General features: G+C 48.2%; 3 protein-coding genes across 4 annotated transcripts; 2 read left to right on the forward strand and 1 right to left on the reverse strand.

The window, feature by feature from the left end:
- The first annotated feature begins 460 nt into the window (after positions 1 to 460).
- LOC100675769 (protein-arginine deiminase type-4) lies at positions 461 to 33,457 on the forward strand. The gene is made up of 16 exons (XM_023552023.2): positions 461 to 593; positions 10,720 to 10,900; positions 13,495 to 13,561; positions 14,590 to 14,675; positions 16,394 to 16,511; positions 18,452 to 18,577; positions 20,490 to 20,668; positions 20,838 to 20,941; positions 21,709 to 21,820; positions 23,351 to 23,458; positions 26,863 to 27,017; positions 28,272 to 28,416; positions 28,604 to 28,706; positions 29,588 to 29,661; positions 30,169 to 30,309; positions 33,004 to 33,457. The coding sequence occupies exons 1-16, from the start codon at positions 502 to 504 to the stop codon at positions 33,235 to 33,237; spliced, it is 2,025 nt and encodes a 674-aa protein (XP_023407791.1). The 5' UTR covers positions 461 to 501; the 3' UTR covers positions 33,238 to 33,457.
- An 8,218-nt stretch (positions 33,458 to 41,675) lies between these two features.
- Positions 41,676 to 66,400, forward strand: PADI6 (peptidyl arginine deiminase 6). Its single transcript, XM_023552022.2, has 15 exons — positions 41,676 to 41,903; positions 44,547 to 44,619; positions 47,339 to 47,406; positions 48,077 to 48,194; positions 49,324 to 49,449; positions 53,894 to 54,072; positions 54,334 to 54,437; positions 57,082 to 57,193; positions 58,668 to 58,775; positions 59,013 to 59,167; positions 59,932 to 60,088; positions 60,200 to 60,323; positions 62,137 to 62,207; positions 64,337 to 64,498; positions 66,121 to 66,400. The coding sequence occupies exons 1-15, from the start codon at positions 41,676 to 41,678 to the stop codon at positions 66,352 to 66,354; spliced, it is 2,019 nt and encodes a 672-aa protein (XP_023407790.1). The 3' UTR covers positions 66,355 to 66,400.
- A 5,678-nt stretch (positions 66,401 to 72,078) lies between these two features.
- On the reverse strand, positions 72,079 to 100,097 carry RCC2 (regulator of chromosome condensation 2). Of its 2 annotated transcripts, none has more exons than XM_064281364.1 (13): positions 99,962 to 100,093; positions 98,610 to 98,905; positions 92,695 to 92,788; positions 88,974 to 89,117; positions 86,051 to 86,182; positions 85,549 to 85,637; positions 84,079 to 84,193; positions 80,883 to 81,049; positions 79,409 to 79,589; positions 79,028 to 79,133; positions 78,066 to 78,138; positions 74,874 to 74,951; positions 72,079 to 74,162 (listed from the first exon to the last, which is right to left on the reverse strand). In XM_064281364.1, exons 2-13 carry the CDS (start codon positions 98,895 to 98,897, stop codon positions 74,058 to 74,060), a joined length of 1,572 nt encoding a protein of 523 aa, XP_064137434.1. In that variant the 5' UTR covers positions 98,898 to 98,905; positions 99,962 to 100,093; the 3' UTR covers positions 72,079 to 74,057. The 2 variants fall into 2 exon arrangements, 1 of the variants encoding a protein (XP_064137434.1); XR_010321308.1 differs by lacking the exon at positions 72,079 to 74,162 and adding an exon at positions 76,275 to 76,395 and having other exon boundaries at positions 99,962 to 100,097.
- Positions 100,098 to 142,617: the final 42,520 nt, after the last annotated feature.

A 142,617-nucleotide genomic window follows, 5' to 3' on the forward strand; every position in this document is an offset into this window, starting at 1 on the left:
AAGGAGGTGCTGTCATGTTGGTACCCAGTCTGGGGAGACTTGTCCCAAGCCTGGCTGGTCTTTGAATGTGTAGCCTGGGCTGTGACCTCTCACCTAAAATCTCCCACCCTCCCTACTTGTATCTCCTTCTTTTCTCTGATGCCCTTGTTTGGTTCAGGGAGGCGAGGTTGGGTGGATCCAGGTGGTCATGGACCCCCAGCTGGGACGGGGCCATGGGTATGAGGGCTTCCTCACTTGGAAGTAAGCCCCCCGGAGCCCTCAATGCTTCCCAGGGCACTGAGTGAGCTAGCTGCCCTGCCCCTGATCCTGGCATTGAACCCCAAGCCTTCTGAGGGGCAGGCCCAGGACAGAGGACAGCTGAGAGCATCCGCCCAGGACGTGAACAGGGAGGGGCTGAGCTGCTGGCCTCCACCACAGGCGCTGACTCATGGCCCCTGCTGGACGGTATAAAGGAACCTGCCCAGAGGCTTCCTGCAGCCGGAGGGAGGAGCTGGCGGGGCAATGGCTCAGGCACCAGTGATCCGTGTGGCCCCAGAGCAGCCCACCCATGGTGTGTGTGTGCTGGGCACTGAGTCTCGGGTCGACGTCTTCAGGTGAGAGGGGGGCTGTGGGCAGGCCTGGGAATGCTGGGCGAGGCTGCCCTGTTGATGCAGGAATGTGTGGTTGGCTCAGGCTTCAGGTGCAAGCTTTGGTAGCCACAACCAGGGGAGCAGCTGGGAGAGATAAGACCTAAGGGGCCCTGGGAGGTGCCCAGGCTCACGGCAGTGGACTCTTTGCCCTGTACGAGTATGAGTTCCTGTGGGCCTCACCACAGAGAATTATTATGAGTCAAACAGGGCCTGTCTTCTCTCACTGTCGAAGCAACAGAAGCTCAGAAAGGGTCTGTGGCTTGCCTAACTTCACACAGCAAGTATGCCCTGGAAGCAAGGCTAGAACCTGGGCCTCCTGAAATGTACCTGGTTCAAGGTACATTTTGTTACCCCACACCACTCAGCAAAGCATAATAGTGTGGGCCTGATGAGATGGCTCTGGCACGGGACAGACCGAGGTGGGGAACCTGGCCCTGCTGTTGGCTAGCTGGGCAACTGAGCCTCATTTCCTCATCTGTGAAATGGGATGATAATACCCAATTCATAGGGTGCTTGTAGGGATTAAACGTGGGAAAAAAAAATGTGAAAACGTTTATTGAGCACTTAGCCAGGGCTAGGTACATGTCAAGTAGTTGTTTTTTCATTCACTCAACAAGAGCCGACTACATGCCAAGCCATGTGCCAGACTCTGGGGAAAACAAGATGGTAAAAGAATGTTCTCAGGGAGTGCATATGGTTGTTATGGTTACAGTTGTTGTCAGTAAAAGTAATGGCAGCCCTGGTTCCTCCATCCCAGCCAGGAACATTTCATTGAAAGTACCACTCACTGCCTGTACCCAGGGAGTGTGAAAACAGCAGCAAATATCTGCATGGCCTCCGAGGGCCACAGAGGGAAACGGGAGAACGAAAAGGTTGAAGAATAAAAGAAAAAGAGCCTGATGTCATTTGAGGCCACAAACTGCTCTGAGGATGAGATGCTTGGTGGTGGATACAGAGGAAATGAAAGGGGCCGGAGCTAGCCCAGGCCCCTGGCAGCATTACCAGGCTAGCTCTCTACCCTACATGAGGCCGGGCAGCACTGAGCAGCAGTGGGCTAAGGTCACAAGTGCTTCTTCTGGCTCTGGAGATGGGGGCAGAGAGATGGCCAGGGATGGGCCAAGAGGGAGGCACTGCCCACTTCTCCCCAGAAAGAAGGGGAACCCCACAGTTCACAGGTGCCTCAAAATCCTCTTTTCTCCTCCTCCAGATGGCCATGAGCCCTGTCAATTCTATCCCCTAAATATCTCTCATAAGAATAGCTAATATTTACATTGTATTTCCTACATATAACTCGTTCAACCCTAACCCTAACCCTAACCCTAACCCCCTGCCCTGTCTCCTGGGCTACCAACTATGGGTGCATTTCAGTGGGGTGCTCTGGTAGAAGAAGAGGTTCTAGATGAGATCCCAATTCCACCACTCCTGAGCTGTGTGACCAGGTGACCGTGGTCAGGGTGCCTTGGGGCCTCAGTTTTCTTATCTGTAAAATGGGGAGAGTGGTGCCTGCTTTGGAATGCTGCCGTGAATGTTCAATGAAGCAACACGTCTAAAGGGCCAGCACATAGTTGCCCTCAACCAACAGTGCATACGTTCTCTCCAGCCTCAGTTTCTTCATCTATAAAAAGAAACAATAAAGGTACCTTCATCACAGAGTTGTCATGGAGCTGTACATAAAGTAGTTTACACAGTGCCTAGCACAGAATATATAATAAATGGCAGCTATGGCTATGGGGCAGTTCTGCTCTGTCCTATAGGGTCACTGTGAGTCAAAATTGACTCGACGACAACGGGTTTGGTTTTTTTTTTTTAACTGCAATGACTGGAGTCCTGGTGGCACAGTGGCTAAGCATTCGGTTACTAACCAAAAGATCTGCAGTTCGAGTCCACCAGTCACTCCTTGGAAACCCTGTGGGGCAGTTCTCTGTCCTTAGAGTCACTGAGTCAGAATCACCTTGATGGCAATGGATTTGGTTTTTATTTTGGGTTGCAATGATTGGAGTCCCTGGGTGGTGCAAACAGTTAACATACTCAGCTGCTAACCAGAAGGTTGGAGGATCGAGTCTACCCAAAGATACTTCCAAAGAAAGGCCTGTTGATCTACTTCAGAAAAATCAGCCAGTGGAAACCCTGTGGTTGTAGGAATTGTTGAATGGGAAATTGTTTTTCTGTATATTCTTTCACCAAAAATACAATAAGACATTAAAAAAAAAAAACAAAACCAAAACCCTACGGAGCACAGTTCTGTTCTGACTTACATAGGGTCACCATCAGTAGGAACCAACTCAACCACAACTATGTTTTGTTTTGTTTTTTCTAAACTGGTTTATGGCCATGATTGTTTCTGTCACTCGTAATACATCACGGTGTCTGTTACAGGAATTCATGCTTTCTTGTCCATGCTTACTCGGGTCGTAAGTGGCGGGAATAAGATTCAAACCCAGGTCTGCCTGGTTCCTGCTTGTCTCCACAGCCCCTCTAATCCGGACCCCAACTTCCCTTATCCCCACCTACTCCAGGGACTTGCCAAGACAGCCCTGAATTATTCAAGGGATCTTCAAGACTCTTACTTCCTGTCTCTCCCAGCTCCACGTTTCTTTTGCGCGGCTCTGAGCCTTCTCTTCCACCGACATTTCGATCGTGCCACTCCCTTTCGCCAGAACCTACCCCGGCTCCCCGTTGCCCACCATATTGAATCTCAACTCCTGTTGGCCTGAATGCTTTGATTCTCTGCTTCTGCTCCCTGCTCCACTGCCTCCCTGCTTCATTACCTCTCGGTCCCTCAAGTAAGACTAATGCATTCCTCTCCTCCAGCCCAGGAAGTCTATTGACTCCAGGCTGATTTCTCCCAACTCTGTGGCTTTAAATAGCAATAACAACCCATACCTAGGTGTGGTGCTCTCTTTATCCCACCCTGTGTGTCACTTCATATTTCCCTCAGACTCCAGTCAAGTTCAAGGTAATGCAACAAACTTGTATCAGCATCTTCTAGGGCAGAGTTCTCACAATCCTGCATGCATCAGAATCAAGTGGAATGCTCCTTTAAACCAGGGCTTAGAACCAGTTCGATCAGGTTGGAACCCCGGCTGAGAACTTGCATTTCTAACAAGTTTCCAGGCAATGCTAAAGATGCTGGTTAGGAACCAATTCTGAGAACCATTAGTAGAGCAGTGGTTCTCAAAATTTGTCATACCTAAGAATCACCTGGGGGTCTTGTTAAAATACAGATTCCGATTCAGTATATCTGGGGTGGAAATGCAAATTCTCAGCAGGTGCTGGAACTGGAATGAACCAGTTTGAAGCCCTGGCTAAAACACAGATTGCTGGGACTCAGCTCCACAGTTTCTGATTCAGTAGGTCTTGGTGGGACTCCAATTCCCAGGTGACGCTGATGCTGCTGCTCTGGGGACCAAGCTTTGGGAACCACTGAGCTCTGGTTTAAGAGCTCAGGCTGTTCACCAAAAGGTCTGCAGTTTGAATCCACCATCTGCTCCTTGAAAACCATATGGGGCAGTTCTACTCTGTCCTATAGGGTATCTATGAGTCGGAATCAACTCGACAGCAAAGGGTTTGAATTTTTTTTCTTTGATTTTGGCCTGCGGAAGAGCACAGTGCTGGTACAGCAGAGTGGGGGCGAGTGCAGACAAGGAAGGCAGCCACAGTATGATGGACATGACCTCAGGCTTGGCTGCAGGCAGGCCCAGACCTGCCATTATCAGCCGTGTGGCCTGGGCAAGTCACTTCGCCCGTCTGAGTCTCGGTTTCCTCATCTGTAAAGTAGGAGTAACGACACCCCCCCCATAGGGTGGCTGTGAAAATAGAAGTTAATGGTCACATTGAGAAAGGTGACCAGCTGGCCACATGCTGCAGGCTTCACCTTAGTGAGAGTCAGAACTCGGGCAATGCCATGCTTATGACACATTGGCAGTGTCAACACAGGTGACAAAGATTCCAACTGCCGGAATTCCTGAAGGGAGAAGGCAGAGGACACTGTGGCTGCTGGTTGGAAGCTAATGTTTTAATTAGACTTCCCCATGACTTTTCTGATTTTAGCTAAGAATAAACTTTTCTATATTGTCATCTTTTGCTGTTCATATCCTCATGACAGGCAAACATTGGCATGGCTGACTTTTAAAAATTTTCTAGAACATGTCACTTGCTTTTTCTTTTTTCTTATGAGGGAATTGGTTTTGGTTCCAGTGGTTTTTAATTACCGGCCACCTTTCAGGAACCAAGGCATCATGTCAGTTGAGAGCAGGACTTTCTGAAAGGTGGAGAGAGAGAACTGCTGTCGAGAGAAGCACAGAGAGCAAGGGTGTATGAGTTTCCTATGGCTTCTATAACAAATTACTACAAACCTGGTGGCTTAAAACAACACAAATGTATTATCTTAACGTTTGGAGATCAAAAGTCTGAAAATGAGCTTCACAGAGGTATTGGCAGGGCTGCGTTCCTTCTGGAGACGCTAAGGAGAACCCATTCCTTACCTTTTCCAGCTTCTAGAGGCCACCCACATTCCTTGGCTGATGGTTCCTTCCATCAATCACATTCCAATCTCTGCTTCCACCATTGCATCTCCTTCTCTGACTCTGAGCTTCTTTCCTCCCTCTTATAAGGACCGTTGCGATCACACTGAACCGACCTCTGATAATCCAGGACAATGTCCTCATCAAAGGGCTGGGTTGGATCCTGAGAAAAGGAAATGAGAGCAGAATAGCATTCCACGTGAAGAACAGACAATAAGCAAAGGCTGCAAGATGAAAGCGTTTCAGCAGGTGTGGGGAACTGTGAGTGAACCTACCTGATGGCAGAGTGAGGAAAACGTGGTGGGGGACAGTGGAAATACAGGAGGCTCTTGGACCAAGTCCGCCCCCTTCAAGAAGCAACATGCCTAGAGCTAAGCTTCGGCAAGCGACTCTGCTTCTACGTGCCTCAATTTCCTCTTCTGTAAAATGGAGATAATAATATACCTACAGGGTATAGGGTGGTGATGGGAACTGAATAAGTTAATTCATGAAAAGAACTTGAACACTGCCTGGCACAAAGAAATAAATCAATGCTCTATACGTGTTCATTTGTTAAAATTTAAGAACTTGAAATTGACTTTATGCTGACAGAATGAGGGTCCAAGCCAGGGAGGACAGCAGACGAAATAAAATCAGGGGAAGGGAGGGGAAAAAAAAGTGTGAGGAAAAGAGTTTTTCTTTTTTATCTACTTTGGCTTTCTTTGGTTCTTCAGAACATACTTTAAAAACTTCTCCCCTGAAGGCAAAACATTAAAATATTAGTAATTGTCTCTAGGTGGCAAGACCCCATTTTCTTCTAGGAAAGGGTTTTGTCCTGTAGTAGTTGTCTGGGAGGTAGTGGCTCAGTGGTAGAATTCTCTCATCTTCCATGCAGGAGACTCAGTTACGATTCCAGCCAGTGCACCTCATGGCAGCCACCACCTGTCTGTCATTGGAGGCCTGCATGCTGCTATGATGCTGAACAGGCTTTAGTGGAGCTTCCAGACTGGATGGATTAGGAAGAAAGGCCTGGCAATCTACCTCCAAAAATCAGCCAATGAAAAACCCTGCAGATCACAAAGGTCCAGTCCACAACGGATCGTGCATATGGCAGAGGACTCTGCAGTGTTTTTCATTCCTTTGTGCATGGGGCCCCCATAAGCCACCTTACTAAGTCCTTACTATTTCTTTTTTTTCTTTTGTCTGTAGATTCTTCTAGGTTTTGCAGACAATCATACTATCTGCAAATATTGGCCATTTTTCTTACTTCTCAATCTATACCTTTTCTTTTTCTTCTCTTGCTGGAGGAGCTGGAATCTGCTGTACACTGTTGAAACCGTGGTGATCATGGGCATCCTTGTCATGTCCCTGACCTTAAGGGAAGGTTTACAAAATTTCTCTATTACCTGTGATGCTTTCTGTGGGTTTCTTGTTTACCTTTATCAACTACTTACAAAATATCTGCTTTATCTGTAGTGATGGCTTTTCCTGTATTCCTCATTCTTTTTTCTTGATCAGCCTTGCCAGACATATGTCAGTTTTGTTAGTTTGTTCTAAGAACCAACTTTTGGCTTTGTTGATTTAGTTGTTTCTAGTTTTTTTAGTTCATAGATTTCTGCTATATTTATTTTCTTTATTTGGGGAGGTTACACCCTGTTTTCTTAACTTTTGGTCTTTTAAAAAAATACATAAGCATTTAAGGCACAAAGTACCACTTTTACACCCCCTCATTTGATTTCTAAGTATTATTATTTAATCTCCATTATTAAGTTTCCTTTGGTTTATGAGTTATTTACAAGCTTGGTTTTTAAAATTCCAAATGTATGGTAAAGGGGTTTGAAAAATATACTTTCTGTTAACGAATTCCAACTTAGTTATGTTGTGATCAAAGAATATGCTACCTATTCTATCTGTTACCTGTTCTTTAATGTTTGTTGAAATTTACCTTTTGGCCAAGTTTGGGTCAATATTTTAAATGATCCATGTATGCCTTGCCTTGGAAAATATATTTTATAACTTTCTTGTATATAGACAGCATTTGTTTAGATTTACCAAAATATTTACCATTTTATTTGCTCACAAATTTTCTTTTTACTTCATACCATATTTCTGGAGTCAGAAATCTTCTTCCTAAAGTATGTCTTTAGAAGTTGCTTTGGTAAAAGTCTGTTGGTTTTAAAATATCAAATTTTGCTCATCTGAAATGTCTTTATTAAAAGTTTTGGTGGGTTCACAATTCTAGATTAATAATCAGTTTTTCAAACTACTTTGAAGATACCATTCAACTGTCTCCTGAATTTCATTGTTGCTGTTCAGAAGCCTTCTTTCAACCTAATCGATATTCCTTTATAGATTATCTGACTCTTCCTTCTAGATTCCTTTAAGATCTTCTTTTCGTCTTTGGTGTTCTTTAGTTTAACTACTCTGTGTGTGTGTGTGTGTGTGTGTGTGTGTGCATGCACACGTGTGCACATGTGCATGCACAGAGAAGGGATTCCTTAGATATTTCCCTTACTCCTTATGATCTAAGCAATGGCTTGAAAAGCATATTGTATTCATGATTCAGTTATTTTTTAAGACAAATGTCCTTCAGAGTATCTGGTCTGCCATAACCCCAGAAGTAGAAGTCTGCGTGATTCTTCATTTGTGTACAGCCCTGTGTGTGCATTTGTGTGGGTGTAAAGCTTCAACCTACTGAAGACGAATGACGTCGCATTCATCATCAAAAAGAACATTTCAAGATCTATCCTGAAGTACAACGCTGTTAGTGATAGGATGATATCATATCCCTACAAGGAAGGCCAGTTAATATGACTGTTATTCAAATTTACCCACCAATCACTAACGCTAAAGATGAGGAAATTGAAGGTTTTTACCAATTTCTGCAGTCTAAAATTGATCAAACATGCAATCAGGATGCATTGATAATTAGTGGTGACTGGAACATGGAAGCTGGAAACAAAGAACGATCAGTAGTTGGAAATTTTGGCCCTGGTGACAGAAACAATCCTGGAGATAGCATGGTAGAATTTTGCAAGACAAATGACTTCTTCATTGCAAATGTCTCTTTTTAATCAACATAAATGGTGACTGTACACGTGGACCTCACCAGTTGGAATACATAGGAATCAAATAGACTGCATCTGTGAAAGAGACAATGGAAAAGCTCAATATCATTAGTCAGAACAAGGCAAGGGGTGACTGAGGAACAGACCATTAATTGCTCATATGCAAGTTCAAGTCGAAGCTGAAGAAAATTAAAACAAGTCCATTAGAGCCAAAATGCAACCTTGAGTTTCCACCTGAATTTGGAGGCCAATCTCAAGAATAGATTTGATGCATTAAACACTGATGACTGAAGACTAGATGAGTTATGAAATGACATCAAGGACATCACACATGAAGAAGGCAAAAAAGACAGGAAGGAAAGAAAATGCCAAAATGGGTACCAGAAGAAACTCTGAAACTTTCTCTCAAATGTAGAGTAGCTAAAGCGACTGGAAGAAATAATGAAGTGAAAGAGCTGAACAGAAGATTTCAAAAGACAGCTTGAGAAGACAAAGTAAAGTATTATAATGAAGTGTACAAAGACCTGGAGTTAGAAATCCAAAAGGGAAGAACACACTCAGAATTTCTCAAGCTGAAAGAACTGAAGAAAAAATTGAAGCCTCGAGTTGCAATATCAAAGGGGTCTATGGGCAAAATATTGAACGATGCGGGAACCATCAAAAGAAGATGGAAGGAATACACACAGTTGCTGTACCAAAAATAATTGGTTGACATTCAACTATTTCATGTGATCAAGAACGAATGGTATTGAAGGAAGAAGTCCAAGCTGCACTGAAGGCATTGGTGAAAAACAAGGCTCCAGGAATTGACAGAATACCAACTGAGATGCTTCAACAAATGGATGCAGCACTGGAGGTGCTCACTTGTTTTTGTTAAGAAATTTGGCCAATCGACTGGAAGAGATCCATATTTGTGGATTCCATAGAAAGGTGATCCAACAGAATGCAGAAATTATCCAACAGTATCTGTATTATCACATGCAAGTAAAATTTTGTGGAAGATAGTTCAAAAACAGTTGCAGTGGTACATTGACAGGGAACCACCAGAAGAAATTCAAGCTGGATTCAGAAGAGGGTGTGAAATGAGGGATATCATGATGTCAGATGGAGCTTGGCTGAAAGCAGAGAATACCAGAAAGATGTTTACCTGTGTTTTATGGACTACGCAAAGGCATTTGACAGTGTGGATCATAACAAATTATGGTTAATATTGCGAAGAATGGGAATTCCAGAGCATTTAATTGTGCTCATGCGGAAACTGTACATAGACCAAGGGAGAGTCATTTGAACAGAACAAGGGGATACTGCGTGGTTTAAAATCAGGAAAGGAGTGTGTCACGGTTGTATCCTTTCACCATACCTATTCCATCTGCACGCTGAGAAATAATTTGAGAGGTACAACTTTATGAAGAAGAATGCAGCATCAGGACTGGAGGAAGACTCACTAATAATCTGTGATATGCAGATGATACAACCTTGCTTGCTGAAAGTGAAGAGGACTTGAAGAACTTACTGATGAAGACCAAAGACCACAGCCTTCAGCATGGATTACACCTCAACATAAAGAAAACATTAATCCTCACAAGTGGACCAATAAGAAATATTATGATAAATGGAAAAGACTGAAATTGTCAAGGACTTAATTTTCCTTGGATTCATAATCAATGCCCATGGAAGTAGCAGTCAAGAAATCAAATGACGTATTACTTGGGCAAAGATACTGTAAAACATGCTTTAAAATGTTAAAAAGCAAAGATGTCACTTAGAAGACTAAATTGTTCCTGACCCAAGCCATGATATTTTCAATTGCCTCATATGCATGGGAAAGCTGGACAATGAATAAGGAAGGCCGAAGAAGAATTGATGCCTTTGAATTATGGTATTGGCAAAGATTGTTGAATATAGCATGGACTTCCAGAAGAACGAACAAATCTGTGTTGGAAGAAGTACAGTCAGAGTGCTCCTTGGAACCAAGAATGGCAAGACTTCGTCTCGCTCACTTTGGACATGTTATCAGGAAGGACCAGTCCCTGGAGAAGGACATCATGCTTGGTAAGGTAGATGTTCAGCAAAAAAGACGAAGACCCTCGTCAAGGTGGATTGACACAGTGGCTGCTACGACTGGCTTAAGCATAGCAACAATTGTGAGGATGGCGCAGGGCCGGGCAGTGTTTGATTCTGTTGTACGCAGTGTCGCTACGAGTCTGAACTGACTCAGTGGGCACCTAACAACAGCAACAACTAACCTCTGGGTGTACCCATCACTCTATGCATACGTCCAGCTGTGTGTGGGTGATGTGCACGTCTCTGTTACTTTCCTAATTCAAATATAAGCCCTTCAGGTCAGGAGCTTCTCTTTCTCTATCTCCCGACAACCTCACGATACTCCCAGATCAAGCGCGCACTGGCTGCCACTTGGTGTTTACACCTGTCAGAAAAAGGTGGAATGCTGAAAAGAGTAGGATGGGCCAGACCCTTCCTCACTGGGTCTCTCTGTCTCTCCCTGTTTCTCTTCCACAGCTCTGCCCCCAAGGGCTGCACGTCCTTCAGCATCAGTGCCTCCCCAGAAGTGGTCGTGAATGTTGCCCACGTCCGTCCAGTCAAGAAGAAGCCCACAGGTTCTTCCACATGGCCCCTGGGCCCTAGGCTGGAGGTGACCATGACAATGAAGGCTCCTAGCAATAGTACAGATGACCAGAAGGTGAGTGTGGCTGCTGTGGGGTGGGATGTATGGATGGAGGTCAGCAGGGCAGGAGCTACTTACAGCCTGTCCTGCCTGGATCCACAGCCCTGGCAGAGCCTCCTTCCCTCTGGTAAAGCTCACGATGGCTTCTTCCAGCCATTGCATCGTCGTAGACAACACTGTGGGGATACCAGGGGGTTATGGATACCAGGGCTTGGATTAAATTCATTTATTCAGCAAATGTTTAGTAAGAACTGACTGCATGCCAGGCACTGCTAGGCACTGGGATAGAAATAGACAAGACAGACGAAGTCTCAGCCCTCATGAGGCTTACAACCCATGAGTGAGGGCAGCAGATAATAATTAGGGAAATAAACAAGAATTACAAATGGCGGTGAGTGCTATGAAGGCCACAGGCAGGAAGCCCCAGGGAACTCTGCTCCATGCCTCCTGTATCAGCTTTCTGTGGCTGCTTTAACAAGTTACCACAAACTGTTGGCTTAAAACAACAAAAATGTATTATCTCACAGTTGTAGAAGCCAAAACTCCAAAATTAAGATGTCAACAGGGCCACACTCTCTCTGGAGGCTCTAGGGGAGACTCGGTTCCTTGCCTCTTTCAGCTTCTGCTGGTGGTTGGCATTCCTTGGCTTATGGCTGCATCGCTCTAATCTCTGCCTCCACGGTCACATTGTTCTTCCCGTTTCTGTGTGGTCTCTCCCCGCCTCAGTCCTATAAGGACATTTGCCATTATAAGGGCATATTTCTAGGGCTCACCTTCATAATCCAGGATGAGCGCCTCATCTCAAGATTCTTAATTACATCTGCATAGGTCCTGTTTCCAAATAAGGCAATGTCTTAGGCTGACTTCTCTAGAGAAGCAAAACCAGTAAAGTGTATGAATACATATAGAGAGATTTATATCAAGGAAATGGCTCACGCGATTGTAGAGACTGGAACGTCCCAAGTCGGTGGATCAGGATAGAGGCTTCTCCTGATTCATGTACCCACAGGGGCTGGCAAACCCAAGATTGGCAGGTCAGGGAGCAGGGCTCTTGCTCACAGGCTGTGAAGATGGACAAATCCCAGGTTGGCAGACAAGGCTGCAAGTCTTCTCCTGATTCACATAGGTGCAGGGGCTGGTGAACCCAAGATTGGCAGGTCGGAGAGCAGGAATCAGCTGCAGAATCCAGAGCTAGCAAAAGCTAGGATGTCTACTTATATTCAGATGCAGGCCACATGCCCCAAGACCATCACTGAACCCACTACACTCCTTTGACTGTAGATGGGCCAAACAGGACCCTCTCAGGTTCCACAGAGATATCTGAGCCAACAGCCACTTGCTCCCAGAAGGATGGGCCAAGCAGATTCCTCCCTGGGAGCAGAAAGTTGTCACCAGCTCTGGGAGCACAGAGCTGGGGGATTCAGGCAGGTCAAGGAGGGGATGGTCAGGGAAAACTTCCTGGAAGAAGTGGCAAGCTGAGGGATGGGTACGAGAAAACCATGTAAGTGAGAGCTTTACATAGAGGAGGTGGCCTGTGTGCGTACTCTGAATGAGGAGGGTGGGAAACATGTTGGAGAAACTGAGGTAGTTCTATATGCCAAGATGGGAGGGTAGGTAGGAAAGTGAGTGAGAGAGGGAGCCGGCGTAAAGGGTTTGGCATCAGGGACCTCGTTTTCTGAGGGCAACAGGAAGCCAATGGAAATTTTTCAGCAAGGGAGCAACACTACCACATTTGCATGTTAGAAAGATCTCACTGGCTGAAGCGCAGCAAGTAGATAGGATCTAGGCAGCAGACTGGAGGCAGGGAGGCCAGGCAGGAGACTGATGCCTTGGTTTATACAAGAGGCAACAGTGGCCATGACATTACCCTAGACCACCCCATTCTCTACAAGGCAGGTCCAAATACTTCAGCAGGCTCCATCAGAAGCTCATCTTCTTCTGGTGGCAGCTTTTTTATTTCGTTTTGGGGAACTTCCTACTGCCATTTTGCTTGGAGGTGTCCATCCAGATGCTGTACTGTCCTTGGACAGGCTGAGCCAATCAGATGTGTTCTCCCCAGATTTTGAACCTCGGGTAAAGGACGTTGGTGTTTCTTAATCTCAACAGCACCCACCCTGAAGAGACCACCACCCATGTAAAGCTCATGCTCCCCAGATTCCCCCAGGGCTTGGGCTCTAGCCTCTCTGAGATCTGGTTCTTCAGGTCTTTCCTTAATCTCTTTCGCTTGCCAGAGTCACTCTATAGGGTTCTAACCAACCCTCTCCCTCTAATCCCTTTTCCATGGTGCCTGTAGCCACTAAACTCCTACTCACCTTCTAAGACCCACCTCAAAATGTACCTCTTCATTAGATCCTCCCTGATACCTTCAGGCAGAGTGAGTCACTCCATTTCTGGGCTCCCACAGAACCTTCTTCTATAACATCATAGTTATTTGTGTTGTTTGTTAGCCTTTACCTCCACCAACTGGGGCACTCCTTGCAGGCTGAGACTATGTCTTGCCCATCCTTGTCTCCCCAGTGCCCAACCCTGAGCTGGCATATAGCAGGGGGCCAGTCAGTGTTTGTTGAATGAATAAGAGAAGTCATTAGTGGTCTGCTGCTGTCCTGTAGGTTCGAATTTCATACTATGGACCTGAGTCCCAGCCAACCCAAGCTCTGCTCTACCTCACTGGAGTTGGTAAGTGATGGCCAGGATCCTGGAGCACCAGCTACTCCCTACACACACACACACACACCTGCAAGGCATCTCTCCAGCTATACTCTGGAACTTGTTTTAGACTGAACAGAGGAAAAGGACAGGTTCTAGCCAGTCAAGGATGTGTTAGTTCATAAATATTTCCTCCCAAGTCAGTGAACCACAAAAAATACAATTGATAGGGATGTGTAGGAAGCTTCAATTACATCCTATTAATATTTTATTTTTCAGGTTAGGTGGTGGGTACATGGATTTTCAATATATGAGTCTCTATAACTTTTCGACACCTCGAATTTTTGTAGTAAAAGTTGATCATGTCTTATAGTATAATATAGACCAGAGTTTCCAAATTTCTGTGATTTATATCCCGTCTTCACAATTTTTGCCATATCAATGATCCATCTATACTAATATATATTTTTAATATTCTTATTTGAACAAAATCCATTTTTAAGCTTGTCCTCATCTTGAGCGGTAGTATCATGATGTTATTATTTAAATGTGTATTAAATATCTAAACAACATTTTGATGTATCCTGGTCAGCCTGATCATTAGAGCTTATGAACAGTTCATATTAAATACACAAACAGCCACTTACTAGGGGGTCACTCACTAGGAGCTGGAGCTGGGGCCAGAGCCTTGAGAGCCAAGTAAGGTGTACTTGCAGGGCTTCACATCGAACCTCCTATCAGGGTGGCTGGGAATTCCTTCTGAAATTCCTCTGGGTGGCTGGATGTCTAGGGTCTGCACTACAGTTGTGGGCCCTTGAAGGAGAATGGGTGTGAGCAGAAGTCCCCCTCAGCTGTCTGAATGGCTGCCATATCTCTTGAGAGCCCTAGTGCGGGAGGGATTCTTTGAACCTATGTCTCCTGGGAAAGGAGAGGGAACGATGTTTCCCACCCTTGGTGCACACAGTCTCCTGAACTAAGGACCTGCCCATCCAGGGCCAGGCAAGTGCCCCTACCCTGTACCTTCACCAATCCTCTCCTCTTATTTGGTGGGATTTCAGAAATCTCCCTGCTCACAGACATCACCCGCACGGGCAAAGTGAAGCCGGGCAAAGTGAAGCCGACCAGAAAAGCCAGGAACAACCAGGTACCCTGTAACCTTGACCCACATCCCCATCTGCTCCTTTTAGCTCCTCTGGGTTCTCCTGGGGCGACCTCTTGTGGTGAGGAAGTGAACGGCAGTCTGTCTCATGTATTAATACATATTGACCGTTTGAGAGACACAATTTAGAAAGTAAAAACCAAAAAAAGAAAAGAAGAAATTAAAATCAACATTAACATTTTGGTTTATATATTTCCCACCTCTTTTAAGAGACCAGGTTTTCACCATCTGTGGACTCAGAGAGTGTGTTGTCCTGGAAAATATCACCAGCTAACACACAGCAGAGAAAAGATTTGTAAGCAGGTCTCTCTGGCTCAAAATCTCCTTGTTGTTGTTAGTTGTTCTCGAGTCAGTTCAGATTCAAGGCGACCCCATGCGTGCAGGGGAGAACAGTTCCATAGTGTTTTCAAAGCTGCAACCTTTCAGAAGCAGATCCCCATGGCCTGTCTTCCAAGGTGCCTCTGAGTGGGCTCGAACTGCCAACCTTTTGGCTAGTAGTCGAGTTCTTAACCATTTGTGACACTCAAGGACTCTCAGAATCCCCTCCCACTCAGAATCCCCTAGCCCTGGCTTAATGACTTCCCCTTGGTATTGCCCATATCGGGTGATAACAGAGAAAGGAAGAAATGACAAGGGGCGGAGGAGGGAAGGAGCCAGGTGGGACAGCGAATGTGTGCTGAGGGAAGCTAGGGTGGTGGGGAGGGCAGAAGGGACGTGTGTGCAGTAGTCTTAACCCAGGGTCCATGGATAAACTTCAGGGTGTCCCTGAACCCCCAAAACAGCCTGTATTATTTTATACCGATACGTGCACTATGGGAGGCTGTGACCTGTAAAAAGTTTAAGATCCCTCTTGTGGGGTCAATTAAAAGTAAGGGAAAGCGTGGGAAAGCGGGAAAAAGATTCTGGAAAAATTACAACTCTGGGAGTAGAATCCACTCTTTTTTGTTCTACTCAAAATCTAGTCACCCCCAGTGGCAAATGCTCTCCGACAAAGGGAAGGCGTTGTCACTATTAGATTCCCTACCAGGTGGGGTCCCTTAATTTGCTTTCATCTTTGTACAGACAGTACCTGGCTGCTAAGAATAGACCTGTACTTTGGTAAATGAGTACTTAAGAGTTCACATAATAGTAACTATTTAGATTAGAATCTTCACATCAAGATTTAGCCCCACTTAGTTTGTCAACAGTTTTAAAAAGTTGTTAAAGTCCATTTAACTGGAAGCCCTGGTGGGGTAGTGGTTAAGTGCTACAGCTGCTAGTCAAAGAGTCGGCAGTTTGACTCTACCAGGTGCTCCGTGGAAACTCTATGGGGCAGTTCTACTCTGTCCTATAGGGTTGCTATGAGTCGAAATCGACTCGACGGCACTGGGTTTGTTTTTTTTTTTTGGTTTACTCTGTCCTGTAGAGTCGCTATAGGTTAGAACCGACTCGACGGCAACGGGTTTGTTTTTTTTTAAGTCCATTTTACTGACATCACCACCTTTTGAAAAATGATGGGCTCTATTTTCGGTGAACGCGTTTATGACTTTGTAGGCAGGCAAAAATCCCCTCTTGGGACCAAAGAATTACTTGATGTGGGAGCAGAAAGCGTAATCTGCAGGAAGCTGATGAGAAGATGGAGGGAGGTAGTTCAGCTTTCCCCAAGAGTTGGGGGGCTCTATGAGGGTTCCTAAGTGTTCCCCATCTCTCCTGGGTGTCCACAGAGGACCTGGACCTGGGGCCCTCACGGACAGGGCGCCATCCTCCTGGTGAACTGTGACAAAGACAATCCCAAATCCTCCACCATGGACTTCAAGAATAATGAAGTGAATAACAGCAAAGGTAAAGACCCCTGATTCCTAGAGGGAAAGGGGTTTTGTCCACATGGCCTGAGCCTCGTATCAGCACTCTGAAATAGGGTTAGTGAAAGCACACCCTTGTTAGGATGCTCATTTTACAGGTGAAGAAAAGGGAAAAGATCCTGAAAGGGTGAATGACCTGTCCATGGTCACACAGCAGTCAGAGAAGAGCTGGGACCAATGCCGAGTTTCTTCCAGGCTCCAATTCCCATTCCCCTGCTCCCTGTCCAACTCAAATTTCTGCTCTTGGGTGGAACTTGGAGCCCAAAATAATCTCAGATGAAAGCCTGCCCCAAATACAAGCCAGAGCAGCCCCTGGGCACTGCTCTGAACACTTTAGAATCATTAACTCACCTGATCCTTTTTAACACAAAGCTAAGAAATACGCACTATCATCATTTTCATTCTACCAAGGCACAGAGAAATTAAGCAATTGGCCCAAGGTTACACAGCTAATAAGAAGCAGGCTTAGGATTTGAACGCAGGCATCCTGACACCAGGGCAGGTTTAGGGCCACAAGGAGGGTGGTAGGCTAGGTAAGGGGACAGGGTCCCCTGTCACAACTCTGGGCTGCTGAGCTGTGACCAGGACATCACCACTTGCTGGAGGAGGGTGCTAAGTGGGTGAGGTTGGTGATGCCAGGGCAGCAGCTGTGGCCTTCCTGGGGAGCTGCTAGGATAACACAGAAATAGATGCATTGTAAAGTTGCATCCCATCCGGTTGGTCTGGCCTGAGGCCAGGGGTCAGCCTCTACACAGTGCCTGGTACAAAGTCACGGTCAAAGTCATGGCCCTTTGTGAGTACTCCTAGAGTGTGAGGCACTGCAGTAAGCATTACATATGCATTACCTCATCTTACCTGCATGACAGCCCTAAGGGTGGGCACTGCTCTTAGCCCTTGTCTTAGGGTTCTCCAGAAAAACAGAACCAGTAATATATATGTGTGTGTATGTATATATAGAAAGAGAGAGAAAGAGGGATTTACTTCAAGGGATTGGCTCACTCAGTTGTAGGGACTAGCAAGTCCAATTGTAGATCAGGTGGCAGGCTGGAGACTCTTGCAGGCTTGCATCCCAAGATCTGTAGTTCAGCTGACAGGGAAAGTATAGAATAAAGAGAGAGAGCGAGTTCTGCCAAAATATCTATTTAAAGTCTGGAGGCAGACCACATCCTAAGGAACTCTCCTCTCAACTGACTGATTGATTGATTACATTGCATTAGATTATATTATGGAACAGCAACTGGTCTAGTGTTTGGCCAAATCAACTGGAAACTGTAGCCTAGCCAAGCTGACACATAAAATGAACCATCACAGCCCTGTCTTACTGATGAAGAAACTGAGGTACCAGGAACTGAGATAACGTTTCCACGCTCACACGGAGCCAAGATTCAGACCTAGCTGACTCCAAAGCCTTTAGCTTCTTGACTCTCATCCAGTCCATCAGAAACTATTGCTTGAGAGCATCACCCTCCCATGCCCTTGTCAGTATTGTTCAGGTTGGCTCACGAACTTCACTTCCTGCCCAAGACAGTGAGAAAGAATATTTGCAACCACTCATTCCACAAACAGTTATTGAGCACCTGCCATGTGCTAGTCACTGTTCTAGGTGCTTCTAGGTTCCAAGTGCTGGAGACACAGCAATGAACAGGGTAAGCGTGGTACCTGCTCTGCCGAGCTTACATCCTGGTGGAAGGAGACCAAAAATCTAACGCCTTTCCAAAATGAAAAAAGATCATCTCAAACACTGGAAATACCATGGAGAAAATAAAATTGGACAATGTGATAAAGAAGGGTCTTGAGGGCGAGGGGTGGAGGGCAGTGAGCCTCTGCCAGGGAGTCAGGAGATTAGCCAGGTGTCTGTGCAGGTCTGGCCAGCCAGGGGTCTCAGGGCCTGCATCTCAGACCATGCCCTTCTCATTCCAGATCTCCAAGACATGTCGCTGATGACCTTGAGCACAAAGACCCCCAAGGACTTCTTCACCAAGTATCAGCTGGTGCTCCATGTGGCCAAATCAGAGATGAGCAAAGTGCGCGTATTTCATGAGAAATGTGAGTTGTCCTTGGCCTTCATCTGTCTCTTCATCCGTCCTTTCTCCCTATCTGTGATCCCCGCCTGCCCCAACCAATGGGGCACAGCCCCTTCATGGATAAGTCCCGAGCACCCACTATGAGCCAGGTTCTAAGAACTGGGGATGCAGCCTGAGTAAGACAGACGGCGTCTCTGCCACTACCTTCTAGAGGGGGACACAGACAAAAATACAAGCACATACACACACAAATGAGATAATATTTGGTGCTAGTGAGCCCTGTGAAGAAAATAACCTCCTTCCCAAGGACTCTTGTTACTGTTCTCTGTTTCTCTCTCTCTCACAATGGACTCATGTTTACAGAGATTTTGAATCCAAGCAGACTGCATGCATTAGGCAATAATTCATTCTCCAACATCCAACATCAGAACCAAAACCGGTTGCCATGGAGTTGATTCCAACTCATGGCGACCCCATGTGTCAGAGTAGAACTGTATGTTCCATAGGGTTTTCAATGACTGGTTTCCCAGAAGTAGATTGCCAGGCCTTTCTTCCAAGGTGCCTCTGGGGGGACTTGAACCTCCAACCTTTCAGGTAGCAGCCGAGCGCATTAACCATCGATACCACCCAGGAAGTCCTCCTGCTAATTAAAGATGTCAGGAATTGCTCAGCAGTGCACCAACACCTGCCGCTAAGTGCCAGTCTCCGTTCTAGACTAGAAGCACAGAGCAACAAACAAAACAAAGTCTCCGCCCTCAAGTTGCTTTCATCTTAGAGGGTTGAGCGATGATATGTAAAATTAAGCAAAATACCAAGTGTGTGAGATGATGTCAAATGCTATGTAAAAAAATACAACAAGGAAGGGGATGTGGAGTAAGAGGTGGAGTCAGAGTGTGTAGAGAGGGTGGTCAGGAAAGGCTTCCCTGACAGTTGTCATTTGAGCAGAAGGGGGTGTTGGATAGCAGACATGGGAGGGGGAGTGAGGGCATTACAGGCAGAAAGAACACCCAATGCAAAGGCCCTGAGGTGAGATCACACCTGTGGGCTAGAAGAAAGCAGGGAGGCCAGTGGGGCTGGAGTGGGCTGTGCAAGGGGGAGAGTGATAGATGAGGAGAAAGGGGCAGCTCAGTAGGCTTCTACTGACTTGCCTGCAAGATGGGGGAGGCCAATCAGATGGGTTTGTGCAGAGACCTAATGTGATCTGACTTACTTCCATTCTTACCGTTGTTATTAGTTGCCCTTCTGTTGATTTCAGCTCGTGGCCATGCCACGTGTCCAGAAGAGAACTGCTCCATAGGGTTCAAAGCTGTGACCTTTCAGAAGCAGATCGCCCGGGCTGTCTTTCGACCTTGCCTTTAGGTGGATCTGAACTGCCAACCTTTTAACTAGTAGTTGAGCCACCCAGGAACTCCTTTCCATACCAAAGTAATTCGACTGACATTTGTTTGGCGACACATCAGGCATCACCTCCTCCAGTAAGCCCTCCCTGGTCCTGTAGGCTTCCCTCCAACACAGCACTTAACACCCTCTGTTATTTTGACTGTGCTCCTCCTACTGAACCGCAGACTCTGCAGGCTCTGGGGGTGAGGACGGTGACTCTGCCTCTGGTATCCCCAAGTCTCAGCTGAAACCTGGCTGGAACAGGTGCTTGCGAATGAATGAATGAGCCAAGATGTGTACTGGACTTCCTGTAAACTTGGGAATGGCTCAGGTACCCCCATCACTCCCTTCATGTCCCCCCAGGCTGGGGAGCGACAGCCCAGCAGGACTTAGGTCCTATACTCCCAAGGGATGGCTCCAGCTAGATCTGGCTGTACGAGCCCTCCGGTGGGGCCCACATGGTGGCCCTGGGAAAGGTGTCACCACACCAGGAAGAAGGAACAGAGTCTACAGAGGTGGGAAGCAGACCTGAGCCTTCTCCGCCCTTCTTCTAGGGAGCAAGTCGCCCTCCAAGTACGAGGAGGTCCTGGGACCCAAGCAGCCATCTCATGCCCTGGAGCTCCCTGGTGGCCAGCAAAGCACCAACTTCTATGTGGAGGCCCTCGATTTCCCAGACGCAAGCTTCTCGGGGCTCATTTCCCTCGGCATCTCCCTGCTGGATACATCCAACCCAGTAAGCCAAGATGGCAGCTCAGACTGGGGATGGGCTTCTAGGCAGTGGCCCAGCTAAGGGGGCGGTGCAGAACCCAGCTGGGTAGGGGAGCCCTGGAAAGCTGCCAGGGAAGCAGTACCTGTTGACCCTGGCTGCTGTGATGGCCCCTTCCCTGCCCTGCTCCCTGCAGGAGATTCCTGAAGCACTGGTTTTCCAAGATAGCGTGACCTTCCGCGTGGCCCCATGGATTATGACCCCCAACACCCAGCCCCCGCAGGAGGTGTATGTGTGCAGGTGAGGGGCTCTGGAGTGCTGGGGGTGGGGGACACTGACATACCATGAGGAGCCCTGGACCGGGAGTCAGGAGCTCTGGGTTCTGGCCAGAGCCCACCATGCACTAACCGTATGAATGGGAAAAATTGTGGTGGTGGTTATCTTGCCCCGGTGATGGCTGAGTCCCCCAGCCAGGCTTCCAGGGTTTTTCAGTGTGGTCCGTGAACCTCTTACATCAGAAACACCTGGAAACTTGCTTAAAATGCAGGTTCCTGGCCGACTCCAGACCTGCTGGGTCTTGTCTCTGGGGACACCCTAGGCATCTCTTCTCTAGTCTGAGAGCCCCTGATAAGTGTGCGAGGCCTCAGGGTCACCCTCCCCTCTTCTCTTCCAGTTGCTTCAGGGGCAGAAGGAGTGAGAGTGTGACCTGATGGTTAGGATGCAGGCTGGATGCCAGAGAGGCCTGGGTTTAAATCCTGGAGCTGTCCCCAGGTGGCATGACCTCCATGCTCTGTCTCCTCCTGGTGAAAGGGGGTTCCTGCTAGCTCCTGCCTCGTGAGCTATGAGGATTAAATGAGATAATGCCTGCTTAAGAGCAGAGAGACAGGAGGAGCAGGCGCACAAGCGTCTCCTGAGCATCTACCACGTGCCCTTCCCACTTCGTCCAGGCCTGGGCTCTTGCGCCCCCTAGGGGACACTGAGGCTATCTAGCTTGCCCCCCTCAGAGCCCAGCCCAGGCCACTGGCTGAATCCAGAGCGCTGAGGGGCTGCTTTTCTGCTCTGTTCAGGATTTCTGAAAACAAGGACTTCCTGAAGTCAGTAACTGCTCTGGCCAAGAAAGCCAAGTGCAAGCTGACCATCTGCCCCATGAAAGAGAACAAGAACGACCAGTGGATACAGGTACGTGGCCCTGTGGGGCAGGTGGGCAAGGGCAGGTGGTCTGGGGCACATGGGGCAAAGGACACTTAGGGGACCCAGGCTCCCTTTCCCAGCCCAGCACCTTGCCAGCCACCCTTTCTTGGACAGGCAGGGAGTTAAGTGCCTCTGAATGTCCCTGCATAAGGCAGCTTGGGCCAATAAGTCAACTGACATTGACTGCGGGCCACCGCATGCCCACCGTGGTCACCAAGATAAAAGCCACCGCCCTGGTTGAAAACTCTCAGTTGGCCTCAGAGAGGATGCAAAGCTCAGGGGGCTCAACCCTTAACCTTTCCCTTGAGTGGTCCTCCCCACAAGCTGGCCTTGCTGGCTCCGCCCCCAGACTTGCCGTGGCTCCCATAGCCTCCTCCTCAGTCTGCTTCTGGGGCCCACCCGCCCTGGCTGCGTTCCTAGCCCAGCCTGTTCCTGGCCCAGCCTGTCCCTGCACCAGCTACTCTGCAGCGCCAGGCTCTGTTTCTGTGCCCGCCTAGAATATTACGCGTGAGCTCCCTAAGGCAGAGACTCAGTACCATTCGGCTCGGCACCCCAAAGCCTGGCATTGGGCAGCCACCCAGTGTGCAGTTGGCGGGCTGACCCAGATCTCCTTTCTCCCTCAGATCTCTGGTCCGTGCCATTCCCCTGCTGCCCCACCTCCACACCTTTGCCCATGCCGTTCCTTCGCCCATCCCCATCGAATCCCAGCTTGAATGTTCCCCCTCCATAGGCTTCCCCAACCCTTCAGTGGGAATTCATCCCCTTTCTTCCAAATCCCCATTTTCTTTCTTGTCATTCTGTCTTTGCGATGTCAGATTGAACCGTATGAAACTTCTGATATGTCAACATTTTTGACCTAAGAAAATGGCAATTTCATATGGTTCGACTTATGCCCAATATCACATCTGCCCTCTAGAATACAAGACCCTTGAAGCAGGATTTGCACCAGATTCATCTCCGAACCCCCCCTGGGCTCTGTTGGGGCCCTACCTGCCCTCCTTTGGGGCAGGCAGGAGGCTGTGGGGGAGGGGCTATTCTTACTCACCCTCCAGGCCTCCCTTCCTCCAGGAAGCCTTCTCTGACCGGCCCCAACCCCAATAGCATGGGGAGCCCCTCCTCCATGTCCCCGCAGACCCTTGACTTGCCCTCCTATCACCCTGCTAACATGAGGTAGTAGCTGCCCAGCTCTTTGGCTCCCTCATCTTGAGGGACAGGTTCCTTGAGGAGGGACAGGCTCCCTGAGGACAGGGCTGTGTCTTGTTCATCATGGACCCCAGTGCCCAGCCAGGGCACACAGCAGGAGTGGGATGAAGGCACAGGAGGGGTTTCACCACTTGTTTGTGTGCCAGGAAAACACAGGGCAATAAACTCTGCTTTCTCAGACTCCCTTCTCTGGGGTTGAATATTTCACAGGACTCCAAGGATGAGTGTGGATGGCTCCATGCCCTGCATCCCTGCACTGGGAGCTGAGACCCAGGCAGCACACCTAACAGCCTCCTTTCTGCTCCTTCTGCCCAGGATGAAATAGAGATTGGCTACATCCAAGCCCCGCATAAAACGCTGCCGGTGGTCTTCGACTCCCCACGGAACAGAGGCCTGAAGGACTTCCCCATCAAGAGCTTGCTGGTACCTGCATGGGGATGGGGGTCGCCGCCAGCTGCTGAAACCTCCTTGCCTTCCTCATTAGCCTATCCGTCCTCCGCCCACCCCTGTGGGCTGAACAGCCCAGCTCCCACAAGGGCAATCCCTGCTTGTTCTGGGGTGGTGCGAGAGAGGCTGGTTGTTTTCACTGCTACTGTGATGAAAAGATCTGGCTCACTTCCCAAAGCCCTTTCCACCCATGAGCTCACCTTGTCCTCAAGATAACCCTACTGAGGGAGGTGGTCGGACGCAGGCATCCTTGTTGAACTAGAGATATTCTTGCAGCAAGGTGGTGGTGGAGCCAGGATTGGTACCTTTCCCAGTATCCACTTGGAGGTTCTATTTTTTGGGTGGAGTCTGGTCCTCAGGGCTCCATCCAAGACTTGGCGGTTTTCAGGACCAGAGTGGTCATTCCCTGGTCATGACTTTATCAGCCAAAGTCTCTGCGTATGTGGGGAGGGGTTGAGTGGCAGGTGATGTAAAGGTGAGTTATGCTTGACTAGCCTGGCAGGTTCACGCAAACTCAGCATAGCAGAACAATAACAGCAATCATAATGATGAGAGTTGAGCATGCATTCTGTGTCAGTCACAGTGCTAAAGTCTTTACTTGCACTGACTCATTTAATTCATCTGATAACCTTTTATGTAGATGCTATTAATAGGCCCATTTTACAGATGAGGACATTGAGGCTGTGAGAGGTAAAGCACATTTCTCAATGTCACACAAAAAGTGAGTGGAGAAGTTGGAACTCAGGCTTTGGGGGTGAAAGTAATAGTGGTGTGGGTTTTAGAGAGACAGGGAGGAGAGAAATTGGAAATGATGGTTTTTAAACTTTTGGAGTCGCAGACCTCCTTGAGACTACTTATTTTCCCAGGAAAATGCACCTAGGCACACAATTTGGAATCTACTTTCAGGGAGTACCTGGAGCTCCAGGGAATGGACCATTGGTTTATGGAAGATCAGTTTGTCATACTGTGGTGGTTTGCATGTTGCTGTGATGCTGAAAGCTATGCCACTGGTATTTCAAATACCAGCAGGGTCACCCATGGGGGACAGGTTTCAGTGGAGCTTCCAGACTAAGAAAGACTAGGAAGAAAGACCTGGTGATCTGCTTCCAAAAATCAACCAATGAAAATCCTATGGATCACACAGAATATTGTCTGATATAGTGCTGGAAGGTGAGCCCCCAGTTGGAAGACAGTCAAAATACACCACGGTCGCAACAATGGAGTCAAGCATACCAACGGTTGTGAGATGGTGCAGGACGGGGCAACATCTCATTCTGTTGTACGTGGGATTGTCATGAGTTGGAGCTGAGTCGGTGGCAACTAACAACGCAGCTACGAGGCTGCATCCGCTCCTAAGGTGTGTGGTAGACTGAATAATGGCCCCTCAAATATGTCCAAATCCTAATCCCTGAAGCCCGTGAATGTTACCTTTTATGGCAAAAGGGACTTTGCCAACATGATTAAATTAAGGATCTCGAGATGGGAGATTATCCTGGATTATCTAGGTGGACCCAATATAACCATAACACTCCAACGAGAGGGAGGCAGGAGGGCCAGAGTGGGAGAAGGTGATGTGATGAGTGAAGCAGAGATGGGAGTGATTCTATTTGAAGACGGTGGAAGCGCCATGAGCCAAGGTGGCCACTAGACGCTGCAAAAGGCTCCCTTAAAGCCTCCAGACAGAACCTGGGTGCTGCAAACAGTTAACATGCTGAGCTGCTAACCAAAATGTTGGAGGGTCGAGTTCACCCAGAGGCACCCCAGAAGAAAGGTCTGGCAATCTACTTCTTTAAAAAATCATCTGTTGAAAACCCTATGGAGCACAACTCTATTCTGACACACATGGGGTCGTCATGAGCTGGAGCTGATGAGATGGCAGCTGGTACTGGTACTGGTGTGCGATGTCACTTTGAGGACTAAAGTGTGCCTGGCCTAAGCCATGGTGTTTTCAGTCACCTCATATGCATGTGAAAACTGGACAATGAATAAGGAAGACCAAAGGAGAATCGATGCCTTTGAATTATGATGTTGGCGAAGCATATTGAATATACCATGGACTGCCAGAAGAAGGAACAAATCTGTCTTGGCAGACGGACAACCAGAATGCTCCTTAGAGGCAAGGATGGGGAGACTATGTCTCACATACTTTGGACATGTTATCAGGAGGGGCCAGTCCCTGGAGAAAGACATCGTGCTTGGTAGAGAGTCAGTGAAAAAGAAGAAGACCCTCAATGAGATGCATTGACACATTGGCTGCAAGAGTGGGCTCGAGCATAACAACAACTGTGAGGGTGGCGAGGGCCGGGCAGTGTTTCATTCTTTTGTACATTGGTGTCAGAACTTACTCAATGGCAGCTAACAACAACTATAACTGATACTGGTACTGGTAGAGCCTCCAGAAGGAACCAGCCCTTCGGACACCTTGGCATTATCCCAGAGACGCTGATTTCGGACTTCTGCCCTCAGAACTGTGACAGAATGTATTTGCGCTGCTTTAAGCTGCCCTGTTTGTGGGAACGTGTTAGAGGCGCCCCAGGAGCCTCACACAGGGAGTGAGAGTCGGGTCCCTGGTCCTTCACGAAGACCCGCATGGAGCCGTCGCAGGCATTCTGTGAAGCTCGCTTCAGCCGAGATGAAGACACAGCCTGGTGTGGCCAGGAACTCTCGCTGGGGAGAAAACTCAAATCCTGACTCTTCCACAAACTGGCTCTGGGGCTTTGTGGGCAGCCACACTACCACTCTGAGCTTTGTTTCTTCATCTGCAAAATAAGGATAAAATGATACTTACAGATTTGTTATTAAGCCCAAGCGAAGGTTTACCAAGGGTGATGGTGGTGGCTCTGTGGTGGAATTTTCACCTTCCGTGCAGGAGACCCAGGTTTGCATCCCGGCCGAGGCATCTCATGCACGGCCACCACCTGTCTGTCAGTGGAGACTTGCATGTTGCTATGATGCTGAACAGGTTTCAGTGGAGCTTCCAGACCAAGGCAGACTAGGAAGAAAGGCTTGGCAATCTACTTCCAAAACTCAGCCCATGAAGTCTCAATAGAGTAATAGTCTAACCTGCAACCATCGTGGGGCTGATGCAGGACCAGGCAGCATTTGCTTCCATTGTGCGTAGGGTTGCCTGAAGTCAGCGGCTACTCTAAGGCAAATAACAGCAAGGTTTATGAAGCAACTGGCACACATTGGGTACCCAACAAATGCCAGTCCCTTTTGTTGCTCACCTGATACAACATTCCGTCAACAGTCCACAATACCCACTGGTGGTTATTGAATTCCTTGTTGTAACCAAGTTAACCTTTGAAACTTGAACCTCACCCTCTCTTCACTCAGGGACTCTTTTCTCTAAGTCTTGCTGCTTACTTCTTCCATTTCAGGGTCCAGATTTTGGCTATGTGACTCGAGAGAGCAAAATAGGGCAGATCACCGGCCTCGACTCATTTGGGAATCTGGACGTGAGCCCCCCAGTCACAGTTGGGGAGAAGGAATATCCACTCGGCAGGATTCTCATCGGGAACAGCAGTTACCCCAGGTGAAGAGGGGAGGGGAAGGGTGGTCAGGGCCCAGGGGTGCCACGGAAAAGCAGAATCCAGAATCGGAAGCCTCTGCTACCAGCCCCCAACCCAAGAGGGCTCAATAAACTTAAGAGAGTATAAGAAGATCAAAGTACAGGACAAGGGACATGGGCTTTGGGGCCCATAGACCCAAGTTCAAATCCCAGCTCCATCACATACATCCATTCTTTCAGTCAGTGAATATTTACTGAGCACCTACTATATACCAGGCATTATACTAGCAGCAAGGAACCCTGGTGACTCAGTGGTTAAGCACTTGGCTGCTAACTGGAAAGTTGGCAGTTTGAAGCCACCAGCCACTCAATGGGAGAAAGACGTGGCAGTCTGCTTCTGCAAAGATTACAGCCTTGGACACACTATGGGGGCAGTTCTACTCTGTCCTATAAGGTCACAGTGAGTTGGAATTGATTTGACAGCAATGAGTTTGGGTTTTTTTTTTTTTTATGTTAGGAGCTGGGAAGGCAACTGTGACTATGACGGACAAATCCCTGCCCCCATTCTAGCGGGGAAGATAGTAGAAAAGTAAATAAAATCATTTTCTAATAGTAAAGAAAACAAACGAGAGAGGTGCAGAGGAGGAGTGGGAACTAGGTTAGCCAGGGTGACTAGGGAGCTGAAGCCTGATGGCAAGAAGGACCTGGTCATGTGGAGATATGGGGCAGAGAATTCCAAGCAGAGGGAAGAGACTTGCAAAGGCTCTGAGGCAAGAACAACCCTGGTGTGTTCAACAAGGCCAGAGTGGCTAGAACAGATTGAGCAACAGAGCTAGGCAGAGCTAGATCATGTAGACCAGGGCAAGGAGAAAACCCAGGCTCAGAGAGGTGAAGAATCATTCTCAAGGCCACACAGCTAAAAGGGACCAAGAGCTCAGGTCAGACTGACTCCAAACCCCACGTTTTTCTCTAACACCAGCAACCAGACTAAGTCAAAAGGTAATGCTTTCTCAGGCTAAGCTCCAGCCCCATATACCTTAAATACTCTGTGCCTCAGTTTCCCCCAATAACACTGGAATAACAGTTCTTATATCCCACAAATTCTAGCAAATAAAATAAAGGTGAGGAGGCATTTGGGCCCCTGAATCTCTTCCCCAGCTGCAGAAGAACCCTGACCCCTTTGCCGAGCCCCCAGTCTCCGAGAGACCTTCTTGCTGACCCTCCTCCCTACCACCTTCTCTTCCCCCACCTCACATTCCTTTAACCCTGCATTGGCAGCAATGACAGCCGAGAGATGCACTGGGCCCTGCAGACCTTCCTTGATGCCCAGCAGGTGCAGGCCCCTGTGAAGCTCTATTCTGACTGGCTGGATGTGGGCCACGTGGACGAGTTCCTGAGCTTTGTGCCAGCAAAGGACAGAAAGGTGCAATCTGGAGGCCTGCCTGGAGGAGGCCATGTGCCTCCTTCCTGGGTTCCCATGTTTGACTCTTTTTCATTCACTCCTGGGGTGGGAGGATGGGGGAGCCAGCCAACCAAGTCTGCACTCCCTACACCCTTGGCTAAGCCCATGGGCAATGCTGACCTCTGACCTCAGTGTTTCCTGCCTCCAGGGATTCCGTCTGCTTCTGTCCAGCCCGAGAGCCTGCTACAAATTGTTCCAGAAGCAGGAAGAGGAGGGCCATGAAGAGGCTGTGCTGTTTGAAGGGGTCGAGAGTAAGTGAAGCTTGCCTGTTCCTCCTATCCGAGCATTTTTCTCTGCTTGCCGTGGTCACCTGTTGCCAAAAGGAATCACCTAGGCAACAGGTATTTTCTGAGCACCTACTACAGGCCAGGCATCATGCTCAGAGCCAGGGGATACCCTGGAGAGCAGGGCAAAATGGCTTCCAGCCCTCGGGGCTCACAGTCCAGGAGAAGCCAGTCAAGCAAACAACTATAACACAGTGGGCTTGAGGGATGTCTAGGAGAGCTCAGGGAGAGCTTTGTGGAGGAGGTGAAGACCAAGCAGGAACATGAGGGATGAGTAGGAGTCGGCCAGATAAGTGGGGTGATGGGATGACGGGAAGGAAAATTTTACAGAGAGAACAGTGAATGCAAAGACTCCGAGGCAAGAGAAAGCAAGATGTGTTTGAGGACCTGAAAGAAATTGTCTTTCAGGTCATATAAAGACAATATGGTGTAATGTGGTGTGATAAGATATTATAATTTTTTTACCGAAATATTTTTTCATTGACGTTCACAGACATAGGCTGGGGTCAGAGGATGACAAGCCTCTACATCGGAGCATTTTTGCCTAATATCTGTAGTGTGTCATGTGGCATCAGGCAGCTGTCACGCCTCTTTTTCCCCTTTGTAGAAGGGATCCCTCTGGAGATAAGAGGATCTAATGGCATGAGAGCAACATTTTAAATGAGAACTGACACTGATAAAATACTTCATCCAAAGCTTTGCCTTCCAGATGCTCACACCAAACGTGTACATTAGGGATCATTGATGCCCCCATTTTACAGATGGAGAAATCAAGTCCTCACAGCACCTACTCGGAGGAGGGAAATGGACTCCCGAATTCATTTGCATTTTTTTCTTTTTCTCCATAGCAGAAAAAGGGCAGCAGAAAATAAAGCACATTCTATCGAACAAGAAATTGAGAGACCATAACTCATATGTGGAGGTACAAAGTCTGGGTGCCCAGGAGATGCCACCCCCACCCCAGCCACTTTCCCTGCAATTAGGGGCACAGGCAGGAGCCTTCCGTGGGCTACATGTCAGCTCAGTGATAAGCAGCCCCAGGGGGCTATGGTGAGGTCTCTTAAGATTTGGATAAACGAGAGGGAGAGAAACCCCAGTCAACATCCCAGGAATAGGATGATGCATGAAAAAGAGAAAAGTCAGAGAAAGACTGAGGTAAAACCCTAAAAAACGGAGGCACAGAGGGACCGTGTGAGAGGCCAAGCAGAGTGTCCAGAAAGAGGCACACAGAAGTAGAGGGAGAGGCAGAGAGAGACCCAGAGATCCAGGGAGAGCAGAGGGAGAGAGGATGGAAACAGAGGAGGAAAGAGGCCCACGCAGGCCGAAGCCCCAGGGCCAGGGAGCTGCCCGTCAGAGAGGCCACAGGTGCTGCCTTTGGACCCTGCCCTTTCCCTCAGCATGCTCACCACCCTCCTCCCTCCCCACCTAGCGCTGCATTGACTGGAACCGAGAGGTGCTGAAGCGGGAACTGGGCCTGGAGGAGTGTGACATCATCGACATCCCCCAGCTCTACAGGCTCCTGAAGGACGACAACGCGACCCTCAAGGCAGAAGCCTTTTACCCAAACATGGTGAGGAGGCATTTGCCCAGAGGCCACCAGGCCTCTCGGCAGGTCCAGAAGGCTTGGGCTCTCCTCCTCACCTGCCTGGGATTTTCATGACCCTTTACAGTTTATAAGGAGTCCCTGGGTGGTGCAAACCATTAATGGGCTCGGCTGCTAACTGAATGGTTGGAGGTTCGAGACCACCCAGAGAAGCCTCGGAAGAAAGGCCTGGCAATCTACTTCCCCAAAATCACAGTCGTGAAAACCCTATGGCGCACAGTTCTACTCTGACACACATGGGGTTGCCATGGGTTTGATCAACTTGAGAGCAGCTGGTTTTTGTGGGTTTTGTTGACTTTCCGATATCTCAAAACCACCTTGCAATTTGGATACTATTATTGCCTCCACTTTACATGGAGGCCCAGTGAGATGTGGTCTCTTGCACAAATACAGACAGCTGGCAAGTGGCAGAACTTGAATTCAAAGCTAGGGGTCTGGTTGCAGAACCCATGCTCTAACTACTACCTGCCCTGCCATCAGCTGCCCTGCCATGGGAAGGGACAGGAACTCAAACGAGATGCTTTCAGGTTACATTAAGCCCCTCAAGAAAATGAACACAGGGGCACCACTTTAGACTGGGTGGTCTGGGCAGTCCTGTCTAGGGAGGTGGCATGGCCAGGGCTGGGTAGGATCACCCTCTGAAGGGTGGGCTTGAAGGTGAGCCCACCTTTGTTGAGATCTGTTAACTGTGACCCGCAAGCACTATCTTGAAGTTATCTACTACATTTTACGACCCCTCAGCCCTGTGACGCTCTCTTTCCAAAGAATACCCAAGGATCAGGTAGAAACTTCACCCGGTTCCACTGGGTCCCCTCTGCCACCAGCCTCCCTCCATGCAGGGAGTTCAGGGAAGAGCCAGCAGTCCTTGGCACAGTGGTTTTCAAACTGTGTTCCCCAGGGTGCTGGGGTTCCAAGGCAGGGGTGCAAATTCAGTGGCTCAGATTTTCTGTTTTATGCATCAAGGTTCTGCAAAAGATTTTGTTCTCGAATAAAGGGTTTCTTGGGGCAGCAGAGGGGCCCTTGTGGCTCAGTGGTTAAGAGCTTGGCTGCTAACCAAAAGGTTGGCAGTTCGAATCCACCAGCAGCTCCTTGGAAACCCTATGGGGCAGTTCTGCTCTATCGTATAGGATCGCTATGAGTCAGAATTGACTTAACAGCAGTGGGTTCGGGGTTTGGCCAAAACAAAGCAGGAGGCGGTGCCACTCCTCCCCAGGTCCCTGAATAAAAGTCCTTGGTCCCGAGCATCCTGTTTCCTCTTGGGGTTTGCCCGGCAGGCTTCCCAGCTCAGGAAGGAAAGCTGATGCCCATGGCTGGGGATGGGGCATCTCAGAGCAATCCATCAGTGGGTGTGGAACACGTAGAGACACCGACAGCGGGGCTATGTCTGAGCGGCCACAGGAAATGATATGCCCATTCAGTCACTCATGAACTAGGAGACTGACTGTGCACAGCCCTGCCTGCGCCCCCAGGGAGCTACTCTAATACGTGCCTACTATGTGCTGGGTAAGGAGCCCTGGTGGCACAGTGGTTAAGCGCTCAGCTGCTAACTGAAAGGTAAATGGTTTGAACCCACCAGCTGCCCTGTGGGAGGAAGATGTGGCAGTCAGCTTCTGGAAAGATTACAGCCTTGGAAACTCTATGGGGCAGTTTTACTTTGTCCCACAAGGCCGCTGTGAGTCAGAATTGACTTGGGGGCCATGGATTTGGTTTGGTTTGGTACCTGCTGGGTATGGACAGAGTGGTGGTTCAGTGGTAGAATTCTTGCCTTCCAGGTTCAATTCCCAAACAATGCCCCTCAAGCAAAGCCACCAGCCATCTGTCAGTGGAGGCTTGCATTTTGCTGTGATACTAAACAACAGGCTCCAGTGGAGCTTCCAGACTAAGACACACTAGAATGAAAGGCCTAGCGATCTACTTCCAAAAACCAGCCAATGAAAACCCTATGGATCACAGTGGCCTGATCCCGTTGTGCATGGAGTAGCCATGAGTCAGGGGCTGACTAGATGGCAGCTAACAACATGTGCTGGGCACAGTGCTTTGCATACATGCTCTTGTCTAATTGTCATAGCAATGGCAATGTGTTTGGGCTCATCGTGCTGACGAGGCTCAGAGAGGTGAAGCGACTTGCCTAAGGTCATACATTGAGTTGTAGAGCTGAGATTCAAACCCATGTTGGCCTGGAACCCAGACCCTCATCCTTCTACCTCACCAGGCCACCTCCCAATATAATGGACGAAACAGTGGTGTTTACATAAGTTATCGTGTATTAAAAGCGCTGTAACAGAGGTAACCATTTATTCATCCACTCCACAGATACTAAGTGCCTCCCACAGAGAGGAGGAGTGACTAATTGCCAGAGTGCGGGGCAGTCACGGCTGCTTCACAGAGAAGGTGGCGTTTGAGCTGGGTCTTGAGTAATAGAAAAAATTTGCCAGAAGGTCAAAGGTGGGGAGGAGAGTGTGGTGTTGTGAGCTTGGACCCTGAGGTTCAACAGACTTGGGTATAAGTCCTAGACTAGCTGGGTGGTGTTAAGGAAGCCACTTTACCTGTCTGGGCCTCAGTTTCCTCATCTATAAAGCAGGCTGTTATTTCTGAAGGTCAAAGGAGGGAGGGGCCCCTCAGGTAGTGATACCTTTGATCTGGGATCCCACCTTTTTGCAGGTGAACATGCTGGTGCTGGGGAAATACCTGGGCATCCCCAAACCCTTCGGACCCATCATCAAGGGCCGCTGCTGCCTAGAGGAGGAGGTGCGGTCCCTGCTGGAGCCTCTGGGCTTGCACTGCATCTTTATCGACGACTTTGACTCCTACCACGTTCATCGCGGGGAGGTGCACTGCGGCACCAACGTGCGCCGGAAGCCCTTCTCCTTCCAGTGGTGGAAGATGGTGCCCTGAGCCCGGCCCCTCCCAGAATCCTCTCCTCCAACACCTCCTGGCCAGAGGCTTCTGGTCCCCTGCGGTGTCACAGTGTACAGCTCTTGGGGACATTTTGGCTCCCCAGAGGTGACCAACCCTTCCAGCAATGGCTTGCTTCCTTGGATCCCAAGATCGTCTTGGCATTGCAAGCTCAGTTCTGGCTACAAGAAGCTGCAATAAAGTTTTGGATTTTTAAAAAAGCTTTTTAAATCACTTTGTACATAAGGTCAACATATCATTCCTATCACTCATTCATTCATTCAACACGAATTCAATTACAAACTTTAAAGTTCTATTGTTGTTATTAGGCGCCGTGGAGTCGGTTCTGACTCATAGTGACACTATGCCCACCAGAACAAAGCACTACCTAGTCCTGCGCCATCCTCACAATCGTTGTTATGCTTGAGTCCATTGTTGCAGCCACTGTGTCAATCCATCTCATCAAAGGTCTTCCTCTTTTTCACTGACCATCTACTCTACCAAGCATGATATCTGTCTCCAGGGTCTGGTCCCTCCTAATAACATGTCCAAACTATGTGAGACGAAGTCTCTCCATCCTTGCCTCTAACGAGCATTCTGGCTGTACTTCCTCCGAGGCAGATTTGTTTGTTATTCTGGCAGTCCACGGTATATTTAATATTCTTCACCAACACCACAACTCAAAGGCTAGTGTTATTGCATGTGTTTTTTACTTCTAGGCATATAACCAGTTGCTGGTGAGTCGGTTCTGACTCATGGAGACCTCATATATGTCAGAGTAGAACTGTGCTCCATAGGATTTTCAATGGCTGATTTTTTTTTCAGAATTAGATCTCCAGGCCTTTCTTCCAAGGTGCTTCTGGGTGTACTTGATCCTCCAGCCTTTCATTTAGCAGCTGAGCACGCTGACTGCATCACCCAGGGCATATGTTTGGTCTATAAAATCTTGTACAGTCTGAGCCCAGTTGGTTCTAAGCTTCCCACAGATCCTTTCCAGGAGGAGGGGGAGAGTGAGGGCCCAAGGGAAGGCTGAGCCACCTGAGAGCAGGAGCACATCCCTATTCAACTCCACATTGCCAGTCAGTCCCCAGATACCTAGCCAGAGCCAAGATTCTGCAGTATATGGTATTCCTTTAATTATTCATTTTAATGTGTATAAAATATGCTTCTCTGTATGTGTATTTCATAATAAAAAATGAATTATAAGAAATAGACCAAATTACAGGAACACATAGGCAGGAAAAGTCCCTGGGTGGTGCAATTAGTTAAGCGCTCAACTACTAATTAAAAGGTTGATGGTTCAAACCTACCCAGAGGTACCTGGGAAGAAAGATGTGGTGATCTGCTTCTGAAAGGTGTTGGCCTTGAAAACCCAGTGGAGCAGTTCTACTCCGTACCATGAGGTAGCCATGAGTCAGAAGGGGATACTGCGTGGTTTAAAATCAAAAAAGGTGTGTGTCAGGGTTGTATCCTTTCACGATACTTATTCAATCTGTATGCTGAGCAAATAATCCAAGAAGCTGGGCTATATGAAAAAGAATGGGGCATCAGGATTGGTGGAACACTCATTAACAACCTGCATTATGCAGATGACACTTGCTGAACGTGAAGAGGACTTGAAGCACTTATGATGAAGATCAAAGACCACAGCCTTCGGTATGGATTGCACCTCAACATAAAGAAAACAAAAATCCTCACAACTGGACCAATGAGCAACATCATAATAAATGGAGAAAAGATTGAAATTGTCAAGGATTTCATTTTACTTGGATCCACAATCAACCGCCATGGAAGCAGCAGTCAAGAAATCAAAAGATGCATTGCACTGGGCAAATCTGCTGCAAAAGACCTCTTTTAAGTGTTAAAAAGCAAAGATGTCACTTTGAGGGCTAAAGTGTGCCTGACCCAAGCCATGGTGTTTTCAGTCGCATCATATGCATGTGAAAGCTGGACAATGAATAAGAAAGAATGGAGAAGAATTGAAGCCTTTGAATTATGGTGTTGTCGAAGAATATGGATTGCCAAAAGAAACGAACAAGTCTGTCTTGGAAGAAATACAACCAGAGTGCTCCTTGGAAGCGAGGATGGTGAGACTTTGTCTCACATACTTTGGACATGTTATCAGGAGGGACCAGTGCCTGGAGAAGAACATCATGCTTGGTAAAGTAGAGGGTCAGTGAAAAAGTGGAAGACCCTCAACAAAATGGATTGACACAGTGGCTGAAACAATGGACTCAACCATAACAACAACTGTGAGGATGGTGCAGAACCAGGCAGTGTTTCTTTCTTTTGTACATGGAGTCACTATGAGTTGGAACCAACTCGACAGCACCTAACAACATCAACAACAAAGCAAGGAAGCCCGGGTGGTGCAGTGGTTAAGAGCTCGGCTGCTAATTGAAAAGTCTGTTAGCTGGTGCTAACTCACCAGCCACTCCTTGGAAACCCTATGGGGCAGTTCTACGTAGTCCTGGGGGGTCACTACATGAGTCAGGATCTCCTCAAAGGCACACAACAGCAATGGGGTGTGGGTGGGGAAAAGTCATATAGGTCTGAGACTTCTTCTCACGAGATCCCAAAGTCTACAAAATTCTAAGGGGAAAAAAATGAGTTTTTTAGGTGGGAATTTTGTCTCCATTTAAGTTGCCCTTTGAGAAAAAGGCAAAAGACAGGTAGTACAGGACCCCAAGAGGTACATAAGGATTTGACTGTTTTGTTCAGTCAGAACACAGCAGTGGATTCTCTGTAGCACTCTCATCTAGTTTCTGTTCTACTAGCACAAAGGCGTCACGAAGCAGGCCCCATCTCTTGTTCACTGCTGCTCCACGAGGGACCTGGAACTGGGCGTGGTGCAGTGCATCTCAGGAAATATTGGTTTTTGTGGAATGGAATGTCAAATAAAAAAACAAATCCAGACTTTGATAGAGAGAAGCTTTGTTCAGAAAGCTTTGTTACTGTAATAACAATAGGGGGAGAAGCCTGTTGTAATAGGGTGACCATACTGACCATAAGATGAGCAAGCCTCATAAATGAGTAACTGACTGCTATGAGTAAACGTCACTTTCCCCCTTTCTTTCTGAAGAAAGATTCTCCCTATCAAAGTCTGGATTTGTTTTTTATTGGACAGTAACATTTACTTTGGACATGTTATCAGGAGTGGCCAGTCCCTGGAGAAGGACATCATGCTTGGTAAGGTAGAAAAAAAAAAAAAAAGGGTAGAGGGTCAGCGAAAAAGAGGAAGACTCTGAACAAGATGGACTGACAGTGGCTGCAACAATGGACTCAAGCTTAACAACGATTGTGAGGATGGCGTAGGACCAGGCAGTGTTTCATTCTGTTGTACATAGGGTCACTATGAGTCAGAACCAGCTTGACGGCACCTAATAACAACAGGGATTAGGACCTGGTATCTTTGGGGGCCATTATTCAGCCTACCACAGGTCAGAACCACCATTTGCAAACTGCAGCGGGAAGATTGTGGAAAGCCGGAAAACAGTCCTTCATTTTTTCATGGGCTTTGCACCTGCAGGAATCCCCATGGGGAAGGGGAAGATTTAACTTCATAAAACCATGTTTAGAGGTTTTCTTTTGTGTGGGATTCCACTTTCTAATTGAGATTGTTTGGTGACTGTCTTGTGCCTGGTTCCCAGGGAACAGATTCTGAGACGGAAATCTGCACGCAGGAGGTTGCTTGGGAGGTGGTCTCAGGAACTGCATCTGTGAGGAAGCCAGGGAAGCAGAGGGAGAGCCTGAAATGTAGCGTAGTTGCCACAGGTGCTTCAGGCAATCCCACGGGGAGTCCAAGCTGGGGCGGCCCTTCAGAGCCGTCCTGCATTAAGACGAGACATCCTGCCTTTTATACCAGCAGAGTAGGTGTTGCTGCCCCCAAGGAGGGGGCAGAACTTTAGGCTAAGCAGCTCCTTCCCACAGAAGGCAAGCCCAGAGAGCGACTCAGCTGTGAGCAACCGGAAGCCAATACTACCAGCAGCTGGGAAATGAGTCCCTCTGTCCTCAAGGGGGAGCTAGGTGGCACACTACAGTGACCTAAAGTGACCGCAGGACTTTTGACGACCTAAGAGTGATGTGAAAGCCTCATGGAGGAGCAGAAGGAGAACTTCCTATTCTGATTAAGCATGTGAGGAGCTGTGGGGGTCCACATAAGCTTGCTTTATGATCGCCCTTAGTAATGGCCGTTGAGTCAGCTGTGACTCCTGGTGATACCACGTGTATAACAGAATGAAATGCTGCTCAATCCCGTGTCACCCTCCTGATTGCTGGCGTGCTGGAGTCCATGGTTGCCTTCCAACGGAGGGGGCTCATTTTCCAGCACTATACCAAAAAACCAAACCCGTTGCTTTCGAGTCAATTCTGGCTCATAGCGACCCCAGAGGACAGAGTAGAACTGCCTCATAGTGTTTCCAAGGAGCAACTGGTGGATTTGAACTGCCGACCTTTTGGTTAGCAGCCAAGTTCTTAACTGCTACGCCACCAGGGCTCCTCCAGCACTATATGGGACAATATTCTCTGCTCCACGGGGTTTTCACTGGCTAATTTTCAGAAGTAGATTATCAGGTCTTTCTTCCTAGTCTGTCTTCGTCTGGAAGCGCCACTGAAACCTGTCCACCAAGGGTAACCCTGCTGGTATTTGCGATCCCAGTGGTATAGCTTCCAGCACCTTAGCAACACTCACACCACTACAGCGTGATAAACTGGCAGATGGGTGGTGGGCTTTAAGATCACACATCCCAGATGTGCTCCTGTGAGACTCGCAGAAGGAATCACATTACTCTCACGTGAACTGTCTTACCAAAGATAACAAACTTTTTTGGGGGCGGGGGGGCTATGCTTCATTCCTCCAGAATTCACAGGAGGCCCCTGCTGCTACAAGGAGTGTTTACGGGCCTGTGAACAATCCAATTTTAAGAAGAAAGCAATATAGAGTATAGAAATAACAATGAGGTCAGAAGCTGCACGTGGAGAGCAGATCCGAATGAGATGTGAAGAGCAGTTGGGGTGACCGCTTCAATGTGTCTTACTGTTGGGAAAATGGTCTGTCTCTATGCTTCCCATTGGGGCTACCTAAGTAAAGGCCCTGGGCCCAGAACATTCTCTGATAAGGAAGCTGGGAATTGGGTTGCTCTCTCTCTCTCAGTTTCTTTATCAGAGAAGCCTTCCCCGTGTTCTGGGCACACAGTAATTTTCTCTGATTCTTGCACTTGTGTGAGAACCATATGGCACCTGGCCACCCCCACTTCTATATCCGTTCCTGCCAGGAAGGGAACGGGGTCTCTCAACTACGAGAGGGGTGAACATGGATATCTGCCCTGCATCGGCCATATGTGGGACAACCCCAGGGCCATGGGAGACCTGTGTCCACTAGTGAAGCTAATCTCGCTCTGTCTCTTCTCTATGTGAGTAAAGCATTTCCCATGCACTGATAGAGCATGTGTGTGGTCTTTTGCTGGCAACCCTGAGCCTTGGTACACACTTACCCAGAGAATACACATGCTGAAAGCCTCCCACGTGTTTAATTTTACCACTTTTAATCCAGCTGATGGGATTTTGAGAGATGAAAAGCCCCTGCTCCCCAGAGCTCCTAAAACAAATCCATCCCTGACAGCCAGGCTGTGTGCTTAAAATCTCCCAGGTGGGGGTTTTAACTTCTTGCCCAGAATTTAACAAGCCCGGCTGACAGAGGAGACTTCACTCAGTGCTCAGCGTAAATCCCCTGTGATTGTTACACCTGGGTTAACACGGCAGCACTGTGTGTAAGGGCAAAGGGCCAAAGCAGATGCTTAGCAAGCGGGGACTGGTCAGGGCCTGATGTGGAAATAACACTACACACCCACAAAAAAGCATAAGGGTGCTGTCCAGCATTGAATTCATGACCCTCCCCAACTCATGTCCTTCCCAGAACCTCAGAATGTGCCCTTATTTGGAACTAGGGTCTTTGCAGATGTAATTAAGATGAAGTCATAATGGAGTATGATTTAGGTGCACCCTAAATCCAATGACTTATTTTTAAAAAACTCCTTATAAGAAGAGACACAGAAATACACAGACACACAAGAGAGAAGACCACGTGAGGACAAAGGCAGATATTGGAGAGGTGCGCTTACAAGGCAAGGAACGCCAAGGATTGCCAGAAACCATCAGAAGCAAGAGAAAGGCATGAACAGGTTTTCCCTTAGACCCCTCCAGAAGGAGCCAACCTTGGTGACACCTTGAGTTAGGACTCCTGGCCTCTAGAGCTCAGATTTCTGTTGTTTTAAGCCACCCAGTTTGCTTTTTATGTGCTGATATGAAGAAGTCTCCACGTCATACTATTAAGTGAAAAAAGCAAGGTACGGGATACTATATAGGATAAATATAGGATAGAGTACCACTAATGTAAAGCAAAGAAAAAAGAGGGGAGGACATGCATACACGTTTGCTTGGTCGTGGATGACGTGTATTTGGAAATACGTATGAGAACCTGACGACACTGGTTGCCTTCACATAAGGGATGGGGCCAGAGGGAGACTTTTTGGTTTGCACTCCTTTTTACTTTTTGAACTTGGAATCATGTGAATGTGTTACCCACAGAAGAAGAACACAACCCAAATTTAAAATGTAAAATGAACAATGCTATACACCCACACACGTATATGTGTGTATATATATGTATATATACATATTTTTTGGACAAAACTTTCAAAAAAATTTTTTTTGTCAAAAAGGTCCACTTTGGTTGGCATCAGCATGCTCAGCAGACATTAATTCAAAGAACCATACAAGCAGAGGTGTTGCATTTTAAGATTCACCAACATAATAGGAGCTGAATCCCATCTCCCTGTGAGAAGAGACACAGGGAGATGAGGGTCTTCCTGAAAATGAGTGACGTTTTAAAGTAGGCTGGTAAGTCCCTCATGCTGGAACAAGCGTTCTTCGCTCTGTGGGCTTGGCCCAGATGGAGAACAGCTGGTGAACTTGGCTCACTTGGGGTGCTTCATTCATTCTTTGACCAGTACTGGGTGTCTCAGTACTGTGTTCACAGCTGTGAACAAGTCCCATGAGCCTCTGGGCTTCTCCAAGCTCACCTAACCACCTGGACCACACCCCAGACCTGCCAGACCTAGGAATTTGCCATTTTAACAAGCTCCCCTGATTGTAGCAACGCTAGAATGTCAAGAACCACTGGCCCGCACTTTGGTGGGCTCCCCTGATCCGTTTCCAGGAAACATACCCCTAGAGCTGAGGCTGCAGAGCCTGGGGATGATGCCATCCCATCCACTGCCCTGCCCCAGGCAGACAGCTTCCAGCTGAGTCCTCCAGCACATGGCCAGGTTGACCTGCACCAGGCACCATCTTCCCAGAGTCCCTCTTGCTCTCAGCCGTAGGCCATAGCCCTGATACCAGCCGCAGACTCCTCACGCCTGCAGGCACTAGCTGCATAATAAATTAGTGCTGAGCGGGCTCTGACCCCACCCTGCTCCTCTATACCTCCCCCTCCCCAGCCACCTGCAAGCCTCAGTGAGGAAACCACTCACACCTGGGCAGCCGCCCTAGACCCACGCAGCTCTTTAATGAGGGGGTGGGGCTGGAGAGGCCCTGACCTTTAACAGTGGCGGGCAGGGGGCACCCTGGGTCTCCTGAGGCTCTGTGCTGTGTGAGGGTGGTCCGCGTGGGGGGCTGTGGCCATGTCTTTCCAGAGCATTGTCCACCTATCCCTCGACAGCCCCATCCAGGCCATCTGTGTGCTGGGCACAGAAATCTGCTTGGATCTCCATGGGTGAGAAGCTGGGGGAAGGGGGGGAGGTTCCCATAGAGGGTGTAGGCCTGTGTGGGCTTGTGCAGGGTCACTGGCACCCAGCTCCCCTTCAGGGCTGCCCTGGGTCATGTAGGAGTTGGGGAGACCTCCCTTCTCTGTGTCTCAGGAGCTGGTCTCTAAAGGGTCTGCAGAGTTCGACCTAAGCCCACCTCTGCCCTGTGTTGGCTGTGGGTCCTCGGGCAAGGGGGAACATGACATTATCTGTGAAACCGGGTGATATGGGCGCTGGAGGGGACCATGGGGATTGAGTGGGTGTGGTCGGTTGACATTTCAGTGTGGAGGTGACCCCTTACAGGAGGCTATGACTTCCCCAGGGTCATAGCTCAGACCTCCTAAGGTCCAGTCCACGTTCCTTGGGGCTCAGACAAGTGGTTCCCACCTTGTTGGGAATTGAGGGTTTATAAGAAGAACATAGCTTTGGTGACTTCTTGAATGTTGGTGGGAGGGGGAAGGGTCTGGGGCGGTGTTGTAACCTGTCGGAGGGAGGACGGGGATCCTTGGAGCAGGGGAGGATAGGAGTAATATGGAAGCCATGTTACGAGCCCAAAACTGGCTTGCTGGCAGTCCTTTGCCCCAACACCCTAAGAGAAGAGAGGAGGAGTCTGGGCATCCCCTGCCACTCTGAGGGATGCTTCTGTGCCCTAAAGTCTGTGTTCTTGTTGGGCAACCCAGGTGTGCCCCACGAGAGTGTGACTCCTTCACCATCACTGGCTCTCTGGGGGTCTTGACTAATGTCCACAATGCGGTCCCCATAAAGACCACAGAGGAGGCAGCCACAACCAGGTGGCCCCTGTCTGGACCCATGGATGTGCTCGTAAAGATGGTTTCACCCAGCACTGCCCCTAGTGAGGACAAGGTGAGCCTGGTTGGGGAGTGGGGGGAGGTCTCCCAGGGGAGGGCCCTAACATACCCCTTGGACCTCACTCCTGACTGCTGCCATTCCTGAGCTCCGGGTCTGTGAAGAATGCATGCCAGGTGCTTTGCATGTTTGGTCTCACACACTGATTGCCACAAACCTGTGAGTGGGCACTGCGAGACCCCATTTTACAGATAAAGAAACTGAGGCACTGAGTGAGGGAGTGCCTTGTCCAAGCCAGTAGCCAGCAAAACCAGGATTCAAGCTGGAGCATGTCTGTCTCCCATGTGTGTGCCTGACGCTGATGCTCTGAGCACTTCCAAACCAGCCGCTTTCAAAGTCTGGCTTAAAAGGCTTTAGCATAACTCAAATGAGCCTTTTAGCTAAGCTTGGTCTTTTGGATGTGGATGTTTTAATAAAACTTGAAAACTAATGCCTATTAAATGCATGTGATGAGCTAGGTACTTTGACATTTCAAGAGGTTATTGCCCCCATTTTACATACGAAGAAACTGAGACATGGAGTGATGTACCTAACCCTAAACAGCATAGCTAGCGTGGAGTCGACCAGGATTTGAGCCCACATGTCTATGCTCTTTCTCCTGAGCCAAGGTGGCTCCCTAACAGGGCACCTGTGGCAGGGGGAGTTTGATTTCCACCTTGGAGAACAAGTGTCAGTCTCCTTGTGGGCCAGGTGTAGGTGGTGGTTCTGTAGTAGAAGCAGATCTATCTTTCAGAGCAGCAGTGCTCAACCTTGGCTGCAGGAACTTTATAAAACCCAACACTCATGCCACACCGCGTACTAATTAAATTAGCCTCTGGGGGTGAGATCCAGGCACCAGTATTTCAAAGCTCTCCAGAGACTCCATGGTGAAGCTGAGGCTGAGGACCACTGCTGAAGCTAGTGAGGCACTTTGAGGGCCACCGCTGAAGCTAGTGAGGCACTTTGAGGGCCACCGCTGAAGCTAGTGAGGCACTTTGAGGGCCACCGCTGAAGCTAGTGAGGCACTTTGAGGGCCACCGCTGAAGCTAGTGAGGCACTTTGAGGGCCACCGCTGAAGCTAGTGAGGCACTTTGAGGGCCACCGCTGAAGCTAGTGAGGCACTTTGAGGGCCACCGCTGAAGCTAGTGAGGCACTTTGAGGGCCACCGCTGAAGCTAGTGAGGCACTTTGAGGGCCACCGCTGAAGCTAGTGAGGCACTTTGAGGGCCACCGCTGAAGCTAGTGAGGCACTTTGAGGGCCACCGCTGAAGCTAGTGAGGCACTTTGAGGGCCACCGCTGAAGCTAGTGAGGCACTTTGAGGGCCACCGCTGAAGCTAGTGAGGCACTTTGAGGGCCACCGCTGAAGCTAGTGAGGCACTTTGAGGGCCACCGCTGAAGCTAGTGAGGCACTTTGAGGGCCACCGCTGAAGCTAGTGAGGCACTTTGAGGGCCACCGCTGAAGCTAGTGAGGCACTTTGAGGGCCACCGCTGAAGCTAGTGAGGCACTTTGAGGGCCACCGCTGAAGCTAGTGAGGCACTTTGAGGGCCACCGCTGAAGCTAGTGAGGCACTTTGAGGGCCACCGCTGAAGCTAGTGAGGCACTTTGAGGGCCACCGCTGAAGCTAGTGAGGCACTTTGAGGGCCACCGCTGAAGCTAGTGAGGCACTTTGAGGATGGGGGGAAAACTCATGCTCATCAGAACCTGCTGGAGTTAAGTCTGAAGCAGTTTGTAGAAGGTTAAGACTAGGATGGCAGATGGGTAGTACTCCTGCCCATTCTGTGCTCTGTGCCAAGGCAGGCTAAACCCTAAAAGGGAGGTAGTATATCTTATTAAGAGCTGAGTCTGTGCTGTGTCCCAGCTGAGCCCATACTAACACAGAAAGGTCTCTGCCCAGGGCTCAGCCTCCAGAACCTTCAGGAGTGAACTAGAGAGGGATGGACTTGGCCCTGGGGAACAAAAGCTTCCATTAGGGGCAGGTGGTGGATCATATGTATGTAAGTATGGCCCTAGGTAGTGGTTTGTTCTGGTTCATAATGAAAGCCTCATGATCAGGCAATGGAGGAAGGGCAGGTTGTCTTTGTCTCTAGAAGCAGAGGCTAGTGCAGGACAAAGGGGAGACTGAGTTTCCCACCCTAGGTGTTGCACTTTTTTTTAGGTAAGCAGCTGAATCCTTGGGTGGGTTAACCTACTTCCCTACTGTCCACCTCCCGGGATGATGCGTGGGATTACAGGAGGGTTGGTATAAAGCAGGGGGATATGTAGAATGATAAAAGCTTGGCCTTGAAAAGGCCTTGAGACCCACATAATCTGGGTCTGCACCACTTCTGGCTGAATGATGTAGGCAAGTTCCTGAGTTTTCTCTGTGCTTTTGGGAGTGTAGATCCCACCTGAGTGGATTGTGGTGAGGCGCTAGTTTAGAAGTGCTTGGAGTGGTCCTGGCAGGTTATAAATGCTCATGGGGGTTACCCTCACTTAGTCCTAAGTACAGTGATGTGGCCACTGTACCAGCTCACAGTGAGTCATCACAAGGCTCAGAAGCTGTAACATGAGACCAAGTCACACAACCAAACAAGATTCAAACCCGGGTCCGTGGCTAATGTGTTCTGCTCCTGACCACTGCCTTCCCATGTTCTGGTGGGCTCCGGATACTGTCTCCACAGGTTCTGGTCTCATACTATGAGCCTGACAAGGAAGTCCCTGTGAGCATAGCTGTGCTCTACCTCACTGGCATTGGTGAGTGTTGCCCACTACCCCTAGACGGGGAGGGGGATGGACTTCCGTAAAAGCAAGAGGAGCTAAAAAGGACTTTCCCAGTAACAAGATCACTCCTGTGGGTCCTAGATGGATTCACCCAAATTACCCACTCACACATTCCGTCCTCAAAGCTCAGGCATGTCTTCCCATCCTCACTAGCACTGCTGACCTAATTTTCTAAGAGTAGAAGCAACTTCTACATGTTTCCACTGTCAACCCACCTCCCCAGATGTGGTACCTACATGCTGTTTCCTGTTAGAATTCATTAGTCTTTCTTGCCACATTAGATCTTTCCCCTTTTCACTCATTCAAGATCATTCCTTTAGAAATTACCCTCACTCATGTAGAAAGCCTCTACCCTTCCGCCTTTCTTCTGAATCATTTCCATCTGCACACAAACAAGCTATAATGTCCATTCTCTTAAACTGGATTCTATAAACTCTCCAAAATTCAATGCCTACCCCCTCTTCTCCTTAGAATTTATCTATACTTTGTCAATTTGTCCTCCCTGTCTCTTGAACCTACTCAAGTCTCTTGAACCTACACCTGCCACCAGCATTGCTTTTATCAAGGACCCTAACAACTTCTACTTTCCAAAGTCCTGTGGTCAGCTGTCTTCCTCTCCCATGACCTGTCAGCAGTAGTTAATACAATTGGTTATCCTTTCTTGACACTTCACTCCTGGGACCCTGCACTCAGACGCCTTTGCTGGGTCCTGCGTCCCCCATCCTGAGCCTGTCAAAGATGTGCGCTAGGGCTCAGCCAGCCAGTTTTGTGGATTTAAATACCATCTATAGACTGATCCTGAGGTCTCTTGGTGGTGCAAACAGTTAAATGCTCAGCTACTAGCCAAGAGGATGGAAGTTCAAGGCTACCTAGAGGTGCCTCAGAAAAAAGGCCTGGTGGCCTAGTTCTAAAAAATTGGTCACTGAAAACCCTATGGAGCACAGTTCTACTCTGACATACAGGGATTTTCCATGAGTTGGAGTTTCCTTGACAATAGCTAACAGACTACTCCCAAAACTATCTCTAGCGGCCTCTCCAAGACCTCGGATAGAGTTGGGTGTTGGTCTGTCCAACATAACTTCTTTTCTCTCTAACAGACATATCAAACTGATTCTTTCTACCTCCCCTCAAAGCTATCTTTAAAATGGTCTTCCCCATTGCAGTAGATCGTAGCCCCATTCTTCTATTTGTTGAATAACTTTACATCACCCTGACTCTTCTTGGACTGCATGTCAGTCCATGAAGCTTGTTGGCAGTGCCTGAAATTTGGCAGGAATCCAGCTACTTGCCACTTCAGATACTCTCGCCGTGGTCCGAGCCACTATCCTCTCTTGCCTGGATCCCTTCACAACCCCCCTGAGAGGAGGGTCGCCTATTTTCACTCTTGCCCTTCTATGGTTCCAGTTCTGCTTCAGCAGCCAGGGTGGCACCTTTTTGAAAGGATATCAGATAACATCTCCTCAGTTCAAAGCCTTCCAACCGTTTCCATCTTGCTTGGATTAAAGCCAAAGTCATTGTTACCCACAAAACTACATGATCTCATCCCGTGTTACCTCTCACCTTTGGCCTATTACCTTTCCCCCTTGCTCATTCTGTGCTAGACTCATTGGCCTCTCTGCTGATCCTTGAACTTGCTTCCTTGTACTTTGTATTCTCTCATCGTTTTTACCCCAGATAGTTAACACAGAACCATTTTCTTGCCTTCTTCAGGTCTCCATTCAAACTTCAAATTAGAAGATACCCTTGATCACCCATCTAATACGGAAAACATCCCCACCCAGTTACCCTGCCCTATTTCCCACTGCTCTTATTGCCATTGGACATGTATTTTATTCACCTCTGCACACATAAACACTAATGCAAGTTCCAAGAAGAGAAGGCCTCTGTCTTGGCCATTGCTGTGTCCCTAGGGCCTACAAATGTGCCTGGTTCATAGTGGGCATCCAGCCCCTGAGCATTTGTGTGCCAGGTGCTCAGGCTACCCCAGCAAACAAGGTCTGTTCTCATAGCCCCACCATCCTTTTTGGGAAGCAGCATGTTGGATGACAAGAGCTATGAACAAAAATAAAACCACACAGTGGTTGCATGTGGAGGGTGGGAATGGAGGTGACATATAGGGGCAGCCTCTTCAGTGATATTTGGGTAGAAACTTGGATCCTTAAGTGCTACCAAAACCAAACCAAACTCATTGCCATTGAGGAAATTCCGACCCTATAGGGGAGAGTAGAACTGCCCGTTGCGTTTCCAAAGAGCTTTTGGTTAGCGGCCAAGCTCTTAACCACTGTGCCACCAGGGCTCTTTAAGCTCTACAGGGCCTTGGAATTGCCATGTCTTGAGTCCCTTCTATGCCTTGGTGTGCAAAGAGCTTTCCAGGAGGTGAAGGAGGTGGGCCGTCCAGGTAGGAATTGCCTGGGTAGAGGCTAGGCAACACAAAGTGGCATTGAAACCACAGGGGACTGGTTTTGTGAATTCCTGGGAGGCTGGGATAGATACTTAAATACTTGGACCTCTCCAGGCTTGCTCATGAGAAATAGCCTGTCCTTGGGGACACTTGTTTTTGTCTTAAGCTGACAGCATGCCCAAAAGCCTGCGTAGTCCTGATACCAGCCTTGGGCAGCCCCAGGGGGATTAATAACTTCAAAGCTCCATCCAGCAGGTATAGTGACTGAGACACGTTTCCTTCTTATTTCAGAGATTTCGCTGGACGTGGACATCTACCGCAGTGGGCAGGTTGAGATGCGGAGTGATAAACAGGCTAAGGTGAGGCCGCCAGGGAAACGGTGAAGCTGGGACCTGTGAGCAGATCTGGCCAGCAGACCCACTTTACTTAGCCTTTAGGTTTTTAGAGTCCCTGGGTGACTGAAAGTTTGGGGTTCAAATCCACCCAGAAGCACCTTGGAAGAAAGGCTGGTGATCTGCTTCTGAAAGGTCACAGCTTTGAAAATCCTACAGGGTGCATTTCTTCTCTGCGTACATGAGGTCGCCATGAATTGGAATCAATTCAACGGCAACTGGTAGCATCTCTTAAATTAGCTGCAATACAAATCAAAACTGATAAAATCAATCTCTAGGTTTTTTTTTTTTTAATTAGAATGTCTCACAACACTAGGCTCATGTTCTAGCCTGGTCATATAGTCAGAACATAGGGTTAGCTGCTACCTTAAATGGGACCTGCCTCCTGCATCCTTAGCCCCTACTTTTCCTGATGCTGAAGTAGGTAGGTAACTGGTAACCTATATCTAGCTTTTCTTCTCCCCACTCTTCATTTTGGAGTATCTGATGTTACCTCCCTGTTCTATAGGCACTAGGGTTTGCAAGTTCTGTTCTAGGGATCCCTCTCTGGCCCCCATATGGGGTGGCATCTGGGAAGCAGAGAGCTAACCTGGCTTCTACCTGAGTCAATATTCCTGTCTTTATGGGACATTTGCAGAAAAAATGGGTCTGGGGCTCCAGTGGTTGGGGTGCCATCCTGCTTGTGAACTGCAATCCTGCCAGTGTGGGCCAGCTCACAGACAAGAAGAAGACCACGAAGGTGCTCTATTCAGATGGTAAGAAAGAGCTAGCCACTAGCTGGGACTGTCCCCACCTTTCCTTCTTGAGCTTTGCTTCCCCTTGGGCTTTGTTGCCTGTTGTTGGTCATCAAGTTGGCACCGACTCATGGTAACCTTATGTATAACAGAATGAAACACTGCATAGTCCTGCACCATCTTCATGATCATTGGTATGTTTGAATCCATTGTTGTAGCTATTGGTGTCAATCCATCTCATTGAGGGTTTCCCTCATTTTCACTGACCCTCTGCTTTACTAAACATGATGTCCTTTTCTAGAGACTGGTCTTTCCTAATGATGTGTTCAGAGTAAGCGAGCCAAAGTCTTACCATTCTCGTTTCTGTGGAGCATCCTGGTTATATTTCTAAGACTGATGGCTGCCCTACCCCTCAGCAAATATGATGGTTCCAGGCCAATGTCCCCCCTCTAGGCTGATCAATTCTTTTGTCATGGCCTGAAGCTGTGTAATTGGGTAAAAAGAAGCCACATGGCCCCATAGGGAGAACATGGGCTCTGATGTCAGCCGCCCTTGATTTTCCCAAACTGTGTTATGCCTTGACTGTGAAATTAAGTGTATTTACTCTCCTGATCTTATTTGGCTATCTGTAAAATGGCATGTAGTTGAGAAGACTAAATGGAAGCCATAAAAGGAGAATACGAGCTTTTGAAAAACCCTGTTGTAACCTGGAGCAGAAACCTAATGGCCTTAACCAAAAAGGACCTTGAATCTGGTCCTGACTTGTGGTTGGGATCAGAGTTTTGGGTATCAGTAGTAATATGGGATGTCTTGGTCCACACCAAGGCCAGTAGGGAAATCCTCTGAACACTGTGTCGGGAACTGTCCTAGGTGTTTGTGGGGATCATTGAAGCCTTAACAGTCAGATGGAGTAAATGTCATCCTCACGCAAAATAAAGTGGGCTCCAGGGTTGGCAACTTGCCTGTGGCCACACAGTAGGCAAGTAGCAAAGTTAAGGTGCAGGCCTGGGCATCTCGGGCCAGAGCGGAAGGCAGAGGGTCCTCAGTATTTCAATATAAAACCCCCAACCCCGTCCCTGCTGTTTCTCCTATGCCTGGAAGCTGGGATTCCCCAACCACCCCCCTGATCTTTGCCTTGCCTTCCACCCAGACATAAAGAGTCTGTCCCAGATGACACTGAGCGTCCAAGGCCCCAGCTGCACTTTAAAGAAACACCGGCTGGTTCTCCACACCTCCAGAGAAGAGTCAGAGAAGGCGAGGGTCTACTGGCCCCAAAGTGAGTACTCCCACACCTCCTCCCACCAGGTCCCCATCAACTTGCTGGGGACCTAGAGCTGCAGGTTGGGGTCTGTCATGGCCAGACTTATGACCCTGGGATTCTCTGGCTGCCACCTTCACCTTAGGCTAAGTCTACACGTTTACAGGAGTTACCGTACCCCTAAGCCACTTTTCCCATCTGTAAAATGGGGGGTGATGGTGCCTGTCCTTCAGGACTGTCATGGCTGGAAGAGAAAAAAAAAGCATTATGTGAGACGGTAGCTATTACCTTAAACAGGTTAGCTAACATCTGCTCCCAAGTACTCCTACCAGAAAAAATCCATCTACATCCTTAACCAAGACTCTACTACATTAAGACTCCAGAATCCAGAGGTCAAGAAGCTAGAGTGGCTGCTACAATTGGCACCTATGTTCCAAGCCCACACCATACACTACTCATCATCAGCTTTTGCCAACTTTGGAGGCTGGTGGTATTTCTATTCTATAGGTAAAGGCATAGAGGGTTCCTGATGCAAAAAGGAGACATGTCTAACTCCAGTGAAATACCCACAGATAAGACTGCTCTAAACTGGTTTAGTATTCACTGCCTCTAACTTCCTCCAGAATTAAGATCTAACTCTGTTTCTGGCAACATATGCCAGTATGTCGCCTTCACTTAAAGGGCTCATCTGGGCAACTTGGGGAATCCTGTAGTATGTAATGTGCCTATTCTCAGGGATGGGACCATGCCTTGCCTTCAGCTTTAGAGAGCTACTTCTCTCTGTGTTCTGGAGTCTTAGTTCAAAGTCCCCCTCCCCATCTCCTCTGTAGACCATAGATCACAGCTGGACTTAGAAATCACTTGGGATTGGCCAGAAAAGGCAGCCCAGGTTGCACATGGTCCTTTTACATGTGGACTAGCAGTGAGCCTTAGAAACCCACGAGTCTAGGCCTAGCTCAGGCCACAAGGGCTAGTCCAGCCCTGTGAGTCTCACTGAGCGTGGACAACTCTGAGCTAGGCTGGGCTGTGCCAGATGGTCCTTGGAGCCTGCCCAGCAGGCCAGTGATTTACAGAGCCTGCTAAAGATGCCAAATCTCATTGTGTATATCACAGTTACCCTTTCTTTACTTAAGAGAAGCTCATTCAAGAAACTGGGGCAGGGGAAACAGCATACTGTGCGTTAACAAGGCCTGGTTCTGAAACATAGTAAAGCTTGAGAACCACTAGTCTAGAAGATACAGCAAAGGAGTCTGAAAAGGAATTGCCAGAGAGATAGAAAGAAGGCAAAAGCATAAGGGCTAGAAACAAAGCAAAGGCAGCCTTTCGAGAAAGAAACGAGTAACTACAGCAACTGTTGTTGCTACACTAAGATGCTGAATCTGATGAGAAACTCAGTTTTCAAGATTACTGTCATTAGCGACCATGATAGAAAGTTTCAGTAAAGTGGGGCTAAAGGCAGAATTGAAAGGGGCAATACAGTGACTCCAAATAGGTAGGATTTGCCATAAAAGGAAATAACGTGGAGGTAACTGGAGGTAAGGTGTCCAGGGAAGGTGTCTGAAGTTGGTGGAACACAAACACAAACACAGCTGTGGGAAGACAGGACTCATCAACAGAGGTGGGGAAATGGATTTAGAAGATTTGTAGGAGTACATGAAAATTCAGAAGCAAGTACAAGAAGTGAGAGCGTTAATGGGCATAAGAGAAATACTAGCGTTTTTGAGTAATGTTGAGGGCACGTGCTGAGGGCTGGTCATATCTTAGAGACCTTTCAGTGTGGTGGCTTCCCTAGCTGCTCAGGTACAAGAGAATGAGTCTTAATACACTAGATTTAACTAGAGTCGAGCTTTCGTCAGGCACGTAAGATGAAGGGCATGAGAGCTGACAGTGAGTGCAATGGAATGGATAGAATGATGAATCTTGGAATCAGAAGGATAAAAAGGAAAGTGAGGATGGAGTGTGGGGATTGGTAGTAGACAGGTTTGGTATTGAGGCTGAAGAATCACTGAGATAGGAGTGTAGATGAGCTAAAAAGAATTGGACCCAAAAAACCAAAACCCACTGCCATTGAGTTGATTTCAACTCATAGCTTACCCTATGGGACAGAGTACAACTGCCCCATACGGCTTCCAAGGCTGTAAATCTCTACAGAAGCAGACTGCCATGTCTTTCTCCAGCACAGTGGCTGGTGGATTTGAACCGCTGACCTTCTGGTTAACAGTGAGCACTTTAACCACTTGCCACCAAGGCACAAAAGGTTGGAAGGTTGATGTTAAAAAATCAGTTTTGAGGTAGTATTTGGTTTAATCTATGCCCACTGAAACAGGCATACGAGATGGTGGTAGAACTCAGGCTCTTTGAAATATGGTCAAAAGAATAGAATGTCTGATGGATGGTCTGATCTATGATGTCAAATACCAATAACAATGATGGTGGTAAAGAAAAGCAAGTGCTAAAACAATCTGGGAGGGTTGGTAAACAATTGCAAGAAGGAAGGGGGGCAGGTGGGGATTATCCAACAGAATGTACTTCAAAGGAACCAGGGTGTTTGAAGAACAAAGAGAGTCTAGAAGCATTCATGAAGAACACAGAGGGCGTCTGCCCCACCTCTAGGCCCAGGTATGTGGATGGTAGAGAAAAGGAGCACAGACCACTTATCTGTGTTTATTCTCTACCTTGGGGACACAGCTCTGGAAGGATAAACACACCGCCCACTCTCAAAGCCCACTAGGGCAGACAGACAGCTAAGGATCAAGCAAAGACTTTGGAAATAGCTCTTTAAGTCTAGTGCTGGGCGGGGAGCCATTGACCAGTCCCTTGAGCTGAGACCTGTGAGGACCAAGAGCAAGAAAGGCCTTCTAGGCTAAAGATAGAGGTTGTGCCTGGGTCATAAAGCTTCTGGCCTTTTATTTTTACCTGTATAATGGGGATGATAACAGCACCTACCTCAAAGGGTTTTAAGGATGCAAATGAGTCTGTGAGCCCAGTTCTTGGCTTATCCTAAGTCTGCAATGAAATCTTACCTATGCTTAAAAGCAAACAACTAGATATGAGAGAAGTGTCCCTCCTCCATTCCCAGGATCAACCACAGCAGAATTGAGACAGCTGGTAGGGGTGTACAGCAAGCCACCTGGGAGAAGAACTGAAGGTGCTGGGCTTGCAGCAGCTCTGGGCCAAGTAGTTAACTAGTGTCCAGCATAGCCCAGTTTGCAGCTGGGAACTCCACAGCATGTCAGCTGACTTCAGTGAGTTGAAAGGGCAGTGTCCCACACTGAGGAACTGCAGGGGTCCTGGTGGAAGAGTCTACCTCCTCCCGTCCCACCCAGTGAAGAAGCTAGGCAGACTAGAAGTGGAAGTTCCCCCAGGAGTGTTCTCAGCTGGGGGCGGTACAGCTGGCCCTGCTTCTCTGCACCCAGCATCAAGAGAAGCAAGACTGAGGCCAAGGCCAGCGCCTCCAAGGAGGTGCTGCAGAATTTCTGGTAGCTGGAGTCCTGAGTTTTTTTAGAGTCCTTCTGAGGGGCCACAGCCTCCACCCAGGCCATCGCTGCAGCCGCCATCCAGAGCCAAGAAGCTGAGGACCTGGAGGGGCACCCAGGTCACAGCAGCAGCCAGATGCTGGCAAGCTAGAGGAAGCGGAGACCCAGGCAGCTGGCACAGGCCATGCAGGAGGGCTAAGGAGCACGCAGTGCCCAGATCTAGAGGCTTTATTAATTTAGCCTCGGTAAATCTAGATCAAGATTTCCTGAAATAATCCTCCCCAAGGTCTTTAAGCAGGAGCAGCCATCACTGGGAATGGATCAGAAGGGCAGAGGCCTGGCAGTAAGGCCAGGTAGGGAAAAGGTAGAGAGGGCCAGGTGAGAGAAGCTTGGTGGCCTTTGATCAGGGTGACCTCTGAAAATGAAGCATGGCCAGATCCGGTTCTAGTTAACTATAGATAACTACAGCATGTGGCCAACTTCCTTCTTGTCTCTTCTATGCCTGGTCTTGTACTTTGTATTTAACGATCTAATAAAGGAGTAAATGGGCTTAACAGGTTCGATCACAAGACCTGTTTTCAGGCTTCTTCAGAAAACTTTTATCCAATAGACGATTCTTGCAGGTATCTGATTCTTCCGTCGAGGCTGCCAAGCCCGCCTGTGTACACAAAGTTTCTCTTGCTTTAAGACCATTCCAATATTCTCCCAAGAGTTAAGTTAGTAGGTCAAAGTCTAGAACCACCTACTATGTGATTCTCGCACCCCCCCCCCTCAACTGAACTCCTTGTAGGCAGGCATTTTCATCTGAGTCTCCAGTATTTGGCATGTAACAGGTCTTTGAAGTGTTGGTGGATAAATGGCCCTTGTTTATGGCCTCCTGGAGTTTAGAGCCTAGCTGCTGACATGAGGAACAATCCAGTGCACTGAGGTGGTCTGCTCCTCCCAGCAACAGGCTGCTCTGGTAGCCGATCTGTCCTTTCTTCTAGAAGACAGCTCCAGCATCTTTGAGTTGGTGCTGGGGCCTGGTCAGCACACCTACACCCTGGCCCCCCTTGAGGATCACCTGAAGAAGACCTTCTATATTGAAGCTATGGAATTCCCATCTGCTGACTTCTCCGGCCTGATTTCCTACTCTGTGTCTCTGGTAGATGAGTCTCAAGACCCGGTATGTCTCCAAACAGACAAGAAGCCCTGGACTCTAGGGGATGGGTAGGAAGGAAACAACTCCCATAGCTGGGAAGAGGGCAGGGGAAGACAAGGCTTGGCGGGTGGAGATAGGGTTTTATGAACCTTCAAGAGAAAGAAAGAGCTTTAGAGGACAGGCGAGGGCCCAGAGGTGGGCTGGCTGAATAGCTGGAGGCCTGGGGGTAGGGTGGGAGGTAGATGAGGAATTAGGTTACTTATGGGACCTTGTCTCATATTGCAGTTGATTCCAGAGGCCTTGGTGTACAAAGACACAGTAGTATTCCGAGTGGCTCCTTGCATCTTTACTCCCAGCACCCAGATGCCTCTAGAAGTATACATATGTAGGTAAGAAATCCTTAAGGCTGCCCATGCCAGGTAACCTTCATACCGTTCTTATCAGGAAGGGGAAAACTCTTCTACCTGAGCTGCCTGGACCCATCCCCAAGATAGTCATCAACAGGTGTTTAAACACATAATGCTGGGGACAGACTAGCGAATGGGACAGTGCCTCTCATGTCTTTATGGAGGATGGACAAAGAAACATTGACTTCAAGTATACTATCAAGCGCTATAAATCAGGGTAAAAGGATGGAAGAGGCAAGGACGAGAGTGTGTTCCAGAGACAGCTAAAAGAGAGGTGAGACAAGGAAGGGGCCAAAATGAGCAGGTCCTGTGTATTAGAGTAAATCTCTGTGGTGGTAACAGACCCTAGTATAGTAGTTTAAAGTCAACTTTCTTGCCTAAATGCCTGCAGGTATGAAAGTAGCCCAGGTTGATGGGTGGTACTGTCTCCCGTTGTTACTTAAGGGCCCTGTTCCTTTTAGTCTTATTATTGTACTATCTTCTCTGGGGCAGCATCTTCATGATGGAGGCTAGGCCCCAGGCACTTCCTAGGCACAGCCCCTGGAAAGGGAGAAGAGCCAAAGTCCGGGCAAAGCTGCCTGTTTGTCAGTGCTCAAGGCCTGGAAGTCACTGTGCTCATGTGTTGATGTCCTGAAGAGACACGGGCCTGCATCCAGCCATGGGGGTGGCGGGGCAGGCAGAAATGCTGTCTGCTTAATGTGGCCATGTGTCTAGGGAGAAAAGGAAAAAGGGTTCTGAGGGGTACAACTAATAGAATGTCATCAAGGGTTCTCCCAGCAAGATCACTCTGGCCATGTGGAAGAGTGGGGAGACAAATAAAAGGCAGGAGACCAGTTCAGCTATTACAACGGTGTGGGCCAGACTCAGAAGCGGTTGGGCCAGGGTGGTAGAAGTGAATTGGTAGGATTCAGGATTCTTTTGAAGGTAGATCCCACCCCATAGGTTAGCTGATACATGGGGTACAAAGAAACAGGGGGAACCCCTGTGTTTTGGGCTTGCCACAAAGCAAAGGGTGGTACCACTGCCTGAAGTGAGGTAGAATTGGTACTTTGGTTTTGGTAATTGAAAGCCTGAGATACCCACTGGATTTCTAAGTGTCTGGAGCTCAGGGGAAAATTTGGAAGCTAGAAACAAGCCTAGGTGCCAGGCATGTGGAAGGTATCCAAAGTCACGGGACTCACTGAGCTTGTATGTTGTTAGTTGCTGTGAGTTGGTTCGGACTTACGTATAACAACAAAACATTGCTCAGTCCTTCGCTATCTTCATGATTGTTAATTATGTTTTGAGTCCATTGTTGCAACTAGTGTGTTAACCCATCTTGTTGAGGGTTTCCCTTGTTTTTGCTGACCCTCTACGTTTACCAACATGATGCCCTTTTCCTAGTGATTGGTCTTTCCTGATACATTTAAAGTAAGTGAGTATACAGGGAAGATGCTTCAGAACTGAGCTGTAGAGTGATCCAACACTTAGCTTTAGAAAACAGTCTAGCAAAGAATACTGAGAAGAAAGAGTTAGGATAAAAACCAAGACAATGATGACCAAAAGGCTAAGGGAAGGAGATACCAGGTAAGGTGCCAACTGTGTGAAACCCTGACAGAAAGAAAATAAGATGCCCATTGGGTTTGGCAAGATGGAGGTCACTGGACAGAAAGCAACCTGGCATGATGGCTTTGAAGGTACGATGGAGTTGAAGAATGGGAAAGGAGTACATTGCAAGACTCCGCGAACAGTCTGAAGGACCAGCTATAATAGAATGTGAGATGGAAAGGGTTTTCTAAGGTTTGAGGCAATGAGTAATGCTAATGAAATGATCCAGCAGAGAAAGGAAAAACTGATAGGAGACAAAAGGCAACTGCAGAAATCAAGTCCTTGAGTAGATGGAATCCAGTAGTAAGATGGGAGTATAAGTTAAACTGGCTTCAATAGGTATAGGGTGGCTATGAGTTGAAAACAACTTGACAAAAGTTTGGTTTTTGTTTTCTAGGTGTTTAGGCACAGGGACAGCTCACCCAATGTTCGAGAGGGATAGCAGAGCAAATCTGTAAGAGAAATATTAGTGGGATGGCTGGACAGTGCTCAGGGCCTGCTTAGGTTGGCAACTTAAGAGAACGGTTACTGTGAGCTTTTCTCCAACTATTTTCAGCAACACGAGTTCTAGGGACGAATAAATGTAGAACTGGGTTTAACTAGGTTTAGGGCCAGAGAGATGGCCTGGGTGCTGAGTGACACTAAGACCTGCTCTGAGCTACCAGCTTGTAGTCTATGACACGGGGGGACAGCTGCTCTGCTTATTTCACAGACACTACTGCTGTCAAGCCGATTCCAACTAATGGTTGACTGCATGTATGTCAGGGTACAACTCTGATCCACAGGGTTTTCAGTGGCTGGTTTTTCAAAAGTAAATCTCCAGGCCTCCTCCTGAGGTTCTTCCGAGTGGACTTGAGTCCCCAGCCTTTCAGTGAGCAGCCAAGTGCTCAACTGTTTGAGCCACCCAGGGACTACTGCATGGGGGTAGCGGCAGAATCTCCTGACCAGAAGGAGGTGCCCCCTCCTCTGGCACAGGCAGATTTCTGACCAGTGGGGAGCCTCGGAGGCCTTCCCCCAAGCCGGCTTATCTCCCGTGCAGAGAGCTGCAGCTCCGGGGTTTTGTGAACACGGTGATGGAGCTGAGCAAGAAAAGTAACAGCCAGGTGGCATCTGTCTATGAGGACCCCAACCGCCTGGGCAGGTGGCTCCAGGTAACACCCCATACAACCCTGCCTGGGGAAATAGGCCTGTGGGGGAGGGGCGGGGGAGACTGCACGCACCACAGACAAGGGACTTCACAGGTTTCCCTTTAATGTTCACAGCAAGTAAGATGGGCCTAAATAGAGGCGTCTTCATTTTTAGGACTTCAGCTGAGGGTCAGATGAAACGACTTGCCCAAGTCACAGATAGTAGGGGAATGAAGCTGAGTCCAACCTCTGTCCTTTTCTAGAGTACATGTGTGTTCAAGACCGCAGAACACCAGTACCTTCTCCCCTGGGCACCTGAGGGTCTGACACCTTTGGCCACAGGCTGTCGGAGCTGGGCCACAATTCCAACTCCAGAAGAGCCCTAAATCTAGAGTCCAGCTGAAGCTGAATTCTGGTGTTTTCGACAGTGTCTGAGTGGTTACCATATGTTGGGTACCATTCTAATCACAATGATAGACCTCTAATTGCTGGACAAAAAAAAGAAAAAAAAATACAAAACCCAAGATGATATAGTTACTGGATCAAACTAGATAGTTTGAGTGGTCAGGAGGAGCTTCAGCTTTACTTACGGCATGAGGAGTTAGCTATGCAGAGGCAGGGAAGTGATGGGGAAGACGGGCAGTGGAAGCTCCTCGGGCAGAGGAACACCTGACATGAAGATCCTAATGTGAGATCCACTTGGAGAATCGGAGGAACAGAAGGGCTAGCGTGGCCAGATCATAGTGAACAAAGGTCAGAGGTAGGCAGAGGCTAGCTTATGTGTTAGGCCCTTCCTCTTTTTATTGTGAAAACTCATGTATTAATTTGCCAATTTAACATTTCTCATGTGTAAAATTTAGCAACATCAATGATGTTAATCACGTTGTGCAACCATCAGCACTATCTGTTTCCAGGTTTTTCCATCACCCTTCATAGAAACTCAGTGCCTCTAGGAAATGACTCCCCTTTCCCCCTCCATCCCGCCAAAGTAAGGAATAGAAACAAAAGCACGAAGGGGTGACATTAAAAGGTATTAATCAGGGGAGGGAAATTTTATGGTTTAGGTCTTATAAATTGAGACATAGAGAACAGATTTTAAAAGGGGGTAAGCACGGAAGAAGAGAAACTGGAGGGTTATTGCGGTGACATAGGTAAGAGATCATGGTGGCTTCTCTAAGGTGGTGCCAGAGAAGGGTCCCAACGAAGCTTGTTTGTGGATAGGGGTATAAGGAGTGAGATGAGGAAAGAATCTGGGATGGCTCGGGTTTTAAGCTTGAAGAATAGGGGAACAGGTCAGGGAAAGCCTCTAAGAAGAGATGACCTTTGAGATAAGTCTCAAGGATTCCATGGCAGTTGAAGGAAGAGGGGGTTCTTGGTGCACCTTCTGTCTGGAGGAGGCCCACACGTAGAGGGCCGTGCAGCTGACAAGCCCCACACTAGGTGGGGAAAGCAGCTGATGGAGCAAAGACCTCATGGTTTGCTTTCCTGTCTCTTCCAGGATGAGATGGCCTTCTGCTACACCCAGGCTCCACACAAAACTATTCCTTTGGTCCTCGACACCCCTCGCGTCACCAAGATTGAAGACTTGCCCATGAAATACTCACTGGTGTGGGGCTTGGTTGGGCTGATCTAAACTCGGTCCAACCTCTCAGGCCTGGTGCCTGTCCAGGAGCGATGGGGCACCAAGGAGGGCCCAAGTGGCCTCTGGGTGATGGGGAGGTGGGAGTCTGCTTGAGACAAAACAGTATGTGACATGTTGGCTGGGCAGCCTGGATTAGTGGTAAGACTGGGGCTTAAAGTCAATCCCTTCTAATACCCCTGCCCTGGCTGGGTCTCCTTCCAGAGCTCTGATGTTGGCTACATAATCCAAGGCATCAAGGACTATAGGGTGGCCAGCATGGATTCCATTGGGAACTTGATGGTGTCCCCACCAGTCACTGTCCAAGGGAAAGAATACCCCCTAGGGAGGATCCTCATTGGCAGCAGCTTTTACCCCAGGTGAGGCAAGAGTCCAGGTGGTGGCCAGCAGTCTTAAAACACTGAAGGAAGGGACCCTGTAGTCCCCCTGGCTCCACCCTGACTCCCGTATGACCTCAGCAGGTCCCTTCTGCTCTGGATCATTCCTTAAATTTGTAAAATCAGAATATTTGATCTTTTTATTCACGTAGGAGATTAAAGGTAAAGAAGGCGGACAAATTGCTTATTCTTTAAGTGATAATTCTGGAACTGAGGCATGCTAAATTCAGCTGGCCTATTGAACAAGTGGAATCCCTGGGTGGTGCAAAGACTTAAAATGTGCTCAGCTACTAACCAAAAGGTTGGCAGGTTGAGTCCGCCCAGGAGTACCTTGGAAGAAAGGCCTGGTGATCTACTTCCAGAAAATTGGCCATAAAAAATCCTGTGGAGCATAGTTCTCTCACATACATGGGGTCGCCAGGAGTCAGTCAACTCAATCAATGGTGACTTTTTTAATTGACCCAGCAGGATGTTATTTTCACAAGACATATGGTTGAACTTCTTGGTGGCCATTAGTCTAGAACCAGGAGAACCTTGTCTCCCAGGGTTCAATCTTTATCTGAAATTACTTGGTCCAGTCCTGAGTTTGGTCAGAATAAGATTCTTAATAACCACTATCACCTATGGATTTTAGCCTAGTGGGTTGAGCAGCCAGTCACCTGGAGGTAGTCTGACCCTCCCCAAGTAGTAGGTGGCCAACCTGAGCCATGCTGGCTCAAAGGCTATTCTTTCTGCCTTCTTTTTAGTGAAGAAGGCCGGAACATGAGTAAGACCCTCCAGGACTTCCTCCACGCCCAGCAAGTCCAGGCCCCAGTGGAGCTCTTCTCAGACTGGCTAATGGTTGGCCACATAGATGAGTTCATGTGCTTTGTCCCCATAGATGAACGAAGTGAAGGTGAAAAGGTCTGTGGGAGCTGGGGAGGACCCATCTGCCATGTCTCCCATGTTTCTTGAAGACTCCTGGAAGCTTCTTGGGGTGAAGCTAGCCTCTGACCCTCGTGCTTTGTTTCTTAGGGCTTCCGACTACTCCTGGCCAGCCCCAGCTCCTGCTATAAACTGTTCGAGGAGAAAAAGAAGGCAGGCTATGGGCACATGCTTCTGTTTGAAGAGGTTAAAGTGGATCAGCTCCTCTCTAACGGTAAAGGATTCCCCCTTCCTGATTAAACAGGACTCGAGTCCCTTCTCCAGGTGCCCTTCCTAGATAGTCATTCTTTACTTTGCCACCTTTGGTGGAAAGGGTCCCAGGGAAGGATAAAAGTAGTTAGAATCACCATATTAGAACATCTTGTTCTATTTCAGGGCTGTTTCATGGTAGGTACTACAATAACATAAGAGCCCTGGTGGTACAGTGGTTAAGAACTTGGCTGCTAGCCAAAGGGTTGGCAGTTTGAACCCACCAGCCACTCTATAGGAGTAAGATGCTTCTCTAAAGATGATTTACAGCTGATGGGGCAGTTCTTCTCTGTCCTATAGGGTTGCTATGAGTTGGAATTGATAGCAGTGGGTTTGGTTTTGGTATTTAGGATACCATAGGTAAACTGAAAGCTCTGGGATGGTAGTGAGACTGCTATAACGTATGTGGGAGGGACTTAGTTAGCACCTGGGTAACTCCATACGTTAAAAAAAATTTTTTTAATGCTAACAATGCCAGTGTCTAGATTTATTCGGGGAATGCTGGGTTAAGTACCAGGGCATTGGGACTTCAGGAGTCTCCTGATCACCCTTAAGGAAAATGTTATACATAAACACAGCTTGATGTCATGGCAGTTCTGTTCTAAATGTTGTGGCAACACAAGAGACACTTTCCCCAGAAAACCAAAACCAAAAAAAACCAAACCCAGTGCTGTCGAGTCTATTCCGACTCATAGTGACCCTATAGGACAGAATGGAACCGTCCCATAGAGTTTCCAAGGAACGCCTGGTGAACTCGAACTGCTGACCCTTTGGTTAGCAGCCGTAGCACTTAACCACTACGCCACCAAGGTTTCCTTCCCCAGAAAGAAGGTGGGATATTGGGCAGTGTTCTAGGTGCTTGCTACTCAGAATGTAGCCTGGGGACCAGCAGCATTGGCAACACCTGGGAGCTTGTTAAAAGAGTATGGCTTTGGTGCAACCCCAGACCTCCTGAATCAACCTTTGGGGGCAGGGCCCAGGCCCTCACTGTCACAGAAGGACTATGGAAAATGACATTTGCTGAGCATGAACCAAGTACCAACATGATGCCAAAGCCTTTGTATGTGTTAACTCAGAGCCAGAGGTTGAACTGGCACCCTTGTCCCAAAGATTAACAAACTGAGGAACAAAGTAACCTGGTCAAAGTCACAGTTAGGAGGTTGCCAGGTTATACGGGTTGTATAATGCACATGGGGGGCGGGGGGGAGATCCCTGGGTGGTGCAAATGGTTTGCGCTCAACTACTAACCCAAAGGCTGGCGGTTCAAACCCACCCAGCAGTGCTACAAAAGAAAGACCTGGTGATCTGCTTCCGTAAAGATCAGAGTCAAAACCCTATGGAGCAGCTCTATGTGTAACATATGGGGTCACCATGAGTTGGCATTGACTTTATGGCAACTGGTTCATTTTTACATAATGCACAGAGCTGCGCCCCCTGAGGGGCGAGCAGGACCAAAGTCAGACTGCTGAGGTAATGTAGGCTGCCTCCTGCAAACCCTGACGTGGGCTGCTCCCCTCATGCCAGGGACAGAGTGGCCCGTGGCAGTGAAAGTCCTGTCCCGCCTTCCCTTCATCAGGGCTTTCTGCTGAGGGCCCCGTCAGCCCCAGATACGACACTGGACGTAGGTGGGTCTCTGGAGACTAGCCAGGCCAATTGCCAGTCATAGGTCCAAGAAGACACAGAGTTAGGCTGTGCCTGGAACACAAGTCTGTTCAGCTCTGGACCACACTGCAGGCTCCCTGACTGCCAGGCCTGCCTGACCTCTCTTCCTTCCACAGGAAGGGAAGCCAGAACCATCGATCAACTTCTAGCGGATGAAAACATGAGAAACCAGAATGACTATGTGGAGGTATGGGGACCACAGATGTGGGGAAGCTTCTCCAAGAAAGGAGAACCAGCACTGAGAGTTCTGTCAGAGAGTTCCTGGCCTACTCTGGGTGGGGTGGCAGATATCAGCTGCTCTTCCAAGTGCTAATGTAGGCCCAGACTGGGGGCCAGAGATGGCCACAGTACCCAGGAAGAGGGGTCAGGGAAGGAGTGAGCAAGGGGTTGGGTATCCACAGCTAAAATCACAGAAAGATGCATTTTAACCCTTGGAAGAAACCAAAAAAGTACATGGTATTGGCATGACTTCCCAAGGCTCTGACCAAGGATGGCTGAGACCACAGGTCTAGGCACCAGGCGTTAGGATAGGCAGATAGTGAGAACAGATGCTTGGTGTGTCAGGGGACAACTGACAGAAATTGTCTGCTCAGCAGGTTTCATGTACTGTTAGGGTAAGTTCATCTGTTATGACCTTCTGGCTCTTTCTCCAAGGCATCGATGGGTAGAGAAGGCATCGAAAGCATTGACTATCTAGACAACCAATTCCTAATTGAGCAGCTACTATGGTCCAAGCACCTACAAGATTATTAGTTGTTGCCATCAAATAGGTTCCAACTCAGGGCAAACTTACGTATAACAGAACGAAATGTTGTCTGGTCCTGCACTATCTTCATGTTTGAGTCCATTGTTGAGGCTATTGTGTCAATCCATCTCATTAAGGGCTTTCCTTGTTTTTTTTCCTTGGCCCATTACTTTATTGACCATGATGTCCTCTTCTAGTGACTGGTATTTTCCTGATGATGTCCAATGTAAGTGAGCCGGAGTCTCGCCATCCTCTCTTCTAAGGAACATTCTGGTTGTATTTCTTAAACTGATATGTTCACTCTTTTGGCAATCCATGGTATATTCAATATTGTTTGCCAACACCACAGTTTGAAGACATCAGTTCTTCTTTCTTCCCCTTTTCACTAACCAGCTTTAGAATGCATATGAGGTGATAGATCATGGCTTGGGTCAGACAACACCTTAGTACCTTTTCTATAATTCTGGAAATAACCCTATGAAGTAAAACCCATCTTGTATATGAGGATAGTGAGGCTCGGAGTGAAGTCACTAACCTAAGCCAATGAGCTGGAGGAACTGGGTTGGAACCAAAGCCTAACTCCCGAGCTCTTTCTCTGCCCACTCTACTGCTCTGAAGTTGTCCAGTGTCTGCTTCCTGGAATGGTGATATAGCTCAGCATCCTCCTTGCACAGGACGCCCTCCTCCCTACTTGTCTAAGAAGCTTTGAGCACCAGAGACTCAGACACAGACCAGGGCCTCCTAAATGCTTCCTGGATAAAATGGTGCATCAGCTCAGTCCCTAGAATGGTGCTCAGGGTCAGCATTTCAGAGACATCTCTCAGGGTGTGAATCTTTGGCTGTAAGGAGCAGAGCGAGTCCCCAGGATGATAGATTATTCAACTTCTAGAGGGGGACACTAGAGCCTGGAGAAGGGTAATGCCTTGCCCAAGGCCACGTGGTCAGCGCTTTGCTCACTGAGTCCCTGTCACTCCTGGCCCAGGAGACTTCTGTGCTACAGAGCACTGGTGCCCTGGCCTCTGCAAAACCGGAGTGGGGAGGGGGGGAGGGAGGAGAGGTCTCCTGGCATGGCAAGGGGGGTGTCACCCAGGTACAGGGCCAAAATAGCATCCTTGAGCCCCTGGTGATGGCATCCTAGGTGTAGTGGTCGTCTGAGTCTGATTTCAACACCCAGGGAAATACTTGGGTGTTGGGCTTCAGATGGTTTGAGCAGGATGTGCCCTGAGGGAAGGCAGCTGCTCATGTCCTGTATGAAGGAAAAGTGTCTAGGTCTCCCGGGTGTGATGGCTTGTTTTTGCCCTGGCCCAGCCCTCCAGCTCCCTGCCATTGCTCGGGGCCCCACTCAGGGCACTAAAGGGGCCAAATGGCATAAGTGCATGGGATGCTGGCCTCTGGGGACTAGGCCTTTTTCTGAGCCCCTATATTCCCCCTGGTAAAGGGGAATTGGGCCTGCTTTACGTGAGAGGGTTGGCATGATGTGTGAGGTTACAGCACACGGTAAGCGATGGACAATTCTTTAGGCCGTTACCAGTTTCCGCCCTGCTTCTCTCTCACCCCCTTCCCACCTGCAGAAGTGCATTAACCTGAACCGGGACATCTTGAAGCGGGAGCTGGGCCTGGTGGAGAAGGACATCATTCACATCCCCCAGCTCTTCTGCTTGGAGCAGCTGACCCACATCTCCTCCAACCAGCAGACGGAGAAACGCTTTGCAAGGCCCTACTTCCCCAACATGGTGAGGGGCTGCTGGGTGGGGGAGCATTCCTTCAGCCAGTGCTGACTGGTCCTTTAATGGATGTGGTGTAGCGCCCAGCCCTCCAGCTGACAAATCTAGACAAGCTCCTGAGTAGCTATTATGGCCCAAGCACCCTACAAGATACCTTACTATAATTCTGGAAATAACCCTATAAAGTAAAATGCATCTTGTATGAGATGCCTTTCTCTCCCTCTTTAGTCAGGGATGACCTTAGCCAGGGGGCACGAGCTAGACCTGAAAGCCAGGTGACCTACCAGTTTCCATGGGCAGGGCCCTTGGCTAAGTGTTTTAGGCACATCAGCTAGCTAGTCCCCAGCCTTAAGGGGGTGAATCCTACGAAGCCCACTTCCCAGATGGGGAAGCTGTGCCACTACTGGAGTCAAGGCTGCCAAGCCATCTGCTGGGTGAGAACTTGGATGGGTTGTATAAGGTCAGGGTCTTCCCAGCTATGTATCTCCAGTGTTCTTACTAGAGGTGCTCATACATTTAAAGTAATATTCTATTCATATTTAGAATCTAGAGCCCTGGTGGCACAGTGGTTAAGGGCTATGGCTGCCAACCAAGAGGTCAGCAGTTCGAATCCACAAGCCGTTCCTTGGAAAACTCTACGGGGCAGTTCCGCTCTGTCCTATACAGTCATTATGAGTCGGAATCGACTCGATGGCAACAGGTTTCATTTAGAATCTCAGTTTGAAGGTGAGAAATTGGGAGTAGGATGGGGGGAGTACAAGAGATTCCTGCTATGTCAAGCCTATTCTAATTATGGACTATATCGGAACATTCTCAGGTAACAACTGTGGTCCATTATGTAGATGCTTAAAATGAATTCTAAAGTACTTAAGCTCATTAATTCGTTAAACACTTGATACCTGTACTCACCAACCACACAGGAGTACTTAATTTTATAAGAAACAGGAGCCTGACACAGCCCCCGGGGTATAGGTTCGGGTGGTGGTGAGAGAAGCTTGAGGAAGAGATGTTGAAAGTTGGTATGAAAGACCCACAGAAGTCAAGCGAGCAAACTTTGGGGTAGGGAGAGGTAGACAGGAGTATGACGAAAAGGCCACACTGATAGAAATACAGTAGAGGAAGAAACTGCGAAAGTTGGTAAAGCCAGACCTTGTCCAAGCCAGGGATTTTGGTTTTGATTGAGAAATGCAGTGGGAGCCATTAGAAGTTTGAGCAGACGTGAGTTGGATTTAGCCCCGAGATTGATAAGTGATATCTGCTCAAGGACAGGCAACAGCCCCATGTGCTTGCTACTCCTGGTCTAGCCCAATGCAGGGTAGAGGCAGCTGGGTTTTCTCTTGCGTTTAATCTTATGGCATTCATTGCTCAAGACCTGGGTGGTGCAAATGGTTAATGTGCTCAGCTGCTAACAGGAAAGGTTAGACGTTCAAGTCTACCCAGAGGTTTGATGACCTACTTCCAAAAACTCAGCCATTGAAAACCCTATGCAGCACAGCTCTACTGACACGCACTGGGTCACCGTGAGTCAGAATCAACTCGACGGCAACTGGTATTCATTACTTACGGGATGGCCAGGGGACTTGCTTCCACAGCCCTGATCCCTGTCCAAGCCTCACCCCGCTCTCTGACAGCTCCAGATGATCGTGATGGGCAAGAACCTGGGGATCCCCAAGCCTTTTGGGCCCCACATCAAGGGGAACTGCTGCCTGGAAGAAAAAGTCTGCCACTTGCTGGAGCCCCTGGGCTTCAAATGCACCTTCATTAATGACTTTGACTGTTACCTGACTGACGTCGGAGACTTCCGCGCCTGTGCCAATGTTCGCCGGGTGCCCTTTGCCTTCAAATGGTGGAGAATGATGCCCTAGACGACGGATGGTCTCCCGTCATCTCCTCAGAGCACCAATGCCTTCCCTAGCTGGGGGCTAGATGTTAAGGCTCTAAACCCCCCTTTTACCCTGTTCATCCCTCCTGCCCCTCAGTATCCAAGGGGGTAGGAAATGGCTGCCAGTGCAAACTGTGGGAGAAAAAATGATGGGAAAATTGTCCTCAACTGAGAAACGGGTTGCTAAATAACCAATAAAGCTCTAGTTATTCTGAAATGCATTTTGGCAGTAGCCTCCTTGTTTAGGGAGAGGGATACGTGACAAACGAGGGTAAAAACCACAGCAGCTGAGACACCTGTGGTCATGCTGGCCCTTTTGTGTGGGGGCAGGGATACGTTTTATCATTTGACAATTTCTACACAGATTACTCAACTACATTAGTTAAGGTTTTCCACAATGTGTCAACATTTTAATTTGCGTTCTGGTTGTTTCCAGTACTAAGTTGGGGATAAGTTGTGTTGAATTGTTATCCCTCTCACCCTCAGCTTCTGTGTAGAAGTGGTTGGACTTGGTTAGATTACTCGTCTTCTCCAGTTTAAACATCAGAAAAGCTGGGTCTAGCAGCTTGTCTTAGTCATCTAGTGCTGCTATAACATAAATACCACAAGTGGGTGGCTTTAACAAGAGAAATTTATTCTCTCACAGTCTAGTAGGTTTCAAGTCCAAATTCAGGGTGTCAGCTCCAGGGGCAAGGCTTTCTCTGTCAGCTCTGAAGGAAGATTCCTTGTCAGTCTTCCCCTGGTCGAGGAGCTTCTCAGCCACGGGGACCCCGGGCCCAAAGGACGTGCTCTGCTCCCGGTGCTGCTTTCTTGGTGGTACGAGGTCCTCATCTCTCTGCTAGCTCCTTTTATATCTCAAGAGATTGACTCAAAACACAATCCAATCTCAGATTTTAAGTCCTGCCTCACTAACATAAATGACACCCATCCTCCCTCATTAACATCATAGAGGCAGGACTTACAACACATGGGAAAATCATGTTATCAGGAATCATGGCCCAGCCAAAGTGATACATTCATTGGGGGGACATAATTCAATCCATGACACAGATAGAGCTCAATGTGACAAGTACCATGCTGCGGGCAGGGAGGCCCAAGATGGGAGTGGGCAGCTGGCTTCAGCAGGGGGAGGCTCTGGTCTCCATGGGGTCTGGGGATGTGGCCTCTCTGGGGGCAAGGCACAGCAGCGGTAGGCCTGGGTTGCCTCTTGGTAACCCCGAGTGCCCAGGAGAAAATGCCCACACCAGATTTCCACCTGTCTGACCACCCCCCTGTGTTAACGGCTCAGAGGACAGTAAAGCAAAGGATTTATGACATTTAAAGCATATAAAGCAAATGACTTAGGACAGTAAAGCAAATAATTTAGCCACCACTGTTGCTCCCATCTTGTCCCTTCCTTCACTCATGAAGTGCTTCCCCAGGAGCCCCCTGCCTCAGGACAGGCCCTGAGAGGAAGCTGCCTGATTGCGTCCCACTGTGAGCCAAAGACAGAGCTAGGCCTAGAACCCAGTCCCTGGGGCAGTGGGCTGCCCACCAGGAAGAGGTCTGCCTCCTGGCTTGAGGCCCCACCCTGAGGCAGGGCCACTGCCCCCAGCTACACATCAGCCAACTCCCTCATCCAGGGTCCCACCAGCATCACCATGGGAGACTGCTTATATGCTGCCTCAGTTTTTCAGTCTGTAGAATGGGAATCACATGTACACAGGGTTAGTTTGAGAATGGAGTGCAGGTGCAATAGCCAGGCAAGGACAGCTGTGGTCAGACACCTGCATCAACACTGCAGTGACTGGGACGGCCCATGCCTGCCACTGTGTGAACAGTTCATTTAGTCACCTTCACAGATTCTCCAAACAAGACAACTGTCTGGGGAGGGGAAGGGACTTGCCAAGGCCACATGGCAAGGATGAAGCTGGGTTGGGACTTAGCACTCTCCGTGGCTGGTTTTCTTACCCAGGCTCCCAGGGAAGTGTGGCCAAGGGGTGTACAGGCAGTCTCTGGAGCCAGATCCAGATTTTAAGGTCTGCCTCTCCTGCTTTGGTGCTGTGCCATCAACCTCGAAGCACCGTCTCTGGGCTGGGCAGCCTTGGTAACCTGAAGCTCGGGTACTCAGGGCTTAGTCTACACAGGTAACTAGCTTTGCCACATCCCATGTTGTGTTACCTACATCAGCCTGAGCTCTGACACAGAACAGACCCTCAAAAGGATCTAAAAGATGTAAAGGTTCAGATCAGCTAATTAGGGTTAAGGCTGTCACTTGAGAAGCCTATTTCCATCTTCAGGTAGTTCTGGAAAAGCTGAAGAAAATGTGGGATTATTTTGGTCCCAAGGGCTAGGGCTCCATCTCTGGGGGAAGAAAAGAGTCCTGGGACCTGAAGGGGGACAGGGAATGTCGTCCATTTCATCCTGCCACCTGCAAGGGCTTTTCCTCAAACACTCATCTCAACTAAGGTCTGGTTGAGAGTAGAGGCAGTTCATCCCCTCAATAGCCCTGAACTAGCTCCTCACCCAGAACCAGCCCTGGGCCCCACCCTCCCTACCTGGGAGGGGGATCCCTGAGGAGATGGCAGCAGCTTAACCTTGTTTCCTGTTGCTCCCAGGCTCCCAACGACGACATCCTGCTGGGCACTGCTGGAGGTGCCCTCCAAGCCCCACCAGTCAACACCCATACCAGACAGCTGACTTTGCTTGGCCTGCACATTGCAGGTTTTCCTCAATTAGTCACCAACAATTGAGACATTTTTACCCACAGTCTGGGTTTCCAGCTCCTGCCAACGAATCAGGAGACCTGGCAACCCCAGCTCACAGCTGTTACCTGTGCTGGCTACACCCTCTAAGACAAAGGTGGGCTCCAACTTGCCACAGTCCCCACTGTCTCCTTTGAGTCTGTACTTGCACTGTTGTCTGAAGAGGAGGGAAGGAGAAAAAAACTAGACTAAGAGAGTTCCGTGCCTCAGTTTCCTCATCGGTGCAGAAAGTGCAGTCCTGCCAGAGATTGTCACAAGGATGGGAATACTATGGATACAGCACTAGAATACGGGCTAGCACAGGTCAGTGTTAGCTACTCTTACTCGTGGAAATGGGAGAAGCCCATATCCTGCAGCAGTGAAGAAAATTCCCCAGTGTCTGGTCGGCCCCATTCATTCCCTGGATCCTGTAAGCAGTCTTGTGTGACCCCAGGATTCAATCTGATTGGAGGCTGTGCAGAAACCTAGTGGAAACCCTGGTGGTGCAGCGGTTAAGCGCTACAGCTGCTAACCAAAAGGTCAGCAGTTCAAATCCCCCAGGCACTCCTTGGAAACCCTATGCGACAGTTCTATTCCACCCTATCGGGTCACTATGGTTCGAAATCGACTTGATGGCAGTTCTGTTTTGTTTTGTTTTGTTTTGGAGGGGGGAGGCTGTGCAGCTGGCTGGCCTGTATAGGGGGAGGAGCAGTTGAGGGTTTGGGACAAAATTCTAAACCTCTCTTGTAGACTGCACCCAACCTCTCCCCTCACCTGTTAGTTTAGTTATTTGAACGCACCCACACTTTCTTCAAGACCTTGATATGCCTGGAACACCCCCAACTGCAAGTGCTCCCCACACTTTACCTTTGAAAGCATTTGTTACTCTGTGCCCGGCCTTAGGGATCCAGCTACCCCTGGGTGCCTGAAGAAATGACTGGGCTCCACAACTACCAACAAGTGTGGCAGTCACTGAGGTCCTCCCTGGGGGTGTCATCCTCTAGGTACTACAGTGCCTCAGGTCTCTGCCCTTCCCGCATTTGTGGGGACTGGGGAGGGGCTTTAATATATGAGCCCAATAGCACCCCACTAACTCAGAGGGAAGAGGAGAGGGCCCATCCACTCTGGCCTACGGGGGCTGGGTTGGGCAAAGCCCCCTACACCTTTCCTGGGCCTTCTCCTCCCTGGGGGCCTGAGGAGCTGCTCAGGACAGCCAGCCAGCCAGCCAGCCCATGCTGTGGCAGTGCTGGTCAGAGGCCAGCCAAGCCCAAGCTGCTGGCTCTGCAGGGTGGCAGCAGCTTTGCAGATGAGGGCCCCCTACCCCTCCAGCTACACTTAGGGAGTCTTTCTTCTCTACCCCCACCTTCTGAGGCGGCACCTATTCCAGCCACGGCTCCCTCCAAGCCCCTAGGCCTGACACCCTTCCCTCTTAGCTATCTGTTCCATAAGGGCGCCAGAGCACCTTCTGAAAGGGCAGGGTAGGGGAGGGCCTCTTGGCTGTCTTCACTGCTCTGAGGGCAGCCCCTTTGAAGGGTGGCCATAGACCACACCTACTCACTGTTACCAGCTAGGGGCAAGCTGCTAGAGGGCAGGTGTCGGGGGCGGTTACTGAGGCCGCTCATTAGCACAGCAGTTCTGGGCACAGGCCTTCCCACCACCACTGCAGCCTTGGCCAATGCCCATTTTATCTGTATCTTACTTTCCTCCTTTATGAGGAGTCCTCTCACAAGACTGTCGTGGAGATTACAGAAGCGAGCACCAGTTAAATGACAGCCAGGATGTTTTGTCAGCCACTTGTTCTGCGGATGCTGCCTGAGCCATGGCCGCGCCTTCCAAGTGGAGGAGACCCTGGGACAGGGAGTGGGTTTCCACCAATTGAGGGGATGCTGCTCCACGTAGTCAAGGTGCTTCGTGAGCAACCAACACATTTACAGTGACACTCTTGTCCGTTAAAGGTCATGAGATGCTGGCTTTTGAAGGCCTTGCCTCCTCTCTAATGTGGGGAAGTGCCTACCAGGAGGGGCTGGCCTGAGACTAATGAAGCAATAGACACACAGCAGCCCACCACCCAAGAAGCTCTACAAATGGTGACCAGTGTCAGATATCTGTGGCTGTAGGTGGCCGGCAGCCAATACCAACAATGCAGCCGGCCTGAAGGAGCAGCCTGATGGAACAGAACACACCACGTGGCATCTGGCCAGGCTGCGGGCTGGTGCCCCCCAGTGGGCAGCTGGAAGTGCTGAATCCAAGTGCAAGGCCAGTGACCAGTGCTTAACTGATGCAGGGGCCCCTTAGGGGGAGTGAGGATGAATGTTTTCCTGGGTACACAATATATGCCAATTGCTGCTCAGGAGGTCTCATCTTCCATGCTCCTCAAGGACACAATGAGATGAACATTAAAAACTCCCGCTTCTTCACACAGTTCAGGGGCAGAGCAGGAGATCCACTCACCTCCCACCCCCTCCAGTTTAAGTCTGGCCCGCTAACATGACTCCCTTCGTGGATGCCAGGGTTTGGAGGTGGGCAGCCGCAGGCTGGGAGGCCCATCTGTAGGGAGCTACTTTGTATTCTTAAATTCTACTGAAAAACAAACGCAAAAGCCAAAACAGAGTAAACAACGATGTCGTTTATTTAAAATGTTTACTCCAAGAAATATATATATATATATATTAAAAAAAGACAATTACAGCACTAAACCAGGCACCTGTGACCAATCATAACCTCTTCAATTCCCCTTCACTCTAAGCCTCTTTGTTCATGTTCTCCTTCCTGAGCCGGAAGACATGCCAGACACCCAAAGGGTCAGTCACAAATGAAGCCTGTTCACAGCCTGGGTCACTTTGTACCTTTTTTGGAGTGCAGGATCCCTCCCCTAGACTCCTCGTTCTAAAGAATTCTGCCCATTAGGAAGTATATTTTACAAGTCTAGGCCAAAAGGAGTGATTGTGGAGGGAACAGAGCTTCACTTAGAAGTCCTGGCATGGAGTTATGGACAACAGGGTGGCTGCAGTTCTACATCAGCCCACTGGAAGACCTAGGCCCTGGCTCAGCCAAGGGTAGTTCCTGCAAAAGGCCAGGACCCTGGCTATTGCCTCCTCAACCCTTGCTTCTTCCAACTCCGAACCTCTTGGTTCCCCTACAGCTCCAGGGAGACCTCAAGCGTACAACGAACACATATGCCTGAGCCACATTCCAGGAAAAAGACTTGTCCAGGGAAGCGGATTAGGTCCCACACATGGCAGCTGGAGTTGGAATGGCGGTTTGGGGTGATGTGGACAAATTCAGTTAGTTTAGCAGAAGCTCTGAAGTTGCAGAAGCTTCTCCCCGGACTACTGATTGAACACAGGAGAACAGAGATGAACGTGAAATTAGACTAAATCTTACAAAGACGCAAGCCAATCTCCTCATGCCAGGCATTAGGGCTGGCCAGACAGGGGCTGCTCTGTGCCCTGCGCCAAGGCAGAGTAAACTGTACACAATGACCGGGGTGGGGGAGCAGGAGAAAAACAACAAGGACTAGATCATTTTTGGCATTTTAACATCGAGACAATGACAAAATAGCAAAAGCAAAAAAATAAAAAGACCAATATTTAACTTTCCCGTCCACCCAAGTCTCACACTGAAGTTCTACCCTTCTCCCCCCCGCCCCGTAAGCACCACTAAACGAAAAGTCTATTTTAAAGCACCCAAACCAGTCCAGACCCTCTCGAAACCAAGAGCCCCAGCCAGAGCAGGGGCCACTCTTGGGTCCAAGCGAGAGGAGGGTTCCGGGAAAGGCACCTCGTAACTCACGCAGAGCAGTGCAACCCAGGTGATGAGCTCAGGCAGAGGGCACTTCGCAGGGTGGGGTGGCAGTCACAGCATCTGCACTGATGTGCGGGGGAGGGGAATTCTTCAGTCATCCCGGCTTTTTGGTACCAGAGCCAAGCAAACGCAACGTAAGAGAGCTGGGTTAGCAGAGCAGTAAACCCCGAGGCTCGGAAACAGGAAGGGCCCACTCTAGGCAGGATGCAGCCGTAGGGGAGCAAAGACAAAACAGAAGCACAAAGACGCTAAAGGCTGGTATGATAAAGGGCTGACCCATCGTTGCAAGAACGTCAGAATTCCTTTTTGCTCCTGGCTGATCAATCTCTGATGGCGAGTGCTAGTGACTAGGCCCCGGCTCCTGAGAAAGCCACAAAGCCAATCTTTCAACAGATACAAACGTTCCCCACTGCCACCCACCCCTCAAATCCCCACTGGTTCCAGGATCACCCGATTTTCATTGGACTTCTTTTACAGCTAGAGTAGACAGAAATGGCTAAACACAGACCCTTAAGCCCCAATACCAGGGGGAAAGGGGCAGGTTCTATTAAGGTCTCAGCCAAAAGGCTGTGGCTTTCAAGCAGCCAAGGGGAGAAACAGAACCACCACTGGCCTAAGACGATCTACAAGGAAAGTGGGGAAGGAGAGACCCAGTTGCTTCTGGAGCACACGGTACGACCTGGGAGAGAGAACCACCCAGGACCTTAGCCAGGATGCTGCTTGTTCCCGCCAGGGACTGCTTTTTCTGAGTAAATGGCGATTCCTCTCCCATGTAGCACCCATCCTGATCACAATGCTAAATACAATTGGGGAGGGAACTTTTGGGAAGAGTATTTAGAAGATAAAAACAAAAAACAAAACAACAAAAAACCCTAAATTGCTCAAAGTTTCTGCCTCTTTTGTAGGAATGGTAAGTCAACTATGAGCAAATACTTTAATTAAACATTAAGAGAGGAAAAAAAACCCACTTTGGAAAGCATACAGAAAAAGGTAGTTGACGTTGAAATCACTTATAAAACGGAACCTCAGGGAGTTTAACAAAAATGCACCTTCGGTCGACTTTTGCTTTTGTAAATTCCTTGTCTGACTTCCTGTCCCAGTGCACATGGAATGACAGCTGCCGCGAGAGGTGTGGAATCGGAAGGAGATTCTGGGAGCATCAGAGGGTTCGGGGGTTATACTCTGGCAGTTTCTTGATCTTCTCCTTCTCGGTTTCACCTTCATCTCTCGCTATCACCAGAGAATGCGAGTAGCCCATGGCAACCTGAGGGGACAAAGCAGGGCTGGGTGTGTGAGGAACCTTCTGGTGCACAGTCAGCCTGCTATCCAGTTTGGAGCAGATGAGCACAAGGCAGACAAGAAATGGGGCATGAGCAAGCTGGCTGGCAAACTGGGTCAACGTAGAGAACCTCTGAATGGTGTAAAAACTCTTTACTAAACGTGGTTCATCCCAACAGAACGCATCCCAATCCCTGCCAACCAGACCCTTCCAGGCTGCCCCAGGAGACCCAGCTGGAAGGAAGCGCCTGAGCTCAACTTCTCAACGCCGTCTGTTGGCGCAGGAACTGGCGGGAACATGGGGATCTAGCTGATTGTTCCATCTGTCTCTCAGGCACAATGGTTCAGATCAGTCCTGCCTGTGAGAAGTGCCCGTTGCTCTGGGACTTGGTAGACAAGAGCTGGCAGCCTGGTTAACTAGCAACAGAGCCTTGCCCCACTACCTGCCCTACACTGTACTGAAGCGAGAGCAGTCACCATGCCTGGCCAGCATTCCTGTGCCCTCTCTTTCTCCTGGTGATGGCTACTGCCCCCTAAGAACCCTCTGGCATACAGTAGCAGGAAAGCTGGTCGAGGACAGTAAAATGGGCTGCAAATGAAGGCGCGATTAGACATGTCATTTTTTTCTCTAGTGGGTGGCGTTCCATCTCTGTGACCCATGCTTCTTGTTTTCCCGGGCACAGACGTCCATGCTCACCTGCTCTGTGAAAATGCCGTCCAGCGTCTTCACCTCTTGGGCTGCGGTGGAAGATTTGGGCTTGTGATCTCCGTAGCCCTGGCAAAGCAAACAGGAGACATGCACAAAAATGGGGGTCAGTCTGGCACAGTCTTGCAAAAGGGAGTTAAGGGCAAAGTTTCCAGACATTCCACTAGCCAGGAGTCAATGTAATGCCTTCTGCCCCCTCTGTGGCTCCACTGAGCCCGGCCATTCAGACATGAAGCCCTGTGTTACCAACACTTACCCACAAACACTGCTGCCAAGAGGTGGCAATTTTTTAACTGAAAGAAGACCAAGATGCCCTACGGGGGTTGTGGCTTAACAGATACCTTTTGGGGAATGTCACTCTGAAGTGTGACCCAAGACAACAAGATGACCAGAAAGAAACGGCACCTGCAGCCCTTCATGTCTATAAAGTTGCAGAATTCTCATCCATAGACCCACGATGCCTCTGGTGTCTACAGGACCAAACACCTTATCCAAACCATGATGTTTGAAAGAGTGAAAAGGAATGCTGTGTATAGTAACGATTCCAGGACAAGGAGTGCCCCCCGACCAGAGGCCAGAAGGACTGGTCATGGACTGCTGAGGAGAAATCACATGCTAAGGCAACAGAAAGGGCCAGAGAGCCATCAGCTCAGCTGAAACAGACGGCCTGCTTCCTCAGACAGGCCAGTTCATTTCCCCAGCGCCATCTTCCACCAGGCCCGCCCTCACACCTTCTGGTAGAGTATGTGGTTCCTCCAAGACGCCATGCCATCTCTCACCACTCAGCTGCTTCTCCAATGTCTCCCTCTCAGTCCCCTTTAGTTTCAAAATTCATACTTAGAAGGTTAAAGTCTAGTTCTGGTAGGCCCACAAAAAAAACAACTGTCTTTAAGAGCAATCCATAAAAACAAGGCCAGGTCCTTCTCAGACCCCTTCAATGTTGTGAATGGGACTGCCTAAAAAAGGGCCACCTGCGCGTCCACTGCACCAGGGTGCTGTGTGAAGCCACCAGACTCAAAGTGTGTGCAGAACACCAAGGAAAACGCATGTTCACCTTCAGTCCCAGAGATGACTCCAGAGAGTGAGAAAAGACCTTCCTTCCCACCTCTCCGTCAGCCATGTCAGTGGAAAAAAGGTGAGAGGAAGAAAGGAAAACAGACCATGTTCCTAGCAGGAAGGAACAAGATAAACTATTAACTGAAGACAAACAACCAAGAGCTGAGCTGCGGACCAGCAGGATGAACTCCATAGCTCAGCTCCATTGTGATGCAAGCCATTCAGGCAAGCCACTCTTCTTAATAAAAAATATTTAAGTACAGGTAGTCCCCCATTTATGATGGGGTTCCGTTCCAGCAACTCCATTATAAGTCAGATCTAACATAAGTTGAATACCTTGTTTTCTTTTTAGTTTTCATCATCATTGCCTTTTATCATCGGTATCTTCATAAATCCAATCTTTGACTTTGGGGGTAGACACGAGAATGGTAACATCAGCAAATTACATGCTGCAACACTGTATGTAGTACGTATTACCAAATGATAAGATGTGCCAAAAAAAAAAAAAAAAAAGGACAGCATTAAGTGTGTGTTTTGTGACTCAAATACTTCCTAAGTTGGGGACTTTCTGTATTCAGAACTTTAATGAAAGCTATTTGGTTGGTGAAGGCCAAATAGGTATGAAAAGCCAAAGGTCACTGGTTCTAACCTCATCACTCAAGTCACTGACACTAAAATCAGGGAATACAGAAAAACTCAATTGAGGAAAACTGAGGGAAGACAACCCCAAGTCCCCTAAGCGCCTGACCAACAGCACCCTGCTCAATGGTGAACAGCCAAAACAACGGCCTGAAGCTGCCAATGGGGAAACCTTGGGAGTTTAGAGTCAGTGGCAACCGCACTAACCCACCAAGCCCCAGGGTTTATAATGCTAACACTGTTCCTGTTGACTTCACCCTCCTGGGAAGAGAAAGAAAAGAAAACTCATCTACTAACACATTCACAACCCAAAATGCAAGGGAAACTGGACCTGAAACTTCCTAATCTCTGTATTTTAAAACATGGGCAGACTAAATTTGAAAGCTTAGGACTATAGTTCCGTGGGGCAACTCAGTCAACTGGCATAAGATAGTTCATAAAGTTCATGTTCTGCATCCTAGGGAAGTGAGTAGGGATCTGGGGTCTTAAAAGCTTGCAAGTGGCCATCTAAGATTCAACTACTGGTCTCTACTCGTCATGAGCAAAAGAGCAAGAGAACCGGAAAAAAAAAAACCCATTGCCGTCAAGTCAATTCCGACTCATAGCGGCTCTACAGGACAGAGCAGAACTGCCCCATGGAGTTTCCAAGGAGCGCCTGGTGGATTCAAACTGCCAACCTTTTGGTTAGCAGCTATAGCACTTAACCACTACGCCACCAGGGCTTCTCAAAAGAGTGAGAAGGTAACCAAAATCTCAGAGAAGAAACAAGTCTACAAGGCTAATAGCCTACATGAGCCCGATCTCAAGTACCCTAAGACCAGAACAACTACACGGTGCCCGGCTACCACCACTGACAGATCTGACCAGGGGTACAACAGATGATCTCAGTTAGAATGGGAGAAAAATATACAACAAAACTCAAACACTTTCAACTTTGAACCAGAACGATCCCAAGATCACCCGTTAGCAGAGAAAGAAAATGACACCAAATAAAAGATATTTACCCATTAGATCAGTTTTCTACTAAAAAAACATCTGTATGAGTCCAAAAGGTCAATAATTATTCCAAAGCAAAGATGAGAAGATAAGGGGTCAGAGAATCTAGAATACTGGAAACGGACCATCCAGAACACAAAGAGAATGTTCACACAACGTGAAAAATATAACTAATGTCACTGATCAATTTACGGGGAAATTGTCTAAAGGGAGCCCAACTGGCTGTGTAAACTTTTACCAAACACATTACAAATTATTTTTTAAAAAACCGTGGGCAGAGACGACTTTTGCAGTTTTTTAATCAGCACAGAACTGTCCTTGAACTCTGACGTGACCCAAATACTCCGAACTTTTGCGGCCCTTAATGTAGTAAGGACAAACAGGGCCCACTTTTTCCTCCTGCACACTCTCAGCAGGTCTGAGAGAACTCAGCAGGCCCACAGCCACCCAGCCCCAATTCCCAACCCTTTTACCACTCGGGTGCCTGCTTACCAGTTCCCCGAAGGTTGGAGACGGGCCCCAGCTGATGGTGCTCTCGTCAGCGGCCACAATGATGCTGCTCTTCCTGAAAGCAGGCACAAAGGCTGTTACCGCCATGCCCAGCACCCTCAGCCCTGGGCCCCACCAGACCTGTGTATACTTCCTGACAGGTTACCTGCTCTGACTTGCTCAAGGGCATGGGTGAGCTACTGGATTTTAAAATCAAGTACATCCTTTACAACTCCACAATGTACTCATTTCCAAATAGCAAACATAACTAAGGGACCAGCAGGCTTCCCCTGAACCCTAAAGACTGTCCCATAAAAACAGGAGAGCCCTTAGATAGGAATCAAAGGGCCATGGGACCTAAGGGGGGTTTTCGCAGTGGGAGGTCACCTTTGGGTGAACAAGCACGCCTGGAAAAGAATAGACTAAATTTGAATGAAAAGCTCATTCCAAAAGGGGCGAGGTTTCACAAACAATTCTGGTGGGACTACAGATTGCAACGGGTACACGTCACACCGCCCCCCACCCCACCTCCCACACACAGTTGACTGACATGGTCAAACTCACCACCAAGTGCTAGATAACTCAACGGATATCCTTAAAATACAGATAACTCCTTCTCCCCAGTGGGTCAGAATAACTAAACCCCCTACATTTCGAACTAGAGAATTCTGAACCTGTAGCATAAGCAGAACACATCAAGCCTTCAAGAAGAAAACCATCCAAAATGACTTTTTCCTGAAGGCAGAGTTGAGCCACCGTTTCTAGTGCCTACTACCCCGAGTGCCCGAGCACAGCCCCCTCCTTCCCCTAGAGCCCTGATGCCCCAACTGGTGTCCTCTTCTGTCTCCACTCAGGGACGGTTCCAATCCCTCTTGGCAAGGACGGGGTGAGCCCATCAGCAGGGGTGGACCCTCTCAAGGAAGAGACCCTCCTGAGTGTCTGACATACGCGAAACCTGCACGCACCCACACGCCAGGCTCCGGATTTTCCAGCCACAGAGGTCCTGCACTGCTTTCGGGTACATGGTAGACTCACGTGAGGTATTGGTGGCCCCCCAGAAAAACAGACCACCTGGAGAAAAACAAAACACGTGCCCACTGTGACTGGATGCCTGGAAAGAGTTAAGTCTAATCAGTGTATCGGGACTGCTGAGAAGGGCAGATGGCAGCAGTGCCACACCCGAGCACTCTAGTTAAAGGAATACTGGGAAGGAAATCAGAGCAGGGCTCAGTCTTAGACCAGAAAATCATACATGGTTCCCTACTGGAGCACTGAGCTGCAAGGGAAGACCTGGTCTGGACACCTGCATCCCAAGCTTGGTACCAACAGGGGAGGAGATCACTAACCCACTTCACTGACGGCAAAGGAGCAGGTGTAACCAGCATAGATCTGGGACGCCCCACGCCCGGGGAAGTCAAACAGCTTCACCAGGCGGGGGACCATCTCATCCTTCTGTTCCGCGTGGCCCAGCCGGCCATAGCCACCAAACCCCCAGGAGAAGACACGCTTCTGGGAGTCCAGGACAAGCTGCAGGGAGAGAGAAAATACAGGGTTGGAACAAAGTGGCCTGCCCAACAGGACGGTGACAAGATGGGTCTTCAGTTCTGTGCCAGGGAACCTGGCTTAACAGCAAATGGCAAAGGAGCAGAAACATCAGGAGCGGCTGTGACAGCAGCAGGTGTGGCAAAACGACACGTTCCCTCCAAGGCCAGCTGGACTTTTTCTCTGCTAGCTCTGTTTTCCATTCTTATTGTAATTGTTTCCCCACCCCCAAGTCACAAGTCTTCCTCCCTTGCCCTCATCAGAGCCAAGAGGGCTGTGTCTCCAATAGAGTAGGGCAATGCCTTCCATTTCGTATGACAATGCTGATTAAAATGCAGAAAGGACACACAGGAGAAAATACCTGCCCGTCTGGCATTTTTCCTTCCACTTCCCCCATCACATATACACTGTAACCTCCATCTGGCCAATGATGAAGTGAGCCCATGTCAACAATTTAAAATCTATCTTCACAGAATCTTTGATGTTTCAGGTTGGAGCAGTGTGAATGCACAATCTATTAAAAACAATTTGATTTTGAAAGTCTAAACAAAATCTAACTGTATCTCGCATCTACAGAGATTTTGTCTAATTCCTTGAACACTAGTTGGGGAAGAGGATTCCAGGAAAAGAGCCACGCCCAAGGTCATGCAGCCAGGTGGGGGAAGAGCCAGGAGCATCAACGTGGTCTCCGGCCCCCAGCCCAGTCCTCTTTCCACTGAGAAGAGAAATTGAGTTTCACTCATAAGCCTTCTCAGGCAAATTAACTCTAAGAAGAGAGCTGAGATACAAACGTGCAAATGTCTTTACTGCAGTTTAAAGTATCCTCTAAAAGAAAAACTCCTCAACACCCACAGCTAGAACACAGCCTTCTCAATCAGCCTGGAAAGATGCTCATGATGCTGTTAACTGACAAATGCCTAGAGCAGAAACACGCCTACCGTGGTGCCATTTCGGAGGTGGGGGGATATTTATGTGCATTCATAGAAGTCAAGAGAGAGATGTCAACGTTAGGAGCAGTGACGTGAAAACATTTTTAGCAAAAAGGAGACATATGTGAGGAACATTCCAAGGACTCTGAACTGAGCGTCCCGAGTTGTGCTGGCAGGAAACATTCGTGCTCAGTCGCACCTGGTGGCCACGGTGGCCCATTAATGGTAGAAAGCCAACTAAGGAAGACATCACCCTCCATATCATGGCCCATGGGCTTAAACGCCCCCCAAACGCCCCCCCTATGCTGGTGTGACTCTCAGGAAGCAGGAAGAAAAACTCAAGCCTTACCGTGTGGTTGGCACCACAGGCCACATCCCGCACAACCACGTTTGGGACTGGCAAGATCTGCCCGTCTTTTGTCTTCTCAATGAAGATGGCTACTCGCCGGGGCACCAGCTCGCAGTCATACTCTATCCGCTGCGCCCGGGCAATGAACTTCCCGTCAGAGTTGTGTCCTGCAGAGACCAGAGGCAGCAGCAGTCAGGAGCAGCAACTTGTAGCAGAGACCAATATTGTGCCCGTTCCCTGCCATAGGTGAGCTCCCAGATCCGAGAACCTAGAGCAGGCCGAGCATCTGCCCCAACCAGTGAAGGTGGTGCTCTTTGATCTGAGCCCCAACCCATTGGTCATGAAATCAATTTTGTGGGTTTACACCAGTATTTAAAAAAAGGGGGGCGGGGGAAGGACACTGTATATTAATAACAGCATTATTTTCTGAAAATTGAACGAATTTCTACATTCAGATTACACTGCAATGTAAAATATACTGTGGGCTGCAGTTAAAATTGTTTCGAAGCTACTGAGCCAGAAGAATGGCTGACAAAACATGGTCTGTGTCACTCTTCGGGGTGGAGGGGGGTGGTCACCTCAAGGAGCCCCTGGATGGGCCAAGAATGTACAGCAAAGTTCAACAGTCCCAGACTTCCCCTTTCATGAATCGTTAATAACCTGCATGTATCACATCATGAGTTGCTGTAACCTGGAACTCATATGCTACAATTTGCACAATGCGAGTGTTAACAAAATGACACAAAATCAGCATGCTGCTAACGAGGATCTGGTTGGGCAAGTGCTGAGAACACAAGCGAACTGCTCACACTCCTGCAGGCTGGTGGGAGGTCAGCTACCACTGCGTAAGGGGGCGGTTATAGGTAGTCTTCAACTGCTACTGTTTCCGTTAATTATTAGCTAACTACGTTATCAGAAACCCCGGTGGTGTAGTCGTTAAGTGCTACAGCTGCTAACCAAGAGGCTGGCAGTTCAAATCCACCAGACACTCCTTGGAAACTCTATGGGGCAGTTCTACTCTGTCCTATGGGGTCGCTATGAGTTGGAATCGACTCAACGGCAGTGGGTTTGGAACTACGTTATCTCGTCATATAGCTTTTAAGTTAGCCCTCAGCTTTTGGCTAATCCTCCCGTGGTATATTTGTCTACAGAACCACCTTTTAGTGCCATTATGTGTATGATTTTCACACGTCACTTAAAAACCTTGAAATCAAATTAAGCACAATGAAATTACTGGATTTGTTTACAGGGCATTGTTCCGTATCATTCTTCTCGTGAATAATCCATATCATGACACCAGTTCTCCATTGTTGACGGTCTCTGTCCATTGTCCCAGGGTCACAGCTAAGGGGCTCCTCCTCTTCTCAAGGCTATGCTGCATATGAGGACACCACAGTCAAGAGCACGTGCACTTCAGGACGTGGGGGCTGGGTCTCTCCCACACAATGTACACACACACGCTTGTGTTTTTAAACACTTGCACTTTTCTGGACAAGGTTTCAGTAAAGCAGTCAGCAATATTATCTACCGAGACCCTATTATATGATAATTAAGTGCTGGACACTAAACCAGACGGACAATCCCAAAAGAGCGAGGACAGGGGCATTTGGGAACTGTTTTTTCCTTTGACTTCCTTTAAAGGAACTGCACACCAACATCTGCTTTTTCCAAAGTATAGGACAGAATTCCTCCAAAAAACTGGGACTGAGGCCGCTTCCCCCCTCCTCTGGGAGGTGGCAGCTTGTTAAACAGCAGTTCACGGCACCGCCCAGCCTCTACCCGGCCTGACGCAGTACACGCATCTGGGGAAGGGGGCGACACGTGCCGGCCACACACTCCCCAGGCCACGTTTATGTTCTAACTCTAAGAGGGATCTCTCTGGATTTAGACAGTGAGATTGAAAAATGTTGAATAAAAAATGTTGTAAGAGTCACCCGGCAAGTTAAGAATAACTGATTCCAGAAATGCAGTCAAGTCAATTTCCCCCAACACCTTTAAATGAGCCTAAATCGAGCAAATGAGAATCTGTATTAAACGGTGTCTGCTCAATAAATGTTAGCCATTATTATTACCAAGGTCATTTCATTTTTCCTAAAGGAAAATCTACTTGCTGTGGTGAACTGCTTGTCCACAATTATCTGGGGAAGCCAAAGGCAGCAGGGGAGCTACACACTTCAGGAAGCAGCCCGGAAACGCATTTCCGGTGTGTTGCCCAGGGCTAGGTATAGTGGGAGTGCATGTGGCCATGGAAACGGTTTCTCCAACAGTCTCTGACAAATCCCCAGCAACCAACGCTGAATGTGCGTAAGGGCCTGCTCTTTCTTGTTTGCTTCTGACTTGGGGTATATTTAGTTTCACAAAGTCACTGTTCCCTAAGTCTAAGGCCAGTGAGATGCTCCTTGTTCTATTTATACAGTTTTCCATCTGCCTGCTTTTAATGACGTTGAGACCCAGCAACCCAGATAAGTGGGGGCTGCGCTGAATTGGCAAGTGGATACAGCTGAGGAGCCAGCAGAGGGCGCCCACTCCTCACCTCCTACTCAGAGTCATCCTAGGAAGGGGCCAGGGTGGTGGGAGGATGCCAAAAGAGGGGCGAAAGGTAAAAAAACACTTCAGTGTCAGATGGGAAAAGAAAATGGAGACCTTGCAAAATCTGGATCGGAAGACATTTCCCACTGACAGAAGCAGTTTCTGAGGTGTTCTTTTCTACTCAATGAGATGTACGTAAATGTGTTTTGGGATGTGTACACCCTATTTAGGAATGAAGAACAAGAGGGATCCCAGTCACTTTTACATATAGCAGTTCCTCACATATGTACCTGAAATAACCACCCAGGAGATTTTCTCACTTTCAATAAAGGAAAATCTTTAAATGTGTAACTGAATGAATGTGGCTTGATTTTTTTTTATACAACTTTGAAATCCTTTCATATAAACGAATTCACAAATGAGAAAAAAAGAATCCTTTGTCAGACACAAGTCCCGACTTTTCCACTGAGGCAAAGCATTGTAATACTCTACAATCCCGTGCGTGACAACATGCTGTTCCGTTAAATGTGAGATCCACTTAATGGATAAAGGCTATTATCTGAGATCAATTACCCACATTTCTAACACATATGTGTAGCCTCACACTGATTTCTGGTTCCAAATACAGTTATAGATTACAGAGCTTTTATAAAACAGACTTCCATACCCAGCTGACCATATTCAGGGCACCCAAAGGAATAGAGGTTTCCTTTGCAGTCCATTATCATACTGAATTCAGCCCCACAGGCCATTTTGGTAATTGGCTGGCCGTTGTACATTATCTGAAAAGAAAAGACAGTAGACTTTCAGACTTTTTTTGTCGTGAAAGATTGATAAAGTCTTTGCACTCTGCAGGTTGGCATGAAACACTTACTAAGGTTACAAAGGAACTGTAACGGACTCAGCAATTCTTAAGGCAAAAGCTGAAGGCATTTCTACACCATAAAGCTCCAAAAATATACAAAGAAACATCCACATGACCCCCACCTTCTCAGCACAGAACAGGGTTCAAAGACAGGTAAATCTTGCCACTGTCTCTGTATCCCTTAAAATGCCCGACACTCTCCCTGACACGTCCCAAGTCCTTAGAGATCATAGAGAAAACTGACATTTAACCCCCACTTCTTCCAATGTCCCTGGTTTAAAAATAAAAAGGAAAGTTTTTCCAAGTAGTATTACCAGCCTGTAAAATTAACTGTTTGGTATTCTCTTTATTACTGTAGAGATAGGTGACTAATTAGTCCAATTGAAGATGTAAACGAGAAAAAAAAAAAAAAAATTAGGGAGCTAGAAGGAAGACAGCGAAGGTCCTGAATTAATTTAACGTGGGATTTGGAAACAAATCTAAGAAAGTACTAAGAAAACTTGCTCTTGTGAACTAATCAACCTCGGGACACAGTAGACAAGCCCCGGAGGAACCAGGAGTAACAAACAGCACAGCTGGACGTCAGCACCAGAAAGCAGAGGCCATGTCCCCTCAGCTCCTGTTTATTTCTCTGGAAACCCGGGTTACATTCTACTTTAGAGCAAATGGATGAAAAACCACGAACACCTCCAAAACCCTTCGAACTGCCAACGAATTGGCCGCTGTGTCTTGTGTATCTCTTTAAGACCAAAAAAATATCCAAGCCCTATTTCCCCTTTAGCCCCTAAACCACTAATTAGGCACTTAGCATTTTGTAGGTATAAACCCCATCCCTCCAACTGATTCATCCAAGTCTCTCAAGAACAAGAGTCTACGTAGGTCCCGCTCGTGTTCTAAGCACCTGGTATGTGATTTTATACAAGGTCAAACCTCGAAGTATTTACCAATGAAGACAAACCACATCCAAACAATACTTCCCTTCCTTGGAAAACTGGGACTCGTGCAGGTTTAAAACAAGGCCGCGTCTAACCAAATTTTTCCATTTGGAAAGAAAAATTGGTTTCAGGATGTTTTCAACTGTGACCACAAGCTGAACCTGTTCTGAAAACTGTGGCAAATGAGTTGCACTCAAGCCATCTAGAGCTTGTTTTTACAAGTGGTCAATTAACCGGAAGGATGGAGAGAAGTACACAATTTCACCTCTTACAATCAAACACAAAGCCAAAGAGAAGTGAAGTTATGCAGCCTGTGCAGAGTAGCGCGTTCCATTACCTGTGCAGGGCTGGGAACTGCATCTGTCTGATTGCCCAGGCCCAGCTGCCCCATCTTGTTCTCTCCAAACGCAAACACAGAGCCCGTTTCTGGAAGGAAAGAACAATATTAAAAAATGGAACATAAGGCTGAATGTTTTGATCTAGATTTTAAAACCAAAAGCATCAAAACACTAAAAACCACAGCTCATACGCCAGGAAAAATGACAGTGAAGACAGTGCTCCAAAAGATGGCGGAGTAGATGGACACTTCAGAGCAAAACCATTTTCACACCAGAGACGGGTGCGCCGAGAAACGCCGGATTCTGGTCTCAGACTCCTCTAACAGGGACATCTTGCACCCAAGGGTGATACTCTCAACACCCTTAAGGAGCCACCCAATGGGCTCTCTGGGACATGTTCTGATCTTCATCATTGGTCATGGAGCCACTCTCCCTGCCCCCGTGGGTAAACATTTGGTCTCTTGCAAAATGTAGAAGGAGCCCAGGTGGCTTTCTCCATACCTGTCAAGGCCAGGGTGTGGTTCCGCCCACATGCTGCCGACACAATCACTTCATGGCTGAGCCCCTCAATGAGTTTGGGGGCTTCAACTCTCTTGGTGTCACCGTGTCCCAGCTGCCCCTTCTCATTTCGACCTGCAGAACATGAGCCAAATAAAAGCGGGGAAGAGAGAAGAGGCCCAAATAGCATCACAAAGGAAGCACACACAGTCTCAGGTAGAGACAAACCTGTCTCCCAAAAGGCGCCCTCCAAACTCGCCAGCCAAGATCTATGTGAAAAAAAGCTCCAACTTCTCAGTAAATGACCAGCCTCTTGAGGCCTGCCTTGTCAGGTGACGCGTTAAAGAGATATGGTACTGTCCCTGGAGGCCATCTCCTCAGGCAGCCAGGCGGCAGCAGGCACCTACTTCACCTTCTCTGACCCTCTTTTCTAGGGCAGCAGCTGGGACACCCCGCCCTGCCCCGACCCGTGCACTTCCTGCATTCTCTGCTATGAGGCAAATAGGAGAAGTGCTCAGTTTGGCATGGATGTCACATACAAGCTGGAGCACTCATGGCAACACACACAGCTTCTCACTTCTCAAAGTATCTGCCAGACAACTCCCTCATTCCCTTCACTCTGGGATATATTTTAAGACTGTAACCATCTTTGACACCTGCCTCACAAGAGTTTAATTACCTCAGTGCTCTGGGCATCTGCCACGGGCCACTGAGTTCCTGCCGTCATTTGTCCACACATACAACATAAGCCCCACCTCCTACAGACCATCCCTCACAGGACTCTTCACCACATGAACCCTGGTCACGGACCAAATACAGGTCTGCTCTGAGCAACAGCCCCCTGCCAACAGGGCCCATCTCCATCCCTAGAGCCGCTCTGGCTGACAGGGGATCGGGATGAAGTTCTGAGGAGACCACTCTCTGCCCGAGCCCTAGGCAATGCACCAGCCCTCTTCCGGACAATCTCTGCAGTTCTAAAACAGACGTGGCAAATTGGGTAGAGCTGAAGGAGCCCCTAAACCATACCTTATTTTCAATATAATACAATAGTCACAAAACAAAACCATGCAATGGACCACTGCCACATCTTCTAATCAACAGAAGACCCACACTTATAAACCTAACATTTTGGAAGATTTAGGGAGGTTTTTACAAGACTAACACATCAGAGCAATTCTGTGAGAAGATTCACAAACCTTCCCAACAATGAGCTTTTCACCTTTAGGTCATGAGAAAGATGGACAGCGGAGCCACAAGTTGAGCACCAGCCATGTTGGAGATGACAAAAAGGAAGTGAACAGCCCTGGCTACCTGAGGAATCGCTAAAAGGAGGAAAACCATTCCCTGACAAGTACTTCAATTAAAGAAAGGTCGGCTTAAATGCCAGGACTGGCACCTTGGCGGGAGGGCCAGAGACCAGATCTAACAGGAGCTGCCCATGCCCACTATGACGAGTACTTTGAACACAGGACGAGCACTGAGTGCTGCTTTTGCCCGGGTTCAGACCCCAAGTGGGGGAAGCACTGATGCACACGGACACTGCACGATGCCCCTCGCCCTCTCAGAGTGACTGATGGTGCAACTGCGACACCCACACTGGCACATCAACACCCGCGGCACCTCAGCCTCCTCACAGGGAGGCACACCTGCTCTGGGGGCAGGTTAGATGCTCAGCCTTCAGAAGCCTCCCCTGCCCAAAGGGTCAGCACGGGGCATTTTTAGAAACACCACGTAAGTGAAATTCAGTAAAGAGATGAGAAATGAGATATTTTAAGTTCGGGAGCTCTGACATAAAATGCAGTGCACAGTGCCGGAATGCTAAGTGGGGCTGCTTTGGGGAGGAGGGACTCGCCTCTACGCCAACCTAGAGAAAACAAAAACCGTGGTAGTGTCAGCATGTCATCAAGAGACTACAAAGTAGAAATCTGGCCCAAACTTGTTAGCTTTTTTCCAACAGAATTACAAAATTAGCGGAGTGCAGGGAAGACAACAGATGTTAATATATTTGGACTTTGGTACAGCAGCTCATGAAATTGCAAAAAAAAAAAAAACGATTCAAACAGACTGAAATAAAAATGCAGTCATATGGACTAAAAGCTAGCCAAAGGACCAGAAACAAAGGGCGGGGAGAAGAGCCAACATACCCAGCTGGAAGGAGGGTCCAGGAGCTACCAGGAGGGCTTGGGGACAAATGAGCCTCAGTCAGTAAGTGTATTAATAATCTGGAAGAGGAAACAGGCACTGATAGGAAAGCCTTCTGCAGAGGACCCTGAAATGGAAGGGAGGCTCTACAAGGCAAGGACAGGAAACCGTCCCGAGTACCCAGGCAAGGAAACACAGCTGAAGGAAAAGCAAATCAACGCCTAAAATATCTGGAACACAAGAAATAGACAAAATAGGCAATGAGCCTCAAAACCCACAGACCTGTGTGAACCTCAGAAACAAACAGGATTACATGCAGGCAGACAGCAGAGTTGTGAGCGTGGCTTCCGGTATGCCGTGGCAGTTTTATAATCCGATGGCATTTCAAGTGGCAAGAACAAAGGTCTTATGCCACACTGCACCGTGAAACAAGAAGGGGGCTGCCTGTCAGCGGGACAGCACGCCTAAGATAGGAATTCAATTTTAGGCACCTCGATACCAGAAATATCAAAATTCAGTCAGAACGTTCAGTAAAAGGCTGCTTGAAGAGGAGGATTCAAAGAATGAGGGCGCTGCGTGCAGGCAGACGATTCACCTGTATGGCACAGAAGAGACTAGGTGGGAACTGGGAAAGAGATCGTGTAGACTGCAGACAAAGGAGCACTGCCTCAGAAGGAGCCAATCTCTTTTCCAAGCAGACGAAAAGCCCTGTGGGGAGACAGTTCCATGACAGGGTCACCCCTAGTTCCACTGCACATTAACGGTGCCCCAGTGTGGTACTTACCCCAGCTCCACAGCTTCCCTTCTGTGGTGATGAGGAGACTGTGGGCGGCACAAGAGCCCGAAACCACTGTCCGTACCCGGACCCCCGACAGGCACCCGTATCTGTGGGGCCCCCACAAATTCTGACCTAGATTGCGGTAAGCAGCTGCAAAGAGAAAAGCACACAAATCAAACATTCAAGGAGCAGTGACAGGTGGGTGAGAAGCCCCTCAAAAAGCAGCAGTAACCACAGAGGGTACACTTTCCTACCATACAACTGGCAGGTACTCCCTTGGGGAGCAGTATCAGGAGGCTATGTAAGAAGGGGGTTTGCTCCCTGATTCCCTGTGAGACCTCTGAGGGGCTGGAGGACAAAAGGCCCCCAGAGGCTGACAGCGTGGCCATCATCACACTGATGTCACTCCATCTCCATCTCTGGCTCAGGCCCCTGGTGAGCTTCAGCTCCACCTGACTACCTGCTACTGAGCCTTCTTCCCAGGGACCTTGTCCTCATCGTGTCCATAAGGCAGGGCTGCTCCCCTTCCTGCAGCCCCATCAGGGTGGGTGGCGACCCTTTAAGTAGGAGCTGACCCTGGAACCTGTACCTCCTCCTCTCTCCCTTATCCCGCTCCCCCCTTCTCTCTGCAGAGCCACCTTCACCTTCCCGATGGCTCTCCTGCCTGCCAACTTAAGCTTCCCCACTGCGGCCAGAATGCACTGTCCGGGCTGTGACCGAGTGTCCCCATCCTCCGCATAATAGCCTTGAGCGGTCACTAACCTACCCTGCTAGCATATCCACCAGGCCCTTCCTGGAAGGGCCCCTGCTGGTCCCTCCCCAGCTCCAGCTTCTGCCACTGGAGCTTACACCATTCTCAGGGTTTCCATCGTGCTGCTGGCCATTTCATGGCTCCTCACGCCCTGCTTCTGTAAAGATTACAGCCAAGAAAACCTATGGAACACAGTTCTACTCTGTAATACATGTGGTCGCCATTAGTCAGAATTAATTCGATGGCAATAGGTTTGGATTTTTTGCCTTTGCCCAATGTCCTTCCCTGCTTACTATGCCCTCTTCAAAACACAGTTCAAGCACTCCTTCCTCTGGGAAGCCCTCCTGGCCCACATCAGACTTAAAAATCTCCCCTTTGCACCCATCACTCCCCCTGCACCCTGTGTGTCCCATCACAGGGCTTTTGGGTTCCCTTTTCAGCCCAGGTCTCACAGAAGCATGGCACACAGTAAGTACTCAAATGTTAGCAGGACTGCAAGAGGGAAAAAGAACCAGTAACCTTCTTCAAAATACTCCACCCTATTAATGGAGTCCTGGTGGCACAGTGGTTAAGCGTTCGGCTGCTAACCAAAATGTCAGCCCTATGGAGCAGTTCTGCTCTGTGTCCCATAGAGTCATTGTGAAGTCGGAATCAACTTGACGGCAACGGTTTTTTGTTTTTAAATCAATGGACAAGGCTATGCCCAACAACTGACATTTTTTGCTTAATATTTTCAATCTGGAGCTCTCCAGCACAGAAATGCAAGAGCGTTTCCCAATCTGTAGGGGATACTTTGAAATGCTAGCAGCTGCCAAATTAACTGAATGAGATTGATCAGGATGAAGGAACTGACTGAAAGGCTATGATATCTCCATCAGTTACCTGGCCCCACGAGCCCCTACCCTCCCCTCGTTTAGTCACAAAAGGCCATTCTTGAAAAAGATGGAAAGGCCTCTCCCTGCCACTTCAGGAGGCTCATTTAGCAGATCAGGGGACTACAGGAGTATAAGACTCACAACGGCCACACACCTAAGTCTCTCTACCACAAGATATCTTACTATGAAAAGGTGAAAAAAAACCCAACAATCTCCAGAAGGAAAGATCAGACTGAAAACGACAGCCTTCAGAGGCTTCTTAGGAGAAACTTATTAGGAAAACAACACCCAAAATGCAGTCAGCTTGCTGGAGAAGCAGGGATTCTCCTGGCCTTCCATGGAACCCTGTCAGAGTGGCCCAAGCTGAATTAAACACCCCCCAGCAGCCCTGGACACCTCAGTGAGGCAGGTGGACATGAGTTCCTATGGCCTGCAGATTCCCAGGGCCTGGTCCTAATCAGAGCTGGAGCACAAATCACCGTTATCTTGAAAACCAACAAGGCATAACCGAGGCTGATCCTACAAAACCCACAGCAGTAGTCATGCAAGGTCAGATGGGCTCTTCTGCTGTGACAGAAGGCACGCTTCGAGGATGACACAAGACTGGGGGACAGAGGGAAGTCATACTTCCTGTCATGTTTGACACCAGCAGGAGAACAAACCCTCTCTCCTTCCCTCCCCTTACGTCTACTGGCAAAGTCAGGTTGCAGAGGGCCTAAGGATAATTAAAAATACTTAAAAAAAAAAAAAAAAAAAGAACGCACAAAAATTCATTTGGAGGGAGACAAATCAAGGAAGCGAAGGTGGAAATGGGGGAAGACAAACAGGCACTTTGAAACAAGTCTAATTAGGGTACTATCAGTTCAGCTGGAGCGTGAGCGGCCGTTCCTCAACCCCAGGCAGCTTCCCTACCTTCTTACCTCAGGGAGGTTATGGGGAGGCTGAGCTGATGGCTGAGGCCGACTCTGGCTGTCATTCCGAGCAACGCCACTCCATCCTACATGTGCAGGAGGCAATGGAGTAAACCGGAGGGCAGGGGCTCTAACCCAGGGCCTGCCACTTGCTGCCTTCTGGAAATGGCCTTCCCCTCTCTGGGCCCATGTCTTTAATTGCAGGTGGGCCACTCATCTCAAGAGCAGCTGTGAGAAATGATGCAACCCAGCACAGGCAGATGTGTTGTTCCATAAACAAGGCTTGTGATCACAGCCCGGGAGGGCACACTAGCACTCGCTACCCTGTGGAATCAGCCCTTCACAGCTTGGTCCTGAAGGCTGGGCATTTTCCATGACAGGGAAAACAGCTGTTACCCCACTTCTAACTCAGGTGGGCCAGGGCACTGCTGAAACTCCTGCTCTTTACATGGAATACGACGATCTTAGCTGCCCCTGCTCTGAGGCGCGAGGGAGTGGCAGTGTGCAAATATTTGTTCGCTGGACAAAGCCACGTTTGAAAGGATGTTGGGAAGCTTTCCAAATGAAATCAAGATGCCATAAAATGTGGCACTGTGCCAGCCTTCTCTTGGATGGGCCAGTATTCTCCAGAGAAGAGACACCTATTTTCTAATAGCTACTGGAGACAAAAGTTACTTCTTAGGACCTCTGTGCTCTCCCCCTCTCTCCTTGGACTGTTACTTGTTCTGTCAAACCAGGTCCTAAAGCAATTAGGCAGCCTGCAAAGCAATGTGCTTGTGGCATCATCTCCCAGGACCAGCCTCCTGATTTTAATGAAACTAAGTGACGTAAAAAGGAAGAGGAAAAAAGGTGCTGATGAGGAGGCCATTTATTTGAGGCTCCTATTTATATTTTTTCTGTTTAATCTTAATGCATTTGGTTTTTTAAAGGCAGAATTGTTAAACCAGAGACTTGCATAAGACCCACGGTTCAATCCCAGCTCCATCACTCTAGTGGTTGGGTGGCCCTCGCCAAGTCACTCAACCCCTCTGAACTCTGCTTTCCTGGTTTAAAAGGAGAGAATACCTACCTAGCAGGTGGTTACCAGAATCACCTCGGATGCTGTAAGCCAAGCACCCAGTACATAAGAAGCACTCAATAAACTGTAGCTACTTAGATTAAAAAAAAAAAAAAAAAACAGTTTTTCATACCTTGTTGTTTAGGCACTTCTTTTCGACCAATCAAGTCCCAGTTGGTCGCCCCAAAAATCAAAAGCTGCCCTTTGCACTTAGACCCTTCAAGTTTCTACAGAGACAGAGAAAGAAGGAAAAAGAATTAGCTTGTAATGCTGCTTTGAGCTTTCCAAGGCTCTCCAACCACAGTAAGAAAGCAAAAATAATTCATTGTTAGCTCTTCCACCTAGCAGCTCAACGCAATCGGCAGAGGGCTCAATGCAATCACTGGCCCCGCTGCCTCGCTTCAACGTGCGCAATCTCAAACCTGCCCACAGCAACTTGTTTGTTATGCCCAGGGCTCATTTTTATTCTGTGATTTCTCTTTGGTATATCTTTTGCAAAACCTAAAACATAAGCCACATCACCTTCCTTCCCTCCCTCCGCTCTGCACAGACTTATACAGGTATTCACAGGAAGCCTTGTGCGTCACATGGAGAATTAAGACTGGATCATCCTTGGGGCCAGATCGTCTGTCCACTGCCAACACCGCATTCCACACACGGAATCCAGCCCTTAGGAGCCCACATGATTTCTGCAGAGTAATATCGCATCATCCCCTTTCCTGTCATCCCTCCGTTTGCTGCCCACTGTGCCAAGAACCTTTGCTGGGATCAGGAGGGGAAACCGTAGACAGCTGGGTTCTATTTCTACATTGGAGGGACAGAAGAAAAAGGGGGCATGAGGCTTCCATAGGGGTGGGATTAAGACACAGGAGGCCTGAGATGGGCTCAGCCTCCCTGCTGGCTGGGCAATCAGTGAGAGAAATGAGGGAATTCCCAGGCTGGGGGCTCAGACCTACAAGAGAGAGGCTACAGCCAGTGAATTCGATTCACTTCAGGTATCAATCTCACAACATACAAGTCATTAGGGGCACAGGCTCTCAAACCTTCGATGGGAGTGTGTCATTTAAAAAGGCTTCTGGCCAATTTCAGGTGGTATTCATAATATTTTCAGCACTGTATTTTTTTTTAAATGTCCAAAGACATTTTTTAAAGTAAATTGCTAGTCAAAGATTCAATCCTCAATTAGCTACTCAGCTCCACAATAGGAAGGAAAGCATGAACTTCCCATTCTGCTTTCATCTTTTTCAACATCACCATCCCAGGATATTAAAAGGAAAGAGATTAGCTTGTTTACAGAACTGCTCTTGGAAGACTCCAAATTCACTCATTCTAACCTCTACACGGTGACCGCCCTGGCCTGGAACGTTTGGGCAATACAGTTCATGCATTTTTAAAACGAATGCATCTTCCCAATGAATGAATGAATTCCAGACCTTTACACAACCCAAACCTGCCGTTACACAGGCAGCTCCCACAGGATAGCTCCCAATAGGCCACGCGGCAGGAGGAAGAGGGTCCATCTACAGGCGCATAGCCTGAAGTCAGCACGAAAAGGAGAAATGAAACAGCACTGGAATCAAGAAGGACTTCACCACAATTTAAATTATTTAGCGAATGACCTTCATCAGAGGGTAGTTCAACCCTGGCGGCACCCATAGACTCAGATTACTTGACTCGCAGCCTAGTTTCCCCTGGTTATCTATCTCCCCTCTTTGTTTAACTGGCAGGCCCGGCAGGAACATTCTACAGATCTGCCGAGGAAGAGGAAAAGCAGTCAGTCAGCTCAGTCAATTTCCCCGTGGAAGGAAAGGCCCACAAAGGAACTGGGTTCCATGGAAGGAAGGTTCTCTGCCCATGTAGCTGACTTGCTCTCCACTATCCCTCGGGCCAGTGTGGAGGCAGCAGCAGAGACACAGGAAGGGGATAAAGCTGCCAGGCCAGGAGAGATGGGAAAGAGCACTGGCAGGCCAGGCAGCATCCCTGCACCCAGCAGTTCTCCCTGCTCAGACAGACAACAGGGTTCAAGAGTAACTGTTCAACATTCACCGCTGAGATGCTTAAACCGCTGAACAGGGAGATGCATCACTACAGGAAGACACCACCAGGGCCGGACATGTAGCTAGTGGTGAGGATGAAGCAGGCTGGAAAGAGGGCTTGAGCTCAGTCCAGACTGCTAGGACATGCTGCAACCTCCTTGGGCATGGGGTTTCTTCTCTGACATGCAGATGCCTATTGGTATGAGTGGGCAAGGACCTGTGGGTACTGGCCCACCAAGCCAACAAAGAATTTATTTTTAAAAATCCAGCCATTTAGATAATGATATTTGTAGAAAACCTTAGTACACCGAGTTTACTCCAGCTCAGCTTTGACAGTGGTCCAAGTCCAATGAAGGGTGTTAACTATTGTTTTACCCACGTTTTTACATCATGGGCACAAAAACTTAAACTTTAGATGGAGATAACTGTATTTCATGGGCATTATCTGTACACTGTTTACTCTTTATATCTCCACTATTTAATTCTTCCTTTCAATTTATATGAAAGAAAAAATTAACAGAGTTACTAACACCCCTTAAATCACAACCTTGGCTCTTGGTTCTTCGTTATACCTGTGATTCCCATCTCACGAAGAGCCCCTGATGCCCACCTGACTCCGTCTAGAGGGGTTGCCACTGCGTGGACGTCAGGTTACACAAACCTCCGGAGTGTAAACAAGCCTTCGCTGATGGGACTGAAGATTGTTTTTGGATGAATTCAGTGCCCGTGATATAGCTTGTGTCTAAAGGCCGCGTAGCAGAAAAGCCTGAAAACGCATTCCACCCAACAGGATGGGAGAGCTTCATTTCACCTTGCTGCCTCCCAACAACCTGGTCACGTAACCGGAGCTGAGATGAACACCAATGGCAGGAAAATGCACCGAGCTTCTTCAATCACCAGAATGGGGTTTCTGGTCCAGAGCGATTCCTGAATTACTGCCTGAGTGCAAGGAACATGTTTACAAGGCTGAGAGTCAACCTTTTAACATACATCCATTTAGAAGACTGCTGCGCTCCAAGCAGGGAGAACTGCTCAGAGAAATGCCGGCAACAACAAATTCCCTAATGGGCTATCAACTGAAACAGACTTCGAAAGCTCAGTTTCCAGTTTTGTTTATTTGGTCTTTTTAGATTGGACGGTTTGTCTCAGGGTCCACAGACCCTGGCAGCCCAAGACTGGGAAAATGACAAAGACACATGATTTCCAGCTTGCAATAGTCACTGTTTTGTAAAATCCTACAATGCTGCTTTACCTATAGGAGTGTGAAGTTCACATGGAATTCGGGCTAACCCAACCCTAGACAATCATAAAATACTCATCTGACATAACTATACATAAACCCGGGGTCCTCAGAGCACTTTCTGAGACTGAAATCCTAAGAATGTTCTATACAAGTATACATCTCCGACTCAAGGCAACTCTCCTGTCAACAGGGAAAGTGCTGGGTTCATCTTTCACAAGCTCAACACCTGCAGCTTTGAGTTAACTGAAAGCAGCATGGTTTTAGACAACTCTCGGCAGCTGCTCTCACACAAACCTCCTTCAAGCAACCCTGAACAGTGGCAAGGCTTGCAAAACTCTTGGTGAAAGGGCTCTTTCTGAAACAAACTAAGAACTGCCACCAGCCTGTGGCAGCAGACAGGATCCCCAGGAACTGCTCAACAGGGGGAGACCTTGCGCTTCCATTGGAGGCCAAAACCTAGGCCAGGGATAGCTGGCCAGAGAGCAAGGTGAGACAAGGGTGGTGATGCTAAACCTGTGGAAAGGCCCCAAACTCTGAACTCTAACTCAATCTATGCTAATGAAAACTTAAAAGCTTATAATGTGCACTTCTCACAAGGCATAAAAGAGCATCATTTGCTAGACCTTCATATATCATAGTCTCCTTGACACTGAGACTCCAGCTGTGTAACTCCCTAGTATGGTGTGCAGACCATCCCAAAGGAAATAGCTTAAAAGGTCCTCTAGTTTTTTTAAAAGAGAATGGAGATAAGTACAAATACATAAATAAAACTTAAAAGATATAAATTAAATATAAAATAAACACAGATTCCAATAGACTGCTGCTGTCTTCTCATGGGAGCAATGGCCTCTTCCAGAAAGACAAACCAAGTGTCATTTCCATCAAAGAAGCTGGCTTAATGCAGTGCTGGTGGGGACAGTGGCAGGCTGGAGATCCTGCTGTCCTTGCCCACTCCTCTGTGACTAAGTTCTTGGGTGAATCTCAGCATTGAGGTGGGAATTTCTTCCTTCCCAACAACAGAACCCACTGCCTAACAGGGTGACCGGAGCACTGGAGATGACAACTGTGGGACTGGATATGCAAACACTGAACCTTGGTTTTGGAAACTCACTCAAAATAAAATGTAAGAGGCAGAAGCCCACCTGGCTTTTCTTTTCTCCAAACACACTGTGATTGGAAAGGAAATGCCTGGAGCCTTGGACAGTGAACTTCAAAGGAAAGCTGTTCCCATGTTTCAGTTTCTCAATACTCTGGCCATTTCCCTAGCGCTGGCTGGGTCCAAGACCCTGGCAAGACCTCTGACAGTAGGACATGTCAGGTTCCCCCAGCTGTCCCTCACTTCACTCTCCTCTTCTATCTACCCTTTCACCAGAAGACAGTTATAAAACCTCTTTACGTACAGAATTGACAAAGGCGTGAAGAATAACATCAGAAAGCCTGAGCCATCTGGAAAACTGGTTCCATGTGATCTTGGACATGCCCCCCATTTCCTCATCTACGAGGCGGATGTAGAAAGTGTACTGCTTTCACCACTAAAACATGGCCTGAGCTACTCTAGGGGAAAGAACTCTGGTACTGTTAACCCTTAACCACCGTTTGGAGGATACTTAACCGGGAGAAAGAGATCTCTCCACAGTGTCAGACTTTAGACCCTAAGTGGAAGTTCTCACTCTTTTGCAGAGCTATCGGAGAGTTTGGTGAAAGCTTTGATCCTCTCCCCGAAAGCACGTCTCACACCAAACTAGCAAAAAGTTTGCGGGGAGAGGTCTAAGAGCCTAGGTTAAGAGCTGCAACTGTGAAAGAAGGGTTTTGCAGACACAAAGGTTGAGCAGGTCACGACCTTAATTGAAGGCCCAACACTCAGGAACTAATTCGCGTCCATTCAGATCACGGGACATGCTTCTCCACTGGCGGGCTCTGCCGCACCAAGCCCCCTCCCCACCACCACCACCCCCCAAGCCCAGAGACAGCCAACAAAGCCCACACACCTCTCAGTCGAGGGGCTGGGGGGCACTTCCCCGACCTCCGGGGAGGGGGAGAGGGCTCTCCCGAGCATGCGCCCTCGCACGCGCCCGGAGCCGGCAGCCCCCGCCTCCTCGGCGGCGCGAGACAGCGCAGGGCCGCACAGGGCATGCGCGGCGGTCGCCAGGCCCCGCCCCCCCAGGGCGCCGGAGCCGAGGCGGCGGGAACCTCAAAGCCCGGGCGCAAACCGCCGCTCCCCGCAGAGCACCGGCAGCCCCCTCCCTGGTGGCGCCCGGGCAGACGAGCGGCGGCGGGGCGCGGGAGGCCACCGAAGGCTGGCAACGCCGCTCGCCGTTCCTCGCAGCCGCCCGTCCCCTCCTCGGGCCGGAGCGAACTTAAGAAAGTCTCCCTTGCGGGGCGGGGAGGGGGAGGGGAGGAGGAAGGAGTCGGCTCGGAGCGGCGCCGGGGGCGGGGCCATGACCCCCTTGCGCGGGCTCCGACCGCCCCTCCCCCGCCGCGGGGAGCCCGGGGCGCGCGCCCCAACGACTAACCGCTCGCGCGCCAGCGGGGTCTGGATAGGCCGCGGCCCGCGCCCGCCCCCGGCCCGAGCCCTTTTGTTGTGCGGAGGCGGCGATGATTCAGCCCCGCGGCCTGCGCCGGCCGGGCCGCCCAGAAGGAGCGCGCGCAGGCCGCCCCCGGCCCGAGCCTGCGCCTCGCTCTCCCTGCACCGGGGTCCCCCTCCACCCTCCAGGGACGCGGCCCCTCCGCCCGCCCCGTCCCCAGCCCCGCGCTAGGGACCGCACTCACGACGCGCTCCTTGGTGTGCTCGGGCTCGGTGATGACCACTGCCGCGCCGCCTGCCTTGCCCGCCGCCGTTGCTGGCCGCGCCGCGCGCTTGCCCCCGCCGGGGGCCCCGTCGAGCTCCAGACCGTCCTCGTCGCCGCTGCTGCCGCCGCCGCTGCTGCTACTGCAGCGCTCGGGCCGCTCGCGCTTCCTGCCTGCCGGGCCACCGCGCTTCCTGGGCCCGGCGCGAGCCGTGCCGTTGCCCGACCTCGGCTCTTCCCAGGCCGCCGCCGCCGCCTTCTTCCTGGGCATCGTCGCGGCTGGAGGGAGACACGGGGCAGCGGCGCACAATGGACGGGTTATAAACTGCGCGGGGGGAGGGGAGCGGAGACGAGCCACCCGGCCTCCACTTCCTCCCCTGCCCGCCCCAAAGTGGCGGCCGCGTGTGGGCGGAGAGGGGGCTAGTTGGGAGAGGAAATCGCGCCCCTCCCTCGGCTCCGGCCGGCTCCTCGGGGGAATCCCGTACGAGAGCCGAAATCCCAAATTGCAATCCCTTTAGAGGAGGAAAAAAAAAGAGACTCCCTCCCCCCACTGCTACTCCGGCCCATCATCAAGTTAGGTTTGCCTACATCGCATCACAATTGCAAGCCGATGGCCAAAAAAGTAAAGGAAAAGGAGCCCCCGATCCTCCAAATTTAATACAGCTTCGAGACACTTTAAAGAGCCCCTTTTGGCACCTCCGTTGTAAAGGAGCTCCCTCCTCCTCGGCCGCCCCACCTGCTGCTTTTGTCTCCGCGCCCCCGTTCCCAGCCCACTCAATTAAATGCAATTCTCTCCGCCCTCCCCGCGCAGGCCCGAGCCCCAAATTTTGTCCCGTCCCTGGGGTTCCGACGTCAGGCTCTAATTAGCCGAATTCTTGGGCGGCGGGCTGCCCCGGGGAGCAAAGAGGGGAGATCCCAGAATAAAGCCGCCCCCCAGCCCCAAACACCTGCTCGCGCAGATGGAAAAGATAAACTTTAATGGTGTCCAACTCTCTCCCGACCCCCTGCCCGAATGTGCGACCCGGCCAGATCTCCCCGGTCAGGGCTGCAAAGTGCCCCACTCCGCGGCTAGTTTCCCCCCAGCGTCCCCTCGCTATCGCCTTGTCTGCCTTTTTTTTTTTTTAATCGATTTTGAACAATGGGATCTCTGTCTGTCTCCGATTAAACCACGTGGATCCGCCTTCCTTCCCCTTTTTATTCATTCAATCCCCCAGCCCCCCTTCCCCAGTTTTTTTTTTTTTTTTTTTTTTTACCTTTTCTCCTTGAAAGGCGAAAAAAAAAAAAAAAACTTTCCCAAACCCCGCAAACTGATCGCTGTAGATTTTCAGCCCCTACCTCGTCGGAGTGATGAAATCGGAGAGAGAAAGGAAGAGGAGCGACTACAAGACGGGCCGGAGAGCTTGCTTTCTTTTCCGGCCCAGACGAGGGCTCCTGCCCACTCACCAGATATACTTAAAATGTAAATACGAGCTTCCAGAACAAATGCTACAACACAAAACAGAAACACATGTGCCGCCGGGCGGCAAGCGAGCGCGCGGCGGGGCGGGCGGCGCAGGACCCGGGGCGCGCGCTCCCCCTGTCGGCCGGCGGACCCCGGCACCCCCGCCCCCGCCTGCGAGGTGGCCCAGTCCACCCGGGCCTGCGCCAGGCGCCGTGCGCCACGCCGCCAGACTGCACGCTCTTCGGGGCCGCGCGCTTCACCGGTCCCGGAGCGCGCCTTGGCTTGCCAGCCAGCATGTCCTGCGCGTCACAGGATTCTTTGGAGCTTAGGATAGTGTTAGATTGTTTTTCCCAGGCACGTCTAGCCAGGTCACCTGAGGACACTCGCTGGAAAATAGTTAACTTTGCTCACGCATCAGCCAACAAGGGACGTGCCCTAATTGAGTGGTTGGAATGAAAGATGAATGCAATTGTACTGCGTTTCTCCTGCACGAAGGGAGGCGTCCCCAGTATGTAGCAAGGTGCTGTTACATGGCAGTTACAGAAAGGTTGGATATATTCGTGAACTAATTAGTAATTAATTTGGGGACCATGGATGCACTGGAAGCTAGTTTTAATGAACATTTTTTCATTTTTTGACAAATATTTACAGAGCCCCTGATACGTGGGAGACACACGGTGCTAGGTGCTGGGGTTACAGGGCTGCGAGAACCAGATTTCTGCCCTAGTGGAACACACGGTCTGCAGGGAGAGACATAATTAAACAAGTAATTGCGAGTGCGACATGCATTCTAAAATGATACCTATGTAGGAACATTTTGGCAAGGTAGTTTAGCCTAGTCTGGGGGTCAGGGAAGGCCCCCCTGTGGGGAGTTAAACTGAAAGACTTACAAAGGATGAATAAAACTGACCAAATGAACAGAGGTAGGAAGAGTATTGTAGGCCGTATGGAAGAAGAGATACACACAAAGTCCAGGAATCTTGAGATGATGTCCCTTGAGAGGACAAGTGTCCCATGGGATTGGGGCAAAAAAGAGCATTGTGTCTAGGGCAGAAGAAGGAGGCAGGGGCTAGCTTACAGAGGAGTCCCTGCATGGTGCAAATGATTAACGTGCTAGCGGAAAGATGTAAGGTTCCAGGCCACCCAGAGTTGCCTTGGAATGAAGGCCTGGTGCTCTACTTCCAGAAAATGGAGCACAGTTCTACTCTGACACACATGGGTCACCATGAATTGGAATTGGCTCAACGCAACTAGTAAGCCCACCGAGGGCAAGTCGCCTTTGATTTTTGTTATACACCTTGATTTTTGTTATGCAATCTTGTTGGCTCATTGTGGGAGGGAAAAAAAGGACTTGCTTTTTTCCTATTGGTCTTGGTTTCCTACCGAAGATTTTCACCTGCTTCCCTTTTTCTTAGGCATACTGAACAAGGAAGTTCCTTCTTGAGGTAACTTCTTGAAGATGAAGACGAGTTGTAGGAGTTTCTGCAGTTCATTCATTCACTAATCATAGCTAGAAGCACGATGGAGGAGGCAGCAAATGTCTAAAGGGAGTCAGAAACCAGGAAGCCCAAATCTAAGCTATTTGATCAAAGTCAGAAGCCTGTGCGCCCTGGGAATGAAGAGCACTATGTGAAATAATTTTGGAAATGAGAAAAAATCAACTGGTAAATTCCCAAGATTTTCAGATAGATCAAGACCAGGACCAGAAGCATCCTTTGAAAGCCTCTTTTTTAGTAGATATGCATTAAAAAAAACAAAGATTTAGAAGTTTAAACCTCAATGCTTTAATATAAAACCTAAGTAGCACCAAGGAAAAAAGAATTCCACCTAAATATGCCATCAAGTCCCCTCCAGGAAATGGCAAGCTGATGTTTATCAGGTCTCAGTGGTTGGCTGGGTGTTTATCCACCAAGCACCCTGGGTGGCCAATTAGGAGCAGCACTGGCAATACATTTAGATTTCAGCCTGCGTGTCTTTTTTTTTCTTTCTTTCCCTCCTCCTTCCCCATTATAATGCTTTTTGCCAGCCTAAGAGACACGTGTGTCAGAAACACTGATGCAATGAGACGCTAATATCAAGTTGCATCATATAATCCTAGGCGTGGTGCTTCTGAACTGGTTTTTCTTGAGGTCGAGCTGCAGTAGAAAGGTAACCCAGCAGTAGAAAGGTACCCTAGGTCTAATACCCCAGAACTGGCCCTACTCGTTGGGTGACAGAAGTAATTTTCACTGCGACCACATGCCTCAATTCCACACCACCATTCTCTGAGGGAAAGCCAGTGTGACTTTCTCAGCTGAAATGGGTGTGCTGCAGTCATTTGTCAGTTAGGTGTGTCACGCGGCTGCTTATGTAACAAATGTAAAAGCAAGGGGCACCAACCTGGGCAAGCTGAAGTGACGCTTCCTCCTGCAGAATGTGCTGTGAATTTGATCTCACTTTAATTGAGCAACTGCTCTGGGAGTAGAATGGGTTGGTGCAAAACCTGGAGAGAGGAAGGGAAAGAAAGTGGGTGAGATTTCCGGGCACTTACTAGGTGCCTACGGAGTCCCTGGGTGGCGCAAAGCGTTAAGCACTTGACTACCGTACCAAAAGGTTGGCAGTTTGAACCCACCCACAGGCACAGTGAAAGAAAGGCCTGGCGATCTGCTTCCGAGACGTCGCAGCCTTGAAAGCCCCATGGAGCACAGTTCTACTCTGCACACGTGGGGTCACCATGAGTCAGAATCCACTTGACAGCAACAGGTTTGGTTTGGTTTACTAGGTGCCTGGTGCTGTGCTGAGCTCTTTATACTCAGAGCTATGGGGATGTGGATTTCAGCTGCCAACCTGCCTTCTTAGGACCCACCGCAGGCTTTTTAGCCTAGTCTGGTCTTCAGTAAAATTATACGTCAAATTAGATGGGGCTGTGTTTAAGGTTCCTCCCGGAAGTGTAATTCTATTCAACCTAGCCACAGAAAGTTAGAAGATGACATTCCTGGCTCATCGTCTATAAAAATGAAAGCCCTGATCATGGGAATGATGGGAAATGGTCCTAATGGTCTGTGTAGGTATAACTGGGTTAGGATAGGATGGTACCCTTTAGACCAGCGCTGTCCAACATGGCAGCCACCAATCCCATGCGGCTACTGAGCACCTGAAATGTGGTTAGTCTGAATTGAGATGTGCTATAAACGTAACACACACACTGGATTTCAAAGACGTAGTACAATAAAAAAAAAGTATAAAACATCTCATTAATAAAAACATTGATTGCACGTTAAAATGACAGTATTTTGGCTATATTTGCTTAATGTAATATGAAAATTAATTTCACCTGTTAAACTTTTTACTCTTTTCCACGTGGCTGCCACAAAATTCCAAAGTCCACATTTAAAATTTGGTATCACAAATTTAAAATGAGTATATGTTTAAAAATGTACAGCTCACGTTCTATTTCTATTCTATTCTAGCTGGAAAGCCAGTAATTTGCTCAGAGCCCAACACTTTCTGCTTCTGGGCTTGTTTCCCCCATCTGCAGAATGGCAGGATGGAGTTTGGACTACATTTCTCTTGAGGTTACTTCTGGATTTAATATTCCCTGATTCTGAGAAATGTAGTTGGTGAGGGAATCCTTGTTAGAGTGTTTGGAAAGATGTTTTCTGGGAGGTGAAGATCTTATAACTCTATTCATGGAATTTTAGAGTCCACAGGGTTTTTAAATATTATAGGGTTTTTTTTTTTTTTTTAGTTCTGACTTTTAGGTCCCCAGTCTGTGACCACCTCCTGGGCTTGGGTTGTGGTTTATTCATCTTTGTTTTTCCAGCAAGCACCCAGGGCAGCCTGGCTTGTACTAAGCTGTCAATACCTGTCTGTTGACCTAAACATTTTCCAGGTGAAGAAATGAAGCCCAGAGAGGCTCTGTGACGCCCTGAAGGCCACACAACTGGCTGGTAGTAGAGCCAGCAAGAGCACAGGCCTCTCAAACCAGTTTAGTGCTTGTTAGAAGTACAGATGCTCAAGCCTGATTCCAAAACTGCTGAGCCAGAATTTGCATTTCAACAAGATCCCCACGTGAGATGCCTGCCACCATATGGATGAACCTAGAAAACGTAAATACTGTATGATTTCACATATGAATAAGCAAATATACAGACACTAAAGATTATTAGTGGTTACCAGGAATGAGAGGGGGAAACCTGGACCCCGTTGCCATCGAGGCAATTCTGACTCACAGCAGCCCTATAGGACAGAGTAGAACTGGCCCATAGGGTTTCCAAGGAGCACCTGCTGGATTCGAACTGCCGATCTTTTTGTTAGCAGCCGTAGTTCTTAACCACTACGCCACCGGGGTTTCCGAGAGGGGAGAAGCGGGGAGTTTTTGCTTGGGGAGCATTGAGCTTATGTTAATGGTGGAGGAACAATGTGGAAAAGGACAGCGACAAAGGCTGCACAACATGAAGAATGTAATCAGTGTCACTGAACTGTACGTGCGGAAACTGCTGAACTGGTGAAGGTTTGTTGTGCCTATTTCACACTGCAATAAAAACTAAGAGATGAAAAGAACCTCTGGTGATTTTTATTTATCTTAAAGTTTGAGAAGTGCTGCTGTAAGTTATACCATCCACCTTTCTCAAGGGAAGGTGATCTGGTTCCAGGTGAGGAGGTATAAGGATGCAGGATGCCAAAACTCACCGTGATGGCTTCATGAAGTCTAAGATTCAAGGAAAGTCAACAAATATTGACTGAGCTTCTGATCTGCCCACAGGGGGCAGTAGTGGTTCAGTGGTAGAATTCTCTCCTATGCAGAAGAGCCAGTTCAGTTCCCAGCCAAGGCACCTCGTGTGCAGCCGCTACTCGTCTGTCCGTGGAGGCTTGTGTGTTGCTATGATGCTGAACAGGTTTCAACAGAGCTTCTAGACTAAGACAGACTAGGAAGAAAGGCCTGGCGATCTACTTCTGAAAATCAGCCAATGAAAACCCTATGGACCACAATGGTCCTGTTCACAACTGGTCATGGGTATGACGCAAGACCGGGCAGTGTTTTGTTCCATTGTGGATTGGGGTCACCATGAGTCGGGGGCTGACTCAATGACAGCTAACAACAATTTTGCCCCTGGCTGGTCCCGCTATTTCTACTTCAGCCCAGGGGAGGCCAGAAGAAATTTGAAATGAAAACTGACACACCTTGGGAGTTAAATCCAATTTTTTTTAAAACTGAGGAAAAACGAGATGGAGATCAATTTCATCAATGTCTACATCATAGTTTGCAACCACCAGTCCCTCCTGAGTCTGTACACGTGTTTGCATTCATGTGGTGTTCCTGCCCTGTGCTAGAACCAAAATTTATAGAATTGGTTTCTAATCAATAGCCCTCCTGTCATTTCCTAAGACTATCCCTCATCCAAGCTTGCAAATAAAAGCCATTTTCTGCAGAGATTCTATCTCCTCACTGTGGTGGGAGGTATGGATACACGGTTTTGAGATGAGAGAAAGAGACAGAGAGACAAAGGAATGGCAAGTCTTACAGGTATTCACTCGGCATCAATCATGAAAAGGAACCGTGCAGCCAAGCTACTTTCCGGCAAGTTTAAGAAACCCGATAATTTGGATGGACAAGAAAAACCAAGGCTTTGGGTCCAGCTGCAGAGTTATGTCATTTCCCTGGAAGGTTAGTGACAAGACAAGAAGGAGTGCAGCCTGTTTAATGTATCAGGTGGCCCTGTGGCTGGAACCATTCCATTTCAGATGCATCATGCAAAACCTTAATGACCCTTTGAAAATAGAAGAAATCAGTCCCACGGAGAGTGCCCACTGTGCCACATCACTGGACTGCCCGATTGTCACCTTCATTCACTGGACCGAGTCAGCTAGATCAAGCAACCAAAAAACTGCCGTCAAGTCAATTCCAACTCATAGTGACCCCATGTGTCACCGAGTAGAACTGCTTCATGGAATTTTCTTGGTTGTAATCTTTACAGACGCAGATTGCCAGGCTTTTTGTCATGACACTGCTGAATGGGTTGGAAGCACCAACCTTTAGATTAATAGTCGCATGCCAACCTAGATGAACTAAACCAAAAAAATCAAACCCATTGCCGTCGAGTTGATTCTGACTCATAGCTATCCCATAGGACAGAGTAGAACTGCCCCATAGGGTTTCCAGGGAATGGCTGGTGGACCTTTTGGTTTGCAGCCAAGCTCTTAACCACTGTGCCACCAGGACTCCAGATGAAGCAAAGGCGTTCTTAGATTGAACCAAGAAGCCCTGGCATTAATTGAACACTTACTGTGTGCCAGATATCAAGCCAAACGTGCTACATAAAAGTGTGTAATCTTCACAACACCCTTACAACATATGTACTGTTGTTAGTCCCATTTAACAGACACAAAGAAGTAACCTGGTGAAGGCCTCACAGGTGAAAGTAAGTGAAGAAGCCAAGATCTCAACTTAAGCAGCCGGACTCCCAGCCCGCTCATCTTTGTGTGTCAGATAGACCTGGCTCTCTCTGCCAGGTACTAGCGGTGGGACCGCAGGCAGGACTCTGTGAACCTCAGGCCCCTCAGATAACGAATAGGATGGAAACACCGACCTCATGGAAGGGGAAAGGGTTAAACTCAAGGCTGTGGGCAACAGTGATGCTGGGTGTGGAGTGCAGCGGTGCCAGGGCCCTGGCTGCTTCTCCGGGGCCACGTGGGCTGGCAAGTCAGCAATGTGGGCTGAGTGTCTCCTGTATACAGGACCCGACTAGGGCAGGCATGTCACCTTCCACGTCACGGCCTCAGAACGGCACCTCCGCCCCAGTGCATATAGAGGCACGGGGTCCACAAGCCACAAGCCCACTCCTAGCTCAGCACCACTCTGGCCCGTTGGAGATCATGGTCCTGGGCCTTGGCCATAGATCCTGCCCTTACGGATTTCCAGTGTGATTAGCAAAACAAGGCTGATACCTGCAACACAATTACTGAATGGAACCCCTGGTGCCTTTATTTGTTCTTACATTCCATGAATTTTGATTGAGGACCTGCCTTCTGCCAGGTGCTGGGCTTAGAGTTCATTTCAGAGCCTCAGCCTGTCTGTAGGATCCTGATTGGAGGACAAAGTGCCCTTCACTTTTTCTTTCTTTTTAATTGTTGAAAGTAAATTTTTTTTTATATACAGCAAAACATACACTGAGTTAACCATTTTTACACGAAAAATTCAGTGACATTGATGTCATTCTTCAGTTTGTGCACCCATTTTCACCCACCTTTCCAGAATTGCCCCTCCCCCATTAACATGAACTCCCTGCCCCTAACCTTCCTATCTGACCTTTTGAGTTGCTGTTGTCAATTTGAACCCATATAGATAGTTCTTCGAGCAGTGTACTTGGGCTAAACTTATAGAGTTGAATGAATGACTGAATGGAGGCCTTGAAGAATGTGTGTGGACTGGGGGCCCTTGCTTGGGAGAAGGGGTCTATGAGTGAAAACAGAAAGAACAAATTGTTTTCCCGAAACACTGTTAGACAGCACAACCCAGAGCAGAAGTGCTCAAGGATCCATCCCAAAGAGAGATACGCTCACGGGGGTTGGGGCAGGGTCTCAAGTAGAGCAGCGCAACCCGACAGCATTTGGGGCTTCAGCAAAGCTGCATTGGGCACACACCTGGTGCCTGCACTGTAGTGGCCCCACTTCCCCTCCACTGATGTGGGAGGCTGTGTCAGGTAGGGAGAGCACCCTGGGCTGGGCCAGCTCCGGAAGGCCAAGAGCAGGAAAAGAAGCCAATTGCAGAGAGAGGGAATGTGAGGGTGAAGACTTGGCCTGTGAGGACACAAGACACTCTGTGGGCACCCCCCCAAAACAAATGGGGTAACTTTGAAGGGCACAAGAGGTCATGCAAGAGCAGGTAGGGGGAAAGTCTGAGCAAGACCATGTGTAACACAGGTTGCAGAATGGTTTTGGAGAGGAAAACCAAAGCAAAAAAAACAGTTAGTGTCCAGGCAGAGGAGATGACCATATTCACTGCGAATTTCATTCTAGGTTTGCAAGAAAAAGAAAAAATTCATTGTGGGCCTACAGATGCTTTCATTGGCCTTAGCCAGAGCTATGTGCGGCATCAAAGCATCCACCTTGGAAACATCAGCTTCCAAAATCTATCCACACCCTAAAATGTTTACCAGCTCATAGCGGTTTTAGTAATTATCTTCCATTTATTTATCCTTATCTTGACAGGAATAACACGGGGAAGGAGCATTACAACTCATATTTGCTTAACGCTGGAGCAGCAGAAAGGAGCAATAGATACAAAGGCGGGAGATCCAAGTTCCCGTTTCTGCTGCCATTAACTAGTTCATTCATTCATTCATCCCCTTGGTGTTTTTGGAGCCCCTGTTATGCCAGGTATTGTACTAGGTGTTGAGCTGAATGATGACAGGTGCAAGCCATGCAAGGATCTGGGAGAAGAGCAATTCAGACAGCAGAAATAACCTGTGCAAAGGCCCTGGGGCGAGGATGCATTCCGTTGCTTTGGGCAAAGTGGAGGGATAGAGTGAATACATGCTGAGTGATCTCACTGTGACAGCCCTGTGAGATGTGCACTGTGTAGACACAGCAGTCAGTCTTGGTAATAAGCACGTCAAATAGGTGTTATTATCCCTGTTTTAGAGTTGAGGGAAGTGAAACTCAGAGAAGGTAAGTACATCAGCTCAAGGTTGCTCAACTTGTCAGTTTCAAGGTGCCTGGAACTCTGGGATTCTGGAACCCACACTCTTTTGGCCATACCTCACTGCCTCTCAACCCTGAGAACTGGATCTCTTCTCTGAACATGTATCAACGGTGTCATGCTTAGGCCGTGGTGACTCTCTTGAATGTCAGGCATCCTCACTGCAAAGTGAAGGTCTGTGCTCCATGTATATGCACCTTGGACATGCACCGTGGATATGCCCTGTGGACATACTCTGTAGACATGCACTGTTGGTGCACTGTGGACGTGCTCCATGGACGTGCTCTGTGGCATGCACTGTAGACGGCACTGTGGACTTGCTCCATGGACGTGCTCTGTGGAATGCACTGTAGACGGTGCTGTGGACGTGCTCCATGGATCTGCTCTGTGGATGTGCCCTGTAGACGGCACTGTGGACTTGCTCCATGAACGTGCTCTGTGGCGTGCACTGTAGACAGCACTGTGGACGTGCTCCATGGATCTGCTCTGTGGATGTGCCCTGTAGACGGCACTGTGGACGTGCTCCATGGATCTGCTCTGTGGATGTGCCCTGTAGACGGCACTGTGGACGTGCTCTGTGGAACGCACTGTAAACAGCACTGTGGACGTGCTCCATGGATCTGCTCTGTGGCATGCACTATAGACAGCACTGTGGACGTGCTCCATGGATCTGCTCTGTGGATGTGCCCTGTAGACGGCACTGTGGACGTGCTCCATGGATCTGCTCTGTGGATGTGCCCTGTAGACGGCACTGTGGACGTGCTCTGTGGAACGCACTGTAAACAGCACTGTGGACGTGCTCCATGGATCTGCTCTGTGGCATGCACTGTAGACAGCACTGTGGACGTGCTCCGTGGATGTGCTCTGTGGTTGTGCCCCGTGAACATGCTCTGTGGAATGCACTGCAGACAGCACTCTGGACGTGCTCCACGGACCTGCCCTGTGGCATGCACCGTAGACGGCAGTGTGGACGTGCTCCACGGACCTGCCCTGTGGCATGCACCGTAGACGGCAGTGTGGACGTGCTCCATGGATCTGCTCTGTGGCATGCCCTGTAGACAGCAGTGTGGATGTGCTCCACGGATGTGCTCTGTGGTTGTGCCCTGTGGACATGCTCTGTGGACCTACCCAGTGGATGCGGTCTGTGGATGGGCACCACAGACATGCATGTGGAATGCTCGTGCTCTCTATCGATGTGCACTGCGAGCACACGCCATGATGTGTCCCGTGGACGTGCTGTGTGGTTGTGCCTCAGGGATGTGCTGTGGAGGTGGTTAGGTATTTGTTTTAGTGCCTGTTAGAAATATGTGCGTGTGGGGGGATATAACTAGCCATCAGATCCATACTTTCGATAACTATATTTTCCTTTTAAAAACAATTCATTTATATTAAAAATCAATGTTGATTTAAAGAAATTCCAATAATAGTTCAGATGTTATGTCGATGTTGTAAAAATGGGGAAGGTGGCTCACAAACAGCCTTGGCAGGAGAAACCGGGGTTTATTTTGATGCTCTCTGACATCTTCCCCAGCTCATCGTTCTCCAAGCAGTGACGGGCCACGGCCTTGGCCCTGAAAAATCCACCGTGAAGGGAAGTCAGGTAGTGGACAGAGAAGCAAGCCTGTGTAAATGTGCGTAATGACTCATGCAGGTCTGAACCCAATCCATGGGAAACATCTTGGCTTTGAGGGTGACCAGGTATGCAATGCCATGGATGATTATGGGGCTTAGAAAGCTGAAAGGAGGATGAGACTCGCCAGTGGGAACCTGGCCTTGACCTGTCGTGTCTAGTGCATATGTATGGAATTCATTTCTCTGTGGATTCGCTTGCTCTGGAAAGCATCGTTTTCTAGCTGGAAGCCAATCCCCTCCTTTGAGGGATGAAGACACTGAGATCCAGAGCAGCTGAGCTGTCTCCATGTCTGAATCGGTTGGAGGAGGACCTTGTGTCGACTCCCCCGAGTCTGCGGCTGGGTCCCCACAACTCTGCCAGGAGCCACTTAGACAACCAAGCCACTCATTATATTTTATCTTCTGGGTAGTTTAAATAACTATGATTATGCCCACATTTTTCAAACGAGTGCGTTTATTACCAAACCTCATTAAACTGCTTGAGTCTTGGGCTGGCTCCCCACCCCTGCCTTGGAGGGAAGGGAGGAATTTGAGTGAAAATAGAAGCATTCCCCTCCCACACTATCACTACCTAATGCTGTGTGTCCAAAATAGGGTGCTAGGACATCTGGGCAACCCGTCTGACAGGTTGGGACTTGCCAGGTGACTCACAGAGCAGGGCCCTCCTGCGGAGGCTGGAAAGAGTAGACCGGTGTGGGAGACGGTGTGGTCGGGAGAAAGGGAGTGCAGACTCTGGAACTGACCTGCCTAGGTTCAAATCCCAGCTCTGCTGCTTGCTGTGTAATCTTGGGCAAGTGAAATCGCCTCTCTGCCTCACTTGCCTCCTTTGTACATGGGAATGATAACAATAAAATCTACATGTAGCCTGATTCTGAAGGCTAAGTGAGCTAGTCTTGGAATCGTGCCTAGGATCTAGCAAGTGCTACTGCGTTGTTATTATCATAGGTCTTAAGAGGGCAGCCCTGGGTCCACAGACCCCAAGCAGAGTCTCAACTCCAACCCTACCTGCTCTGTGACCTTGGGCCATTTGCTACAGCCCTCTGGACCTCCGTTATCTCACCCCTATAATCAGGGCAATAACTTACTTCATAGGATTGTTATAAGAAATCAAGGACACAAACTCAGCTCCTGTCACAGAAGAGTCCTCAAGAAAGAGGAACTCATTTTAGCTGTGACTACTGTCTACGTATTGTCGGAGTCTTTGTGTCACACAGGGAGCACTCAGGATGGACCCTTAGGAGTGCATGTCTCTGACCACATGGCTGGGAGGAGGGGAGGTGGGCAATGGAGCAGCAGCAAAGCAGGCAAGAACCAGGGTTAGGAGCCAGGAGAACTGGGCTTTGATCTCCCAGTGCCAAGGGCAGCTGGATGAAATTGAGCAAGTTCCCCTACCCTACTCCCAGGGCTTTAGTTGTACCAAAGGTACAAAGAGAAGCAGAGCCTCATTAGGTCTTTAGGTGAGGCTTCCCTGGAGGTGTCTCAGCTCCTCCCCACCTCTATCCACACCCCTACTTCAATCAGAGCATCTTTACCTTTAAAACTAACAATAATAAACATCTTTTGCCTGTTCACAGCATGCCAGGCACTTTACGAGCATTATCTCCATTAACCCTCACAAACCTCTGAGGTAGTTACATGTTCCAGAGGAGGAAATGAAGCGCAGAGAAGTGAAGCAATCTACCTAAGGTCACATAGCAAGTTAATGGTGGAGCTGGGATTTGAACCCGATCCCGAGTGATCTCAAGCCTGGGTTTTTATTTGCATTTTTGTTTTTTAATTTTTTATTTTGAAATAATTATAGATTCACAGCCAGCTGTGAAGGTAGTACAGAGAGGCTCCCATATCCTTCTTTCTTCTCCCTCCAACACATCATATGTAACTATAGTACGATACCAAAACCAGGAATCTGGCATTGGTACAATGTGAGTACATAAGTCTATGCCATTTTATCATATGGGTATATTGGTGTAATTACTACTGCGATCAAGAAGCGGAACTCCCATTACCACCGTCCCTAACTCTTGGAATACACACACATAAGCAAGCACTAATGTATTCTCTATCTTTATAACGTTGCCGTTTTGAAACTTATATGAGTGGAATTGTACAGCATGTGACGTTTTGAGATTGGCTTTTTTTTTTTTTTTTCCCACTCAGCCATAATGCCCTTGAGATTTATCCAAACTCTTGGGTGTATCAATAGTTAGTTCCTTTTTATAGCTAAGTAGTATTCCACAGAAGGAGCCCTGGTGACACAATGGCTAAGTGCTCGGCTGCTAAATGAAAGTTCAAACCCATCCATCAGCTTAGTAGGTAAAAGACCCGGCGATCTGCTCCTGTAATGATGACAGGCAAGAAAACCGTATGGGGCAGTTCTACTCTGTCACATGGGGTGGCCGTGAGTCGGAATCCGTTCTATGGCATCTAACAAAAACAGTATTCCATGCTACAGATGTGCTACAGCTTTTTTGACCATTCTCCTGTGGAAAGACACTTTGATTGCTTCTCATTTTCGGCTATTACAAATAAAGCTGCTACAAAAATTTGTATACAGGCTTTTGTGTGGACACATGGTTTTGTTTTTCTGGAATAAACTCTCAGGAGTATGATAGCTAGGTTGTGTAGTACGTGTGAGTTTAGTTTTTTAAATAAACTGCCAAACTGCTTCCCAGAATGACTTTATCATTGTACATTCTCGCCGGAAATGTAGGAGATATCCAGTTTCTCCCCATCTTTGCCAGCATTTGGTATTATCACTATTTATTTATTTTTTTAATTTTAGCTTTTTCAATGGGTATGTAGTGATGTCTCACAGGAGCCTTGACTTGCATTTCCCCAATGGCTAGTGATGTTGGATGTCTTTTCATGTGCTAGTTTGCCCCTGGTCACATCCTCTTCTGTGAACTGTCTCCATGTCTTCTGCCCATTTTCTAATTAGGTTGTTCTTATTTGTCTGTCATGTCATGTTTAAGAACCCTAGCCTAGGTCCCAAAGGCATTCTCCTATGTTTGCTTCCCTAAGTTTTATAGGATGCTGTTTTACATTTAAGTCCATGATTCATTTTGAGTTAATTCCTGTATAAGGCATGAGGTTTTGGTCAAGTTCACTTTTTTGTTGATAGATGTCCAATAGCTGCAGCACCATTTGTTGGAAAAACCATCCTTCCTCCATTGAGCCTGGGCTTTTTTTTTTTTTTAATAAATAGGTATTATTTTTTTTAGAGTTATTTTAGGTTTTCAGAAAAATTGAGCAAATAGTACGGAGAGTTCCATATGCTGCCTCTCCCCCGAACACAGGTTGTTGTGTGCCATCAAATTGATTCTGACTCACGGTAACCCTATCGGACAGAGTAGAACTGCTCCATAGGGTTTCCTAGGCTGTAATCTTTATGGGAACAGATCACCAGGTCTTCTTTTCCTCGGAGCGGCTTGGATTTGAACCACTGACCTTTTCGTTAGCAGCCCAGTCCTTAGCCATTGTACCACCAGGGCTCCCTCTGTACATGGTAGCCTGAGCTTTTAACCACAACCCTTTACCACCTCTCTGCTTAGTGCATTCGTGTTCCCTGTAGGATTCTGTTTGGAGGAAAAGTTCCACTGCTAAAATAATTTGAAAACCATCGAATAAGAAGATAGAGACGTTTCTCTGACTTTAAAATCTTAGTCCGAAGCCCTTGGCTGATGCATGGAGTTCTGTAGCTGGTTTGCTCTCCTGGAGCAAGAGTCCACCTTGCATTTGAGGCAGAAAGTCCCTCTGAGAAGGGATTCTAACATTCTAGCCTCGGCGTGAGCCAGCTCTCTCCTGGCCTCTCTTTTCACCCCTTGGGGCCTCCTGCCTGTTGAGACCTCTCTCTGAAGAGGGAACAGGGCCCTCTGATGATGGGAGGTTCGTTAGTGGGACTGATGACATCCCTGGCCAGCGGTGTGGGCCTGCAGGGAGGCAGGTGGCTCCCTGTGAGGAGCAATTACAGAGCCTGCTCCTTAGAAGAGGGGGCCGAGATCAAGGAGAAGGACCGAGGAGAGCAGAGAAGGCCTTGAGGACTTGGAAGTGAGACTTCAAAATGTGAATTTACATACTTGCCTCCACACCCTGGTTGGTGGGCTCTTTGATGCTGATGGAGAATTCCAGCCACACAGGGCCCCAAGGGAGGCTGGCGAAGTTGCAGAGGGATAAAGGGGCACCGAACTCACGCTCCAGAAACACAAGCTCAGAATGCATCTGGGATTAATCTCGTGTCAGAAGCAGCCCCGCATTCCTCCATTAATGGATGTCTCCTCTCCCTTTGCCCTCCTGCCAACTGCAGAGCCCTGAAGGTTGTTTGTCAAAATGTCTTGTTCTAGACAAGAAAAAGGCAGCTAAAAATAACGCATGCGGAAGGTCCCTGCTCACATCTGCACGATGCTTCAAAGTTTACAAAGCACATTCATCTCTTCACTTGGCCTCACAGCCGTCTGGTTAGGACATGGGTTACAGGTGATTATGTCCGTTTTATGGTAGAGGGGGAAGGCCCTGGGTAGGTCAATGATTTGCACTTGACTTATAACCTAAAGGTTGGTGGTTTGACCCCACCCAGCAGCACCACGGAAGAAAGGCCTGGTGATCTGCTTCCATAAAGATTACAGTCCAGGAAACCCTATGGAGCAGTTCTACTCTGTAACACGTGGAGTTACCATGAGTTGGAATCAACTCGACGGTAATGGTTTTTTTTTTTTTTTTTTTAATAGCAGGGGTAACAGGCTTGGAAGGTCAAGTGGCTTGCCTTTTAACTTTTCTGTCTCCCTCCACTGGGCCCACAACTTTGCAAGCAAGGGCTCAGGCCTGCCTCATTGATTGCTGCGTCCTCAGTGCTAACCACAGCTCTGGGGACGTAGTAGTTGCTCAGAAAATGTTTAGCAGGTGAGTGCAGTAATGCCCAAGATGAGAAAGCTAATCTGCAGCAGAACGTGGAGGAACATTCCTGGAAGTTCTGTTTTTGGAACAACATCCAGCAGATAACATCTAATAATAAGAGGGAGTTTGGGATAAACGGTCCAAGACCTTCAGAAAAGGAGAGGCCAGATTCAGCCCACCACCTGTTTTTGTACAGCCTGTGGGTTAAGAGTGGTTTTTATATTTGAACCCCAGTTAATTGAAATGTTATCTTTCCCCCAAAGAATTTCATTCTATTCTTTAGTACGCCTGGCTTGTTAATTATTGTTATTATCTTAGAATTTGCCAGTGTGGTATGACGGATTGCTTTTATCTGGTCTTTCTAGCCACGGTCTTGTAAAAAAATTGGAGAACTGAAACTGAACTCATTGCCGACGAGTTGATTGTGAATCTATAGGACAGAGTAGAACTGCCGCATAGAGTTTCCAAGGAGTGCCTGGTAGATTTGAACTGCTGATCCTTTGGTTAGCAGCAGAGCATTTAACCACTTTGCCACCAGGGTTTCCAAATGATTGGATGGGACCATGCAAACAAGGTGCTTGTAGCTCACCAACGGGATTGGATGGTGTGCTAATATTGTAAATAAGGTGCGTGGCACCCTTGTGAGGGTGGGACCATGCAAATAAGGTGTATGGAACCTAATGAGGGGATTGGCCAGTTTTGCCATTCCACTAAGCTTAAAATGAGCCGTTCCAGAGGTGGAAAAGGGGGATCTCACTACTACCAAAAACAGAGGGGAGCAGAGTGTGTCCTTTGGACCCCGGGTCCTTGTACTCTGACCTCCTAGACCCAGGACACAGAGAGAGAGCTGTAATACTGGAGACAGCAAGAAATGGGAAGAAGCAGCAGCAATGAATGGCGGCAGCAGAACTAGGAGACCAGCACTAGATGGCACAGTGGGCTTCGTGGTTCACAGAACAAGGTGGTTACAGTGGGTGTGCCGACCCATGGAAAGAGAGAGCTGAGCACCTTCGGGAAGGAGGCTTCCTGGTGGAGTTGGGGTGCCCCTGGGCACTTATTGGTGAAACTAGGAGCTTTGTAACACTTGCCTGAACAGGGCAGAGGTTGGGCTGAGGGGCTGAGGGGCCAAGGGCCAGAGGGCCAAAGGGCCAGAGAGAGGCCTGTCTGCGGGCATGGCTGAGAAGACACTGTCCTGATTAAAGAACTGTATCCTAAGGCATTCCTGATCCTAAATGGTAACCTCTTACTTCCCTAATAAACGTCATAATCATGAGTATCAGCTGTGAGTTCTGTGTGGCCATTGCAATCAATTATTGAAGCCAGCAGAGAAGTAGAGAGTGCCGTGGGAAGGACAGCTGGTGTCAGAACTGGTAAAAAGGCTGGATAGAGGAGGCATGTCTGACCTCCACTTCAGAGGAATCAGCCTTGGGCTGTTGATGCTGTAAATGATTCTCCTCCCCCTTCTAGGATGAGGACTAGGATGAGGACGCTGCCTCCACGCCATTTTTATAGCCAATAAAACGGTAAAGCAGTTGTGAAAAATATGTTTTCTCTCTTGTTATATAAGCACCCACAGGATGTCCTCGTGTTTGCATCTTGGCTCCCAAAGCCTAAAATATGTACTATCTGGTCCTTTACAGGGAAAGCCTACTGACCCCTGCTATAGAGGGAGGGAAAACTGAGCTTAATGCAGGTGTTGGGGGGTGGTGGGAAGGAATTCCAGATAAAACAATCAGGACGTGGCAGATTTTGTGCCCCTGGACAGTGGGGAACAGTGTGGCAGGAGGGGAGGTGAAGTGCTACAAGGAATGGGGACAAGGCCACCATTTCTCCAAAGACTTTTTAATACTGAGTGCCATTTTCAAAGCATCCACCATGTGCCAGGAGTGTTCCATACACACCTGACCCCCAAGGAAAGTATTGTTAGCAACCCTTTAAAGAAGGCAATGGGTTAAGTGGGTTTGCCCTTTGAGGAAATGCTGCTGAGAAAGTTCTCTCAGCCTGTGAGAGGAAGATCTAGGATTTGAACCATGGCTGGCCAACATCCAAGCCCAGTCTCTCTCCTGGGCCCCAGGCTGTCTCTAGAAGGAGAGGTTGGCCTTTCCCACCACCCGAAGGGGTGGCATAGTAGTTAAGAACTACAGCTGCTATCTAAGATGTATAAATTGGTCTCAACCCACCTGGAGCAAAGGAGAATGAAGAACACCAAAGACACAAGGTAAATATGAGCCCAAGAGACAGAAAGGGCCACATAAACCAGAGACTCCAACAGCCTGAGACTGGAAGAACTAGATGGTGCACAGCTACCACTGATCGCTGCCCTGACAGGGAACACAACAGAGAATCCCTGATGGAGCAGGAGAGGAGTGGGATGCAGATCTCAAATTCTTGTAAAATGATCAGGCTCAATGGTCTGACTGAGACTGGAGGGACACTGACGGTCATGGTCCCCGGACCCTTTGATAGCCCAGGATTGGAACCATTCCTAAAACAAACTCTACAGGCAAGGATTGGCCTGGACTAGAAGATAGACAATGATGCTGGTGAGGAGTGAACTTCATGGCTCAAGTAGACACATGAGACTATGTGGGCGACTCCTGTCTGGTGGCAAGATGAGAAGGAAGGGGGGGACAGGAGCTGGTTGAATGGACACGGGGAATACAGGGTGGAGAGGAGGAATGTGCTGTCTCATTAAGGGGAGAGCAGCTGGGAGTACAGGGCGGGGTGTGTATGGCTTTTTGTATGAGAGACTGATTTGATTTGTAAACTTTCACCTAAAGCACAAAAAAACAAACTACAGCTGCTACCAAAAGGTCAGCAGTTCGAATCCACCAGGTGCTCCTTGGAAACCCTATGGGGCAGCTCTACTCTGTCCTTTAGGGTTGCTGTAAGCCAGAATTGACTCGATGGCAATGGGTCAATGGGCAGGCCTGCAGAACCTGCTCTGCTATGCACTGCAACCGCGACCAAACCTGCTTTATCCCTGCCGCTGTTCTGAGAGCTTGGGGTCCATCAGTGAACCAAAAGCCACGAGCCTGGCCCTGAACCAATCTAGGCTGCTAGAAGTCAGGACAGTGGCTACCATTGGGGGGACAAGGAGAGGGGGTGATTCAAAGTGAGTCTGGGGTGGGGTGGGGCTTCTGGGGGCTGATGACATTGTTTCTGGATCTGTTTGCTAGTTACATGGATGCATTCGGTTTCTGAAAGTTCATCCAGCTGTCCACTTCAAATAAGTGCACTTTTCTGTAAAAAGTTTATAAAAACAAAAGCCCTTGCATTCTAGTCCACAGCTTCTATTACCTCACATGTTTTTTGGTTGGACTCCACCACATTTCCTACGTCAACCACCCACCTTGCAATCCAGCCTTCCGAGAGTGTTGACCTTCCCCACAACAGATACACCCAAACACCACCCCACAGCAAGCCTTTGTGTCTTAAGCCTACCCTCACCATCCATCGAACTCCTATTCACCCTTCAAAGCCCCTTCCAAGGTTACATCTTCCCAGAAGCCTTCCATGATTTACCAGTGATGATGATGATAATAGCAGCAAGATGTCTCCAACGCAGGCCCTGTGCTTTACACGTATTTTTGCACTTAATGCGCACAATAGCCCTATGATCTGGGACTATTATTCTCAACCTGTTTACAGATGAGGAAACTGAGGCCCACAGAGATTAAGTAACTAGTCCAAGGATGGACAGCTGGTAAGGCAGCCATCTGATTTCAGAGTCAGCCATCTCAGCAGCACAGCCTACTGCGTCCAGAGTGAGAATGAATCATTTCTTACATCTCTATTCAGAAGTTTTGAATCCCTACCAGATGCTTTCACAAAACACATGTCACATAATCTTTGTCGCATGTCAGGTACTATTATTGTTATTGTTGTCGGGTGCCATCTAGTTGGAATCGGCTCACAGTGACCCTGAGTGACAGAATAGAACTGCTTCATAGGGTTTTCTTTGCTGTAATCCTTCACAGAAGCAGATCACCAAGTCTTTCTCCTGTCGAACCGCTGGGTAGGTTTGAACCACCAACCTTTCGGTTAGCAGCCAAGCACTGAACTTTGTGCCGTCAGGGCGCCTTATTACCACTGCTATTTTATTGGTGAGGAAACTGATGCTCAGAGAGGCAAGCTAAGTTGCCAGAAGCCATACAGCAAATCAACGGGAAAGCCAGAGTCAGCCCAGGCTTGCAAGATCCCAGAGCCTGTGCCCTTTCTGTATCCTGGCTTCCCCTGGGGATCCAAGAAACCTCAGAGTTCTGCAGGTGTGGTGCTCTCCCTGGAGTCCTCCTGCATCTGGATTCTAGGTTCCTGGTATTGCTACCTCCTCTGCAGCCCCATCAGCTTCCCTAGAGCTCTTGCCTTCCTCCTACCCAGCTTGGCCCAGGATGCTCCAGGTCCTGGCAGCTGAGAGCTGTGAAGCCTTCGTGGGTGGCAGCATGAGAGGGGGAAGGGACTTTGGAGATCCACCAAATTCAAAGCTACTTTGCTTGGCATTACCTTCAGTCAGGTGGCCCCAGCTCTCCAGCTGCCAGGGACCAAGAAGGATGCTTCAGGCAAAACCCCACAAGCAGGAGCCCAGCTTCCCAGAGTTTCTCCAGGGTGGCTTGTGAAAGACATGTACCAGGGAGAGAGGACGCCAGGGCACTTCTTCCAGCCAGCAACCAACCAACTCAGAACTGGAACTCTATGAGTCCTGGGGCTGCCCTGAAACACCAACCTCAACCTGAAACACCGACCTTGTTCAACCTTGCCATGAATCCTTACCATGCCTTGCATCAGAAACCAGCTTCTTTCCAGACCTCTTGGCATTTCATGGGTATGTTAAAAACAATTTCTGTTTTTCAGGCTACACTCCCAGAAGTGGAATTATTGGGATAAATCAAACCCAGTGCCATCTTGTCGATTCCAACTCATAGTGACTCTATCGGACACAGTAGAACTGCCCTATGGGATTTCCAAGGAGCAGCTGGTGCATTTGAACTGCAGACCTTTTGGTTAGCAGCCAAGCTCTTAACCACTGTGCCACCAGGGGCTCCTATTGAGGTAAAGGGCATGCATATTTTTAAGGTTTTTGATGCAAACTGTGCATCAAAAGAATAGAGGTGCCATGTGCCCTGCTATAAGCAATGCATGACAGGACCCTACTAGGTTCCTGGCACCTGAGGGATGCAATTTTTTTTTTTTTTTTTTGCTGCAACTAAACCATTAAATTTTCCCTTCAGATTATTATTATTATTTATTGTACTTTGGATGAAGGTTTACAGAAGAAACTAGCTTCTCATTAAACAGTACACATATTTTTTTATGACATTGGTTAACAACCCCACGACAGGTCAACACTCTCCCTTCTGGATCTTGGGTTCCCTATTACCAGCTTTCCTGTCCCTCCTGCCTTCTAGTCCTTGCTCCTGGGCTGGTGTGCCCTTTTAGTCTCGTTTTGTTTTATGGGTCTGTCTAATCTTTGGATGAAGAGTAAACCTCAGGAATGACTTCATTACTTAGCTAAAAGAGTGTCCGGGGGCTGTACTCTTGGGGTGTTTCCAGTCTCTGTCAGGCCAGTAAGTCTGGTCTTTTTTGTGTGTAAGTTAGAGTTTTGTCTACATTTTTCTCCAGCTCTGTCTGGAACTCTCTATTGTGATCCCTGTCAGAGCAGTCAGTGGTGGTAACAGGGTACCATCTAATTATACTGGACTCAGTCTGGTGGAGGCCATGGTAGACATGGTCCATTAGCCCTTTGGACACATCATTCCCCTGTATCTCTAGATTTCTTCATTCTTCCTTGCTCCTGAAGGGGTGAGACCAGTGGAGTATCCTAGATGGCCGCTTTTAAGGTCCCAGATGCTACTCACCAAAGTAGAATGTAGAACATTTTCTTTATAAATATGTTATGCCAATTGAGCTAGATGTTTCCTGAGACCATGGTCCCCACAGCCGAGGGGTGCATTTTTAATTCTTAACACCAAACACTCCACATGTAACTGTAATCAACGCATCTTACTGAACACCAACAGAGAGATATATCGTCCTTGTTGTTCTTGCTGTTAGTTGCCGTTGAGTTGATTTCGACTCACGGCAGCCCCACGTGTGTAGAGTAAAACTATTCCATAGAGTTTTGAAGGCTGTGACCTTTCCAAAGCAGATTGCCAGCCCTGTCTTCCAGGTGCCTCTGGGTGGGTTCGAACTGCCAACCTTTCGGCTAGTAGTTGAGCCCTTAACTATTTGTGCCACCCAGGGACTCCTTCAGTGATCCTATGACCTGAGTATTCTTGTTATGCCCATTGTATAGATGAGGAAACGATGCCACAGATGATGAGAGTCTTGCCAAGGAAGGGTGTGAGCTTAGAGCTATTAGCTGCCATGGAGTTGGTCCTCATGGTGACCCCAGGCACAACGGGATGAAATGCTGCCCAGTCCTGTGTCATCCCCATGATCAGTTGTGGACCTGACCGTCATCACCCACAGGGTTTTCACTGGCTGATTTTCAGAAATAGATCTCTAAGCCTTTCTTCCTAGTCTTAGTCTTAGCAACATGTGAGTCTCCACTGACAGAGGAGTGGTGGGTGTGCATGAGGTGCATTGGCCAGGAATCAAGCTGGGTCTCCCACATGGAAGGCAAGAATCCTACCACTGAATCCCCACCATCCCGCAGTCAACATGTAGGACACTTCTATCACCCCAGGAAGTTCCTTTGAGCCCCTTTGCTGTCTCTGCTCTGCAGCATCCCCACCAAAAAAAAAAAAAAAACAGATAACTTCTGATCTGCTTTCTATCACCATAGCTCAGCTTTGCTTCCTTCTAGAACTTCATATAAACGGAATCCTACAGTATGCATTCTTTTGTGTCTGGCTTTTTTTTCAGCAAATGTTGATTCCTGCTTACTGCTGAGCAGTTTTCCGTTGTACAGTTTTTCACAGTGTATGGACTTACCATCATTCGTTTATCCATTAGCCTGTTGATGGACACTTGGGTTCTTTCCAGTTTGGCGTTATTATGAATACAGATGCTATGAACATTCATGTACAAATCTTTGTGTAGCCATGTGTTATCATTTCTCCTGTGTAAATATCTAGAAGTGGGATTGCTGAGCCTTATGCTAATGGTATGTTTATAAGAAATTACCAACCTATTTTCCAAAGGGATTGTGCCATTCCCCATTCCCACCAGCAAATTAGGAAAGTTCCACATGCTCTCCATCCTCACCAACATTTGATATTATAAGTAATTTTAATTGTAGCTCTTCTAGTTGTTGTGCAGTGATTGCGATTTTAATTTGCATTTCTTTGATGACTAAAGACATCGAGCATCTTTTCCTGTGCTTGTTGGCATTCCTATAGTATTTTGTTTTGTGAAGAATTTATTCAAGTCTTTTGCCTTTTTTTTTTTAAGTGAAGATGTCTTCTTAGTATTTGAGTTAAAAGAGTTCTTTATACATTCTGAGGACACTTTCTTTGTCAGATGTAAGTATTGTATTTTCTCCCATTCTTGTGTGTCTTTTCATTTTCTAAATGGCAGCTTTTAAAGAGCAATCATACTGAATTTTGATGAAGCCTAATTTTTTTCTGTTACGGTTCACAAACTATTTTTTGTGTCCTGCCTAAAAAATCTTTACCACTCCCCAGGGTCACAAAGATTTTCTCCTATATTTTCTTTTAGATGAGTTATAGATTTTTCTTTTACATTTATATCTATGATACATTTCAAATTCATTTTTTGTGTAAAGTGCATGGTAAGCCTTGAGGTTCATTTAGTCTCCACGTGGATATTTAGGTGTCCTAGCACAATCTGTTGAACATAACTATACCTTTCCCTTTACACTGGCGCCTTTGTCAAAAATCAATTGACCATATAAATGTGGATCTACTTCAGTGCTCTCTCTTCTGTTACACTTTTCTGTATCACTATGTTTCTGCTACACTGTCTGAATTATTGTAGCTTAATAGTAAATCCCGAAATCTGGTAAGGAAAATTGTCTACCTTTGTTCTTTTCCAAAATTGTTTTGGCTCTTCTAGGTTCTTTGCATTTCCTTAGAAGTTTTAGAATTGTCTTGTCAGTTTCTACAAAAAAATATTCTGCTGGGATTTTGATTGAGATTGGGTTGAATCTATAGGTCAGCTTGGGGAGAATGTACACCTTAACAACATAGAATCTTTTAATTCATGAACATAGTATACCTCATCATTTATTTATGCCATCTTTAATTTCTCTCAGCAGTGATTTGTAGTTTCCAATGAAGATATCTTGCACATCTTATGTTGAATTTATTCCTAAGTATTTGTTTTTTAATGTTATTATAAACAGTGTTTTTAAAATATTTCAATTGAATTTTATATATTGACTTCTTACAATCTTGTTAAATTCACTTAATTTTAGTAGTTTTTTTCCTAGATGACATAGGATTGTCAACTAGACAATCACGTCATCTACAAAAGGAGGCCATTTCACTTCTTCCTTTCCAAACTGTATGCCATTTATTTCTTTTTCTTATCTTATTACACTGGCTGGGACTTAAAGTGCAATAGTGAATAGAAATGGGGAAAGCTGACATCCTGTCTTATATCCAATTTAAGAAGAAGTATAAAGTTAGCCACAGGTTTTTCTTAGATGTCCTTTATCAGAATGAGGACATGTGATCACCAGTGGGCATTGAACTTTGTCAAATGTTTTCTCTGCATCTATTGAAATGATGATATGTGATGAATTATACTGGTTATTATTAAATGTTACACTACCTTTGCATTCCTTGGATAAACCTTACTTGATAATGATGTCTTATCCTTACTGAATTCAATTTGGATCCCTGGGTAGGGCAAACAGTTAAAGCACCAGGCTACAGTTGGAGGTTTGAGTGCAAGCAGAGGTGCCTCAGAAGAAAAGCCTGGAGGTCTACTTCCAAAAAACCAGCCATTGGGAACTCTGTGGAGAACAATTCTACTGTGACACACATGGGATCACCATGAGTCAGAATCTGCTGAACGGCAACTGTTAGTAGTAGTAGGACTTGATTTGGGTTGTACCCTTTCGCCATACCTAGTCAATCTGTATGCTGAGCAGATAACCGGAGAAGCTGGGCTATATGGAGAAGAATGGGGCATCGGGATTGGAGGGAGACTCACTAACAACTTCTGTGTTTGCAGATGACACAACCTTGATTGCTGAAAGTGAAGAGGACTTGAAACACTTGCTGATGAAGATCAAAGATCACAGCCTTCAGCCTGGAACATAAAGAAAAAAAAATCCTCACAACTGGACCAATAAGCAGCATCATGATAAACAGAGAAAAGATTAAAGTCACCAAGGATTTTACTTTACTTGGATCCACAATCAACATCCATGGATGTAGCAGTCAAGAAATCAGAAGACATATTGCATTGGAAAAATCTGCTGCAAAAGACCTCTTTAAAGTGTTAAAAAGTAAAGATATCACTTGAGGACTAAGGTGCACCTGACCCAAGCCATGGTGTTTTCAATTGCCTCGTACGCATGGGAAAGCTGGACAATGAATAAGGAAGACCAAAGAAGAATTGACGCTTTTGAGTTATGGTGTTGGCTAAGAATATCGAATATACAACGGACTGCCAAAAGAAGGAACAAATCTGTCTTGGAAGAAGTACACCCAGAATGTTCTTTAGAAGCCAGAATTATGAGACTTCATCTCAAATACTTTGGACAGATTATCAGGAGGGACCAGTCCCTGGAGAAGGACATCATGCTTGGTAAAGTAGAGGGTCAGTGAAAAGGAGGAAGACCCTCAATGAGATGGATTGACACAGTGGCTACAACGATGGGCTCAAGCACAACAATGATAGATAGTGAAGCTAGCACAGGACCTGGCAGTGTTTCATTCTGTTGTACATAGGGTCACTATGACTCAACAGCACCTAACAACAACAACAACAACACAACAGTATTGGTATGTTGTGTCTTTCAAATAATTTGTCTAAGTTAATGAATGAATTGGCATACTGTTGTTCATAATATTCCTTATTACCCTTCTGATGTCTATGGGATCTGCAGTGATGCCCTCTCTTCCATTTCTGATATTAGGAATTTGTGTTTTCACTCTTTTTTTTATTCTTGATTAATACTGCTAAAGTTTTATCTATTTTATTAATCTTTTCAAAGATCCAACTTTCTGTTTTGATAACATTTCTCCATTTTTATCTCTTCTAATTCATTAATTTCTGATCTTTATTATTTTTTTCCTTCTACACACTTTTGGTTTAATTTGAAGTTCTTTTTCTAGCTTCCTAGTATGACTCTTTCTAATATAATCATTCTTTTCTAACAACCATTTAAAGCTATAAATTTTCCTGTAAACATTGCTTTGGTTGGATCCCACAAATTTTAATGTGTTTTATTTTCATTATCTTTCAGTTTGAAATATTTTCTAATTTCCCTGTGACTTCCTCTTTGCCCCATGGGTTACTTAAAAATACATTATTTAATTTTCAAATATTTGGCCGACCTGCTTGGTTTTGTGCTTTGTTAGAGCAGAACTGTAGAAAGCAAGGTGTTTCCCAAGCCCCTCTAACATGGTAAGATTCGTTCGGTAAGAGTTGTCTCCCCCGACGATCTTGGGAGTCTCATCCGGGGTTAGTTTTAGGCTTTCTTAGAGGTAGTGGTGGTTCCGTGGTAAATTCTTGCCTTCTATGTGGGAGACCTGTGTTCGAGTTCCAGCCAACGCACCTCAAGTGCAGCCACCACCTGTCTGTCAGTGGAGGCTTGCGTGTTGCTGTGCTCCTGACCAAATTTTAGTGGAGCTTCCAGACTAAGATGCACTAGGAAGAAAGGCCTGGTGATCTACTTCTAAAAATCAGTCAGTGAAAACTCTACGGATCACAACAGTCTGATCCCATTGTGCATGGGTCGCCATGAGTTGGGGCCAACTTGGCAGTAGCTAACAACAGCAGTAGGGCAGGTCTAGAGTAGGCCTTATGAGGTAGTAGTATCTCAGCGGTAGAATCCTCACCTTCTACACAGGAGACCCAGGTTCGATTCCCAGCCAATGCACCTTATGCGCAGCCATCACCTGTCTGTCGGTGGAGGCTTGTGTATTGCTATGATGCCGAACAAGCTTCAGCAGAGCTTCTAGACTGAGAGGACTCCACAACCCGTGAACCAGCCTGCTGTCTAACCTGTTGATCTTGGGTTCGTCAGTCTCTGCAGCTACGTGAGTCAGGAGAGGCCTCCAGCCTGATGCCTGACCCACAGACTTGGGATTTTCCAGCCTCTATTTTTTTTAGCCATTTCTTTGATATAAATCTCTCTCTCTCTTCGTATATACAGATGTCTACCCATGTCGCTAATTTTGCTTCTCTGGAGAACCCAGCCTAAGACACCTTTGCTTCCTGTATTTTGTTTGGTTTTATGGCTGTTCGTAGTGGAAGGACTGTTGGGTCCCAGGTACTCCATCACAGCTTACAAGTGAAACTCACCTTTCTTGCTATGATGATATTTCTTAAAAGTATTTTTAAAATACAAAGAAACATTACAGAGTATCACCGAAGAAAAGTAGAAAAACTCAGGAAAGATGTGAGAGGTTGGGGGGAAGAAATGACCCATCACTGTAAAATATATATTTTTTTCACTTATCACTGTACTTTCTGGGAGCTTTAAAGCCAACTGCTGTGTTTTACTGCAAAGGGCTCTACCTAGCTAAACTGGTAAAAGGTCATGAACTTGCCAGGGACCTAGACCCTTACTGGACCCTAACTGAAGCCACTTTCTCACCAATGAACTGTGGGACTTGTTTTAGGCAACTGCATACAGACCTATGCACTCATCGGGTGCTTCCCAGAGTAGTTTTAATGCTTCGATCGCGCAATCACTATGGCCCCTTATAGCACCAAAGATCCCGACTTGTCCCTCAGGGATCTCAGTAACTCCAGGAACCATGCAGTATGTTCTTCTGTTGCCCCATGTCCTCTTGTCCAGTCAGTTAGGAGACTCAGCTTGGTGCCATCTTCACTCTGGTGGTCTTTGTTTTTTACAACCTAAACACAACCAGCTTAAGTTGTGCTATGCATACGTGTACAAAAACGGGGCAATGCAAAAGGAAAACAGAAGAGATGCATCGGAATTGTCATGTTGGTGAAGAACCTTGAATATACTAGGGACTCCCAGAAGAGCCAACAGATCAGCCCTAGAAGAAGTACACTCAGAACGTTCCTTAGTAGCAAGGTTGGAGAGGCTTTGCCTCGTTTACTTTGGACACAACATCAAGAAAGATCAATTGCTAGAAAAGGACATTGTGAGAAAAATGGCGCAGGAAAGGGGAACATTACTTTCTGTTATACATAAGCTCAAAGTGAGTTAGAGTCAATTTGATGGCAATTAACAACAACAACAAGACCAGTTTACATTTTGGCTTATTTCCTCTTATGGTGACCTTAAGGAGCCAGGATCTAAGGCACAGTTGTTAAACCTACATTATCACAGCCCTGGGCCTTGCCATTGTAACACAGTTTAATTCCTGCCCTCAAGAAACCTAAATGCTGAACACAGGACCTTTGAATCCAGAAAGAAAGCTCATGTACAAAGACCTGCTATTTTGAAAATCGTGATAATTAGAGCTACTGTTTCTTGGGCTTTTTCTAGGGCCAGTGGGTACTTAACATACATCATTTTTTTCCTGTTTGGGAGGTAGGTAAAGAGTTGCCTCCGGCAAAGGGAAGTTCGGAGAGGGGAATTGATTGATTTATCTCACACAGCTGGTTAAACGGCTGTTGTTGTTGTATGCTGTGGGGTGATTTGGACTCATTACCGCCCACATGACAGAGTAGAACTGTCCCATAGAATTTTTTTTTAATCTTTACGGGAGCAGATTGTCAGGTCTTTTTTCTTGTGGAGCGCTGGTGGCTTGAACCGCCAACCTCTCCATTAGCAGCCAAGTGCTTAACCATTGATTGATCCTTTTTGGTTAAATGGTAAAGCCTGGATAATAATAATATTATTATAGCTAGCATGTCCTAAGTGTTCACTAGCTGCTGGGCAAAGTTTTAAGCACAGTACTTTACATACATGTCATTTTTTATAATTCTTATTACAACACTAGGAGGTGGGCACCATTTTTGTCATCATCCCCATTTTACAGATGATGAAGCTGAGAAACAGGAAGTTAAGTTCTCTCAAAATTCCCCAGCTAGCCTGCAGGGGATCTAGGATTTGAACTCAGGTCCTCCTCACCACACATGGCTAACTTGTAGCCTTACTCTGTCCCCTGACCCCCGACTTCTGACGGTCTGACTGATTCCAAAGTTCCCCCTCTTCACTGTCACTCTGTACATGGATACATGTTAGTTGCCATCTAGTCGGCTCTGACCCTTGGTGATTTTATGTATAATGGAACAAAATGTTGTCCAGTCCTGCACCATCGTCACGCACTATATTGGGCAATATTCTGTTGTGATCCATAGGGTTTTCATTGGCTGATTTTTGGAAGTAGATCTCCAGGCCTTTCTTCCTACTCTCTCTTAGTCTGAGAATTCTGCTGAAACCTGTCCACCACGGGTGACCCTGTTGGTATCTGAGATACCGCTGGCATAGCGGTAGATAGATATCACAGCAAGCCACCACAGTACCAGAAGCTGACACACGGGTGACAGATACATGTATAACACTAGCCACTAGCAACTTCCTTATGTGTGTACTTGGGGCCTGGGTTTTGAAATGACCCCAACTGATCAGATGCCAGGGGCTGGGACAGGGGGACTTTTGGGTCCCTTTTCCACCCTGGTGGCACAGTGGTTAAGAGCTCGGCTGCTAACCAAAAGGTCAGCGGTTTGAATTCACCAGCTACTCCTTGGAAACCCTATGGGGCAGTTCTGTTCTGTCCTATAGGGTTGCTATGAGTTGGAATCGACTTGATGGCAAGGGGTTTGATTTTTTTTCTTCCACCCTTGTAGACTATTCAAATACTAATCAAAGTGGCATAGGCCTCAGAAACTGCCGTGGCCTTCACTTTTGGTGTGGCAGCCCCAGAGCCTCGGAGCACCCAGGGACTTGGGTACAAGGCTGGCCCCCACCCCCACCCCTGTGGTTGAGTTGTTATCTTCTGGCAAAGTCGTAGAGACTCTATGTGTGTGTCTGCCCACTCACAGGTACTTGGGAGTTTGGCAACAATCTCTGTAAGGGCTGGTGAAAAATCCAGACCCGCATATGTGAATTTTACCTCTGCGCTCTCATTAAAGGAAGTTTTAGCTCCTTTTGGAAACAGCTTTTTCTACCTTCTAGTTCTTTCTGGCTAGCTGTGAAGTTAACCCTTTGCTCTCCCATCTCACTGTTTTTAAAATGAAACATTTCTTTTGCTCTTCTCCCTCTTTTTTTCTTAAGGAATTTTTTTTTTTTTTCATGTAAGTATAATTTAGATACAGAGAAATGCACAGGTCTTAAGGTGGAGTTCGGTCGGTTTTGACAAATGTGTACAAATATGTAAGCCACACCCTTATCAAGATACTCAGCACAACCCCGTCATTCTAGAAAGTTCCCTCAGTGCCTTCTCTACCTCAAGTTTCTTCTCTCCTATCTCCTCGTTGTTGCTGTTGGCTGCCCTCCAGTCGACCAGGGGCAAAATGCTGCCGAGTCATGCAGCATCCCCACAATCAAATGCAATTTGAACTGTTGTGATCCGTAGGGTGTTCACTGGTTGATTTTCAAAGGTAAATTACCAGGCCTTTCTTCCTAGTTCCTCTGAATCCGGAGGCTCCGCTGAAACCTGTTTAGCATCATAACAGCATGAAAACCTCTACAGACAGAGGGGTGGTGGCTGTACGTGAGGTGCACTGGCTGGGAACTGCTGGAAGGCGAGAATTCTACCACTGAACTGCCCTTGTCCCCTCCCGTGTCCTAGAAGGGCACTAACTGGATGCCAAGTCACTGGAGAGCTCTGCTAACTCTTACCCAGCCAGAGCCTGGTCGGTGCCTGGCTAGCTGGGCACCACGGTCCAGGGCTCTAGGGAGCAAGGGACACCCAACTCTACTCCTCACAGGGCTGCGGGAAGGGCAGATAACCAGGTAACTTTGATGGGTGGCCCACCCAGATAAGGAGAAGCTGGTGTGAGACGCAGAAATGGCCCACAGAGGGCCTGTCCACCTCTGAGTGAGATGGGGCAGGGGAGGGCCAAAGTCTAGCTAATTCAGAAAGTTGTATATGAGCGTGTCTGAGTTTCTGGGTGGTGCAAATGGTTAAGTGCTCAGCTGCTAACTGAAAGGTTCGCAGTTCCAGTCCACCCAGAGTCTCCTCGGAAGAAAGGCCCTGTGATCTACTTCCTAAAAACCAGCCATTAAAAACCCTATGGAGCACAGTTCTCCTCTGACACATATGGGGTCGCCCTGAGTTAGAATCGACTCCAGGACAACTGGTATGAGTGTGTAACCCAACCGTGACCCGAGGCGCCCCCTTCAGGAGGGAGGGGAAGGGTTCTCCTGATTTACTCAAAACGTGTCCAAGGCCCACATCCTGGACACAGACCTAGCGCCTTTTCACGAACGGGAGAAGTATGCCCTCATTTGTAGATTTTTCTTTTTGGCTGGGAGCGGGAAATGGGGGAGATAGAGGGGGGCAGGAAAAATTAAAATGCAAGCACTTCAGAGCTAAAGTGAACTATATTAGGATTTGACCTTGCTTTCTCCTTTAGACAAGCCTCTGAGTGGTGCAAATGGTTAAGTGCTCAGCTGCTAACCAAAAGGTTGGAGGTTCCAGTCCACCCAGAGGTACCTCAGAAGAAAGGTCTGGCAATCTACTTCTGAAAAATCAGCCACTGAAACCTTATAGAGAACAGTTCTACTCTGACACACATGGGGTGGCCATGAGTCAGAGTTTACTCCACGGCAACTGTTTTCTTTTTTTCCTTTAGACACCCACTCTTATACACCATTCCTCCAAAGAGCCGCCATTTGGAAGTATAATGATTCCTTCAACAAGTATTTACTAAGAACACACTGTGTGCCAGGCAGTGTTCCAGGCACTGGGGATACAGCAGCAAACAGAACAAACACCCTGCCTTCTTGAGCTTCCATTCTGCTTGGGGTGGGTGGGTGCAGGGGACAGACATTAAAATAAATAAGTAAACTATGGGGTCCATTAGGGGAAGAGTGCTTTAGTTGGGGAGGGGAGAGGAAGTGCCACATGGGAAGGGTTACAATTTCAAATAAGGTTGGCGAGAGAAGACTTCACTGGGAAGCAGCCTCCTGGCTAGGGAGCTAGCCAGGAGCCAGGAGGATACCTGGGGTGGGGGGGCGGGGGGAGATACTGGGCAGAGGGGAAAACAGGTGCAAAGACCCTGAGGCAGGAGCATGCCTTTTGTGTTGATAGTCTGCAAGGAGGCAGATATAGCTGGAGTGCAGAGACAGAGGTAGAGAGAGGTGGAGACAAGGGGGCAGAACTGGTCCTGTAGGGCCTCAGCTGTTACTCTGCAGGATGTGGGGAGTCACTGCAGGCCACTCAGCAGAGCAGGGACGTGGGTTGCCTCATTTTTAACTGGGTCACTTTGGCTGCTGTGTTGAGAAGGGGCAAAGGAGGCAGCAGGGAGATCAGTTAGGAGACTAATGCAAAAACCCAAGTGTCAAGGAGCAGGATGTTGCAGGGAGGTGGTGAGAAATGGCTGTATTTGGGAGGTAGTTTGAAGGTGGAGCCAATAGCAGTCATGGCTCAATGGTTGTAGGGTGTGGACAAAGACATAAGGGTGACTCTACAGCATTTATCCTGAGCCACTGGAAGCATGGGGTGGTTGTCTTTAGTGGAGAAGGGGGAGACAGGTGGTAGGAGGAGCCCATTGAAAGGGGAACAGAGTAGAGGGGCCAGTGCTCAGGAGCTCAGTAGGGACATGTTCTGGGAGACGCAATCTGACATCCAGGTGGGGATGTCAAGCAGGCAGGTGGCTCTCCAAGTCTGCAGAGAGGTATGGCCTAAAGATAATGTGAGACACCAGATTCAGTGTAGAGCTGCTGTTTAAAGCCTTGAAGCAGGATGGTACCATCGAAGGAATCGGTCCCAGACAAGAGCACTGGGGACCCCTGACAGCTCCTCCAACCCAGTGCTCGTGGTTTACAGGAACAAAAGTTTCAGCCCAGAGAGGGATGTTACTGGCCCAAGGTCACACAGCCAGCTGACGGTAAAGTTAGGAATAAGCCCTAGATTCCCCAGTTGCCAAAGTCAGTGCCCTGTCCTACACCCAGTGTGTGATTACATTTTTATGATGAATAGGGCTCATAGCGCTCTAGTGCTTTGTTATCTGTCCACCACGGTCGGTCAGCTCCTGAGGTCACCCAACAGCTGAAATGACTCCCCCTGCATCACATGCCACGAAACTCTTTGGACTCAGCACTCCTGATTCCTGGTCCAGTGCTCTTTGCTCTCTAGCTCCTGTCTGTGCTGCCTCCTCCAGGAAACCAGCTCACTCTTTCACACCCAGACCATCCCTGGACCTTCATTTGTCCCCTCCACATCTCAGCAGACTCTAAATTCTGGGAAGCTGGGGCCGAGGACTTTGCAGCTTGTTGTCCTGCAGCCCGGAGCTCAGCACCTAGTTGATGCTCCATGTTTGTTGCCACATGCAACCTCGTAGCAGGGGAGTCTTTGTCTGTGACTGTCTTCCTAATTGAAGAACCTCCCTGGGGACAGGGACCTTGGCACTTCGTTATGTCTGTAAGCTGTCCTGGCCCTATGAAGGTCTGTTAGGTGGCTCCGCTCCCCTAGCCAGTCTCATACCTTTGTGATGACACCACCACAGCCAGTAGGTAAGGGAGGTGACATCTAGGGGCTGCCCCCACCCCAAAGGTTAGCATTTGGGTGTGGGGGTTAGGATTTTTGCCTCCCATCATGGATAATCATTGTTGTCAGTTGCCTCGAGTCAATTCCGAACTGCTGTAGTAGAACTGCCCCATGGGGCTTTCAAGGCTGTGACCTTTTGGAAGCAAATCGTCAGACCTAACTTCCAAGGTGCCTCTGGATGGGTTCAAACCACCAACCTTTTGGGTAGTAGTTGAGCACTTAACCATTTGCTCCACCCAGGGACTCCCTTGTGGACAAGCCCTGATAAACTTCTTCCCATCCAGAACATGCTACCATGATCTCTTTGCTCAAGAATTTTCCTCCCTACTTTACTCCTGACAATTTCCATTTTCCTGGGTCTGCAAATAACCCTTATGGATATACCTAAGCTCATGTGGAGAGCCTGGGCCAAACATGTGGAGAGCCTGGGACAAACATTTTACATAGGATAATTCTTTGCTGTCGGGCCTCCCGTGCACTGGAGGATGTTCAGCAGCATCCCTGGCCTCTCCCAGTTGCTCCCGACATTTAGCCAGATGTCCCCGCGGCCCAAGTTGCCCCCCCCTCATCGAGAACCACTGAGTTAATGGGAAGAATTGTTTTCAGCTGCGGCAGCAGGCGGGCTGGGCCCGACAGGGGGAAGTGGCCAGAACCAGATGTGTGGCTTTGATCACTACACTGAAGCCAACTTTACGGCCACGTGTTTCATATCTAGAGGGGGCCTCAGAGGCAGATTTCTGTTTTCATTGTTATAAACTGTCCAGGGGTGGGGAGGGTTCTGAGGAAGAAATTACCAGGCTCTCTCCAGGACAGTGGAAAGTGATGACAAGTAATTGATGTCTCGGATAATGAAGAAAGATCGAATTCTGTGTAGAGAAGGGGAAAAAGACTGAGTATGGATGTGATCCTGGCCCAGCTCCAGATGGCTCTGAAACCTCAGGCAAGTCACTTAACCTCTCTGGGCTGTGAAGATTAAGCAGTCCTAGGGATGGGAAGCGGAGGCAGGGGTAGAATTCTCGCCTTTCATGCAGAAGACTCAGGTTGATTCCGGGTCAGTGGACCTCACGCACAGCCTCCATTGGTCTGTCAGTGGAGCTTCCACGTTGCTATGATGCTGAACAGGTTTCCACCTAAGATGGACTAGGAAGAAAGTCCTGGCAATCAGCTTCCAAAAATCAGCCAATGAAATGGATCACAATGGGTCACAATGGTCCAGCTGATCATGAGGATGGCACAGGACTGGGCAGTGTTTTGTTCCGTTGTCTATAGGCTCACCATCAGTCGGGGGCTGAGTTGATAGCAGCTAACAACAGGGATGGCAGGGATGGGAAAGTGTCCACAAAAGCTTCTGGCCACAGTTGACCTGCCCAGTAAATGCAAATTCTCCATTTTTACACTGGATGATGGTGCTGAGCAAAAGTTTCCTAATTACCTCATAATGTTGAGCTATCTGGAAAGACAAAACCCAATCCGATGTCCACAGATGTGAGGCAATTACGCTGTGCGTGCAGCTTTGAGGACCATAGGCTATTCTAGAACGGAGAAGAATCAAAGCATCAGAAGGGAGCCTGAGGACCATAGGCTATTCTAGAACGGAGAAGAATCAAAGCATCAGAAGGGAGCCTGAGCGGTCACTTAACGACTTCTTGCTTCGTGCTGAACCTGCTGCAATGTTCTTGAAAGTTTGATGTTTTCTTAGAAATGCCTGGGGGAGACTAAAGAAAAACACAGTGGTTTTTAAAGAAAGGAGGCTTAACTCCTAAGTTTCCTGTCCTTCATTTGCAATGCCAGGACATTACACAACACCCAGACCCTTGACAACACTTATCAACCTAGCTGCATGATAATGCTGGAATGGAGTGAGGGGAATCTCACTCAGATTTGCAGATGGTTCCATGATCACAAGGGCCCCTAGTGGCGAAGTAGTTAAGCAGATGGCTCCTTGGAAACCCTACGGGGCAATTCTATTCTGTCCTGTAGGGTTGCTGTAAGTGGGAATCCTCTCACCATGCAATGGGTTATGTAAAAATTATTTGTATTGCTATCAGTTTTCAGCAATTCACAGAGTCGTAAAATACTGTAAGGAGTCTTGGTGGTATATTGGTTAAAGCGCTTGAGTTCTAACCAAAATGTTGGCAGTTTGAACCCACCGGGGCTGCTCCTCGGGAGAAAGGTGTTGGCAGTCTGCTTCCATAAAGATTTACAGCCTTGGAAACCTTGTGGGGTGGTTCTCTGTCCTATAGGGTCGTTATGAGGCAGAATTGACTTGACGGCAGTGGGTTTGTTGGTTTTGGTTTAAAAAACCTTAAAGGCAATGAAAGGTGGAGGGGGGTGAGCTAGTCAGGATACCCACTAGATTTCAAAGTCTGTCACAATTTTCCCTACATTGCCCTTACCTCATCTTTCCCCTTTCCCCCAGCTTACTTTGTTCCAGCCACCCTGGTTTCCTTGCTCTTCCTTAAACAGGCTAAGAGCTTTTGCCCTTTCTGTTCCTTCTGCCTGGAATGTCCTTCCCCCAGATATCTCTTGGTCCACCAGAGCCCTCATTTCCTTCAATAAAATCCGAGTAACATAAAACAATTCCCACCCCTACCCCCTGTCCACATTATCTGGCATACTCCTGTATTTCCTTGTAAATTGTATAATCCTGTCTCCCCCACGGCACATTCATTGAATGAAAGAATGAAGTGGCTACTAGACCACAGGCACAAGAAAGCTGTCACTTTTAGGGCTGGAAGTGGGGTGAAGGCGCTTTGGCTACCCCATCAGTTTATATTTAGGACCCTGAGAGCAGGAGAGGGAAGAGGCTGCCCAGTGGGCCCAGTTCAGGGCTTGTGATGTGGAAACCGCTCCAGGGTTCAATTCTTGCTGTTCGACATTGCTTCATTGAACCTCAGTCTTCTCATCTTTAGAATGGGCATGCTGCTGCTGCTGCTGCTAGTGCTTTTCGCAATTACCAGAAAAGATGGAGGCGAGCCACGCAGCACAGAGACACCACACCACAAATGTCCACTTGTTACTCCCTGTTGCTGTAGAGTCGATTTTAACTCATAGCGACCCTATAAGGCAGAGCAGAACTGTCTCATAGGGTGTCCAAGGCTGTAGTCTTTATGGAAGCAGGTTGCTACATCTTTCTCCCATGGAGCAGCTGGTGGGTTTGAACCACTGACCTCTTGGTTAGCAGCTGAGCACTTTAACCACTGCGCCATCGGAGCTCCTTCCGCTTATTACTAAACCTGTTGTGGTCAAGTTGATTCCAACCTATAATAACCCACTGTTACCAGGAGCCCACAAAAATCACAGGGTAATGTGGATTGTCACCAAAACAAAAAGACTCAAAGAAATTGACACACAAGGCTCATTCTGAGCAGTTATTCCACATGCATGTAGGGAAACCATTTTAACTCCAAAAAAAAAGGCAAATGGCGAGAAGTAGGCTAGTTACAATGAAGCTTATGAAGAGAAGGGGAGGGAGAAGAAAAGATCAACCACTGACTGACATTAACATGACTGATTGAACCGCGCAGCCCCCTTCAACGGAGACCAACTGATACCAGGTCACAAGGAAGTCTCTGGCCCTCCACCCACCTGCAGCCAGGATACCTTTTGAAATTTAAATTAAGTAAGCTTGGTTTAGAACAGGAAATAAAAGGTGATCAACTTTGGGTGTAAAAAGCCTTTGGGCCAGGAATTTTCACAGTTGATATTTGGTTTCATGGGTACAAAGAAAACCTTAAAATCAAAATAAGATGTTTGTTACTAATTTTTCTCTTTGACAGGATTCTGGAGCTCGTTTGGTTTTGGAAGGGTATTAGAGCGTGCAGCAGGAGTCTCTGGGTGATGCAGACAGTTAAGCACTCAGCTACTAAGCAAAAGGCTGGCGGTTCGAACCCAACAAGAGGTGCCTCGGAAGAATGGCCTAGTGATCTGCCCCTGAAAGGTCACAGCTATTGAAAACCCTATGGAGTGCAATTCCACTCTGAAAACACAGGGGGTTGCCCTGAGTTGGAATGGCAACTGGTATGTATGTGCGGTACACCATGCAGCTGTTCTTGCGAGGTGCTGTGGAGTCAGTTCTGACTCATGGAGACCCCACGTACAACAGAACGGAACACTGCCTGGTCCTGTGCCACCCTCACAATCGTCGTCGTGCTTGAGCCCCTTGTTGCAGCCACTGTGTCAATCCATCTCATTGAGAGTCTTCCTCTCTTTTACCGACCTTCTACCTTACCAAGCATGATGTCCTTCTCCTGGGACTGGTCCCTCCTGATAACATGTCCAAAGGACGTGAGATTAAGTCTCACCATCCTCTCTTCTAAGGAGCGTTATGGCTGTACTTCTTCCAAGACGGGTTTGTTTGTTCTTCTGATAGTCCAGGCTATATGCAATATTCTTTGCCAACACTAATTCAAAGGCATCAATTCTTCTTCAGTCTTCCTTATTCGTTGTCCTGCTTTCACATGCATATAAGGTGATTGAAATATCATGGCTTGGGTCAGGCGCACCTTAGTCTTCAAGGTGACATCTTTGCTTTTTAACACTTTAAAGAGGTCTTTTGCAGCGGATTTGCCCAGAGCAATGCATCATTTGATTTCTTGATTGCTGCTTTCATGGGTGTTGATTGTGGATCCAAGTAAAACGAAATTCTTGGCAACTTCAATATTTTCTTTGCTTATCATGATATTGTTACCGCAAATCACGGGTTTGAGCTGCCTGCGCAAAGGCAATACTGAGACAGGAGGGAGGTAAACAGCAAGAGGGCTTTATTAAATACCGGTATCCAAGAGACAGAGGGGATAGGTTCCTCCCAAATCCTGTCTGGCCCAAAAGGGCCAGCTGGAGGGTTTTATAGGGAGAGAAAAGCTAAGTCCAAGGAATCCGGAGAATTTTCAATTCCCCTTTGAGGCGGTCTTGCAAACCGCCTGCCAGACGCGATGATCTTTTCAAGGTATTCTTAGGGTCCCTTCTGGCATCATTGAAGTTTGGTCTTCTGATATCACCATCTCCTGACTCCTTGGTTCCCAGATCCTATCACTTGTTTTTTATCTTTAGAGAGAGAACATAGGTTAATCTTAAACCTTTACAACGTTAAGAGAGAACAATCAGAGAAAAGAATTGCAAGGCATGCTATAACTCACAGGGGTTTCATCGGTTCCCAGACACATTAACGATCCCGCCATCTGGATGTTCAAGCTGTATTCCCCCAATTCAATATTGCTTATCGGTCCAGTTGTGAGGATTTCTGTTTTGTTTATGTTGAGGTGTGATCCATACTGAAGGTTGTAGTCTTTGATCTTCATCAGTAAGTGCTTCAAGTCCTCTTCACTTTTGACAAGCAAGGCTATGTTATGTGCATACTGCAGGGTTGTGGTGCTCAAACTTCAGCTCACCTGGAGGGCCTGCATTTCTAACAAGCTCCCAGGTGACCAGGGATGCTACTAGGAATCCTGGCTCCAGGCCCAGCTGTATTTCTCTTTCTCTGCCTTTTGCTAACTGACTCTGCTGGGATCTTGGAGCTTCACTTCTACCTGCTTAGCCTAGCTCCCGGCCATTCCTCCATCCTCCCCAATCTGAGCCAGGACTTACTCTTCTGCTCTTTATACACCTTTGCGCATGTAGTTCTCTCCATCCCTTCTCCTCTTCTGACCACACTAATGCCTTCCCATCCTTTAAGATGCAGTGCAGACATCACCTCCTCCAGGAAGCCTTCCCAGACTGCCCAGCCTGGGTCAGGTGCTCTTCAACTCTATCCTTATTCTTCTCAGAAACTATTTCCCCTCAGGTGACTGTGAGCTCATCAAGGCAGGGACGGCCCCGTATCTATCTCAGCATCCCCAGTGCCAGGTGGGGCACAGAATATTCAGTGAACATTGCTAGACTAGAAACATGGAAAGGAGACCCATCTTAGGTGTCTTTCCACTGAGACCAGCAGAGGGCGCCCCACCACCACGATTGTACCTAGCCAGGCTCACTCAGGGGCGTGAAGAACATAGATCTTCTTGTCCTCAGGAGGCCTCAATAGGAAAGTGAGGGTTTCCACCTTCTTTGAGGACTAGGTCTCCTATTGGCTAAGTTCCAGGACTTGGGCCCACACATTACTAGCTGTGCGATCTTGGACTTTGTGACCTTCCCATCTGAGCCTCAATTTTCGCTTCCATAAATTGTTTATAATAATACCTCTTGGGGGGGGGGGGTTGTGAGTATTTAATAAAATGCTCATGTGAAAAGCTCAGCCCAGATCCTGGTTCGGGAGTAGCATGTCTACCACTCCCTAGCTGAGTGACCACATACTAGTGACTTTATCTCTCTGTGCCTCAGTTTCCTCATCTGTAAAATGGGGCTAATTTAACTACCTCCTAGAAGTGTTGTGAGAATTAAACAGTATATCACACACTAAGAACAGTGCCTGGCACAAGGCTGGTGCTTTCTTATCATTTCCCGTTATTATGATTATTATTAGTTGGTGATGATGGTAATGATCAAGCTCTGGTTTCCTCTTGTCACATCCCAGATGATTATGGATTATGGAGTGAAGGCTGCTTCATCCTTAGTTCCTGGGCTCCCCCAGAGCTATTGCTCCTCTTGGGGCAGGATCAGTGCTGGCTTTCCTTGGAAGGGGTGGTTGAGCCTCTTGGCCTGAGCTGGGACACCAGGTGGCATCTTGATTCTTGGCTCCCCTGAGCCTGGCTCTCCATTACTCAGTGTTGATTGCAGCTTGTGGGCAGGAGTGGGTGTTCAGGGTACCCCCACATCTACCCCACAGAAACTGAGGCTGCCCTGGACCCCTGGAGGGGAGGCAGAAGGCAGGCAGCAGGGAGCCCAGTGGCCAGGCCAGTCTTGCAGCCAAGTTTGGGAAACATGGACCTCTATTTGCTCTTTGTGCATCTCTGTTTCTCCGTGCACATAACAGGGACAGTAAGTCCCATCTCTTTGCACCCTCTCAGGGTGAGCTGATGGGGCAACATCTCCATCTACTGCAATTAGATCCAGAGGAAGAGCCCACATTTTGGAGCCAGACAATCTGGTTTGAGCCCTAATCCCACCTCCTACCAGCTGTGTGACATTGGGCAAGTGACTTAACCTCTCTGAACCTTGGTTTCCTACTAGGGCTGCTGGGAGGATTGGAAATATTAAATACATGTTGTGTGAGTGGTTTTATACTCTTGCTGTTGTTTTTAATGTTTGAAACCAAGCAGGCTTGTATATTATCCGTAGACAACTATAACCTGTTGCCGTTGAGTCCATTCTGACTCATGGTGACCCATTGTGTTACAGAGCAGGACTGAGCTCCATGGGGTTTTCTCGGCTGTGGTCTTCATGGAAGCAGGTCACTAGGTCTTCTGTGACACTGCTGGGGGGGGGTTCGAGCCACCAGTCTTTCAGATGGTAGCCGAGTGCAAATCGTTTGTACCACCAACAGACCTTAAACAACAGCACAAGATTCTATTCTCCAGGCCAGAGCCAGGAGACTTGGCTGTGGGGCCTGACCCCGAGCCACAGGTCCCTTGGTGCTCACACTCCTGTCTCTGAGTAGGGAGGGGGAGCTCCTGCCCTGGGGATGGAGAAGATGCTCCATGGAGCACCCACTATGCACTAGACCACATGACTTCATATGTGAATTCACAGACTCCTTGTAACTCTAAGAAGTAGCATCATGACCCCAATTTATGGATAAGAAAACAGAGGGTCTGGGGAGGTTGAATGGCTTGTTCAAGATGCACACCTGGAAGACCAGGTAGCCCAGAGGCTTCTTCTGGGGATAAGGAGGGGGCACAGAAGAACAAGTTCACAGCCCTGCCCTTGATACTGCCTCTCAGTCCTGACAGTGCTGGTTAGTTCAGGACACCAGGGGGCGCCACGGGTGTTCTAGAGCCCTCTTTTCATCTCCTCACCTCCAGGTGTCCCTCTGAGCCACAGTGCTGCAGCTGTGACTTCCCACTGATTCCCTTGAAGATAGTTTGGTGAGGACAGCCTTGTAGTTGGTAATGACCGATTATGCCAATCACTGTCCTCTCGGGGGCCAGGCTCCCTCTAAGCCATTGACTCCAGTGCCCCCTCCGACTTTCCATTTCTGCAATGTCTTGAGTGTTGTGCCCCAGCTGTTTGAGCCGGGAATTTAATTCCTGGGGTGGCCCTAAGCTTGGCAGAAGATAGATACAACAGGAATCTAAGAAATGTGTGGATAGCCAGGCAAATAAATGCAAATCAGTTGTATCTCTGAACCTCTCAATGGGGTAATGCCTCTTAGAAGAATGTTTAAGGGCCCGAGCTGGAAAGGGAAGAGGCGTGAGGTCTACCAAACACTGTGCATGTTGGCAATTTGGCCTGGAACTAGAGTCAGGACAGCAGAATAGTAAAGTGTTGGACCTGTATTCAAATCCAGACCCCACCACTGTATAAGTGACAAAAATGGTCACCAATCTTCATTTCTCCCATTGTTGTGGAGCCTGTCTTTGCCCCACTTGAGTCTGGTCTTGTGACTTGTTTTGACCAATAGAATGTGGAGGAAGGCCTAGGCCTCAAGAGACCTTGCCGATTTTCTCTCTCTTGGACCTCAACAACCAACATGTGACATGGGCCTGGGCTAGAGTCCTGGGGGATGAGAGACCACATGGAGGACGGTGTCCCAGGCAAGGCCATCCTAGACCAGACTGTCCCCAGCCAACCCAGCAGCTGACAGCAGACTCATGAGCAAGCCATATTCAGCTGTGATCAACGCAGTTCAGCCCAGGCCAGAAAAACCAACAGTTTACTTGTAGATTTATGAACTATACCAAAACCAAACCAAACCCATTGCTGTCAAGTTGATTTCGACTCATGGCAACCCCATATGTTATAGAGTAGAGCTACTCCATAGGGTTTTCTTGACCGTAATCTTTACAGAAGCAGATTGCCAGGACTTTTTTCCACAGTGTCCTTGGGTGGTTTCAAATAGATGAACACAGATTGTTTGTGCTACCTAGGGACCGTCCACAAACTATAATACTTTTTTTTTTTTAAGCCATTGAATTTACTTGGGTCGGTTTAGTATGCAGCAATAGTTAATTAATACAGCTACTTATAGTTAAATGATCATGGTCAAATCGCTTCCCTCTTTAAACCTCAATTTCTTTATCTGTGAGGTGTGCATGATAACGGCCTACACGCCAGAGGACTGATATGAAGAGTAAATAAAACGTAGAGTACTCAGCACAATGCCTGACATGGAGAGTGTCAATTGGATTAGGCTCAGTTATGCCACAATAATAAACAACCCCCACATTTTAGTGACTTGAAACACCAATGGGCTCTTTCTTGCCCTTGCTGCGTGTCCTTGGCAGGTGGACAGGAGCTGTGCTCATCCGGTCATGTAGGATCTGGGCTGACAAAGTTCCCCATTGTGAGTGGTGCTTCGCTAGCTACCATGCCAGAGAGTAAAGGCAGACTGGCAGAGCCTTGCACTGGCAGTTGAATGCTCAGCCTGGAAGTGACATACAGCACTTCTGTTCACAACTCATTGGCCAGAATCAGTCACATGGTCCTATCGACCAAGGGACCAGGAAGTGCCACCCACCATACCATGGGCCCAGAA

This window comes from Loxodonta africana, chromosome 3, assembly GCF_030014295.1.
Source record: "Loxodonta africana isolate mLoxAfr1 chromosome 3, mLoxAfr1.hap2, whole genome shotgun sequence".
NCBI lineage: Eukaryota > Metazoa > Chordata > Mammalia > Proboscidea > Elephantidae > Loxodonta > Loxodonta africana.

Bases quoted from the DNA above. Each gene is read 5' to 3' on its own strand.
- RCC2 (XM_064281364.1), bottom strand. From the start codon at position 98,897: ATGCCCAGGAAGAAGGCGGCGGCGGCGGCCTGGGAAGAGCCGAGGTCG. The intron at 79,134-79,408 runs GTTAGTGATCTC...GTTTTTCTCCAG, and splicing joins CTTTGCCGTCAGTGAAGTGG to GTGGTCTGTTTTTCTGGGGG. The intron at 74,952-78,065 runs GTAAGCAGGCAC...TTGCTTTGCCAG, and splicing joins CTCCAACCTTCGGGGAACTG to GGCTACGGAGATCACAAGCC.
- PADI6 (XM_023552022.2), top strand. From the start codon at position 41,676: ATGCTTCTGTGCCCTAAAGTCTGTGTTCTTGTTGGGCAACCCAGGTGT. The intron at 47,407-48,076 runs GTGAGGCCGCCA...GGACATTTGCAG, and splicing joins GGAGTGATAAACAGGCTAAG to AAAAAATGGGTCTGGGGCTC. The intron at 62,208-64,336 runs GTATGGGGACCA...TCCCACCTGCAG, and splicing joins ACCAGAATGACTATGTGGAG to AAGTGCATTAACCTGAACCG.
- LOC100675769 (XM_023552023.2), top strand. From the start codon at position 502: ATGGCTCAGGCACCAGTGATCCGTGTGGCCCCAGAGCAGCCCACCCAT. The intron at 13,562-14,589 runs GTAAGTGATGGC...GTGGGATTTCAG, and splicing joins GCTCTACCTCACTGGAGTTG to AAATCTCCCTGCTCACAGAC. The intron at 16,512-18,451 runs GTAAAGACCCCT...TTCTCATTCCAG, and splicing joins TGAAGTGAATAACAGCAAAG to ATCTCCAAGACATGTCGCTG.